Source organism: Rana temporaria, chromosome 8 (genome assembly GCF_905171775.1).
Source record: "Rana temporaria chromosome 8, aRanTem1.1, whole genome shotgun sequence".
Classification (NCBI taxonomy): Eukaryota; Metazoa; Chordata; class Amphibia; order Anura; family Ranidae; genus Rana; species Rana temporaria.
Genome location: NC_053496.1, coordinates 89085251 through 89229429, shown reverse-complemented (window position 1 = coordinate 89229429; position 144179 = coordinate 89085251). Strand labels below are relative to the sequence as shown.

General features: G+C 44.1%; 1 protein-coding gene across 1 annotated transcript; it reads left to right on the top strand.

Annotated features, from left to right (window-relative positions):
* The first annotated feature begins 35215 nt into the window (after positions 1-35215).
* Positions 35216-121495, top strand: LOC120947148 (hexokinase-1). The gene is made up of 18 exons (XM_040362186.1): positions 35216-35479; positions 62417-62579; positions 76844-76992; positions 83015-83134; positions 83844-83939; positions 86714-86813; positions 86892-87075; positions 90865-91020; positions 93853-94086; positions 97473-97777; positions 98931-99079; positions 100040-100159; positions 103776-103871; positions 106367-106466; positions 109204-109387; positions 111893-112048; positions 117693-117926; positions 119899-121495. Exons 1-18 carry the CDS (start codon positions 35417-35419, stop codon positions 120041-120043), a joined length of 2754 nt encoding a protein of 917 aa, XP_040218120.1. The 5' UTR covers positions 35216-35416; the 3' UTR covers positions 120044-121495.
* Positions 121496-144179: the final 22684 nt, after the last annotated feature.

Sequence of the window (144179 nt, the reverse complement as noted above, 5' to 3'; positions counted from 1 at the left end):
GACGGACAATCGCGGCGTTTTGTCGCCGCAAATCGCAGTACAAAACGCCGCTATTTGTCGCCGCAATTCGCGGGACAAAACGCTGCGATTTTGTCTGCCTAGATGGGAATGCAGCCTTAAAGTTAGGGTGCGTGTTATACGCCGATAAATACGGTACCTTTTAAAAAAAAAAAAAAAAGACATAAGTCTCATTTTTATAAATGTGTTTAGGAGCATCAAGCGCTTGGGTGTTCGTTTCTTTGGCCAGAATATTTATTCTGCCTATTGAAATGAAAAAATGCTCAAGCGCGAAACGCACCTAGTCCTTAGGTGCGTTTGGTTGCATCAGGAATTTTTTTTCTGCCAAAATGCTCCTCTCTTAAACGCACAAGTGAAGTTATTTTTTTTCTGCCTCAACTCAATTGTGTATGAGACCTAATAAAAATAAAAGGAAAAGCAAATGTGTTAAGATACCAATCATTTTGTTTTTTGCAACAGAGCATTAGTGAGTATTAAACATCAGGATTACACAGCAGTGCATATGGTAAGTTAGTGTAAGAGCCGGTTCACACAGGGGCGGCACGACTTCGGGGGCGACTTGGCCAGGCGACCTGAAAACGACTTCCAAGGCGATTTGCAAAATGACTTCTGTATAGAAGTCAATGCAAATCGCCCCGAGTCGCCCCCGAAGTAGTACAAGAACCTTTTTCTAAGTCGGAGCGACTCGCGTCGCTCCTATTAGAACGGTTCTATTCACTACAATGGGACGCGACTTGTCAGGCGGCTGTGTCGCCTGACGAGTCGCGCCAGTGTGAACCGGGTCTAACTGTATTAGAAACTACACAAGCCTTGAGGAAAATACAATTTCCGCTGATCATAAGAGGGTTGTAAGATTAGGGCTGCGCAGCGAAATAGTATTAATGGGGAGGATTCTATTTATAGTATAAGCAGACAGATGATGTGTAAATTTATCTTTTCCTAGTTTCAGACACCACTTACTGATGCAGAATACTGTCTCCGTCTCATCATGCAAGAAAAAAAAAAAAAAGATAAAATGCAGATGACTTTGGTGGCAGTGCAGAACAATCTGATGTTAGATTGGAGCAATACATGCCGAAATATTTAGGCACCAGATTGTATAAACTGACTAGTGTTTGCTTAGCTGAACCATTTTTTTAGTGTTTGGTGCTGATCTGATTTGGTTAGAAAAGAAAAAGCTAGGAAACTTATCTAATCTCAATCACTAAAATCGTATCTCCTGATTCCACCCAAATATATAGGCTCTCCCAGCAGGCCAAGGTATTCAAGAAAACCCTTGCCTATTGGCTGAGATACCCCCTGAGGCTGGGTTCACACTACTACACTACTTTCATCCTACTTTGCTCTGTGTTCAATGTTTCCCTATGAGAGCGTCTTGTAGTGTCCTACACAAGTCGGTCCGACTTTGAAAATGCTCCCTGTACTACTTTTGGTCCTACATTGATCCTACTTCAGGCCCATTGAATATCATTGAAGTCGGACCAAAGTAGTATCCTGTTCATGAAAGTAGGATGGATGTAGGACCAATGTAGGATAAATGTAGGACCAATGTAGCAGAGCAAAGTAGGATGAAAGTAGTGTAGTAGTGTGAACCCAGCCTAAATCCATTATCTGACCTTGCATTGCCCTTCTCGTATCTAATGCCACCAGGTACCCGTCCACCTAGCGGCAGAAGCTTGTTATGCACCTTGTGGAGTAAAAATTCATCCACCTCTGCACATATTGCGCAGGTTTGGTCTGCTGTTGACATTACCAGAAAGTCTGCACTGACTACGTTGATTGCCCTATTGTGCTTCAACTACCCCCCCACCCCCCCCCCTCGCATGAACTCTGGGTGCTGTTTGACCCAGAACAGGAAGTTATTTTTTCTCTTTGGTGAATAAGGACAAGCTAGGTGAATGAACATATGGACATAGAGGCATGATCAGCCATGACACTACAAACTGTAGCCACAACATGTACTCAATATTACAAGGCAAACAATACAGGCAATATAACTACATTAATACAACAAATGTATTTGAAATTGTGTAATGCCTTTAAGGCCCCATTCACATAAGGGGACTTGGCAATGCAGGCATAATCTCCACAATTCCCAATCGTGGCAAAATGTCAAATGTACGGTATCCTGAATGACACCCCAAAATTTGGCGTATTTTTGCCGCAATTGTCTTGTGAAAAAATGCACGAGAATCTAGCCAAAACGTGAGTGTAAAGTCAATCCTGGCTCAGGGCCAAAATTTGATTTCTGAGCTTCTTTGGAAAGACAATCGCTCATAGGGCAGCTCAGTGACGTGAATGGGCTTCCCTATGCTCCTCATGCATTTCCATGGGAGAATAGCGTAAACAAAATCACTAGTGGGAATGCAAGTTCCAGCTGAGCATAGTCTGGACAGGACCTAGAACATACCTGAAGTCTAAAATAAGTGTTAGTTATTCTGATTTCCATAAATACTTACTAACCTCTCTAAATACTTACCTGTGTTCAAGAGCCTGGTCTTTCGAATTTTATTTTTAATGACGGGGCGTGTATTTCCTTTCTAAACATTGGCAGTTAAAGATGTCTCCTTTTTCCTCAGCAATTTGGGAAATATAAATGCCTGATAAAATGGGATGCAACAGGCAAGAGCACAGTTATTACACTTGGTGGTCCTTTAGCGGTGTGTACACTATACTGGGACAGATGGCCTAACACCCTTCAAATACCCATTGCGAATGGCTAGGTTTCTGATTAGACAGATTTGCAGTCAGGACACTGAGCCTGTGTTCCCAAACAGAACTGATCATAAGATAATAATTACAAAACCTCCAGGCCCAGTAAAGTTCCTCAGCACTGGGCATGAGTCTTGTTGTTATAAAATGTATTCACAGCGAGGATGAAATCTGGATAATTTGCAAGGTCATTTATTTTATACAAAAAGGAAAATGCCATTCCATGAAAAGGGCTGAACAGCTGAATTGTTAAGGAATGAACTCTGCCTATTCAATAAGGTCACTTTGAACCAAACAAAATGTTATTTCCAGACTGATATTGTAACTGACTGGGTTGTCTTTTGAGCTGTGAAAGACTCGGAAAAACAGGGTGTCATATGTCACAGAAGGTAAGTGGCCCTTCTTGTTTAATTATTTCTAAACTGTTTATAGTGGTAATTTCTTCAGACACAAACATGTAACATTATTTTGAAAATGTATCCCGTAGTACCCCTAACGGGTTATGTTTTCCAGACTTCCTGACAGTGGTGGTCAGTCCATAACAGGCGCAGGGGCACTGCCCACCTGGTTTGCATAATCTAATCATAGAACGATTTATTTTAAAATACATGATAATGACTAAAAAAAATGTAACATCTTAAAGTAAAAAAAAAAAATAATAATGTTACTCCTATTATCATTTATTTAAAAATCAATTGTTCTATGTGTATGGCTGTGCACTGTGTGGGGTGCCGGACTAATATGTTTCTATTAGGTCCGTAATTTTTACAAGCACATGATTACAGCCTGAGGCTCCAATTGGCTTGTTATATGTTGTTCTTGGGGCGCAGAGCACTGTGTCCCGAACCCTCCCACTTTGTGGTTTTAGCGATATCTGCCATCAATTTCCGGCTTCTTGTCCCGGCCAATCAGGACAGGAGGCTGAAGATTTGAAACCCGGAAAGAAGACCAGGGTAACACAGAAGCCGCATCACCGGTTATCAGGGGAGCCGTGACCGCTGGATGGCTCCGTTTGTAGGGCGAGTGCGGACCTGGAGAGGTTTGTTCGCACCCCCCAAACATTTTTAGCATCAGCCACCACTGCTTTCAGGTAAGATCACAATATTTGATTCTGTACTTTTGTACTTTCAAAGTGACAACTGCATGAAATTATCATTTTTTTTTTTAATGACTTGACCTAGATATTATATAATCAAATTGACTTGCAATGTTGCACAGAAAATCTTAGCAAATCAAAACGAATAACTGCTAGAAATGTCCTTGTAAGAAGACATTTACCTAAAATTATAAAAGCACACCTGTCATTAATTACAAATTCACCAGGGACTGGTATAGCGGTTGGCGAACATATCCCCCCTCACCATGGGCGTCCGCTGAAATATTTTCAGGGGAGGGCGCTTCGGCAGCGGCGATACACAGTCGCATTTAACCCCTTTCTTCAAATGCTAGCGGGGGTTAAAAGTGCCCCGCTAGTGGCCGAATAGCGCAGCTAAAACGATGGTAAAGTGCCGCTTTTTAGCGGGCGCCTTACCGATAACGCGGCCAGCTGGCAGTGTGAAAAAGCTCTTGAGATAATTCAGCTTCACTCCATGCCCATATAAATATAGACTAGAGAATGTACAGACCCCCCTTAAGCACAGATGGACCCCCCCCCCTTCAGCAAAGATGGACCCTCCCTTCAGCACAGACCCCTCCATTCTGCACAGACCCCTCCATTCAGCACAGATGGACCCCCCATTCCGCACAGACCCCCCATTCTGCACAGACCACTCCATTCAGCACAGATGGCCCCCCTTCAGCACAGACCCCCCCTTAAGCACAGATGGTCCCCCATTCAGCACAGACAAACCCCCCTTCCCCCATCCCATTCAGTACCTAAGGTCAGCCATCAGCGCGGCACAGCTCAACACTGGAGGGGGAGGCGGCTTCACTCTGCTCGCTGTGCCTGTGTGACATCCTGCCCGGGACCGCTCAGACAGCCCACAGCCACGAGAGAAGGGGATGGTTGGTCAGGTGCAGTGGCATCACCATGCACCAGACCACCCCCTGCCCCCCCCTTGCAACACCATGGCCAACAGCTCGCCTCTCTCTCTCCCTGTTCTAACCTGCCTGTCACCGCGGCGCTGTCACTGCTTCAGTCGCGGAGGGGTGTCATTAGTCTTCAACACCTTCTCGATTTTCCAGGGGGGGTCAATTGCCCCCCCTTGCCCTATGGAGCGGACGCCCATGCCCCTCACTCTCCTGCTGTGTCAATAAACTGTAATCACTGCAATTATGAGAATATAAGGTCTGCAGTCACCAGACTATACATATACACAGAAGAGGGTCGCCCTGGGGCTTTAAATGAGGTGGTCACAGTTAGCCACTGAGTTACAAGAGTAGTAGCAGTATAAATATTTATTAAAAAATAGATGTACATACATGAATATTGTAACATAATAGATCGGCACATAAAGAAGAAGATTCAAATAAATAAAATTGATACAGACGTAATACAATGAAGTATATACACATGCAGACATCGGAATAACCCGACCCGTTTCGTGAGATCAATACTCGTTCATCAGGGGTGGATGCGACTGAGATGTATCTGAATAAACAAAAAGATATGTCACAGTGGTGAATGTATAAACAATAGTAGAAGGGGCCAAACAAGGCGGACCAATACATACCAATGTATGAAACCAGAGTGTCCATCGCTGAACCCCCAATGGACGATGGCAGCAAGAGTCAAGACACCTCATTTAAAGTCCCAGGGCGACCCTCTTCTGTGTATAATCACTGCAATTAGTACCAGAAACTATAGCACACAACCCTATTGTGACCATACACAGTGTGTGGCTCAGGCAGTAGGACTGGAAGAGGCAAGGAGGTAAAGGAGGTTTGTGCTGAACATGTAATGAATAAACATAGGCCTTGAAGCTAGTACAGGCAGACCCCAGGTTACAAACAAGATCGGTTCTGTTGGTTTGTTTTTAAGTTAAATTTGTATGTAAGTTGGAACCGATACATTTTGTAACTGTAATTCAAGCCAAAAAAAAAACGTTTATTTTTTGGCTAGCAAAGGGAACGGTTAACACCTCTGTAACGTTTGTTTTGCGTTCTGTGCCCCTGTTCAGAAGATTTCACCTCACTTTCTGTCCCTTTGACAATTGGATTATGAAAGGTTTGTCTCAATGTTAAAAAAAAATATATCAAAGCTGGCTTTGAAAAACTTAGACTTTCTGCACACTGATCCACCCACTCAAGCCAGCCTATTTCTAGCTAGCTACTATGAAGGAGTGAGGGGTATTGGAGAAGGACACAGGCAGCAATGGGAACCATGCCGATTAGAAAGCTGAGCCTGGGTAGATTTGGGGTTCATTTAAGTAGCTATGCCAGGCAGCCATGTGCATTATGTCGCTGTCATCAGAATTCGTAAGAGAATGCAATGCTATTATTATAAAAGGTATACAAGATGCTGGCCAGAAAAATTTATGTGGAATTGTTTTAGGAGTAAATCTCATAAATGGGGCTATTAGATCTACAACACAGGTCACTGACATGGGTGTAGGAACCCTTACAAATCTGGGGGGGACAGCATTTTTACCCCCGACACCTACCTGACACATACACTGACCCCCGACACACCGACCTTACACCTACACTGAAATGTGTAAAATGAAGTACAGCGCTAAATGAATAAATAAATGAATGTCAATAGGTGTAATTATTAATCCTCAGGAACCGGATTAATAGGTTACTGATTTTCATGATGTTATCCCTCAGGGCTTTCAGCATGTAAGCCTGTGAGGGAGGCAGAGCAACCGCCGGTCAGCAGCAGTAAGGCCTCTTTCACACTGAGGAGTTTTTCAGGCGGTACAGCGCTAAAAATAGCGCTGCTATACCGCCTGAAAAACTCCTGCCCAGCCTTCTCAATGTGAAAGCCCGAGGGCTTTCACACTGAGGCGATGCGCTGGCAGGAAAGAAAAACATCTCCTGCAAGCAGCATCTTTGGAGCGGTATACCGCTCCTTCACCGCTCCTTCACCGCTCCTTCCCATTTAAAACAATGGAAAACCGCGGTAATACCACCCGCAATGCGCCTCTGCAGAGGCGCATTGTGGGTGGTATTAACCCTTTATCAGCCACTAGCGGGGGTTAGCAGCCGCTAGGAGAGTCACGCCACGTGTTAATGCACAGATAGTACTGACAGAGACCGTTACATGCCAAAAGCCCCCTCCAAGCCCCCCCTTAGGAATCTAATTAATGGATTTACTGAGCTTTATGATGTTATCCCTCAGGGCTTTTAGCATCATGTAAGGGGTTAAATTATGAATCCTGCTAGGTTCCCTGAGGGGTGCATTATATAGCAGGATTAACCCCAAGGGGTTAAATAATCCAGCTATATAATGTATCCCTCAGGGAATTCGACATGCCAAATACCTAGCAGGATTCATAATTTAACCCCTTACATGAAAGCCCTGAGGGATAACATCATGATGCTCAGTAAATCATTAATCTGATTCCTGAGGGGAGGGGACTTTTGGCATGTAACGGTCTCTCTGTCTATACTCTCCTCTCCCTAACTAACTGCTGCTGATCGGCGGTTGCTCTGCCTCCCTCACAGGCTCACTCGTGACTCACTTTTTGTTGTCCATCGATCTGGTATGCCACACTGACACTGCCGAGTTGTTCCACTTCCCGGTCCCAGATGAAGGCTCTGAGCATTTCCAGGTCCGGTCAGGGAGGAAGGGTGGAGGAGAAGACGGCGACTGCTTACAGATGCGCGGGCGGGCCTTCGCGCATGCGCCGCCCGCGTTCAAGGACTGGCCAGCCCCGCCGGAGCACCTGATCACATTCGCCCAATCCCAGGGCACCATCTGCCGCAAAATGGCGGCCGGCCGGTGACACGGTAACGGAGCTTAGAAATGTGACACAAGTCCTCCTTACCTGGGGGGGATTTTGCCAAACCTGTCCCCCCTGCATTATTTCCTGGGGGGGATGCGTCCCCCCCGTCCCCCCCGGTTCCTACGCCCATGGTCACTGACCATCAATGCAAGTGCTAGGTGCCCTAGGAAAGGTCACGAAGGTTGGGTGTCGAAATTTCACTGGGTTGCATACTTGTTCTGTGTCAGTAAATCAAAAAGCAGTGAAGCAAGTGCAAGGATGAGAATGACAGCCCAAGAGTTTGCACCTTTTATAAGCAAGCCAGCAACCGGGAAAAGGTTTCCTGACAGCAAGCCAGCAAAGGTTTCCTGACCGTTTTGCTTTAAAATAAAAGGCCATCCAGGGCAAAGCTCTTTTTCGAGCTCTTCTTATATTACCTTCCCTGCTGCCCTGTTTGAGTGCCACTCCCAAGTAGAAAACCCTTTATAAGCTCAATGTCAGTCTGTGTTGCCAACCTACCAGATTGAAATTTACTGATACAGCCTTGCTCCCATACCACAGACCCACACACAAGGCTCACGCTGCTTTGCTTGGCTCCATTGCACCATGACATCACGCGACATGCTCAGGTACCGCCTCCGCCAGAGGCACCCTATCACACTGTAGCAAGCGCTCGGATGGTCTCAGATGGCTCTGGACCAACCCGAGCATCACAGCCATATTTTTTACTGGCAATCTTTTACTTTTACTGGCAGGAGAAAATTGCCTGTTTTTTACTGGCTGCCAGTAAAAATACTGACGGTTGGCAACACTGGTCAGTCTGTGTTTATTTACATAAGGGCCCCCCTCATGGATGCCCAGCTGCCATGCATTGTACTGTAAGAAGGGAGAATCTCAAATGCGTTTACATGGACTCATGTGGATGGCTTCAGCAGTATACTAGAGATATAGACAGGAACACTGATGCCGCATACAGACGGTCGTTTTTTGTGATGAAAAAAAATGAAGTTTTAAGTGATGAAAAAAAACGACATTTTTGAAACTTCATTTTCAAAAACGATGTAGCATACACACCATCGTTTTTCAAAATGCTCTAGCAAAGCGCTGTTACGTTCAGCACGTATGACGGCACTCTGTTCCATTGAAGCTCGCTTCATAACTTGCTTCTGAGCATGTGCGGGTTTAAAAACGTAGTTTTCAACGTCGTTTTGCCCACACACTATCATTTTAATTGACACAAAAAAAACGACATTTTGAAAAATGACACAAAAAATTCGAGCATGTTCGAATTTTTTTTTTTGTCGTTTTTCTGAAGACATAAAACGACGTTTTCCCCACACACTATCATTTTAAATGATATTTTCAAAAATTTCATTTTTTTTCATCACAAAAAATGACCGTCTGTACGCGGCATGAGGCTGGGTACGGCATGCTATGCAGTAAATGGGGGGGGGGGGGGGGCAATGTAACAGTGATATTTAACTATTTAACTGCATGGGGTAAATTTATTAAAACTGGTGCACTCAGAATCTGGTGCAGCTGTGCATGGTAGCCAATCCGCTTCTAACTTCAGCTTGTTCAAAATTAAGCTTTGGAAATAAAACCTGGAAGCTGTTTGGTTTCTATGCAGAAGTGAACCTGATTTTGCACACTCCAGCTTTAGTAAATGAACCCCTGGGTGAAACATCGCCAGTATTCCTGGACTACCGGGATTGGATGAATCCTTTGAAAATAGAGGTAAAATATTGTCAGATCTGGAATTTGGCTTGACAATAGCGTGACTTGCTTTGTCCCACCTTGTAATTACGGTAAGTTTCTATGTCAATTCTTAAATATATATATTTATTAATTTGTCATGCATATGTAAGTGAAAAATACAGATGCGTATGCCCATTATCACTGATTATTATTACAGGCCATTACTGACTAATTGAAAATAAAAATTCAAATTTCTACATAAAAAAGCTCTCAGTGCTATTATAAATAGTCAAAGTCATTAGCACCCCATATTGTGGTTGTGTTACTTTCCAAGTATTTTTTGAAGTTGTTCTATTTTATGTTAATTGTTGTTAGTTTGCACTACATTATCATGTATTATTAATAAAGCAGAGACCAGGTTCAATGCTATGCATTTAATGTCCAATTCAATGGGAAAATAAAAATGCTCACCGCAGTCACATGTCTTTAGAGAATGTCTGTAATGAGTGTAAACTCTTCTAGATTATGTATAATTACACAAGCCAGTATATTACATTCCAGGAATAAGGCTGAGAACCCTGTGCTTAAATACTTGTAGGTAGATTCACAAAGAGTTAGGCCGGCTTATCAGTAGATAAGCCGGCCTAACTCAGAATCTACGCCGACGGATGTTTAAGCGTATGCTCAAACAGAGAAACGCTTAAACATATCTAAGATACGACGGCTTGCGCCGTCCTATCTTAGATTGCAATATTTTGGATGGCCACTAGGTGGCGCTTCCATTGCGGTCGGCGTAGAATATGTAAATGAGGGAATACGCCGATTCACGAACGTACACCAGGCCGACGCAGTACTTTTACGCCGTTTACGTAAGAGATAGGCCGCGTAAAGTTAGAGCTAGGCTTAGCCGCAATGCACACTGGGAAATGTAGGCGCCCGGCGCATGCGCAGTAACGAAAGACGTCAAAAACGTGAGGTCAAGTCTCATTACCATACAACGCGCCCCCCTCCAACCCATTTGAATTAGGCGCCCTTACGCCCGCCGCGTTTACACTACGCCGCCCTAAGTAAGGAGGTAAGTGCCTTGAGAATCAAGGGCCAAATTCTCAAAACCATGTGTAAATTTAGGATTATCTAACTTATGTCATTTAAGTTAGGGCGCCCTAAGTTGGTGTCGTAACTACCGTATTCTCAGTGCATTTGCGCTCAAAACTGCGCCATCCTTAACTTAAGTTTCAATGCCTAAGGCGTGGTTATGGCAAGTGGGATTGAAGTGGGCGTGCTTCATTGTAATGAGCCGTGACCCCATGCAAATGAAGTGCCGGCCGTACTGCGCATGCGCGCACGAATCTGGACCTCAATGCGCATGTGCAGAACTTTGGTCAGCGCAATCAGTGAGATAGGTAAAAGGCCAAGCGTACTTAGTTTGAAGATCGCCCTGTGGCTAAATAGCCCCAGTCAAACACACTTCAATTGCAAAAGTATTTCCCTGTGTTCCCTTCCTAAAGCAAGTTGCTTCTGCTTTGAACGTTTGTCAGTGTTTGTTGGTAAGATTGTTTTGTGAGAAAAGTGTTTGTGGAGTTGGAGGGTATAGTTGGTGTTTGTTTTTGCTAATTTGTTTTATGTTTTGATTGTTTGCCTGTTTGTTTTTACTAATAGTTTTTTTTGGGTTTTGTTTCTATTTTTTGTTTTTCTTTTTTGCCTGTTTGTTTTCGAATTAATAGTAGCTGTCTGTCTATTTTTTATTTTGGCTTGTTTGTATTTTCTTTGGTGTGTGTGTGTATTGTTGTTTGTTTGTTGGCTGAGTTCCCTGTTGCTGGGTGTTGTCTGTCATGGCTCCCAAGCGCAGGAAGCTAAATTTTTCACCGGCAGAGAAGCATATACTTGCTCAGGGCGTCCTTAAATTTGGGCGATTTCTCCATGGCCCTGAGAGCCACACCACCACCCCGGCCAGGAGGAAGGAGATCCTTCAAAAGATCACCGATCGGATCAATGCGGCGGGGGGGGGGGGAGACCAGGACCATCGCTGGAGTTCAAAAAAAAAAAAATGACTTGAGGAGCGTGTCCCGGAACAAGCTGGCAACGCTGCATGCCCATACCAGGGGCACTGGAGGAGGGGGACCCTGCCCAGTCAGGATGAGTGAGGAGGAATGGGCAGTGGCCCAGTGTTTCCACCCACAGCAGGTGGTGGGCCTGCCTGGCTTTGACAATGATCCTCTTATGAGGACAGGTAATTTTTTGGAATTTCTATCTGGTGATTAGCATGTGTGGGTGGGGGAAGGGAAGATGTGCCAAGTTTGTGGATACAACAACCTGTGATTGTTTTGTGTCCTCCCCAGATGGCCAGGAGGTGGCAGCCCCATCAGCCCAGGAGGTGGCAGCCCCATCAGCCCAGGAGGTGGCAGCCCCATCAGCCCAGGAGGTGGCAGCCCCATCAGCCCAGGAGGTGGCAGCCCCATCAGCCCAGGAGGTGGCAGCCCCATCAGCCCAGGAGGTGGCAGCCCCATCAGGTCACGAGGTTGCTGGCCCATCAGGTCAGGAGGTTGCTGGCCCATCAGGGCAGGCTGCTGCACCACCCCCAAGACAGGCTCATGCAGAGTCCCAAGAAGGGCAGGATTCGCCATGGGAGGATAATTTGGATGTTGAGTGGGAGGAGGATGAGGGGGAGGAAGATGACAATATTCTGATTGGGCAGGAAATAATGATGGGCCAAGATATGACCTTTGAATCATCCCCTGAGGGAACCCCACAGGCGCCCAGAATTCAGGCCACCATCATGGGTCGCCCCTTCCAACCCTCCTCCAACATGCAGCAGCACCCATGGCTCACTCCAACTCCTCCTCCAAGGCCACAAGCCTCAGGGGCAAGTAGGATGCCGACCCCTGAAAACAGGGGGGGGTTGGTGCGTCTGCCGGTCAGTCTGTTGAGGGACAATGTCCGGCAGACCCGCAGTCTGTCTGCAATACAAAAAACTATCAGCAAGGTGGAGCGCAGCCTGGGTGCAATGAGGGAGTCACTGGGTGACGTGGCCACCAACTCCGTGGGGGTCATCACCTGTTTGTGGGACATGAGGAACGCCACAACAGGTGTGGCCCAGGAGGTGACTGCCCTCACCCAGGCTGTGCAGGCCAATACCCGGGCTGTGCAGGCCAATACGGCTGCCATAACTTCCTGTCTGACAAGGATAGCCGTTGCCTTGGAGGGAAGGCCAGCAGGAGGACAGACACCAGGGGAGGCTGCTTCCTCCCCTGTACAGTCCCCCCGCCCTCAAAATACTCCCTCCCCTGCACAGTCCCCCCCCCCTGAGAATACTCCCTCCCCTGCACATTCCCCCCCCCTGAAAATACTCCCTCCCCTGCACAGACCCCCCCCCGTGAAGATCCCCCAGTTGGCCGTGCCCGTCCCCGTGGCCGTCCCCGTGCCCGTCCCCGTGACCGTGCCCGTGGGCAGCCCAGAAGGAGCACTCGGCAACATCCCTAATTTGCAGGGGTACTTTTTTATTTTTTGTTTTACACTGTACTTATGATTTGGTATATGTGTGTGAATGATGTGTGAATGTGGGGGGATGGCATTCCTGAAAACATAAGGGTGTCACCCTCAGTTTTGGTGGAGTAGGGATCCCCAGGACCAGGGAGAAGTCATCCTAGGTTCCTGAATGGTGTATGAATGCACAGTGACATAATTGGAGCCGTGGCGGGGCGTTACTGCTCCCAAGTACCAAAGGGGGGGGGGGGGTACTTGGATCTAATCCAATTCTATGTGCATGTGATGTGTCTGTGCTAGGGACCACAGTGACGTGCATTCATGCATTCTCATTGTGAGATAATTAATGTGCGTTTTGTAAATCAAAATAAACATTCTGTTTGGCATATAAGTAATGTGCATTTATTTAACAAAATAAAGATTTAAAGGTCACATAATCTCTGTGATTTGGTCTTGGCAAATCAAAAACAAAAATTGTATTAGGATGCATTTACTGGGCAAAGATGCCTTCAGACAGTTGTCTCCTGATTGCCTGGCCCTCAGCAGACCGGGTAGAGGGGTTTGGGGGGGGGGGGGGGTTGCCTGGGTGGGGGGTCAGGTCAGGAGATATGTCCACATGCATGCCCTTTCTTAATGCAAAATTGTGCAGTATGCAACATGCACCAATAATTTTGCAGACAAAGTCTGGGGAATACAATAGTGTACCCCCAGTCTTGTCCAGGCATCGGAATCGTGACTTTAGCATGCCAAAAGTCCGCTCAACTATAGCCCGGGTCTGGACGTGCACCTCATTGTATTTTCGTTCTCCTGGTGTTTGGGGGTTTCTAAAGGGGGTCATCAGGTGGGGTCCCAATGCATATCCTGAGTCACCTGTAAGGGAAAAGACAGGAGGATATTAGTCATGCATGTGCCCCTTGTGATGTCTCCATCATGGGGGGGGCATACCTGACACCAATGTCACTCACCAATCAGCCAGCTGTCTCCATAAACGTTCATCTCCAAGTCTTGGTAGATCTTGGTCTGCCGTAGAATAAAACTGTCGTGGCACGACCCTGGAAACTTGGCACAAACGTGCCAGATGAGGCCATGGGCATCTACAATCATCTGGACGTTGATGGAATGCCACCCTTTTCTGTTTCTGAACAGGTGTTCAGTTTCATGGGGGGGCTGGAGTGCCACATGGGTGCAGTCAATCGCACCGATGATCTTAGGAAAGCCAGCAATATTGTAGAAGTCTGTCATGGCTTGCACACGCTGGTCCTCCTGGGTGGGCATGACAAACTGATGGCTCATGCGCCGCAGTATGGCAGGGACCACCTGATGTAGGCATTTACTCATGGTGGACTGCACCATCCCAGCCACACCTCCAGATGCTCGCTGGAAGGAGCCACTCGCTAGAAAATGCAGTGTTGCCATAACTTTTTCCAGAGGTGTCAGGGCATGGGAACGTAGGGTTGGGGCGATTAGATCCTCATGAAGGAGTTGGGTAATCTCCAGGATGGCCTCCCGATCAAATCGGTAGTTGCCAATGACCTCATAAACTGGCATTTGCCAAATATCACGGCGTGGCCGATAAACACGCGCCTGTGCCCTCATCCTCCTCCTCTGTGCCCTCCTCCTCCTTTGTGCCTGTAAGGCAGCAAGTGCCGTCAAAATCATTGCTGGTCCTGGCATTTTTCTGCAACAAACTTCACAACTAGAGCTGTAACTCCCTTCTGCAAACCCTTCCACAGCATGTGTAAAATTAGGGCTGGTTTTATAATGTGGAAATTTAGTCAGAAAAACTAACAGGTGCGCACAGGGCGGAAAATACGGCACACACACTTAATTCTGAGAATCGCCCTAACTCCCTCATTTGCATCTTTGCCTATCAAAAACAGCGGCGAGCCTAGCGTAATTTGCGCCCGGGAATGCGCAGGTGTAACTACTTTAAGTACGGCTGAAAATACGGAAATCTTTGCTTAAGTCATTTTGACGATCGCGCGCAAATATACGCGCCGTGTAAAATTAGAAAAATGGAGTTAAGTCTGCGTATCTCTTTTGAGAATTTGGCCCCATGTACTTGCCTCTCTTACTTAAGGCGGCGTAGTGTAAACACGCTAGGCTACACCGCCGCAAATTAGCGCGCCCCTACCTGAATCTACCCATTGCTCATTACGTAAAGGGTATGTTCACACAAGTTGATTACTTACTGGCTTCCTGGTAGGGAAGTACCCCCACACTAATCCCAGTTTATTCCCTACTTCCATGTGTAGGCTTATGCCGCGTACACATGGTAGGAATTTCCGACAACAAATGTTCGATGTGAGCTTGTTGTCGGAAAATCCGACCGTATGTATGCTCCTTCGGACATTTGCTGTCGGAATTTCTGACAACAAATGTTTGAGAGCTGGTTCTCAATTTTTCCGACAACAAAAGTTCTTGTCGGAAATTCCGATCGTCTGTAGCACAAAAATCCTACGCATGCTCGGAATCATTGAGCTCCATTTTTCTCGGCTCGTCGTAGTGTTGTATGTGACTGCATTCTTGACGCTCTAAAAAATTTCGACATTTGTGTGACCGTGTGTATGCAAGACAAGTTTGAGCGAACAATCCGTCGGAAAAAAATCCACGGTTTTGATGTCGGAATGTCCAATCGTGTTTACGCGGCATAATGCTACATAGGAATCTTCATCACCGACATCGCAGTTTGGTTTAAAGCCAAGGTCAGGTAAAAGATGCAGTAAGGGGCAGAGCCAAAAATCCCAAAGTGCCCATCAAGATGGTTCCTACACCAACCTGCAAAGTGCTATTTGCATCTAAAGACAAAACCCCAATCATGGCAAAACAAGTTTGGGATTCCCATGACTCTAAAGTCTCGTACACATGACCGGATTTTCCGACAGGAATTGTGTGTTGACAGACTGTTGACCTAAAATCTGACCATTGTGACATAATTATATTATATTATTGCACGATGGTCACTTTCACTTCTCCCATCTTCCTTCTCCCCACTTTCTTTTTATTTATCCCTGTGTGTCACTTTTATGTCTTTTTTTGTTGGTTGGTACATGTTTTGTCACTGTGTGATCAGTAGGGTTTAGGTCCTCGGGCCTGCCCTGGACGTCTTGGGAGGGGGTGGACATGGCCTTCTGGCTTAGTCTGCCCTCTTTCATGGGGTCTCCCTTCGGGGGAGCCCCACTAAGTGCTTGAGTGGGTCTGTTTCGGCAGACCCTCCAGAGAAAGGGGTCCGTTTGGTTTTGGCCAGATGGACTAAGTGAAGTACCTCAGTCCCCGTCTGGAGCCTAATGCCCGGGGGATCAGGGTAAGGTCCTTCCTAGTGGAGGACACCTGTTGCATGTTTTGTGTCACTCTTTATGTGTGTGCACTTTTTTTGGCACCGGGTGGAGTTTTTGGGTGGGTTTCACACACCACTGGTCTTTGAAATAATACAATATATATATATATATTTTTAATCAACTTAATTACTTGTCGTCAAATAGCTGCCATGAAGCTATGATTATGACACTTCATGTTACATAATCTTATCCTACAACCCGCTAGGTTATCGATTTTCATTTACGTTTATATAAGAGTTACTTTCCTGAATGATTACGCTTTTTTCTACTATACTATTGTACATGTTCTGTTATTGGAATATCTATTTCTATTATATTATTGTATATGCTCTGTTAATGGAATTTTGTTGATAATTATAAAATTCAATCAAATATTTGAAACAGGAAAATCCGACTGTACGCTCCATCGGACAATTGTTCTTGGATTTTCCGCGGACAAATGTTGGATGGCAAGCTTTAAAATTTTCACTGGACAATGGTCTGTTGTCAGATTTTCCAATCGTGTGTACGCAAAAGTCCAAACACGCATGCTCGGAAGCAATGCTCACCAAACACAACATTAGCAGAAGGTGCCCAAAGGGTGGCGCTAAAGAGCTGAAAAACCACGTAGTACGTCACTACGTTCGTGTTTGTTGGCTGACAATTGTGTGCTGTTTGTATGCAAGACAAGTTCCTGGCCAATGCCCTTCAGACAAAAGTCAGATGCTTTGTCTGCGGAAAATCCGATCGTGTGTACGAGGCTTTACAGTCATAAACACGTGGAAGAGTTTGCAAAATTAGAATCCACCGCTCTAAACTTATCACGGTTCTGAATGATGGGGATGAGCACAAACCCAATACATTCTCCTGCTGACTCCCAGTGATCCACAGTCAGTGAATTATCTGATGTGTCTGAATTAGGGGATCAGCCATCCCAGATTGAGAAATAAAGTGATCCCAAGTTAGGCTGCATTCACACCTGAGCGTAGGTCGTTCGGTAGTTTTTTCTGGCGTTTTGTCGCGCGTATTCATGCTCATTTGCGCGTTTGCATACATCGTTGTCCGAAGTTTTTGTACTTCGACGTTTTTAATTTTAGCCAATACGATAAATTATCATCTTTTCATCACTTGTTGCTATGTTGGTAGATTTTTTTTATCTTCTACCTGGGTGAAATGTTCTATTGATTAAAGTGACAAAACGCCCGTAGCAAACGCTCGTTGTCGCGCTAGTTGCTTGAATCGAGCGTTTCCATTACTTTCTATGGGATATAGAAACGCTCAAAAACGCCCAAACCGCCCAATTTGCGCGACAAAAAAGGGTCCGGAACTTGTTTGAGCTTCAGGCGTTCGGCGTCAGGCGTTTTGGAGTGGAAATGTGAACCATCTCCAAAGGGAATAATGTATTTTTTCCCCCTCTAGCGTTTTTGAGCGTCGCGCTTCAGGCGACAAAACGCTCAGGTGTGAATGCAGCCTTATAGTTAGAGATCTGAGCAGCTCCACCATTAGAAGAGATTTTACGGCCTGCTTTACATTTTAGGTAAAGCAATTAGCTACTACCAGTTTCTTGATTATTTTATGAAGGAATATACTTAGGACCACAATCAATAATAAAAAAAAAAACGTATATTTTAGCAATTTCCCCCAAAAAATAGAAACTCCCTATATGCATGTGACTCCAACCTGTAGTAATATGGAAGTGGCACAACCTCATACAGTATCTTATGGGAACTCCTCTTTTGCTGACATTTGCAGTGCTTGATGAATTAAGCATAAGAAAATAAAATAGTTTAAATAAAAAGTAAAAGTTTTTTATGATCTTACAAAATACCAGATTTCAAAAGCTGAAGGGGCAGAAGATCCATTTTAAGAAGATTACTTATTTTCGTATAAGAGCAAGCCCTTATCTCACTACAAGACACTTTAAACATTTATTGTAATTTTGTTGTCTTAAAGAAAAAAAATAGCAATATTAACTACTATGAGTAAACAAAGTGTAGGTGACTTAAAGTGGATGTAAACCCACTCTCATCCTTTCTAAACTACTGCCATAGTGCTGATCTATAAGGATATATATATGCCTCCTGCATGTATCCTTATCTGTCCAATGTCTTCCCTCCTGTCTGTTATAAGAACTGAAAAACTGCAGATTCTGTGGTTGGGTCTGTTGTCTGGAGCTCGGTGGGTGGAGTCGTGATGTCAGTAGACTGCCCCGGCCTCCTCTACACTCCCATTGTCAACATGCATTTTGTCCTGTGTATTTCTTACACTAAATTTTGCTATGATCACTAACATCCAGTCAAAATCCAGAGTGGGGGGTGGGAATTAAAAAATAATGCCTGTCTCCACGCTAGTGCATGAGATATGTAAATAACCTGTCACTCACAGCAAGGGGGCGGAACGGACTAAGGTTTTTCTCTGTTAGTCAGTTTTATCTCACCGAACAATAAAAGAGGATTGCTCAGAGCTGGATTAACTCTGTGTGGCAAGACTGGGCACAGATGATAGGAAATTGTCTACTCTACATTGCGACAGCAAATAAAAATAAAAAATGTGGGTTTACATCCACTTTAAACTGATGTGAATTTTTTGTTCCCCCATAGCATAAGGCAGCACTAGTCGTATTACAGTGACCTGTTCAATGTCACTTATCAGATGACACATTTAGTCTTCATGCTGATTGTGTCACTAAATTATGTATGATAAGAATATCGATTTTGCGACACTTGTCAGAATCAATGAAAAATAAACTATTAGCTGGATTAGCTATAATAGTGCTATCAAAGAGACCAATAAATAATAGACTAGTCTGATGGTAATTGCAAGTATGGGCTCACCCATAACACTTGTTGCTATATTCTGTGGCCTGTAAAAGGAACACAAAGCTTGTCAAACTAAGACCCACTAACTATTATTCAGCTGTCCAATGAGAGAGGAAACTTGGCACAGAGATGATGGTGGGAAGTGAACCCCTCATAATGGGTACAGTAGGGCTGCAATTGATGGCACACTGGCTGCATATGACGAGCACAGTGGCACAGTAGCTGCATTTAATGGCACAGTGGCTGCAATTAATGGCACAGTGGCTGCAATTGATGGGCACAGTGGCTGCATATGATGGGCACAGTGGCTGCAATTGATGGGCACAGGGGCTGCAATTGATGGGCACAGGGGCTGCAATTGATGGCACAGGGGCTGCAATTGATGGCACAGTGGCTGCATTTGATGGGCACAGTGGCTGCATTTGATGGCACAGTCGCTAAATTTGGTGGGCACAGTGGTTGCATTTGGTGGGCACAGTTGATGCATTTGATAGGCACAGTGGCTGCATTTGGTGGGCACAGTGGCTGCATTTTATTATTGTTTTAGTTTTTTTTTTTTTTTCCGTTTGTGCCCCCCCCCAAAAAAAATTTTTAAGCACCAGCCGCCACTGAGTTGTATACCTTCACCCCCCATCCCAACTAAACACTTACCTGACTCCTTTATCGATCCAACAATGTGCCCATCTGCAGCAGCACTGCTCTCTCTCGCTCTCTCTCTCCACACAGGACACAAAGGCAGCAGAGGTAGCCATTGGCTCCTGCTGCTGTCCGCTAAACACTACGAGGAGGAAGCAGAAAGCGTGGCCAAGCTTGCTGTGCGTGTCTAATAGACCCTCATTTTTCTAATAGACCCTCATTTTTCTACCTCACCATGGCTTTACTAAAGGCTGAACGCCCCAATCCGCAGCCAGCTTTCAGAAATCGCCAGGGATTTGACACTTGGGGACTTTGATGCTGATGAATGTCTGTGTGAACAGAGGCCTCAAAGGGCAACTATAAACTAAAATCACATGCAGTCTCTTTAGGTACATTGTTATATCGTAAAGACGTGTAGATAAGCCAGCACACAAATATCTAACATACTTGTAGATGCTCCTTATTTACTCCAAGCATTATAAGTAACATTTAAAACCATGGTGGAGCTGAAAACCAGGCTGTCACAGACACTTTATAACTGTAATAGGTAGACTGGCAGAATATATATTGATTGGAGCGGAGTGAGTTGACAGTTTTGTGTCATAATGCTGCTTTGCTCAGAATTTGTTATGCATAAATGATGTGCGTATAGGGATATCATGTGTATTCTGTTTTAATGCTTTTGTGTTAGTATTATGATTTAGGCCACTAGAGGGCTTAGTGAGTCGGTGAGAGTCACGATTCATGGCATGATCTCAGTTTTAATCTTCAGGATTTCTATATATAAACCTTATTACAAGGAAACCGTTATACTATGTTGCTCATCCTGGGGGCTGCCCTTGCCCAACACTCAGAAGTAGCACTAGTTACACAGTCAGCTTGAAAAAGATGCATGTTCATCAAATGTATCCAACGCTGAACATACACTATACAATCTGATTGTACAATCTCTGTAATCTCCTTCAAGCCTGGTTCACACTGGTGTGAGCAGTGGCGGCTGGTGCTCCAAATTTTTGGGGGGGCACAAAAAAAAAAGAAGACAATTGCAGCCTCACTGTGCCCATCGAAGGCAGCCACTGTGCCCATCAAAGGCAGCCACTGTGCCCATCAAAGGCAGCCACTGTGCCCATCAAAGGCAGCCACTGTGCCATGCCATCAATTGTCGCCACTGTGCCATGCCACCAATTGTCGCCACTGTGCCATCAATTGTCGCCACTGTGCCATCAACTGTCGCCACTGTACCATCAATTGTCACCACTGTGCCCATCAATTGTCACCACTGTGCCCATCAATTGTCACCACTGTGCCATCAAACGCAGCCACTGTGCCATGCCATCAATTGTTGCCACTGTGCCCACATCAATTGTCGCCACTGTGCCCACATTAATTGTGCCCACATCAATTGTAGCCACTGTGCCCACATCAATTGTCGCCACTGTGCCCTGTAAAATGCTGCCAGTCAGATTGCCCCCCCCCCCCCCCCGGCACTTACCTTTCTGGGGTTAGCCATCTTCCTTCCACGGTCCCTCGATGTCTTCTGCCGCTTCGGCCAATCAGGATACCGATAACCAGAATCGGTGAATCTGATTGGCTGAGACGGCCGTCAGTCTTATCCAAGGGACACAGCCCCCGTACGTTCCGAGGATAAGACATCCGGGAGCCGAAGGGCTGTACTCGGAAAGCCTATCAGAGCCGCTGGCTCTGATAGGCACTTCCGCACAGCCAACCAGCTCCCGTTATTCAGTTAGCCGGCGCCCAATGTCCAGCCATCTGAATAGACCAGCGGCAGCCACAATAACATAATAACATACATTCATGCAATGCATGAATATATGTTATTTGCGCGGCGTTGCAGAACGACATTTTAAAAGCCTTTAAGGGCCCACACATACAGTACTTACCTCCGAGCTGCAGCATCGGTGTGATCCCGCTGGGTGTAAGCCCGAGAACTGAGCGATCACATGACATGACCGCTGATCGCACAGCTCTAGATCTTGTCACAGAGAGTGGTGACTGTCGGTTACCGTTCTCCGCTCTGCCCCTCCAGCACCCACTGGATTGCCAGGCTGGAGAGCTGAAGCCAGGTTGATACCAATAATATGGTCGGGATCCTTCCAGAGCCTGGAGGGGGCTCTGTGGCATTAGCCCTCTGTCAGCTGATTCTGGGTCACAGGAGAGCAAAAATGAGTGCACCCCTGTGACTCAGAAGAGAGAAGTATGGCCATAAAAGCTTTGGTCATACTTCTCTTTAAAGTGATACTAAACTGCTGAAAAAAAATTGTCTCCCTGCAAGTAATGTCATAATGTGCTAGTATGCATCACATTCTAGCACATTATGAAAGACTTGCCTGAAAACAAAGCCCCACTGCGGCGCGCTGTCACCACTGGCCGAGCTTCCATCTTAACCGGTCTTCCTTCCCGGTTTGTGGGCTGCGGTCATCTGATTGGCTGAGATGTGATGTAAAAGATTGTTTTACTTGCCTAAAGCTGTGGTCATGCATTAGGTCCAGTGTCTTCGCTCCTGCAGAGTGGAAAGGTCCTTCATTGGGTGCCCATTCTACCCTTTATAGCCAAGGAAGCTGCCATCTGCTCCTCTCTTTGATCAGCAGTTGCCATGATGCTGCACATATAATCACTTATGACATCAGCTAATGGAGGACTTGACTGTTTGTTTGAGAGCACAAGCAACTGTGACAGTTACAGTGCCTTGAAAAAGTATTCATACCCCTTGACATTTCATACATTTTGTCATGGTACAACCAAAACGTGAATGTATTTTATTGGGTTTTTCATGTGATAGACCAGTGATGGCGAACCTTGGCACTCCAGATGTTTTGGAACTACATTTCCCATGATGCTCCACTACACTGCAGAGTGCATGAGCATCATGGAAAATGTAGTTCCAAAACATCTGGGGTGCCAAGGTTCGCCATCACTGTGATAGACCAATACAAAGTTGCACATAATTGTAAAGTGGACGGAAAATAATAAATGGTTTCCCCAAATTTTTACAAAAAAATATATCTGAAAAGTGTGGTGTGCATTTGTATTCAGCCCCCTTTACTCTGATACCCCCAACTAAAATCTAGTGCATGGGTGCTCAACCTGTGGCTCTCCAGCTGTTGCAGAACTACAATTCCCATGAGGCATTGGAAGCCGCTGACAGTTACAAGTATGACTCTCGAAGGCAGAGGCATGATGGGACTTGTAGTTCCGCAACAGCTGGAGAGCCACAGGTTGAGCACCCATGATCTAGTGCAGTGATGGCGAACCTTTTTGAGCCCGAGTGCCCAAACTCCAACACAAAACCTAATTTTTTTTTGAAGTGCCAACACTGCAATTAAACATGAATACCAAGGTTTTCGTTTAGAAAAATCAACTCGTACACTTGTCCAAACTAATTAACAGCTTTTGTTTTAAAAGAAAAACACAATAACAGAGCTTTCTATTAAACATTTTTTTTTTATTGAAAAAGATTCTCAACAACTGTACTTGTGCATGTATTTTTGGATAAGGATACATTTGCAGATCGCTGGTAAAGATGCCTTTGCTGATCGCTGGTAAGGATGCCTTTGCTAGGCATTTTCAAAGATGGCTTTGCTGGGCATTTCCAAAGATGGCTTTGCTGGGCATTTTCAAAGATGACTTTGCTGGGCATTTTCAAAGATGACTTTGCTGGCCATTTTCAAAGATGACTTTGCTGGGCATTTTCAAAGATGACTTTGCTGGGCATTTTCAAAGATGACTTTGCTGGGCATTTCCAAAGATGGCTTTGCTGGGCATTTCCAAAGATGGCTTTGCTGGGCATTTCCAAAGATGGCTTTGCTGGGCATTTCCAAAGATGGCTTTGCTGGGCATTTCCAAAGATGGCTTTGCTGGGCATTTCCAAAGATGGCTTTGCTGGGCATTTCCAATGATGGCTTTGCTGGGCATTTCCAAAGATGGCTTTGCTGGGCATTTCCAAAGATGGCTTTGCTGGGCATTTCCAAAGATGGCTTTGCTGGGCATTATTAAAGATGCCTTGGTAAGGCATCTTTAAAGATGCCATTGCTGGGCATTTTTAAAGATGCCTTGTCTGGGCATTGGTAAAGATTGGTAAAGATGCCTTGGCTGGGCATTAGATGCCTTGGCTGGGCATTGGTAAAGATGCATTTGCTTACACAAGGGATAGAGATCTACAATGCTGTGATGGGTACAGGCACAGTATACTTTGCATAGCTAAAAGACATTATTGAACATAAGCAGAGGATGAGTCTAATGATCTATTGCTGGGCATTATTAAAGATGCCTTGGCTGGGCATTGGTAAAGATGCCTTAGCTGGGCATTGGTAAAGATGCCTTGCCTGGGCATTATTAAAGATGCCATGACTGGGCATTTTTAAAGATGCCTTGGCTGGGCATTGGTAAAGATGCCTTGCCTGGGCATTATTAAAGATGCCATTGCTGGGCATTTTTAAAGATGCCTTGGCTGGGCATTGGTAAAGATGCCTTGCCTGGGCATTATTAAAGATGCCATTGCTGGGCATTTTTAAAGATGCCTTGGCTGGGCATTGGTAAAGATGCCTTGCCTGGGCATTATTAAAGATGCCATTGCTGGGCATTTTTAAAGATGCCTTGGCTGGGCATTGGTAAAGATGCCTTGTCTGGGCATTGGTAAAGATGCCTTGGCTGGGCATTGGTAAAGATGCCTTGCCTGGGCATTATTAAAGATGCCATTGCTGGGCATTTTTAAAGATGCCTTGGCTGGGCATTGGTAAAGATGCCTTGCCTGGGCATTATTAAAGATGCCATTGCTGGGCATTTTTAAAGATGCCTTGGCTGGGCATTGGTAAAGATGCCTTGTCTGGGCATTGGTAAAGATGCCTTGGCTGGGCATTGGTAAAGATGCAATGACACATTTTTGTTTTTTTCATTTTAGCCCTTTGGATTCTTCTTTGCAATTCTTGTAGATTAGAATCTACAGCAGCTTCCAGACCCAGCAGAGCAGTGGGCATTTTTAAAGATACCTTGGCTGGGCATTTTTAAAGATGCCTTGGCTGGGCATTGGTAAAGATGCCTTGCCTGGGCATTATTAAAGATGCCATTGCTGGGCATTTTTAAAGATGCCTTGGCTGGGCATTGGTAAAGATGCCTTGCCTGGGCATTATTAAAGATGCCATTGCTGGGCATTTTTAAAGATGCCTTGGCTGGGCATTGGTAAAGATGCCTTGCCTGGGCATTATTAAAGATGCCATTGCTGGGCATTTTTAAAGATGCCTTGGCTGGGCATTGGTAAAGATGCCTTGTCTGGGCATTGGTAAAGATGCCTTGGCTGGGCATTGGTAAAGATGCCTTGCCTGGGCATTATTAAAGATGCCATTGCTGGGCATTTTTAAAGATGCCTTGGCTGGGCATTGGTAAAGATGCCTTGCCTGGGCATTATTAAAGATGCCATTGCTGGGCATTTTTAAAGATGCCTTGGCTGGGCATTGGTAAAGATGCCTTGCCTGGGCATTATTAAAGATGCCATTGCTGGGCATTTTTAAAGATGCCTTGGCTGGGCATTGGTAAAGATGCCTTGTCTGGGCATTGGTAAAGATGCCTTGGCTGGGCATTGGTAAAGATGCAATGACACATTTTTGTTTTTTTCATTTTAGCCCTTTGGATTCTTCTTTGCAATTCTTGTAGATTAGAATCTACAGCAGCTTCCAGACCCAGCAGAGCAGTGGGCATTTTTAAAGATACCTTGGCTGGGCATTTTTAAAGATGCCTTGGCTGGGCATTGGTAAAGATGCCTTGCCTGGGCATTATTAAAGATGCCATTGCTGGGCATTTTTAAAGATGCCTTGGCTGGGCATTGGTAAAGATGCCTTGCCTGGGCATTATTAAAGATGCCATTGCTGGGCATTTTTAAAGATGCCTTGGCTGGGCATTGGTAAAGATGCCTTGCCTGGGCATTATTAAAGATGCCATTGCTGGGCATTTTTAAAGATGCCTTGGCTGGGCATTGGTAAAGATGCCTTGTCTGGGCATTGGTAAAGATGCCTTGGCTGGGCATTGGTAAAGATGCCTTGCCTGGGCATTATTAAAGATGCCATTGCTGGGCATTTTTAAAGATGCCTTGGCTGGGCATTGGTAAAGATGCCTTGTCTGGGCATTGGTAAAGATGCCATTGCTGGGCATTTTTAAAGATGCCTTGGCTGGGCATTGGTAAAGATGCCTTGCCTGGGCATTATTAAAGATGCCATTGCTGGGCATTTTTAAAGATGCCTTGGCTGGGCATTGGTAAAGATGCCTTGTCTGGGCATTGGTAAAGATGCCTTGGCTGGGCATTGGTAAAGATGCCTTGCCTGGGCATTATTAAAGATGCCATTGCTGGGCATTTTTAAAGATGCCTTGGCTGGGCATTGGTAAAGATGCCTTGTCTGGGCATTGGTAAAGATGCCTTGGCTGGGCATTGGTAAAGATGCAATGACACATTTTTGTTTTTTTCATTTTAGCCCTTTGGATTCTTCTTTGCAATTTCATCCAAACAGGCTACAAATCTCTCCAAGACCCGTCCTCTGCTTAGCCATCGTACATTATTGTACATAAGTAAAGTATTATACTGTGCCTGTACCTCATCAAGAAGTGCTTGAAACTGTCGAAAATTAAGAGCACGAGCCATGATGTAATTCACCATTTTTGTGACATCCTTGAGGATATCGTCTAATATTTTGCTGCTTTCCTTGGCACAAAGAGCTTCTTGATGTATAATACAATGAAATTGAATGACTGGGTGCTTTGCTTCTTTGACAAAAAACTGTATGAAACCAGATGTTACCCCCACCATGGAAGGTGCCCCGTCACTAGTAACTGAAACCACTTTTTCTGGCCTTATGTCTTGTGAGACAAAAGCCTCCATCACAGCATTGTAGATATCTATCCCTTGTGTTCTTCCAGGCAAAGACAACAGTTTCATGAGCTCCTCTCTCATGGTGTCACCAACAGCATAACGCAAAATTACTGCTAGCCTTGCATGATTATTTATGTCTGTGCTTTCATCCAAGCACATGGAGTAACAGGCTGCCTTTTGTAAGTCAGTGGTGAGCTGCTGACTAACATCACTTGCCATACGCAGGACTCTATCTTTAACAGTATTTCTGCTAAGTGGCATTTCAGAGATTCGTTGCTTAATTTTGTCCTTGTTTGGAAATTCATGAAAAAGGGAATTACTCACAGCCAACATGGCCGTTTTGATAAAATCGCCATCAGAGAGGGGCTTTCCATGTTTTGCTATGCACAGTGAAATTTCAAAGCTGGCATTTGCCAGATAATTTGTTTTAGAAAGATAGTTGCAAAAACTACGATACTGGCAGTGATATCTCTTCAATTTCCCATCAAGAAACTCTTTTCTTTCAGCTACACCAAGTTCGGCAACACTTTTGTGGTTGGTATCAAAATGACGTTTGACACTAGATGTGCGAGATACCACACTTTCACTACACAGAACACATAACGCTTTCCCATTGCGTTCAATCACTCCAAATGACTGTGTCCAGGTCTCTTGGAATGATCTTCCACTATCTGTTTTTAATTTTGCTTTTTTTGATGTACTCATTTTTGGTTGTTCATGTCTACAAAAAACACAAAATGTATAAAATAAGGATGGATGAAGCACCCAATACAAATCTATCCCTACCTACCTATACCAAAAATATTATTGCAACATTTCACAAAAAAGGTAGAACAACTCACGGTTTTGTAGACAGATATACATCGTCCAATATCCTGTGAAACAAGAAGTCGCGCTGTGCCGCTGCTGACACCGCTATGCTGGGTCTGGAAGCTGCTGTAGATTCTGAATTGCAAAGAAGAATCCCAAAGAGAGGGCTGTAATGAAAAAAAAAATATGTTTTCATTGTTGTCCATAGGGACACAGGAAACTACCATAGCCCGGGGGCCAGATGTGACCCTTAGCAACTTACGTTTCTGTAATGTAGACAGATATAAGCTCAAATCGTCCAATGTCCTGTGAAACAACAAGGCGTGCTGTGCCGCTGCTGACACCGCTCTGCTGGGTCTGAAAGCTGCTGTACATTCTACAAGATTTGCAAAGTAGAATCCCGGAGAGAGGGCTGTAATGAAAAAAAAAATATGTTTTCATTGTTGTCCATAGGGACACAGGAAACTACCGTAGCCCGGGGGCCAGATGTGACCCTTAGCAACTTACTTTTTTTAATGTAGACAGATATAAGCTCAAATCGTCCAATGTCCTGTGAAACAAGAAGTCGCGCTGTGCCGCTGCTGACACCGCTCTGCTGGGTCTGGAAGCTGCTGTAGATTCTACAAGAATTGCAAAGAAGAATCCAAAGGGCTAAAATGAAAAAAAAAAAAAAGTGTGTCATTGTTGTCCATAGGCCAGGACACAGGCCCAATAACAGCAATGATGGGGGTTATATGTTTGCAAATGACACCTATGCCCAATAACAGCAAACATATTACCTCCCTCATTGCTGTTTTTGGGCCTAGGTGTCATTTGCAAACATATTACCCCCCTCATTGCTGTTATTGGGCCTAGGTGTCATTTGCAAACATATTACCCCCCTCATTTGCAATGAGGGGGGTAATATGTTTGCAAAGGACACCTAGACCCAATAACAGCAATGAGGGGGGTAATATGTTTGCAAATGACACCTAGGCCCAATAACAGCAAACATATTACCCCCCTCATTGCTGTTATTGGGCCTGGGTGTCATTTGCAAACATATTACCCCCCTCATTGCTTTTATTGGGCCTAGGTGTCCTTTGCAAACATATTACCCCCCTCATTGCTGTTATTGGGCCTGGGTGTCATTTGCAAACATATTACCCCCCTCATTGCTTTTATTGGGCCTAGGTGTCCTTTGCAAACATATTACCCCCCTCATTGCAAATGACACCTATGCCCAATAACAGCAATGAGGGAGGTAATATGTTTGCAAATGACACCTATGCCCAATAACAGCAAACATATTACCTCCCTCATTGCTGTTTTTGGGCCTAGGTGTCATTTGCAAACATATTACCTCCCTCATTGCTGTTTTTGGGCCTAGGTGTCATTTGCAAACATATTACCTCCCTCATTGCTGTTATTGGGCATAGGTGTCATTTGCAATGAGGGGGGTAATATGTTTGCAAAGGACAACTAGACCCAATAACAGCAATGAGGGGGGTAATATGTTTGCAGAACAAAGTTTCCCAAGTCAGTCAGCAACTGTCAGAACACCCACCAGCGAGATTAGCTAAAGTAATTGTTCAGCAAAATTTTACATTTTAGATTGGGTGATGTTAGCAGGGCAACCCATAAAACGACCCAGGTATCCCATGTCTAAATAGTATTCGAGTAATAAGTATTCTTACCTTTGTCTGCAGCTGAATCAAACTGCGCAATGAAGAAGATGGCTTCACGAGTCTTGCAGCTCTTTCCCGCCGTGCGTCTTCTCCTCATGCTCCCAGTCACGCCCAGCAGCACGTCAGGCAGTGGATGATCTGAGAGCTCTCATTGGGTAGCAAGCTAACACGTGACCTCCGGGCGCTCATTCTAAGTTACGCCCACTCGGACACGTCACCGCTAGCACAGGGTAGTGTGGGAAATGTAGTTTCTAGTTGCGGTTGACGATTTAATTTTTTTTCTTTGACATTTCTGCATTGTCACCGCGTGCCCACCAAAACAGCTTGCCGTGCCGGGAGCGGCACGCGTGCCACGCGTTCGCCATCACTGATCTAGTGGAACCAATTGCCTTCAGAAGTCACCTAATTAGTAAATGGAGTCCACCTGTGTGTAATTTAATCTCAGTATAAATGCAGCTGTTCTGTGAAGCCCTCAGAGGTTTGTTAGAGAACATTAGTGAACAAACAACATCATGATGGCCAAGGAACACACCAGAAAGGTCAGTGATAAAGTTGTGGAGACGTTTAAAGCAGGGTTTAGTTATAAAAAAAATATCCCAATCTTTGAACATCTCACAGAGCACTGAAAATGGAAAGAGTATGGCACAACTGCAAACCTACCAAGACATGGTCGTCCACCGACACAGACAGGCCGGGCAAGGAGATCATAAATCAGAGATGCAGCCAAGAGGCCCTTGATAACTCTGGAAGAGCTGCAGAGATCCACATCTCAGATGGGAGAATCTGTCCACAGGACAACTTTTAGTCGTGCACTCCACAAATCTGGCCTTTATGGAAGAGTGGTAAGAAGAAAGCCATTGTTGAAAGAAAGCCATAAGAAGTCCAGTTTGCAGTTTGTGAGAAGCCATGTGGGGGGACACAGCAAACATGTGGAAGAAAGTGCTCTGGGCAGGTGAGACCAAACTTGACCTTTTTAGCCTAAAAGCAAAATGTTGTGTGGCAGAAAACTAACACTGCACATAACCCTGAACACACCATCCCCACTGTGAAACATGGCGGTGGCAGCATCATGTTGTGGGGATGGAAGCTGGTCAGATTTGATGGGAAGATTGATGGAAGCCAAATACAGGGCAATCTTGGAAGAAAACCTGTTAGAGTCTGAAAAAGACTTGAGACTGGGGCGTAGGTTGCAGCAGGATAGCGACCCTAAAGATACAGCCAGAGCTACAATGGAATGGTTTAGATCAAAGCATATTTATGTGTTAGAATGGCCCAGTCAAAGTCCAGACCTAAATCCAATTGAGAATCTGTGGCAAGACTTGAACATTTCTGTTCACAGAGGCTCTCCATCCAATCTGACAGAGCTTGAGCTATTGTCCAAAGAAGAATGGGCATGAATTTCACTTTCTATATGTGCAAAGCTGGTAGCTGTAATTGCAGCGAAAGGTGGTTCTACAAAGTATTGACTCCATACTTTTCACATATTTATTTGTAAAAAAAAAATTGAAAAGCATTTATCATTTCCCTTCCACTTTACAATTATGTGCCACCTTGTGTTGGTCTATCGCAGTGATGGCGAACCTTGGCACCCCAGATGTTTTGGAACTACATTTCCCATGATGCTCAACTACACTGCAGAGTGCATAAGCACCACGGGAAATGTAGTTCCAAAACATCTGGGGTACCAAGGTTCGCCATCACCGGTCTATCGCATAAAATCCCAATAAAATATATTTGTTTTTTTTTGGTTGTAACGTGGAAAAAATGTGGAAAATGTCAAGGGGTATGAATACTTTTTCAAGGCACTGTATAATATAATTTTGGGAAACGGTTAAATCGGTGGGTTTATTTCTGCTTAAAGCAAAACTAAGGGCACTATACTTACCGTGGTATAACGCGCTCCCGCGTATACCGCGCACCCCTAAAGTGGCCCCGAATCCTGTGGAAAAAAAGTTTTTTTTGTACTTATAGTTTTGGTGTCTTGCGCGGCGTCCATCGGCGGCCGTCTGCGGCTTCGGGTGTCCTCTTCGTCGGGTCCGGCGTCCTTCTGCGGCTTCGGGTGTCCTCTTCGTCGGGTCCGGGGTCCGTCTGCGGGCTTCGGGTGTCCTCTTCTTCGGGTCCGGCGTCCTTCTGCGGCGTCCTCCCCGCTCGTTTCCCGCGCCGAGTTTGAATACTGCGCCGACATATACAGAGCACAGTACACTCGTGTATTGTTGGGCAGGGTCGGCAACACTCGCGCTCACGTCCTGTACGTCCAGGACGTGAGCGCGGAAGGAGCCGAGTCTGCCAGACTATACCAGAGTGTACTGCGCTCGGTATATGTCGGCGCAGTATTCAAAACTCGGCGCGGGTATCGGCGTATACCGCGCACCCATGATTTTGCCCTGATTTTCAGGGCAAAAAAGTGCGCGGTATACGCCGATAAATACGGTACCTCCTCTCTAATGGTTGAATGTTGGCGATCGGCACCTTGCCAGCGTCATATCTCTGGGTGCCAGTCTTATTTTTTTGACGAAAAAGTTTTTATTTATCATAACTGAGATAAAGCAAAAAAAGATGAACAGAAATCCAAATACAGAAGAAACAGTAGGGCACGTGGGTCACGTCATCATACAATATAGATTGCAGTAAGCATAAAGAGCTCTTTAGCAGTGTACATTATACATTAGTAGGAGGAGCAGACAGTTGGATCGAATCAAGTAAAACCTGGCGCAGGATGACGCAACTCCTGTCTATGCGCAGGAAACAGTCACCCCAGCAGAGGACAGTGATGTGAGCTGAGCTGCGCATGCACAGCTACATTCCGCAGAAGTCTGTGGGCAGGCAGGTAGGTGTATTTGATTGCAGGTAGGTGTATTTGATTGCAGAAGAAACATTGCATGCCTCTTCTGGAATAAACAGCCTGCCTGCTCCCATTGTTTTTCTAAAATGCCTTCAGTTCCATTTTAGGTCAATTATGATGCCAACCTACAGCACCTGGCAAGGGTTACATTTGTATTAGATGAAGTGCAGTGTGAAAATTCCTCACTGAGCTTATGATCGGAATCAGGAACAATTTCTCATTGGCCAGCAGAAGAAATTCCATTCCTTGTTCTTGGCAGAGAGGAGAAGGCGTGCCGGACTACATGGACTACACAGGGGCTCTCGTGTCCTGAGTCATACATGTGTCTGATTTCCATATCATTGGCTATCTAATCCATTGATTGGCAGAAACATTATATCCATCATAACATACCGAAAAAGATTAAACATTAGTTGGACCGATCGTTCGGTAGATCATACACACCGATTTTATGGATACAGATATGTAATACAATTGTGCTTTGTGATGATTTCCAGAAACATCATCCTGTACTAATCCCTGATACCCAGAATACTATACCCTAGAATTCTATACCTACAATCCAAACTCATAGATCAGATATTATAAGCAATGTCTTACTAGAAAATGCCCCAATCTCACCCCTCCAACCTGCTACTACCTAATGGCTCTTCACATTGCTGCTGGTGGGGGGAGGGGGCCTGTGTCATCACTGTGTGTACTTAGACAATCATGACTTGTCTTCCATGTCCTCCCTGTGTACTCGTCACACTGCACATCCCAGTCCAGGCAGTCCATGGAGGGACAATTCCTATACAAGGCTGGCTGAGGGCATTCCTTCCAACAGGAAGTGTCTGTACTGGGCATCAGTGCTACGTGATAGACGTGATCCCATCATATACTCACTACATGCCAGGGACCTTCCCCCTTCCTCTACATCATCCATCATTCCAATTCTGGCTACAGAGCCTCCCCTGGCTCCACAACATCTACACACCCCCCTCCACTCCCCCTCCACAAGATCTACACACCCCCTCCACTCCTCTCCCCCCTCCACACACACCAGAACCTTACACCCCCTCCACAAGATCTACACACCCCCCTCCACTCCCCCTCCACAACATCTACACACCCCTCCACTCCACAAGATCTACACACCCCTCCACTCCACTCCCCCTCCACTCCACTCCCCCTCCACAAGATCTACACACCCCCCTCCACAAGATCTACACACCCCCCTCCACAAGATCTACACACCCCCCTCCACAAGATCTACACACCCCATCTACTACCCCTCCACAAGATCTACACACCCCCTCCACCTCCACACACACACCAGAACCTTACACCCCCTCCACTCCACACTCCCTATCCCTCCAGTACATGACCCCCCATCCCTCCAGTACATGACTCCCCATAGTACCTGACCCCCCCATCCTCATAGTATCTGATCCCCATCCCTCCAGTACCTGACCCCCCATAGTACCTGATCTCACCCCCATCCCTCCAGGACATGATCCTGCCCCCCATCCCCACAGTACTTGACCCCCCCATAGTACCCGACCCCCCTCCCATCCCTCTAGTACCGCCCCCCCCATCCCCATAGTACCTGATCCCCCACCCATCCCTCCACTACCTGACCCCCCCCCCCCCCCACATTATCTGATCCCCATCCCTCCAGAACCTGATCCCACCCACATCCCCTCAGAACCTGATCCCCTATCCCTCCAGGACATGACCCTGCCCCCCCCATCCCTCCAGTACCTGATCCCCCCCATCCCCACAGTACCTGATCTCCTCCCATCCCTCCAGGACATGACTCCCCATAGTACCTGACCCCCCATCCCCATAGTACCTAACTCCACCATAGTATCTGATCCCCATCCCTCCAGTACCTGACCCCCCATAGTACCTGATCTCACCCCCATCTCTCTAGGACATGATCCCGATCCCATCCCTCTATTACCTGACTCCCCCCCCTCATTGAATCTGATCCCCATTCCTCCATTACCTGACCTCCCCCCCCATAGTACCTGATCCCACCATCATCCCTCCAGTACATGACCCCCCCCCCCCCATCACCACAGTACCTGACCCCCCCATAGTACCTGATCCCCCTCCCATCCCTCTAGTACCGGCCCCCCTCCCCCCCATCTCCATAGTACCTGATCCCTCACCCATCCCTCCACTACCTGACCCCCCCCACAGTATCTGATCCCCATCCCTCCAGAACCTGATCCCATCCACATCCCCTCAGAACCTGATCCCCTATCCCTCCAGGACATGACCCTGCCCCCCCCCCATCCCTCCAGTACCTGATCCCCCCCATCCCTCCAGTACATGACCCCCCATCCCCACAGTACCTGATCTCCTCCCATCCCTCCAGGACATGATTCCCCATAGTACCTGACCCCCCCCATCCCCATAGTACCTGACTCCCCCATAGTATCTAATCCCCATCCCTCCAGTACCTGACCCCCCCATAGTACCTGATCTCACCCCCATCCCTCCAGGACATGATCCTGCCCCCCATCCCTCCAGGACATGATCCCGATCCCATCCCTCTATTACCTGACTCCCCCCCCCCATTGTATCTGATCCCCATCCCTCCATTACCTGCCCCCCCCCCCATAGTACCTGACTCCCCCATAGTATCTGATCCCCATCCCTCCAGTACCTGACCCCCCATAGTACCTGATCTCACCCCCATCCCTCCAGGACATGATCCTGCCCCCCATCCCTCCAGGACATGATTCCGATCCCATCCCTCTATTACCTGACTCCCCCCCCCCATTGTATCTGATCCCCATCCCTCCATTACCTACCCCCCCCCCCCCCATAGTACCTGATCCCACCATCATCCCTCCAGTACATGACCCCCCCCATCCCCACAGTACCTGACCCCCCCATCCCTCTAGTACCGGCCCCCCTCCCCCCATCTCCATAGTACCTGACCCCCCACCCATCCCTCCACTACCTGACCCCCCCCAGTATCTGATCCCCATCCCTCCAGAACCTGATCCCATCCACATCCTCTCAGAACCTGATCCCCCCTATCCCTCCAGGACATCCCCCCCCCCCCCATCCCTCCAGTACCTGATCCCTCTCCCATCCCTCCATTACCTGACCCCCCCCCCCATGCCTCCAGTACATGACCCCCCACAGTACTTGATCCCCCCCCCCCATCCCTCCAGGACACAACCCCCACCCCATAGTGCCTGATCTCTCCCCATCCCTCCAGGACATGGCAACCCCCATAGTACCTGACCCCCCCCCCCCCCCCAACCACATAGTCCTTTGCTTCAAGTAAATGACCCCCCCCCCCCTCCCCCATAGTACCTGCTCCCCCACCCATCGTTCCAGTACCTGCCCTCCCTCCTCCCATCCTCAGAACAGGAGATCTCGCTCAGCCCCCCTCCTGGTAAGCTGTTCTCTTCGATGCAGCAAGCGAGCCTTCCCTCCTCAGCCAATCAGAGTGCAGGAAGTGGGCTGGTCTGACATGTCACAGCCAGAGAGGAAAGGAGAAAAAAATCCGATGACATCTTTGAGCTTGTAAGGGAGAGAAGAGAGGAGCCTTGTATGTCATCGCTGGATCGCTGTACTGCTCAGCCACACTGACCCTCCACATCCATCCCCTCCACATCTCACCCTCCCCGGACACCTACCTCGGATTGGAGACAACCAGCCAGCACAATGATAGCAGCCCAGCTCCTGGCCTATTACTTCACTGAGCTCAAAGATGATCAGGTCAAAAAGGTGAGAGATGGGGGGAGGGGGCCCCCTAATTAGTGAGCCCAGCCTGTGGGTACAGAGATCCCAGGGACTGATCACATCTATAGCAGGACTCATCAATGGGATCATATGGGGGAGGAGGAGGATGGGAGGAAAACAGAGAATTCATACAGCTGCCTGCAATGTCCTTGAAAGCAGGATGTGGTGACATTTCATGTCCCTGGGCCTCACATCCATGTGATATATATATTGTATATACCCAGATCACCACCAATCACCACCTTATAATCACTATGTACTAATAATCCCCATCACCCTTCCAGCTGACACTCCTTTCCATATTACTGCACAGCATCAGATCACTAATACACCTGGACAGGTACACACATTGTGTGTCACTAATACACCTGGACAGCTACACACATTGTGTGTCACTGATACACCTGGACAGGTACACACATTGTGTGTCACTAATACACCTGGACAGGAACACACATTGTGTGTCACTAATACACCTGGACAGCTACACACATTGTGTGTCACTAATACACCTGGACAGCTACACACATTGTGTGTCACTAATACACCTGGACAGGTACACACATTGTGTGTCACTAATACACCTGGACAGCTACACACATTGTGTGTCACTAATACACCTGGACAGCTACACACATTGTGTGTCACTAATACACCTGGACAGGTACACACATTGTGTGTCACTAATACACCTGGACAGGTACACACAGTGTGTGTCACTAATACACCTGGACAGCTACACACATTGTGTGTCACTAATACACCTGGACAGCTACACACATTGTGTGTCACTAATACACCTGGACAGCTACACACATTGTGTGTCACTAATACACCTGGACAGGTACACACATTGTGTGTCACTAATACACCTGGACAGCTACACACATTGTGTGTCACTAATACACCTGGACAGGTACACACATTGTGTGTCACTAATACACCTGGACAGGAACACACTTTGTGTGTCACTAATACACCTGGACAGGTACACACATTGTGTGTCACTAATACACCTGGACAGGTACACACTTTGTGTGTCACTAATACACCTGGACAGGTACACACATTGTGTGTCACTAATACACCTGGACGGGTACACACATTGTGTGTCACTAATACACCTGGACAGGTACACACATTGTGTGTCACTAATACACCTGGACAGGTACACACATTGTGTGTCACTAATACACCTGGACAGGTACACACATTGTGTGTCACTAATACACCTGGACAGGTACACACATTGTGTGTCACTAATACACCTGGACAGGTACACACATTGTGTGTCACTAATACACCTGGACGGGTACACACATTGTGTGTCACTAATACACCTGGACAGGTACACACATTGTGTGTCACTAATACACCTGGACGGGTACACACATTGTGTGTCACTAATACACCTGGACAGGTACACACATTGTGTGTCACTAATACACCTGGACGGGTACACACATTGTGTGTCACTAATACACCTGGACAGGTACACAGCTCATCACAGGACTCGGTTTCCCTGTGAATTATGAAATGATGAAGTCTGGAGAAGAGGAAGGAGAGATGCTGCTAAGAGCAGCCAATCAGATCTCAGCATTCTTTAACCTTCACTGGAAATATTACACAGAAAAACTGGTTTTATGAGTTCCCAAGAATCTCACGTTCCTCTCTTATCTTTTTTTTCCCTGATAGTTCTCAGATAAATTACTGTCCATCCAGGAGGTGCCAAGTTATTGTATAATGTTATCATCCGATTTTTAATGATAGGATGGTTAGGATCAGAATTGTATTTATTGGTATTTATAAAAGATGGTTAGGATCAGAATTGTATTTATAGGATGGTTATGATCAGACTTGGATATAGGATGGTTATGATCAGAATTGTATTTATTGGTAGCATGGTCATGATCAGGCTTGCATTTATAAAAGATGGTTATGATCAGACTTTTATTGATAGGTTATGATTAGACTTATATGTATAGAATGGTTATGATCAGACTTTTATTGATAGGTTATGATCAGACTTTTATTGATAGGTTATGATCAGACTTATATGTATAGAATGGTTATGATCAGACTTTTATTGATAGGATAGTTATGATCAGGGCAGCCATCACAAATGTTGGGGCCCTTTACACAGCTTTAGGCAGGGCCCAGGGCCCTTACAGGTGTAATGCAAAAACTTATTTTTTTAATAAGAAAAAAAATGGGAGGGGGGCCAGCCGGGCCCCTGGGGACCATCGGGCCCCTTACAGGTGTAACCCAAAAAAACGGGAGGGGGGCCAGCCGGGCCCCTGGGGACCATCGGGCCCCTTACAGGTGTAACGCAAAAAAAAACGGGAGGGGGGCCAGCCGGGCCCCTGGGGACCATCGAGCCCCTTACAGGTGTAACGCAAAAAAAACGGGAGGGGGGCCAGCCGGGCCCCTGGGGACCATCGGGCCCCTTACAGGTGTAATGCAAATAAACGGGAGGGGGGCCCAGCTGGGCCCCTGGGGACCATCGAGCCCCTTACAGGTGTAATGCCTGTCCCCCCCCCCCCCCCTGATGGCGGCCCTGGTTATGATCAGACTTTTATTTATAGAATAGTTATGATCAGAATTGTATTAATAAGATGGTTATGATCAGACTTTTATTTATAGAATGATTATGATCAGAATAGTATTTATAGGACAGGTTATGATCAGACATATTTATAGGACGGTTATAAACAGAATAGTATTAATAGGATGGGTTATTTGACTTTTATTTATGGAATGTTAATGTTTAGAATTTTATTTATAGGACCGGTTATGATCGGACTTATATTTATAGAATGGTTATGATCAGAATTGTATTTATAGGATGTTTATGATCAGAATTGTATTTTTAGGATGTTTATGATCACAATTGTATTTTTAGGATGGTTATGATCAGAATTTTATTTATGGGACAGGTTATGATTAGACTTTTATTTATGGAATGTTAATGTTTAGAATTTTATTTATAGGACGGGTTATGATCTGACTTATATTTATAGAATGTTTATGATCAGAATTGTATTTTTAGGATGGTTATGATCGGACTTATATTTATAGAATGTTTATGATCAGAATTGTATTTTTAGGATGGTTATGATCAGAATTTTATTTATAGGATGGGATATGATTAGACTTATTAATAGGACGGGTTATGATCAGACTTTAATATACAGGATGTTTATTAAAAAATAATTAGATTTTCTATGTAAGTGTGTATTACTACTATGATTATGTGGTTGAAGATAGTCAGCCATTGCTTTTGTAAATCCTCATCCTGACTCCATTGAGAAGTGTGGATTTATGTCCAAGGACACACCTTAGTGTGGATGCCTGGACCTTGAATGATCTCCCTAGTTACCTAGTGATGCTAATTACACTTTACTGACCCAAGCCACATAACCAGCCTGACCGTGACTCACCAGTGCCCAGGAAATGGAAGCGATTACGTGTTTGACCTCCACTGCTGTGTCTATGTACTGGGCTTGTCCTAAGGGGAGGTCAAACCACTCGAATCGTTTCCTATGGATCCGCCATTACTGCACTGCTCTCTGGGTGTTGATATTAATGGACATGTTAATGATTAAATTCCCTTTTTATCCAAAGCATTTCTGCAAGCAAGGTCACTAAATTCGAATTAGATGTTTTATATACAGATTGGCGCTTATGAAAGATGCATTTGGGATGTAAGGATTCGGATACAGCGGTGTCCATTTCACCTTGTCCCTGCATAGATCTGGATATATACAGTGGAAGGATGTGTCATTGTATTACATAACGCAATTCATTACTGGGCCAATTATATCACAGCATCATTGCAATGGAGAAAAACTGCACTTATATCTGATTGGAGTCCTGGAATCAGGCTTTGGGGATGGACATGCAGCTCAGGGATAGGTGTAAAATTAAAGGGGCTCAGTGATTTCCTTCTGCTCTTCTTATGGCCTTGGGAATCTGTTAGTTTAAACACTGGCAGCCCTGGCAGTAAAATGTTTTTTTATTTCTGTTTCAGTCATTTTTATCAGTTTTAACAAGCGGTTAATATACAAATGTTCTGCCCACGCAGGGGCTAGCATTGACATTAGAACAGGTATTCGCTCATAAGATGATCAAAAAAAAAGCGACACAAATAGAAAAAATGCAACAGTAGTGAATTCAAGTGTGAAGGATCCCGTCAGGATAAATGTTCTTTATTTCATTCCCCGGTTTGCAGATGTCAGTGTTACCACTGTGCGATTCAGGTGCGATGCATGAAACCCGCACTGGATTCACAGGCTACTTGCATCGCACCAGTGTGAACTGGAATGTGTAATAATGTTTGTTGAGGAGTGCTAGATGCTTTTCTTTTTTTACAGAAATGCTAATAATACTTATCTTTTAGATAATTCACCGAATAGCTCTATAGGGAATTTAGTAAAGAAGTGAAATAAGCACAATTATTGTATCGTGTATTACAAGATAAAGCCAAGTCAAGTCAAAGTCTAATTTCTTATCCTATAAAAATAATAAACATGTTATACTTACCTGCTCTGTTGTAGTGGTTTTGGGTTTGGGTTTCTTGGGTGCCTCTTCTGTGATCTGGCCCCTCACCATGAACAGGAGTTCAGTGCCCCCCCCCCCCCCCCACAGCAAGCAGCTTGCTATAGGGGCACCCGAGCTGAGCTGTGTTGCCAACCTACCAGATTGAAATTTACTGGCACGACACCCGAAATTTACTGGCGCAGCCAAGTTTTTACTGGCATTTCACAAAAGTTACTAAATTAAATATTTAGGTGCAAATTTCAGTATTTGGGCTACAAACAAGTACGCTAGGCAAATAGCAATGTGATTTAAGGTAGATATTAAGGTAAAAAAAAACATATATTTTTGTTATTTTCGATATAATAAGGGCAAATTATTTAGTCACATCACCCCCTGCCTCCATCCCCCTCTGCCTCCAATCTCCCCCTGCCTCCAATCTCCCCCAGGCCCCCTGCCTCCATCGTCCCCTGCCTCCATCCCCCACCCTCTGCGGTGCCACCATACCCCTCTGCTGTGCCACTAACACCCCCTGCATTCAATCACCCCCTGCCACTAACACCCCCTGCCTCCAATCTCCCCCTGCCTTCATCCCCCTCTGCGGTGCCACCGCAGCCACCATCACCCCCTGCCTCCAATCTCCATGCGTAGTTCCAAGCCGAACCGATCTCGGCTATTTTTACTGGCACATTCCCGCAACCACGGACATTTACGAACGGGGGAAAAAAGTGCCCGTTTTTACGAACTGTCCGTAAAAACACGGACGGTTGGCAACACTGGAGCTGAGTCACAGCTTCCTGTGTTCATTCAGACAAGGAGCCCGTCCCAGGCCCACCCCCTCTCTACCCTGATTGGCTAGCTGACTTTAACAGCAGCGGGAGCCAATGGTGCCACTGCTGTGTCTCAGCCAATTAGGAAGGAGAATCTGGACAGCTGAGACATTCGTTGACAGCGCTGGTCAGTGAGGGACCACAGGTAAGTATTAGGGGGGCTGAGGGGAGTTGCTGCACACAGAAGGTTTTGTATCTTAATGCAGAGAATGCATTAAGATAAAAAACCTTCTGCCTTTACAACCATTTTAATGCACATCTAAAGTATAGGTACTTTAATGTAGCTTAACGTTTAAAGCGGAACTAAACCCTCCTATCCTTTACAGGCAAAGGAACTGCAATCTTAAGCCTCGTACGCGCGATCGGACTTCCAGCGGACTTTTCCGTGGATTTTGGTCCGAAGGGCATTAGCCGTGAACTTGTTCTGCATACACACGACCCAACATTTTCAGCCAACATTCACCAAACCATGTGGTTTTTCAGCACTTTACCGCCACCCTTTGGGCAACTTCTGCTATTGTTGTCTGATGTTTAGCATTGGTTCTGAGCATGCGTGTTTGTACTTTGGATTTTAGTTGGCAGATGAGGAGCATGAACAGCCAACATTTGTTGTTGTTAGTTCAGCCAACACGTGTCTGATGGAGCATACACACGGTCAGATTATCCGACACAACACGTCCATCAGACAATTATTGTCATAAAATTGGAACGTGTGTACGAGGCTTAACTCTAATCTGCAGTTACCATAGTACTGTACATATGATCACTTATAACAACAGCTACGTGATGGCTTGACAGATTGAGAGCACAAGCAACTGTGACAGCTTTCATTCACAGCATCAAGTTACAGCCACCAATACAAGTGAATGACTGTCTGTGACTGCACTCGCTTAAATGCAGATTGCTTCTGCATCAGCATATACCCGTGCATGCGCATACAGCATATTTCCACAAAAGTGGTGAGATTGGGGAAATATGGCATATGCATGGGTAAACACCAATGCAGAAGTGATCAGCATATAATCAAGTGTGAACGCGTACAGCTATTCAGCTTAAGCTGGTATTGCTGGAGGTGGTGCTCCTGTATTGCACCATTGGAAACTGCACTTTAAAATCCCATCATTTCATAATACAATAATCCCTCCACATTTTTTTTTCTACCATGTACAGTTTAAATTGGTTACTAAAGCTTATCCACAAAAAAAAAAAGTGGGGTTGGTTAAAGCGGGGGTTCACCCTATCGACGAAAATTTTTTATTTTTATTTTATTTTACCATAAAATCAGGCATTGTAGCGCGAGCTACAGTATGCCTGTCCCGAATTTTTTACCCCCGTACTCACCTTGTTCTCGTAGATTGAAGATACCGGGGAATGGGCGTGCCTATGGAGACGGAGGATGATTGACGGCCGGCTCTGGCGCGTCACGCTTCTCCGGAAATAGCCGAAATAGGCTTGGTCTTCACGACGCGTGCGCATAGCCTGTGCGCAGGCGCCGTGAAGAGCCGAGACCTACTCCGGCTGTCTTCGGGGAGAGTGACGTGCCAGGGCCGGCCGTCAATCATCCTCCCTCTCCATAGGCACGCCCATTCCCCGCGGGAGACAAAATCTCCGATCTCCGATTACAAGGTGAGTCCGGGGTTAAAAAAATCGGGACAGGCATACTGTAGCTTGCGCTACAATGCCTGTCTCGATGGTAAAATGTGTCGGGGGGGGGGGGGGTGAACTACCGCTTTAACAAGCACGGTAAAGAAAGCCAGGAAAAAACGATGAGGATAGTTACCGTATTTATCGGGGTATTGCACGCTCCGGCGTATAGCGCGCACCCCTAAAGTGGACCCGCATTCCTGTAAAAAAAAAGATTTTAGTACTTACAGTTTTGGTGTCTTGCGCGTCGTCCATTGGCGGCCTCGTCGGGTCCGGTGTCCGTCTGCGGCTTCGGTGGTGTCCTCTTCGTCGGGTCCGGCATCCTTCTGCGGTGTCCTCCCCGTTTCCCGCACTGAGTTTGAACCACTGCGCCGGCATATACCGAGCGCAGTACACTCGGGTATAGTCGGGCAGGCTCGGCTCCTCTCGCGGTCACGTCCTGTGCGTCCTGTACGTCCAGGATGTGACTGCAAGAGGAGCCAAGCCTGCCCGACTATACCCGAGTGTACTGCGCTCGGTATATGCCGGCGCAGTGGTTCAAACTCAGTATGGGTATCGGCGTATATCGCGCACCCACGATTTTGCCCTGATATTCAGGGCAAAAAAGTGCGCGGTATACGCCGATAAATACAGTATTTCTTACTTCCTACATCTAATTAATTTGATACTGTAAGGTTCAGTTTCATCGTGTATGTAAGAAGTTCCACAGAAGGGCACATGGTGTATGTGTTAAAGGGCACTGCTAAGCCTAAGGAAAGGATTGCAGGCAATGGAATATTTTCTAGCACAAGCTGAACCTTTCCTTATACCTACTACTTCCGTCTCCCATCTCATGAACTGACTTTCTTGGCTGCCATGATATTCTAAGGCCTCGTACACACGACCCTTTTCCTCGACAGAATCCATCAAGAAACTTGGTGGGAGAGCTTTTTTGCCGAGGAAAACGGTCGTGTGTATGTTTTTCATCGAGGAAACTGTCGAGGAACTCGATGAGAAAAAAAGAGAACTAGTTTTCTTTTTCCTCAACGGGAGTCTCAATTTCCTCGTCGTGTTCCTCGTCGGGCTGGTTTTCGACGAGAAACACGTTTGTGTGTATGCTAAGAAACCCGCGCATGCTCAGAAAAAAGTATGAGACAGGAGCGCACCTTCGGTAAAAGTAGCGTTTGTAATGGAGTCTGAAAAGTGCAAATACGCAGTAACATGAGATTAGTAAAAGCAGCCCCAAGGGTTGTGCCAGTGAAATCGAACTTCCCCTGCCGTAGTACGTGTTGTACGTCACCGCGTTTGAGAACGAGGAGATTTGGTCTTGACAGTGTGTACGCAAAGAAAGCTTGTCGAGTTCCTCCACAAGCCTGACAAGGAACTCGTCGAGGAAAACGATGTTTCATTTACGACGAGTTCCTCGGTCGTGTGTACGAGGCCTGAATCCTATTATGCATTGTTCTTTATCAAATGATCTGAACGTGAAGTGCCTTATGCACCAGTGAGTTCTTACTCAGACCTGTGGTTGGGATTTTTCCTCCAATGAGTATTTTACCTGTTCAGAAAGTTTGCATCTGATTAACGGCTGCCACACTGATGCGAGTTCATAACGAATGTGATGCGTCAAAAACATTCTAAATTCGCATGTCATCCATAAAGTCATTTGTTTTCAATGACGGTCGTTCACATACATGCGTTGCGATTCCTCTATGAATGCGATGCGATAAAAAAAAAAGGGTCTTGTGCGAGTTTACAGCGTTGCTTTGCGAATTTAGTCTCCATAGAAATCAATGTAAATCGTTCTGGAATCGCATTGATGGTTCACATATGTGTGAATTCCACCACACTAATCTCCACAGAAACCAGGAAGTACACAGGAAGTTAATACCTTTTTTTTTATTTTTTTTTATTTTTTTTACATTATGATTCCATTGGCTAGAACATCAATCGCAGCTATGTCCAACTCCTGAAATTTGCAGTAAAATTAGCTGTAAATTCGCACCTCACACAGGTGAACCGAGCCTAATACACAAGTTCCTGAAATACATTTACCAAGCATAGATACACCACTCTTCATGTAGCAATAGTAGTAGTAGTAGCACTAATAATGGGAAATTGCTTATTTGTATATAGAATTTTTCTTCCAGAAGCACATTTGTGAGGTCAGGCACTGATGTTAAATGAGAAGGCCTGGCTCACAGTCTCCACTCCAATTCATTCCAAAGGCGTTCTGTCAGGTTAAGGTCATGACCTTGTTTGTGCACTTGTGCGCAGTCAAGTTGGAATAGGAAGGAGCCATCCCCAAACTGTTCACACAAAGAAGGGAGCATGAAACTGTCCAAAATGTCCTGGTATGCTGACACCTCTCTTCAATGGAACTAAGGGGCCAGACCTAACCCCTGAAAAACAACCCCACGCCATAATCCCCCCATCCACCAAATAATTTGGACCAGTGCACAAAGCAAGGTCCATAAAGACATGGATGAGCCAGTTTGGGGTGGAGGAACTTCACTGGCCTATGCAGAGTCCTGACCTTAAACTGATAGAACACCTTTGGGATGAATTAGAGCAGAGACTGCGAGCCAGAACTTCTCATACAACCTCAGTGCTGGGGGGATATCTGGGGTGTAGAGGGGTCAGAGTGCTGGCGGGATATCTGGGGTGTAGAGGGGTCAGAGTGCTTGGGAATATCTAGGGTGTAGAGGGGTCAGAGTGATGGAGGGATATCTGGGGTGTAGAGGGGTCAGAGTGTAGGGGGATATCTGGGGTGTAGAGGGGTCAGAGTGCTGGGGGGATATCTGGGGTGTAGAGGGGTCAGAGTGCTTGGGAATATCTAGGGTGTAGAGGGGTCAGAGTGATGGAGGGATATCTGGGGTGTAGAGGGGTCAGAGTGTAGGGGGATATCTGGGGTGTAGAGGGGTCAGAGTGCTGGGGGGATATCTAGGGTGTAGAGGGGTCAGAGTGATGGAGGGATATCTGGGGTGTAGAGGGGTCAGAGTGTAGGGGGATATCTGGGGTGTAGAGGGATCAGAGTCCTGGGGGGATATCTGGTCTGTTTACCTGCGCTGTCTCCATTGTAGGGGCCCTAGAGCATTACTTTGCCCAGGGGCTTATGATGATATTAAGACGGCCCTGGGTGTACTCACTTTTGTTGCCAGCGGTTTAGACATTAATGACTGTGTGGTGAGTTCTTTGAGGGGACAGCAAGTTTATACAAGCTGTACACTCACTACTTTACATTGTAATAAAGTGTAATTTCTTCAGTGTTGTCACATGAAAAGATATAAAAATTTTCAAAAATGTGAGGGATGTTCTCACTTTTGTGAGATACTGTATATACACACACACACACACACACACACACACTATTGTCAAAAGTATTGGGACTAAGGACTGCCTTTACAAGCACATGAACTTTAGTGGTGTCTTAGTCCGTAGGGGAAAGAATGTGAGGGGTGTACTCACTTTTGTGAGATACTGTATGTATGTATATATATATATATACACACACACACACACAATATATCTATCTTTTTGTTACTTTATGATGCAATATTATTACACTTAGTGCTTTTACTATTGTACTGTAACCGTAGAAACAGATTGAAGTGACAAACAAGCAGATATGCCAAACCTCATGGGAAATATGCATGCAATGCATTGATGCTTCGTGTGACTGGCCTTACACTATAATCAATTGTGTTGTAATTATACTGTCTATTTTTAGATAGAAGCTAGGGGGTTCCTAAACATCAAACAGGTAATGATATAAGCAATAGTATGACCTGAAAATGTCTGTTTCCCAAAACCGAGGCATACAGTATGCTGTCACAGTTGCCTGTGTTCTGTGAAGCCATCAAATGGCTGGTGTGATAACTGATCACATGCAGCACCATGACAACAAACAGAGGCTAAAATGGCGGCTTCCATGGCTGTAAAGGATAGGAGGGTTTTGTTCCACAGTATCTCGGCACTGCTGATCAATGCAAAATGATCAATAATTTTTAATCCTGGATGATCAACATAGTTTGGTTGAATCGGATCTAAATCAATTGGAATTAAAGTTGTGGCTATTCGATTGATTTCAGATTTGATCATTCTGATTGAATTGCACAGCGATTGGATAATAAAACCGGACTGTGTGTGGCCACCATACCATTGTAGTGTTCAGGGAACAATAGAGGCAGACATAAGGCAGATGCAGCCTCTGGTCCTTTGTTCTAGAAACCTTTTGTGAATTGGGACTCCTCAGGCCCTGAAGGTCAACTTGACAGCAAGGCAATTAGCTTTTAAAAAAAAAAGAATTTAGCAATGCAAATATTGTCTTTACAGGTAATGTCTCTCCCTGCTACTACAGCTATACACACAGGAGGCCGTGATGTAGGGATTGTAGAGATCACTGCAGGCTGGATATATGTTGGCTATCCGTCTAAGAATGTACTATTGCTGGGGCCTTTGATCAGTGTAACCATTGGAGCCCGCACCTCTGTCACTGAGATGTTACTTCACTGTGTGTAATGTCAGCACATTCTGCATGGGGATGTCGTTTTGTTAGGGCACCCCCCAACCCATTGATACCAACTGTCACTGCTTCACCTGCCTATCTGCTAATTTACTGGGGAGCTGAGAAATACCTGGAATGTCCAAGAATAAAACACGTGACCTTCTCCTCCTACTCCCAGGATGTAGTGCTTGGGTCTGAATGGCCAACCAACAGCTCAAACACTGCCACGTGGGGGAGAGAGGAAGATCAATAATCATCTGTAAGCTCTGAAACTGATCAATACAGAGCTTACACCAACTGCTGAATGGAGGTAAGGTAAGTAGCCATAGGTGTGTGCAGCCTTTGGCATTAGGGTGTGCACCCCAAAGCTCAAACACACTCTACCGATCACTCACAATGTTTATTCAGAAAGGGAAGGGGGCGGCAAATGGCATATTTACTGGCCCCCTTCCCCTCACTCATCCTAAAACATCCGCAGCAACAACCGGTGGGAGAGGAGGGAAGCTGGCAGTGATGTGGCGGGAAGGAGGTGGAGCCAGGTCAGTAGGGGGAATCTGTTCTGCACAGGGTGATTAGGGTGTGCCTGGGCACACCTGGCACACCCTGTGTGCTCACAATGCGGTGGGGTGCCCTATTAAGAGAATCAATTTGTTCTAAGTAAGCAAAGTGACAGATTCTCTTTAAAACATGCAGACAATGTACTGGCCAAGATAGTGTTAAAAGCAAAGTCCACCTTATTGACCACTTATTTAGAGTGTAACATGAAATATGGCCATAGTCCACAATCCACAGTCCCCCACTTCCAAACCGCTCATCCCCACCTACTGAATCCAGGGTTCTCCTTGCTGCAGGTACATCTGCACCATCCGTTCTCGGAGATCTTTGAATTGAGAGACTACAAGTCCCATCTTCTACCACAGCAGACAAAAGCCCTGTACACACGATCGGTTTGTCCGATGAAAACAGACCGATGGACTGTTTTCATCGGTTAAACCGATCGTGTGTGGGCCCCATCGGTTTCTTTTCCATCGGTTAAAAAAAATAGAGCATGTTTTAAATTTTTCCTATGGATAAAAAACCGATAGAAAAAACTGATCGTCTGTGTGGAAGTCCATCGGTCAAAAATCCACGCATGCTCAGAATCAAGTCGACGCATGCTCGGAAGCATTTAACTTCATTTTTCTCAGCACGTCGTAGTGTTTTACGTCACCGCGTTTGGACACGATCGGATTTTTGACCGATGGTGTGAAGGCAAGACTGATGAAAGTCAGCTTCATCGGATATCTGATGAAAAAATCCATCGGATTAGATTCCATCAGATATCCGATCGTGTGTACAGGGCTAAACTCAATGATCTTAGTGGAGCACACGGGTGGTGACATCGCCACAGTCGTCGTCCATTGATAGTTCCTCCAGCCCCATAACTGAAGGTCTGTACCTGTGCATGGAGTTCAGGTTACAGTTAGGGATCTGATTTATCACATTCAATAACAGCACAGCTGTCAAGGTGTTTAACCACTTCAGCTCCGGAAGGTTTTACCCCCTTAATGACCAGACCATTTTTTGCGATACAGCACTGCGCGGTCGTGCGACGCTGTGCCCAACAAAAAAATTGTCCTTTTTCCCCCCACAAATAGAGCTTTCTTTTGGTGGTGTTTGATCACCTCTGCGGTTTTTATTTTGTGCGCTATAAACAAAAAAAGAGCGACAATTTAAAAAGAACAAAACAATATTTTTTCACTTTCTGCTATAAAACACATCCAATACAAATATGTAAAAGAAAAAGGAAATTATTCATCAATTTAGGCCAATATGTATTCTGCTACATATTTTTGGTAACAAAAAAAATCCCAATTAGCGTATATTGATTGGTTTGTGCAAAAGTTATCGCGTCTACAAACTATGGGATAATTTTATGTCATTTTTACTAGTAATGCCGGTGATCAGCCATTTAATTTAGCAGGATTACGACATTGTGGCAGACAAATTGAACACAAGTAAACTTTTTGAGGACCAGTGACACTAATACAGTGCTAAAAAAAATGCACTATCACTGTATAAATAACACTGGCAGGAAAGGGGTTAACAGGGGCGATCAAAGGGTTAAGTGTGCTCCTAGGGAGTGATTTCTAACTGTGTGGGGGTTGGACTGACTAGAGGAAGAGATACATTTGTGTTCCTGCCCTGCCGCAGTCTATGTGCGGTCCAGAAGCCGTTAAAGTTGGAGTAAACCCTCCTATCATTTTCAGCCAAGAAAGCCGCCATCTTGGCCTGTGTTTGATCTTCAACTGCAAAGATGCTGCACATGTGATACGTTATGACATCAGCCATTGGATGGTTTGACAGTTTGGTTGAGAGCACATCCAATATGACAGTTTTCAAGGCACCCCAACAGGTCATGTTTTCAGGCTTTCCATTATTTTTCACAGGTGATTCGGTCAGTTTCACTGCCTTAGCAATTACCACAGCTGCTTCATCCGATGGGAAATCCTAAAAACATGACCTGTTGGGGCGCCTTGAGGGCTGGAGTTGAGAAACACTGATCTAGAGTGCCGAAGTTGCCCACTTCTCCTCTATAAAATGAATTTACTCTGCCACATATGTTTTGAATTGATCCCGTTAGCCCTCCATTATCCACTTCCCGACCGCCGCATGTACATTTACGTCATTGGCACGGACAGGCACATCATACGTGCCTGCCTAGATGTGGGTCGGGGGTCCGATCGGGACCCCCCCCCGGTACTTGCGGCGGTCGGATTCCCTCGGGAAGCGATCCGGGACGACGGCGCGGCTATTCGTTTATAGCCGCTCCGTCGCGATCGTTCCCCGGAGCTGAAGAACGGGGAGAGCCGTATGTAAACACGGCTTCCCCGTGCTTCACTGTGGCGGCGTATCGATCGAGTGATCCCTTTTATAGGGAGACTCGATCGATGACGTCAGTCCTACAGCCACACCCCCCTACAGTTGTAAACACACACTAAGTGAACACTTACTCCTACAGCGCCACCTGTGGTTAACTCCCAAACTGCAACTGTCATTTTCACAATAAACAATGCAATTTAATTTATTTAAATGCATTTTTTGCTGTGAAAATGACAATGGTCCCAAAAATGTGTCAAAAGTGTCCGCCATAATGTCGCAGTCACGAAAAAAATCGCTGATCGCCGCCATTAGTAGTAAAAAAAATAATAATTAATAAAAATGCAATAAAACTATCCCCTATTTTGTAAACGCTATAAATTTTGCGCAAACCAATCGATAAACGCTTATTGCGATTTTTTTTTTTTTACCAAAAATAGGTAGACGAATACGTATCGGCCTAAACTGAGGAAAAAAAATGTTTTAGATATGTTTTTGGGGGATATTTATTATAGCAAAAAGTAAAAAATATTGCATTTTTTTCAAAATTGTCGCACTATTTTTGTTTATAGCACAAAAAATAAAAACCGCCAAGGTGATCAAATACCACCAAAAGAAAGCTCTATTTGTGGGGAAAAAAGGACGCCAATTTTGTTTGGGAGCCACGTCGCACGACCGTGCAATTTTCTGTTAAAGCGACGCAGTGCCGAATTGTAAAAAACCCCTTGGGTCATTTAGCAGCATATTGGTCCGGTCCTTAAGTGGTTATACTACCACTCTGGGCATGTGCAGACTGCCGGCGTCTCAGGATTCTTATAGTCTGTGTAATGAAGATAAGAAGCGCTCCTCTGGGAGTGGTGATCATACAACACCTGTCAGGACATGCCAACCCGATAGACTTCTTTTTTCCTTGTGTACATTAGAGCATTATTACCTATAGACAGGGTAATTGTTACTTACTCTTGAATATATAGTATCAGGCGACTGCTGACTAAAGTTTATGGGTAAATTCTGTGGTAAAATGCCCTCCCAGCCCCCATCTTGAGCATTCTGGGTTTTAATAAATACGTTATTGGAAAAAATAGGAATGTAATTCTTGTCATGCAGAAAATGTAGCTCTGGTTTACTACAAGAAATAACCATCTGCCCAGGCATTTTGTCAGGTGACCTCAACTGAAGAGCCGTGTAAAGACTGATGTTCAAGGGGTTGTAAAGGTTCTTTTTTATTTTCTAAATAGGTTCCTTTAAGCTAGTGCATTGTTGGTTCACTTACCTTTTTCCTTCGATTTCCCTTCTAAATGTTTTTTTTTCTTTGTCTGAATCTCTCACTTCCTGTTTCTCCTCAGTAAGCTTGCCCCCATCATCCGAGCCATTCTGTCTGGGGGTTAGTCAGCCAGAACAGTTTACTGAACAGCTTACTGAGGAGAAACAGGAAGTGAGAAATTCAGACAAAGAAAAAAAACATTTAGAAGGGAAATCGATGGAAAAGGTAAGTGAACCAACAATGCACTAGCTTAAAGGAACCAATTTAGAAAATACAAAATTTACTTTTACAACCCCTTTCAGGCAGATTTGCTAAATTCTGATCTTCCCCTTTATCTGAGATCACGTGAGCAAATGCGTATGCCAGGGCTCGACAATATCTGGGCGCCAGGTCGCAATTGCGACAATAATTTGTGACCTCGCGCCCGCCGGTAATTGAGGCCGCGGCTTTGCGGCCTACAAGGCACAGGATCCTGTGTCTCCGTGCGCCCCCACCTCCCCCGCTGCGCGATCGTGGCGGGCCCGCGACGGCCGATAATTGAGGCCGCGGCTTTGCGGCCTTGTGAAGTCCCAAGCTTCCTTCTGTGACCTGGCGCCATCTGGTGGTGGCCGTTGGCATTACAAGTAAAACAGCAGTTCTAATGTGTAATTTTTCAGTTCAGTTTTCACTGCCATCTCGAATTAGAAACCCCAAACATTATATATATTTTTTTTTATTCTAACACCCTAGAGAATAAAATGGCGATCGTTACAATACTTTCTGTAACGCCGTATTTGCGTAGCAGTCTTACAAGCGCACTTTTTTGGGGGAAAAAATACACTTTTTTTAAAAATAAAATAAGACAACAGTAAAGTTATCCCATTTTTTTTTTATATTGTTACGCCAAGTAAATTGATACCCAACATGTCACGCTTCAAAATTGTGTCCGCTCGTGGAATGCCGACAAACTTTTACCATTTAAAATCTCCCTAGGCAACGTTTAAACAATTCTACAGGTTGCATGTTTTGAGTTGCAGAGGAGGTCTAGAGCTAGCATTATTGCTCTCGCTCTAATAATCGCGGCGATACCTCACATGTGTGGTTTGAATACCGTTTACATATGCGGGCGTTACTCACGTATGTGTTCGCTTCTGCGTGCAAGCTCATCAGGACGGGGCACTTTTTTAGCTGGCTCCTAGATTCCAAGCAAATTTGTCAAACCCTGGCGTAGGCCGTTGGTCAGGTGACTGGTGGCCGTGAGAGCTGCATGCAGCATTTTTTTTTGAAGGGCAAGAGAAAATATTTTTACTAGACATCTACATAATATCATTTTCTATAGGATTTGGAGCTCATTTGCTGTGTGCAGGCTGCAGAATTGCAATGATATTGCTTATGGGGGTTCAGTATCCCTTCTTTGTATCTGAGCTCTGGGTTTTTCATACTGTGTGCCTCTCTGCTTGGCATGCACCATACGCAGTTTGCTGCTAACTCTGGGGCCCGGGGCCCTTATTCCTCTCCTTCACATTATGCAGCCTGAATATCATGAATCATTTATGTGAACCATCACTGGCGTCCTTGGGAACTGTACTTTGGCTATGACAGTGGCTGCTTTTAATAAATCAGTTTGGGGTTAAAAATAGTGTACTATATTCCTAGGGCATAGATGCATTACGTTCGGTTAGATTACTTATTTCTACCAATCACACTAAACAAATGTCATTTTGACTAATAATGAGAAAATAAAACGAAAGTTCATTAAAACAAAAATGAGGATGAGGGACAGGCGCTGAAGGGACAGGTCTTCCGTTGTGTGTCTTACGTAATAGCTTTACAAGAAAAAAAGCCGCGCCACAGATTTTAAAACATTAATGATAACAAACTCTGAAAGTATGATAAATGAAAGAAGTCCATATATATCATATAGAGACCGCTGTATAACAGTCCATGCAGGAGTGACCTTATCCCCTAAATAACTGGACATGTATTCTTGAGGGTTAATATACTGCAGGGATAAATCTTGCGATCCACACCACCAGGTGACATATAGGCAATGTAAGTGAACCCTCCACCGTAATATTAAGCAGCTTACCAGAAGGCAAGCAATACGATCAGTTGGCTGTAACCCAGCCACAGCCTTTGGCTCCTCAGGGATCCCGGATAGAGCAGGTTTGTCCCAGGTGTACGATAACAGCCAAATCCGACAGGTTCAATTAAAAATAAAAAGAGAGGCGCACATAGCGTAACTCCATAAAGTAACAATTTATTTAAAAAGATGAGATATACTCACAATAAGGATGATTTAAAACGGCGTGTACAATTTACAAACAAATGCCGGCCGGCATGTAAGGAGCCGCCCTCCTCAGCGTGGTGATGTCACTGACGTAGCCAACCTGACGCGTTTCGTCATTCACAGGACGTTATCAATGGGGGTAGGGCTTAGACAGTGAATCACCTTCATATAGAGCCGCCGCTCATTGTGAAAGGCGGCGCAATAGATCCAGAGACGCCATCTTAGATGTGGTAAATATGGCCATACTAGGCGGCGCGGCGTCACACCGCCAGGGCATTCTAAACAACTTTAAAAAATATGTATATTATTGGCTTCCCAAGAAGGGGTAAACCATAGTAAGAAAAATAGCTTACCACAGCGCTAAGGGCACTTTCACACTGGTTCGCTTCCAAACTGCCAGTAAAATGCCCATGCGTTGATGGACCATTTGCGGTGCGGTTTTTAACCACTTCAATACCAGGCACATTTCCGCCCCTTCCTGCCCAGGACAATTTGAACGCACTTTGAATGACAATTGCGCGGTCATGCAACACTGTACCCAAACTGGATTTTTAAAATTTTCTTCCCACAAATAGAGATTTATTGGCGGCACTGATAGATGGCACTGATGGTCACTGACAGACATATGGCACTAGTGGACACTAATAGATGGCACTGATGGGCAGCACAGATGATGAGGTACTGACAGGTGTTACTGCAGGGCACTGATTGGCACTGTGGTGGGCTCTGATTGGCACTCATGTGGGCACTGACAGACCTTATTGATGGGGGACTGCTTTCAGCTGTTGGCACCTGATTGGCAGCTGATGGGCACATCTGATGGGGGCTGTGATGATTATCAGCACAGATCCCCCCCCCCCTCTCACAGGGAGGGCCGCTGATTGCCTCCTCTGTTAGCGTGAGCCGAGAAATGCTATTTACCGGCACTTCCTGGTTCATGCGACGATCAGCTGTGATTGGTCACAGCTGATCAAGTGGTAAGAAGCCCCTGTCAGAGGTTCTTTACTACGATCAGAGATGCGGTGTGTCAGACTGACACGCTGTACTAGCGATCGCCATGCGCTCTGGCATGTTATCCTGCTGGACGTCATATGATGCCCAGTCAGGATAACAGAACCACCGATTGGCCGTCAATCTGCTATAGGCTGGGCGGGAAGTGATTAAAGGACATGTGACTCAAAAACTGTGCCAAAAATGCTTAGTGGGGGTGATTTTGAGGCGCTTCCCATTCATTTCAATGGAGAGGAGCATTTTTGGTGCTAATTTTTTTTTTTTTTTTTTTTAGCTCCCCCAAACATGGTCCAAAGATGCTGCAAGCAGGATTCTTTTTACTGCAATTGAAGCACACCGCCCCAGCGTGTAAACATTTATTGATTTTAAAGGGAAGCATTTTTCTTGAGCTTTTCATTCGCTTTTTTTTTTTTAACACAAAAGCTCTTCAGTGTGAAAGTGCCCTAAATGTAAGAAGAGAATTTATACCTAAATAATGTAATGGGAATATTTACCGGTAAATGACATTCACAGTCTTGTATGTAAAACTTCCCTTACCTGTGCAGAACCCATTTGGAATTCATAAAGACTGGCACAGGCAGATTTTGCGAAAGTGTCTTGTGTGCGTTCTAAAAGTGGTATGCTGTGCCACATTTAGATTGTATGCGAGACACTTGTGCAAAATCGGCCTGAGCCAGGTTCTTTCTCTGTACACCAAAGAGAGTTGGTTTTAATGAGCTCCACATGTGTCAGTGTTTTATTTTGAATTTGGCCCAGGCATTGCGCCACAATGTAAATGTGACACCTTTTAGAACTACCTGAATTTGGCAAACAAGTCGCTGTCAGAGCCAAAAGTGTTGCAAATGCTTCATACATTTGGTGCAACACATTAACGAGAAGAATTAGTGACAGAAAAATGGTGAAGCAGCTTTAATTAATTTGTGGCGTTATCATTTATTGTGGAGATTAGTGTAACCAGTTGTATAGTCAGCTGAGTCACACACAGGAAATAGGTTTCAACTTGATTGTTAAACAGGAAGTCCGCTTTCTGTAGTAATATACAGGAGTATTCTGTAATAGATACAACTTTATTGCGGATATACTTGTTTTTATAAGCCCTCAAAACTTTATTTTATTATTTTTGCACATTCTACTCATATTAGACAGTTGGTGTTTTGAGTTTATTGATTTTACAGAATATCAGTGTAAAAATGCATATTTATTATTTTATACAGGTATTTATATATTACCGTCAATTTACGCAATGCTTTAAATTTTTTATATATATATATATATATATATATATATATATATATATATATATATATATATATATATATATATATATATATATATATATATATATATATATATATATATATAATGTACATTTACATCAGTCCCTGCCCTCAAGGAGTCTACAGTCCCTAACTCACATTCACACATACTAAGACCAATTTAGACAGGAGCCAGTTAATATACCAACATGCCATTGACATGTAGATGGAAACCTACGCTTGCAAAAACAGTTCAGGTAGTGTCGTTATTTGGGTTCATAACAACAAGTGTAGCTGCCATAAATATACATATGTAAAAAATATTATTTGTCATGTATGGTTTACTTTAGGCAGTGAAACTGCTTCTGCTGAATAGTTGGTACCTCCAGTTGCCTTCACCCCAGATTCCTTAAAGCGGAGTTCCACCATAAAGTGGAACTTCGGCTCATCTGATTCCTTCCCCCCCTCCGGTGCCACAATTGGCACCTTTTGGGGGAGGGGGGACAGGATACCTGTCAGACAGGTATCCTTCCCCCACTTCCGGGAGTCCGACCGCAGCAGTGACATCACCGTGGGGCTCCCTCCTCCTCCTGCCCTGGCCACCGGGCTAAAAGGGGAGAGGAGCGGGCCTCGCACATGCGCAGAAGGGTTCCCGGCGTGAACCTGAAAGGCTACACTGCCGGGTTCCCTTACCAGCAATAGCGACGGCAGCACCCGACAGCTGATGGGAAACATCAGCTGTGGTGCCAACATCGAGGGACACCAGGACAGGTAAGTCTCCATTTATTAAAAGCCAGCAGCTGCAGTATGTAAACAGTGGCTCGGGTGGGGGCGTCCATAGCCTCCGAGTGTATGACTCGGCCCTGGTGCCCGCATCATTGGATTTGATTGACAGCAGCGGGAGCCAATGGCTGCGCTGCTATCAATCTATCCAATTAAGAACCAAGAAGCCGTGGAGAGCGACGCCCATGGAAATTCGGGGCTCAGGTAAGTAAAGGGGGGGAGGCTGGGGGGACCGGACACTGCAAGGTTTTTTCGCCTTAATAGCGCCTGCAAACCGCCCCAGTGTGAAAGGGGTCTAACACAGAATCCAAAAATCTGCATCTAAGGATTTTTTTTTTAAAAAGCCAAAAATGAAAAACGCCTGTAAACGAAACGTGGCTAAACGCGATTTGCTGCGTTTACAAGCTCTTATAGGCATTTGGCATTTCAAATGCCTCTGAACATCTGCCCTGAATGCTTTTGCGTTCCAAAAAATGCTTCTAAACTCAACTGCCTATAAACCACCCTGTGTACATGTACTGATCAGATAACATAGAGGAGAGTTCAGGGGCAGCTGAAAATAAACGCCCGACTGCTCCTAAAAACGTCCGTTTACCAGCAGCAATGTGTGTAAATTAAGTCTAAACAAGGAGGAAAAATAAAATATGATAAAAACTAATTATGCACATGCACTCATCTTTATGCATTTAAATACATCTAGACGCAAATATTTTACTGATCATTATGTAGGAAAACAAATCTGGAAAATACGTGTAATAACATAACATTTTTACAGCCATGTGAATGAGACCTTAAAAGGGTTGTAAAGGTAAACGTTTTTTCACCTTAATGCAGGGGTGCCCAACCTTTTGAAGAGTGAGGGCCACTTAAGCAACTTGGTAACCAGTCGCGGGCCACAATGAGCAGAGGGTGCGGATGACAGGTCACGGCTACTCTATAGGCCCTCTGATCCGCCCAGGTGAAAGGGGACAAATTCCCTCCTTTTTTTCGGATTGGAGGTAGGTGGGCGTAAACGGACATCTTGTCGCTCTATATCGGTGGATTAAGGGTCCCATTTGGTCGGGCTGATTGTGTAAAAAGAGCCTGAGGCCGCATACACACGGTCGGTCCAAACCGATAAAAACGGACTGAAGTTCAGTTTCATCGGTCCAAACCGACCGTGTACGGCCCATCGGTCTGTTGTCCTTCGGTTCAAAAATGGTTAGTACGCAAAAGCATTGGTTCAAAACCTGCGCATGCTCAGAATCAAGTCGACGCATGCTTGGAACCATTGAACTTCGTTTTTTTCAGCACGTCGTGTGTTTTACGTCACCGCGTTCTGACACGGGTTTGGAAACGATGGTGTGTACGCACATCAGACCATCGGTCTGCTTCAGCGGTGAACCGATGAAAACGGTCCGTCGGACCATTCTCATCGGATGGACCGACCGTGTGTACGCGGCCTAAGACTGCTTTCACACTGATGTGCTGCGATTTACCCACCCCGCGGGTGCAGCGTAGTGCACCTGTGTCTATCCTGCGGGTTAGCTGAACTTTGCCAAAAACTCCGTCTGTGGCAAAAGCCGGCGCTGTAGAGGACGCATCGGCTTATGGGGCTCTGCCCCACAGCCGCTTTCTTCCTCCACCACCAGCTTCATTCACATCACTTATGCTGCGGTATGGCGGGCCATTGGCTGGTGCTGCCGTCAATCACATTCAATGACGTGGCTCGCCAGGGGGTGGAGCCGAGTGATACAGTGAGCAGCTATGGCCGCCCGCTGTAGCACGCGAGTGCGCCCGCAAGAACTCATCACCATGCCAGCTCGCATGACAGTGAGTTCTTGCGAGGGGGAGCCGAGACGGCCGCTGAGGGACCCCAGAAAAAACAGGTTCGGAACCACTCTGTGCAAAACGAGCTGCACAGTGGAGGTAAGTATGACATGTTTGTTATTTAAAAAAAAATATATATATATATATATATATATATATATATATATATATATATAATTTCTTTACATACCCTTTAAGGACATTTTTCCATAATAAAGTTTCATAATGTACAAAAGTATGAAATGTACACACTTGAATATCTGTAAAAACTGCTGACATGTGATGACTGTGTAGGTTGTATAGAGAGAAGTGTACGCTTTTTTCTTTAATAGATTTTATAGTTCTCCAGTGCCGAATCCCCCCCTCCCCCACTATATATACAAACATTTCTTGCCTGTTCTGCTGCATTCTTTTCTGTAGAAAGCGGAAATGACTCCTAGAGGCTTAAATATCGGCACTGGTTCATATTACAGCAGCATTACACTGCATACGTCATTTCTTTCACCTGACCGTTTAACTGACTAAGTAAAAATGACATAAAAGGACTATCCTGCCAAAGTCATTATAAGCATTTTGTTATATACTGTATAATAGCAAGTTGTATTACAATCCCTAACTGCTTACACCGTAAATCTTCTTCTGATACACAGAGGCCCGGATTCACAAAGCACTTGCACCGACGTATCTCAAGATACACCACATAAGTGCAAATATGCGCCGTCGTATCTGTGCGCCGGACCCACAAACTAAGTTACGTCTAAAAATAGGCTTCATCCAGCCGACGTAACTTGCCTATGCCGGCGTAGCGTGGGCGCATATATAGGCTGGACGCATGTGGCGCTCCCATAGATTTTCTATTCAAATATGGAAATGAGTGAAATACGGCGATTCACGAACGTAAGTGCGCACGACGCAGGCTACGCGATGTGCGCGTAAGTTGTACGTCCAGCGTAAAGTTAAGCCCCATAAAGGATGTGTAACCCAGCAGCAGACATGCAAAGGTCTGCACCAAGGAATACAAGCCGGCGTATTTTACATAGTTTACATTGGACGTGAGTCTGGCTGGGCGTAGGATACGTTCATGGCGTAGGCAGTGATCCGGCGTATCTTAAGCAGTTGTCCCGACGTGGTTGTGAGCATGAGCAGGGGGATGCGTCCACGACACGACGCATGCGCAGTTCGTTAAACGTACTTGTCTGGCGCTCAGGCCATCATTTGCATGGGGTCACACCTCATTTGCATGGCTCAAGCCCTCTTCCACCTACGCCGACTTGCGCCTTCGAAACCCAGCGCAGTTTTGGCAGCATTGGCTTTGTGACTTCCATGCTTGCCTTTCTGCGCTGCGTCGGCGTAGCGTATATTATTTGCGCTACGGCGGCATAATGTGCGCCCGCTCTCTGTGAATCCGGGCCAGAGTGTACGTTTTTCCTCCCCCATCCCCTGGTCTCTTTTTGATCCTCCTTCCTACCACAGATGTCCTCTTTTCTTTCTCTTCTTTTTTTCATTTCTTGCTTTCTGCTTTCCCTTTTCTTTATTTTGCCACAGCTTCCTAACACAAACTAGATGTATATTTCTTTATTCGTCCAAATAGGCAGATTGGGTCAAGTTAGGCAGCCCGTTCAAAATGAGTGGGCTGTAAAATACCACAATGCCTAAAATGTTTGCTCCTTTGGTATTGTATCACAAAGCAATCTAGTTGGAGTACAGCATTGGTGTCGGTGACCGTAATATTAACTCTCAGTGGCAGTTATAATAACCCCCAGCATTGTTGTCGGAGGCAGCAATAACCCCCAGTATTGGTGTCAGTGGCAGCAATAACCCCCAGTATTGGTGTCAGTGGCAGCAATAACCCCCAGTATTGGTGTCAGTGGCAGCAATAACCCCCAGTATTGGTGTCAGTGGCAGCAATAACTCCAGCATTGGTGTGAGTAATATTAAGTGCCAGTGGCAGCAATAATAACCCGACAATTGGTATCTGTGGCAGTAAAATTACCCCCCCCTCCATGTTGGTGTCAGTGGCAGTAATAATAATGCCCAGGAATGGTGTCAGTGACCAGAATAATAATCCACAGCAGTAGTGTCAATGGCAGTAATAATAACCTCAGCATTTGGTGTCGGGGGCAGTAATATTATCCCCCAGTATTGGTGTCAGTGGCAGTAATAATAGCCCCCAGCATTGGTGTTGGATTCACTAATAACCCCCAGCATTGGTGTCGGAGGCAGTAATAATAACTTCCAGCATTGGTGTCTGTGGCAGTAATAATAACCCCCAGCATTGGTGTAGGAGGAAATAATAACCCCCAGTATTGGTGTCAGTGGCAGCAATAACCCCAGGATTGGTGTCAGTGGCAGTAATATTAACCCCCAGCATTGATGTCAGTGACAGTAATAATAGCCCCCAGCATTGGTGTCAGTGGCAGTAATAATAACCCCCAGAATTGATGTCAGTGACAGTAATAATAGCCCCAAGCATTGGTGTCAGAGGCAGTAATAATATCCCCCAGTATTGGTGCCAGTGGTAGTAATTATAACCCCCAGCATTGGTGTTGGAGTCACTAATAATTACTTCCAGCATTGGTGTCATTGGCACTGGCAGTAAAAATAACCCCCAACATTGGTGTAGGAGGAAATTATAATAACCCCCAGTATTGGTATCAGTGGCAGCAATAATAACCCCAGGATTGGTGTCAGTAATTTTAACCCTCAGTACTGGTGTCAGTGGCAATAATAATAACCCCCAGCATTGGTGTCAGAGGCAGTAATAATAACTTCCAGCATTGGTGTCAGTGGCACTAATAACCCTCGGCATTGGTGGCAATAATGATAACGCGGTGGCCAAAATAATAACCCCCAGGATTGGCAGTGAAATTTAACCCGCTCCCCCCCCCCCCCCCCCCCGCATTGGTGGTCAGTGGCAGTGAAAATTGACACCATCTCCCTGCAAATAAAAAAACAAATGTTAGTTTGAGTAAATGAATTCATTCACTACTTCTGCTCTGTTCAGTGATGATAAACCCATAGGGCAAGTCCCATCCTGCCTAAAAATACTTGGAATACTTTCCTGCTAATTCTTCAAATATCGTCCGTGAACTTTAAGTGGTTGCATAGTATTCATTAGTCAAAAATGTCAGCTTAAAAAAAAATTAAAAAAAATTAAGCTTTAGATTGTCAAATCAAAAACCTTCATGCTATTTTGGATATAGTGGGGAAGGATTAGAACAAATCTGTTTTTCCTTCTATCTGGGACTCGAGATTTATTCCTCTCTTTGTCCCTATTCACACTTGTGCAATTTTCCACATTTGGAACACGCACACGAGAAATCCCATTATTGTCTATAGGGCCAATGTGACACACTTCAGTACGAATTGGAAAATGCAGAGGGCTCTTCTATTGGTGCGACATATTTGGGCTTGTTTACTAAAGGAAAATCCACTTTGCCGCTACAAGTGCACTTGGAAGTGCAGTCGCTGTAGATCTGAGGGGGACATTCAAGGAAAATAAAAAACATCATTTTAGCTTGCACATGATTGCATAATAAAATCAGCAGAGCTTCCCCTCATTTCAGATCTACCCCTCAGATTTACAGCGACTGCACTTCCAGTGCAATTTCAGGTGCACTTGTAGTGCAAAGTGGATTTGCATTTCGTAAATAACCCCCATTGTGTGATTTCGGCCCAATAGGCTTCAGTGGGAGTGAATAAGAAAGCGCATTAAAAAACGGACACAGATCTCTCATCTGGCCTCTCCGCTCAGCTCAGCAGGGATCTACTGAGAAAAACTGGGGTTGGCCCATGTAAAAAGGCCCTTGGGCCTTATTGGAATCTTGGGATGCTTTCTGTATTTCTTCCAGATCTGTGCAGTAATCTAGGGGGGAGGGGGGGGGGGACTTGCTGAGCTTCTCCCACAGATCTGTTCTCTGCACAGGCTATACAGCACAACGATGATGTCACTGCTACTTTTGCAAGATGATATCTGGGTTTGTAAATATATTAGGTGAATGCAAAGCAGATTTATTTTCTTTGTGTCTGTTGAGGAATATTTTTAATCAAAAGTTTTTGTGCTGAGTGTTGATCTTTATTCATATATACAGTGCAATATACAATCTGAATTTGCTTATTATAAAATAATGTTTTGGTAGCAACCACACATATCAATTTTTACTTTTGCTTTGCAGATCGACAAGTATTTGTACGCAATGCGGCTCTCAGACGAAACCTTACTGGATATTATGTGTCGCTTCAAAAAGGAAATGGAAGATGGTCTGTCAAGGGACACAAACCCAACAGCAATTATCAAGATGCTTCCCACCTTTGTGAGATCCATTCCCGATGGGACAGGTATGTTCGGGGTGCGGGGGTATGCTCATTTTCGGGGAGCGGCCTGACGGCTTGTCATGAGCAGGCGGAGAGGCATTGAGGTCAGATCGGCCACACTTTCAGTTCAGGTTTTCTCCAGATTATGACTAAGCAGATTTGTGGGAGATTAATCTTTTTGTTTGGCCTCTGAGTTAGCCATTGTCAGGATCAGACTATTCGTAGAAGAAAAATCTTTTCCCTTCCTATAATGATAAAGGTGACAAGAAAACTTGATGGCTGTTCCCAGCCTCTCCCTAATATATGACAATTTTGGAGTCTTTTATGGCAGTGTGCAATAAAGCTAAAGTATAAAGGAACCAGGAAGCTCCAACCTTATCCATTGTTTATGTGCCCAATTTTATTACCCATAGGGTTTCATTGTACATTGTATGTTTTTTCCTCTGTTTATTATGTTTGTTGTGCCGCTTCATTTACGCTTTTTTTTTGCCATAAAGCTGAAAAGCCACATATACTTACCTCCGTTTGCTCTGTGTGATCCCACACAAGGTAGAAGCAGCATTTACTGATTCTTGGCATTGCTGTGCAATCAGTATAGGTTATTGTTATTATTATAATGTGTATGCATAGACTAGAAAAGCAGCAGCACGCCAAATTTAAATCGAATGTGCAATTTCTTTTTTCAGTAATAACATACATTTCTTTTCTTTAACCACTTCCGGACCGCCGCTTGCCGATATATGTCGGCTGTTTGAAGAGGGATATCTCTGTTATGGCAGCAGCATAATCCAAGTATCCTACTCTTCAGCCAGCGGTCCAGTTTCCGATAATAGTGGTCACTGCGGTGGATTCGCCACAAGATCACTTTTGTCGGCGGCGGGAGAGGCCCTCCCTCTCGCCGCTCTCCCGTGCCCAGGGCCGATCCGCCCTATAGGCTCACTATGCAAGTCGCTTAGGGCCCCCGCAAAGCTGCGGAGGGCCCCCAAATTACTAGAGGCCCCATCTTGTGAGAAGTAATTTTCGGCCCCTCACCCCGCTTCTCAACTCGCTGGCTGCATGGGAGAAGAGGTAAGGAGTCCTCACTTTAATGATGTAAGATGTCATTTCCGACAGCAGAATACTGCCTCCCCCCGCTTAATCTTTAATGTTACATGTCATTTTCGGCAGCCCTTCCCCCGCTTCTGAACTTTAATGTCATTTTGCTTAGGGCCCCAGGGAGATCAGGATCGCCACTGCCTGTGCCCTCCGACGCATTTACCGGATGTTGTCGGATTTTCCGACAACAAGTGTTGGATAGCATCCGTTCAAATTGTCCAACAACAAATGTGTGTTGTCGGATTATCCTATCGTGTGTACACAAGTCCGTCGAAAAGTGCCAACAAGCATACTCGGAAGCAATGGGAACCATAGCACAACATTAGAAGAAGTTGCCCAAAGAGTGGCGCTAAAGAGCTGAAAAAACACATAGTTTTGTATTTGTTGGCTGAGAACGTTTTTTGCAGTCTGAATGCAGAACAAGTTTATGGCCAAGGCCCTTCGGTCAACATTCCACGGCTTTGTACGACGGAAATCCGATCGCGTGTATGAGGCTTAAAGGGGTTGTAAAGCTTCCCATTTTTTCACCTTAATACATCCTATGCATTAAGGTGGAAAAACATCCAATGCTTACAGGATCCAGTCCAATCCAATGATCCCTCTAATATAGGGTCTTTATATTTGAGTCCAGGTTGTAGTGCAGAAAGGTGGAGCCTGGCTCAGCCCTATCTTTTACTAGAAAAAAAAAAAAAATAAAAATATATATATATATATATATATATATATATATATATATATATATATATATATATATATATATATATATATATATATATATATATATATATATATATATATATATATATATATATATATATATATATATATATATATATATATATATATATATATATATATATATATATATATATATATATATATATATATATATATATATATATATATATATATATATATATATATATATATATATATATATATATATATATATATATATATATATATATATATATATATATATATATATATATATATATATATATATATATATATATATATATATATATATACCGTATATCTGCAGTGATTTGTATCAGATTAGACAGGCCCTTGCACTACTTGGTGGATCTAAATGAGATTGTGCAATAAGATGCATGACTCTTAAGCCTGGTAAACACTATCGTTTTTTTAGGGTTGAACAGGAAAGCGTACGCGCTAGTCGGAGCCGCTGTACTCACTTGGCAAAGTGAGTACAGAAATCTCCCCCGCTGAGCTGTTGTGTTCTGACAGGGGGACACCCCCACCAGAAACATCCAATCAGCCATTGGCGGAGAATGCTGACCGGGAGGTGGTCAGCTGCTGTTTTCCCAGCATGCTCGTCCAACAGATGTCGGCCCATGTGTACCTGGCTTTCTTTTAAAGCTTTTGGGCAATTTAAAAAGTTCAAGTATAAAGCAGATTTTTTTTGTTTTGGAGAGAGATTAGAAGAGAGGAGAGGTATTGCTGTCTGTGACTAATAACGCACGTTCTTTCGCGGCCCCTTCCCGGAAGTGCTGGATCACATATCTAGTATGTGATCCAGCGCAGGAGAGGCGCTTTGCCAGTGTACTTCTACGTATGGCGGTCGGCAAGTGGTTAAAAATACGTACTTGAATAAAAAATGTATTTAACCAGAGTTTAGTGTCACTGTAACAATAAAGAATTTGGACACTTGAGACGATCGATTGGTACTCTTTTTTGTTTTCATGTGAATACAATAGCCACCAGGGGAGATTCCTCCATACACACTGCTTAGCGTTGAAGAAATTGATTGAAATCTAAGCCTGCATTCATACCTAAGCAGAGCGTATTCCTGGTGATTTCGAAGCATTTTTCAGGCATTTTAGAGTCAAATTACTGTTTGTTTCCTGGGCTGGGTAAAAGGAGTAGAGCAGTTCTAGAGGAGGAGAGGAGTTCTTCAGGTGAACAAACATGCATAATGCGCATTTACGCACATGTGCTCCCATTTAATTCTATGGGACCAAAAACGCCTAAATACACAAAATAAAAAACCTAGGGACTTTTTTGAGCATAGAGTGACTGAGCATTCAAGTCTGAACAAAGACATTTAGAGCCCTTTCACACTGGCAGCGCCCGGGCGTCAGTGGTAAAATGCTGCTAGTTTTAGCGGCGTATTACCATTGTTTTTGTGTCGCTTTTCGGGTGCTAGCGGGGAGCTTTTAGAGATCGATGTTCTCCCGCCGCTTCCAGGTATGGGCTGCGGGACTGGGCACTCCTATTTGATTGACAGCCTTCCGACGGTCGCATACAGAGCGTCACGAGTTCCCGAAAGTAGCCGAACGTCGGTGCACAGGCGCCGTATAGAGCCGCACCGACGTTCGGCTTCTTTCGGTAACTGGTGACGCGCTGTATGCGACTGTCGGAAGGCTGTCAATCAAATAGGAATGCCCAGTCCCGAAGATCATACCCGGAAGCGGCGGGAGAACATTGATCTCTAAAACGGTAAGTACTGCATTCATTTTAAAAAGAACACCCGATTCTGCTTACTAAAATTAGCCTCAATCTAATGTTAGCGGTCGAATAAAGGGTTAAAAGCATCCGCAAAGCAGCATATTGGCGGCGCTGCCCATTGTTTACAGGCAGGGGACTGTTACAGGCAGGGGACTGTTAGAAGCGGTATTCACCGCTCCTAAAGCGCTGCAAAGACGCTGCTTGCAGGACTTTTTTTTGACGCCCTGCCAGCGCAGCGCCCCAGTGTGAGAGCACTCAGGCTTTCACACTGGGATTACAGATGGGGCTTTTTTCAGGCGCTTTACAGGCACTATTTTTCGAGCTAAAGCGTCTGAAAAACGCCTTCAGTGTGAAAGGGGTCTTAGAAAGTATAGGATTCTGTGTAGTCAGGCCTAGTCAGACATAGAGAAAAAAGTAGACCCCTTGAATGGGGGCCAAAATTGTTTGACTAGCTTAGAAAAGCATTGAAGCCAAAACATGACAGGATTGCCAGACAATTGGCATTCTCAGAAGATGGTGTCAGTAATGGAAGCCTATCTATGTCTGTCATCATGGCAGGCTTTACTAGACGGCAGTTGAGATGGTGAAGTCTATAGTCACGTGTGTGGTATGAGATATCACTGCTCAGTTCTCTGAGTGGCTTGTGTATCTCTGAGGGGGTTACATGCCTTTACACTGTGAGGGGAACGGTGTGTTTAAATCCTTAAAAGGTTTCCTGGGTTACTGATGTTTGAAGGGGAAACAGGATGCTTTAATGTTGGGAACAAGCTGTTACCCTGACAGCAAAGGGCACAGCCTCTGAAAAGTGATAAGCCTGTGCTTTGACAAATACAATATCCTAAAGGTCACGCAAAGATGTACTTCTAAAAAGGGCGTCACATATTTAGACTCATCTTTTTTGTGGTAACTGTGCATTAGTCTCAGCTGAAGGTTAATAGTCTGCAGAATGTTTGTCAGAGGTCACCTAGTCAGACACAGGTCAAAATCATTTAAATTGACTAGAAATAACCACATAACGAAGAGTCGGGCCATATGTAAGGGAACTAACCCCCCCCCAGGGGGTGCCTGCGGATAGAGGGATTAACCCTGCAGCCCCCCCCCCCCCCCTTTCTTTCCTTGACCGCCTTTTCCTTTTCTTTCTCTCTTTCTTTCTCTCTCTACTTCTAGCTCTGACTTTCTAGTCCTGGAATTCTCCACGCCCCCGTCTGGGGGTTCTTTTTCTGATATAAAGAGAAAATGGAGGGGCCGGTTGCGTGGACCGGACATCTTGCCATAAACTGACACAGGCCCTTTTGAGAGCCACCGCGCAAAAAACTTCGGGCACACTCCGGGGACACACGTGCCATTTGGTGCTAGCGGTCTACGGTCGGTGCTCGACAGGAGGTTCGCGATGGCTTCAGTGTGTTGTGTTTTATTGTTGTGTAACTTATCTATTGCGTGTACTGTGTGTACTACTTTACTTTTGTCGGCCTGCGCGGCCTTGCCCTTGTTTTACATTTTGAAAAAAAAAAATTTACTAGAAAAATCTACATCACAAACTCCCAGTGTAGTAATATCAGTATAGACTTTCCTATTGGGTCTTCTTAGGTCTCATCCAGATGGACCCTGACACCCCTAGCCCCTGAATGAGCACCTTGTCTATGTGGCTCCAGGTGCTGCATGGAGGCAGCCCACTCATGTCTATTGGGATGTAGTGGCCGCACGGACACAGCGACTAATCCCAATGTGACTGTCATGCAGTTGCGGGTGAGCAGCCCCAAACGCAGACTGTCTGGGTTCAGGGCCACTCACTCGGAGACGCATGGATGAGGCCTTATATTTAATTATATTTCTGATACTGTTGTGTCCCCAGATTTTTTCCCCCACGGAGGAAATCCAAGTACTTCCCATACATCTGTGCTGCCAGCATAATACACGTGTGGTGGCAAAAGGGTGGTCTTTAAAGCGGGAGTTCACCCGTAAAAAATGTTTTAACATTAGATTTAGGCTAATTTTAGTAAGCAGAATCGGGTGTTCTTTTTAAAATGAATGCAGTACTTACCGTTTTAGAGATCGATGTTCTCCCGCCGCTTCCGGGTATGATCTTCGGGACTGGACATTCCTATTTGATTGACAGCTTTCCGACGGTCGCATACAGCGCGTCACCAGTTGCCGAACGTCGGTGCGACTCTATACGGCGCCTGCACACCGACGTTCGGCTACTTTCGGGAACTCGTGACGCGCTGTATGCGACCGTCAGAAGGCTGTCAATCAAATAGGAACGCCCAGTCCCGCAGCCCATACCCGGAAGCGTCGGGAGAACATCGATCTCTAAAACGGTAAGTACTACATTCATTTTAAAAAAAACACCCAATTCTGCTTACTAAAATTAGCCTCAATCTAATGTTAAAATTTTATATTTTGGGTGAACCTCCACTTTAACGACCACATGCCGCACATATGCGTCACTGGGCAGCCAATGGTTCTGTGCTGGGAGGGCACTCCCTGCACGTTCCCAGCACAGAGACCAAGCTGTGAAAGACAGCTCTTGTTCCCGTTATTGACCACTGTGACAAGTTCAATTATGTCAAGAGCATCCCCATCCCTCTGTCTACATGCAGCTGCGAAGCTGGGATTGGCCCAGCAATACAGCTAACTTCTGGGTTCAGACTGAACCCAAGCTCATACCTGGTATCAAGTAACCATTTTTCTATGAAGGAGGTAGCATTGGAGCCATCATTGATACTCGGTCTGTTTTTCAAGGTCTTCTGTTTCAGAGACTGTAGCAGTAGACTGGCACAGGGCCACTAGTGCTGGTGAAAACCGTCTAAGAAGGGATTTCTCTCACTTTGCACTAGTTCCTGTTGTGGCTATGGGACAGGAAGTGAAGGAAGATCTCCCTAATGAAAAAAAAATAACATAAATTATAACCCTTTCCCATAATGAAAACAGAAGTTTGTCTTTTTAGATCTTCTTTAACCCAAGCAAACCTTTAAGCTCATTGAGATAGATGTTCATCATCCAACCTTGCAAATAAGGCCTGGTGGTTGACACCATGTTTTACCGTACCGGGTGGCACCTGCATCGAATCCATACTGAAGTGCACTCTGGGAGGTCTGTGCAGGTCCGTGTGGCCCGGACGCCTGTCGTTGATTTTAACAGGCTGCCTGCCCACCACTGCATTGAACACCTGAGGCCTCGTACACACGACCGAGTTTCTCGGCAAAAACCAGCAAGAAACTTGCTGGGAGATATTTTTTGCAGAGGAAACCGGTCGTGTGTACATTTTCGTCGAGGAAACTGTCGAGAAACTCGACGAGTCAAAAAGAGAGCAAGTTCTCTATTTCCTCAACGGGAGTCTAAATTGGCTCGTCGAGTTTCTGGTCGGGCTGGTTTTCAACGAGAAACTCGGACGTCTGTATGCTCAGATTAAAGTATGAGACGGGAGTAAAAGTAGCATTTGTAATGGAGATAACACATTTTTAAAGCTGTAACAGACTGAAAAGTGCATATAGTCTCTTACCAAACTTTTATTTAACACGCAAACACATGAAATTAGAAAAAGCAGTTGTATGTGTTGTATGTCACCGCGTTTGACAACGAGGAAATTTTGGCTTGACAGTGTGTACGCAAAGCAAGCTTGTCGAGTTCATCGACAAGCCTAACAAGGAACTCGATGTGTTTAGCCCGTCGAGTTTCTCGGTCGTGTGTATGAGGCCTGAGACTGAAGTCGGGCACTTGCACAGACACATGGATCAATCAGCCTGTGTGAATAAGGCCTTATTTTAGGGTGAGGAGACATCCCCGGTTTCCGGGGACAGTCGCCGGATTGAGGACACTGTCCCTCTGTCCCCGGTTTTGTCCTCAAATTGGATTTGCACGGGTACAGGGGCAATTTCAAAGACAGTCAGTGCAGAAAAAAAAGAAAAAAATCTGAATTACACACCCCTGCTCCACCGCTCCTACTAGCTTAGGTGGTGTATTTTTTCCATTATCTGTGCCCCTTTCTGATGATCATGCGCTGGTCGGAGCGGAGGAAATATTTCTTCAGTTTCGGGTGCATGCCCATTCAGCTCCGCTTGCATGCATGCTCTTAAGTCCCAGCCAGCCCCTGTTTATCTGCGTGCCTTCTCTGGCTTTCTCTGCTCCCCACCCAGTAGTAGCCGGGGGCCCGGAAAATAATGCCGCGTACACACGATGGGAAATTCTGCCAAGAAAAGTCCGATGTGAGCTTTTGAACGGAAATTCCGACCGTGTGTATGCTCCATCCGACTTTTGCTGTCGGTATTTCCACCAACAAAAGATTGAGAGCTGGTTCTCTCATTTTCAGACGGAAAAACTCCTAACGGAAACAATTCCTAACAGAAATTCCGACGCGCAAAATACTGACGCATTTTCGAAAAAACTATTTGGCACATGCTCGGAAGCATTGAACTTAATTTTCTCGGCTCGTCGTAGTGTTGTTCGTCTCAGTGTTCTTGACGGACGAAAGTTCAGAGAACTTTTGTGTGACTGTGTGTATGCAAGCCAAGCTTGAGTGGAGTTCCATCAGAAAAACTAACCAAGGTTTTTCCGAGGGAAAATCCAATCGTGTGTATGGGGCATTAGGGTTGAGTTAGGGAATGATTTTATGTCTGAGGACCACAGTGACATGTGCAGAAACGTGTGGGCTGACCAATCTTGGGGGGGAAGATCTACAGGGAAAAGGCTGGCACTGGGCATAAAGATGCACACCTTCCATGTCGTACATAATTAGGCCACAGATATTTTAAAGGACAATCTTGTGACGGTCTAGTCATGAAATCGCCGCCTTTTGTTTATGGGTACCTTTAGAGTGGCGAGCTCATTAGAGCAGTTTGATAACAGCCGCCCTGTGACATTTCAAAGACAGCATTTGTGCAGCCTGCGTCTCTGGTTACTTCTGTTCCTATATTTAGCCAGAGACGAATGACAGCTGAGATATACACTGGTTATAAATACAGGGCGCTAAAAAAATGAGAAGGACGGAGTGTGTAAGATTGATTCAGTCTGTTTCTGATAGCATTACCAGCACCTGTTCATTCCTTGAACTCAGTGAAACAACTTATTTTGTAGGTACCTGGCATATTAAGCTTTTGTATATAGTTACATGTTGGATTAACAGTATAGCAGGGTTATATAAAAGACCACAAACACAAAAAATATTTAAATGAATAATATATATAATGACAGTATTTATTTTTTATTTAACATGCCTTTGTTTATTTTTTTCAACATATTAACATGCATACCAATCTGTCCAGAAAAGTGACAGTGACACATTGGGACACATTGTAGCACTGTCAGAGGTGATTAAAATGTTCAAATTAAAGCGGAGGTCCACACAAAAAAAATAAAAAAATTGCACCAAAATGCTAAAAAAAAAAAAAAAAAAAAGTTTTACTTACCAGAAATTCCGGTTGCTATGCGGATATTTCAAATCTGCCTCTTCCTAGCCCGTGGTAGGTCTTCATCCTCGCGTTTTGTCTTCTGGTCAATGGGGCGCGCTGCCTTCTGGGAACTGTGCATATCCCAGAGAGCCGCCGCCCATTCACAAAGCGCCGCGAGACTCGCGCATGCGCAGTAGGAAACGGGCAGTGAAGCCGCAAGGCTCCACTGCCTGTTTCCATTAGTGAGGATGGCGGTGCCGGGACCTGCTGCGATCGAGGGATCGGCCTTGGGGGGGCAGACATCGCAGGCACCTAGGACAGGTAAGTGTCCTTATTAAAAGTCAGCAGCTATAGTGTTTGTAGCTGCTGACTTAAAAAAAAAAAAATTTGCGGGTGGAACGACGCTTTAAGATTTCTGTCTAAAGCTGGCCATACAAATATACACTGTATTGTCAAAAGTATTGTGACGCCTGCCTTTACAGGCACATAAACTTTAATGGCACCACAGTTTTAGTCTGTACGGTTCAATATTGAGTTGGCCCACCCTTTGCAGCTATGACAGCTTCAACTCTTCTGGGAAGGCTGTCCACAAGGTTTAGGAGTGTGTCTATGTGGGAATGTTTGACCATTCTTCCAGAAGAGCATTTGTGAGGTCAGGCACTGATATTTGCCAAGAAGGCCTGACTCGCAGTCTCGGCTCTAATTCATCCTAAAGGTGTTCTATCGGGTTGAGATCAGGACTCTGTGCAGGCCAGTCAAGTTCTTCCACCTCAAACTCGCTCATCCATGTCTTTATGGACCTTGCTTTATGCACTGGTCCAAATCATTTGGTGGGGGAGGGGGGGATTATATGGTATGGGGTTGTTTTTCAGGGGTTGGGCTTGGCCCTTTTGTTCCAGTGAAGGGAACTCTTAAAGCGGTAAAAAAATGCTGGGGAAAAAAACAAACAAAATAAATCTGCAAGACAATGGCATAATGTGCCAGTATGCATCGCATACTAGCACATTGACATACCTTGGAACAAAGCCCCCGCAGCGGCACCTGGTCACCGCTGAGGTGGCTGACAAGTTCCCCCGGCGTTACTTCCGAGTTCGTGGGCTCCAGAGCTGTGAGTAGCCACTGAAAAAAAAAACAACCTGCAAGACAATGGCATAATGTGCTAGTATGCATCGCTTGGATACCTTGGAACGAAGCCCCCGCCGTGGCGCCTGGTCACCGCTGAGGGGGCTGACATGTTCTCCCGTCGTTATTTCCGGGTTTGGGGGCTCCAGCGCTGTGAGTGACAGTATGTACATTACTATTGTACATACATACACTAGTAATGCTCTATCTTTTGTACTTGCAAGAGTTTTAAAAATGTATTTTAAATAATTTTCTAATCGGGGTAAAACAGAAATGCAATGTGAAATACTTAGTAACTTACTGTATGTTACAGAATGTTAGAGCTTCATTGCAGAAACCTCAAGGATGGATCTGCAAAGTGTAGATAAGAGTTATATGTAATATTTGTACAAATGGCACTAAAGGAGTTTTATTCACCATCCTCTCACAAACGAATTTAAGTAATAAGGCAGCACAAAGTGGGCGGTAATCCTCAGCAACACATACGTTTTCAATATATCATTTTGGATAGATTTTTGCCACCTGTGTACAATACATATGGGTCCAAATACGTCCCACATTGCTTCAGTTTTGAGCTTCAGGCAGATGTTAGAACCAATTAATGGATTAAGTAATAAAAGTAAAAAAAATGACATTTTCTTTATGAGTCCTCTGTAATTTCCTGTAGAGTAGGGTGACCAGACATCCCCAGTTTCAGGGGACAGTTTGGATTCAATAGGGGGCAGGGGCAATTTCAAAGACAATCAGTTCAGAATTAAAATAAAAAAAATTGAATTACACCCCCCCCCCCCCCCCCCCCCCCCCGGCTCCGCCGTGCCTACTAGCATAGGGCGGTTATATTTTCCCATTATCTGTGCCCCTTTCTGATGATCATGTGCTGGTCGGAGCGGAGGCAATATTTCTTCAGTCTCGGCGGGCGCATGCCAATTCAGCTCAGCTCGCATGTTCTTCTGCCTTGGCTCAAATCCTGGCCAGCCACCTGCCTATCTCCTTGCCTTCCCTGGCAGAGTGATCTTCCTCCGCTCCCCATCCAGTAGTAGCCGGGGCCTGAAGAGTAAGACTTGAGAGGCTGTGAGGTGGGCGGCGACGGGCAGAGAGTCGCTGATTGTTGCCATTACTAGTAAAGAAAAAATATGTCCCCGGATTTCATTTAAAAAATCTGGTCACCTTACTGTAGAGGCACATAGTGCTACAAAGATATTTAGCTGTACATTTAGCTGTACATGTGATAAAAACATACTTCTTGATAGGAGAAAAGAGCAAAGTAAACTGTGATATTACCCCATTAGTCTGTCTAGTCTACAGGCTTAGGTCAGTTTTGTCTGTTGTTCTAGACCAGAGGAGCTCAAACTTTTGAAGAGCGAGGGCCACTTAAAGTGGATGTAAACCCTCCATACACCCAGTGAAGTGAACAGCGTCAGATGATACACAAAGATGAAACCAATCTCCATATCTGCTGTCTTCACATTTATATACTGTTTAGAAAGTTCAGATCGTGTGAGGCCCCGTACACACGGCCGGGTTTCTCGGCAGAATTCAGCCAGAAACTCGATCGGAGCCGTATTCTGCCGAGAAACCCGGCCGTGTGTACAATTTCGGCCGAGGAAACCGACGAGGATCTCGTCGGGCCAAATACAGAACATGTTCTCTATTTCCTCGTTGTTCAATGGGAAATTTCGTCCCGCCGAGATCCTCGGCGGCTTCACAAGGAACTCGACGAGCAAAACGATGTGTTTTGCCCGTCGAGTTCCTCGGACGTGTGTACGGGGCCTTAGGAGATTTTCTCTTCCTGGTTAACACAGAGTGTGATGTTTGGGCATACAGCCAAGATAGCTAACATTGCTGATTGGAGGAAAGGCACACACCCCCTCTCATCATAGGCAGAGACTATCAGAGGTGTTTTGTAATAGGACCAGCTCCCTGCTAATCTATTTGAACAACCTCCCCGGACAGAAGATTCATGTTGCTTTTCTCTAAAAAGTCTGAGAATTTGTCAGGAGTTATCAGGCTGATAACAGAGGGGACCGTTCAGGGGAGAGCTATGGGACTTAGCTCATTGAAGAGAGATAACAAAATACTGCAGATATATGTGCCCGGCTCAAATTTCATGAATCTGGTTTCCATCCACTTTAAGTGATTTGGTAACCGGTTGCAGGCCACAATGAACTATGGGGTTTTACTGCACCCGCAAACCACAAATGTAAACGAGTCCTTACTGTCCTGAGCCCCCTATAAGGCTGCTTTCAGACTGACTGATGAGCTGCAGTTTACTCACACCGCGAAGTGCGGTACACCTGCGACTGTCCTGCTAGTCAGCTTCACTGAGCCATAGACTTCTATTGCATCTTGTGGGCGAAGTGCAATTTCTGAAAGCGCACCAAAACTCCTACATTTAAAACCGCAAGATATAATAGAAGTCTATGGCTCAGTGCAGCTAACCTACAGAAAAGCGAACTGCACCTGCCGATCAGTGTGAAAGCTGCCTTATAACCCTTTTTTATACGCGCTAATATGCCCATTGCAAAAGTACAGTGTATGGGATGTTGAATACACTGACCCTTTTCCTCTTTTCAGCTTTTGCTGGCATCCCTCTCTTGGCTGCTAGAAAGATCCCAGGCGAAGTTCTTTTGGCATCACTCCGCCTGAGACAGGACATGGCGCTACAGAAAGCATTGGCTTATGGGGCTCCTGCTCCCTCCAAGGCTGCTTGCTTTATCCACTACTGGCGCCAGCTTCATGCACCCTGATGCTCTTGGATGGTTAACTGGCAACCTACAGTATCTAGAGTTGCCAACCCGCCATCCCAGATCATGGGCATGTGCTTCCCTGGTTTGAGGTTGCGCGCCACATCAGGGGGCAACATCACAGCAATCCCTGTGCGTTTCTCTCACCGCATTGCAATCGCACTGGCCCAGATTCAGTAAGCAATTGCGCCTGCGTAACCATAGTTACACAGCGCAATTGCTGACTTGCGCAGGCGTAACGAGTTCTCCTGATTCAGAGAACTCGTTACGCTGACTGCAGCCTAAAATCTGCGTGGCATAAGGCTCTTATGCCACGCAGATTTTAGGCTGCATTCTTGCGATGACCGCTAGGGGGCGCTCCCATTGTGGTCAGCGTATAGTATGCAAATTGCATACTTACGCCGATTCACAATGTTGCGCGCCCCCTGCGTACGCAAGTTACGTCGTTTCCGTACGGCGTGTTTAGCGTAAGGCTGCCCCTTCTAATAGCAGGGGCAGCCAATGCTAAACTATACCCGGCATTCCCGCGTCGCGACGTTAGAATTTTACGTCGTTTGCGTAAGTGAATCGTGAATGGCGCTGGACGCCATTCACGTTCACTTTGAAGCAAATGACGTCCTTGCGACGTCATTTGCCGCAATGCACGTCGGGAAAGTTTCCCGACGGAGCATGCGCTCTACGCTCGGCGCGGGAGCGCGCCTAATTTAAATGATTCCCGCCCCCAGCGGGATCATTTACATTGCGCGCACTTACGCCGGGCAATTTTGCCGGCGCGCCCTCGCAATTTACGGAGCTACTGTTTGAGTGCAGCGCAAAATATTTGCGGGGGCTTAGGGCAAAATCGTTGCCCTGCGCCTCCGCAAATAGAGCGCAATTCTTTCTGAATCCGGGCCACTGTGTTTGCAATCTGCTGCGGGTGTCAATACAAAGTTAACGACACCCCCAAAAGGTTTGCAAACGCAGTGCGTATGCCAGAACGAGATCGCATGATACGAAAAGACCATGTGATGCTGTCACAGTGCAGCTCCACAAAAGGTGACTGCACTTTTTTGGTCAAATGTGGTATGATTTGAACCCATTCAAAATGAATGTGCTCAAATCGCACCACACTGAATCGCATGCAAATTGCACAGAAATGCGGTGAGGTTCCTGTGCGATTCACATGCAAGGTATAGTGTGAACCGGGGCTTGATCTAACAAATTCACAAGTGTTTAGCTTACTGTTCAGCATGTAATGATATTGTCACCTCATTACTCGCAGAGTGACAATTTAATATTTGCTTTTGGAATTATAAAGTGTTTAGCTAAACCTTATCTCTGAGATCACTCTGGTAGGATGAATGGACATCTGTTGCGGTGTTTACTTTGTGTTATTAGTGAAGTGAAATGACTCTAATTTTAACTATATAGGATATGGAAGCATTTGTGGCTTTCAACAGATATTCATAATTCTTGTCTTGTTTAATAGAAAAGGGAGATTTCATCGCTCTGGATCTCGGCGGGTCGCATTTTCGAATCCTGCGAGTAAAGGTTTCACATGAAAAGAAGCAAACCGTGCAGATGGAGAGTGAGATCTATGATACACCAGAGGACATTATCCATGGCACAGGCACCAGGGTAAGTGTTTCTAGTATTTGGACCCGACACTGAATGGAGTCCAAGCTTGCCACTAACATTGTTTACCGTTCATGAGTATTTGCAGTGATGTAAGGCCAGATCTGCAGACCCTCCTGGAGGTCACTACTGGGACATCAGTTTTATACATAGGTAGCAAGCAAACCTATAGTAATCATTTTGTTGGTAAACCACTGATTTCATGCATAGCAGGTCTACCAGTAGCTTCAGCTAGCTTCTAGAATGCCCTGGTAGCACCAAGTAGTAATAGTCTATCCCAGGGGTCTCCAAACTTTCTAAACAAAGGGCCAGTTTATTGTTCTTCAGACTCCTGGGGGGGGGGGGGGGGGGGGGGGGGCGGACTATGATCATCAGGAATGTCCCATCATTGGCATCATTAGGAGGAATTGTGCTCCATCACTGGGATGAATTGTGCCCCATCATTGGCATCATTAGGAGGAATTGTGCTCCATCACTAAGATGAATTGTGCCCCATCATTGGCGTCATTGGGAGGAATTGTGCCCCATCATTGGGCCCTACTAGTGGTGTCATTAGGAGGAATTGGGCCCTTCATTGGTATTATTGGGCCCTATTAGTGGTGTCATTGGGAGGCAGGGCCGATCCACCCTATAGGCTCACTATGCAAGCCGCTTGGGGCCCCGCAAAGCTGTAGGGGGCCCCCCAAATTACTAGAGGCCCCGCCTGGTGAGAAGTCATTTTCGGCCCCTCACCCCGCTTCTCAACTCGCTGGCTGCATGGGAGAAGAGGTAAGAAGTCAACACCCCCGGGTTTTCACTTTAATGTAAGATGTCAGTCTTGATAGCAGAACACCCCCTCCCCCCGCTTCTCAACTTTAATATTTAATGTGACATGTCACTGTCGGCAGTGCCCCCCCCCCCCCACTTCTCAACCTTAATGTGACATGTAATTTTCGGCAGCCCCCTCGCTTCTCAACTTTAATGTGACATGTAATTTTTCTTAGGGCCCCAGGGAGGTCAGGATCGGCACTGTTGGGAGGCATTGTGCCCTTCATTGGTGTCAGCGAATGAAATATTGCCCCAAGGGCCCGATAAAAGCAAGCAAAGGGCCACATCCGGCCCTCGGGTCGCAGTTTGGAGACCACTGGTCTATCCCAATGGTTGTGTGGTCTGAGCTAACAGATGCAAATGGGTGGCCTTCAGTGTTTCTCATATATACCCCATCTGAAAGAATAGCAAATTGCAGCTAGTCAGCTGGCTATTAATCACTTCTAGGAAGGTTATATAGGATTGGTATAGAAACAAAAACCCAGTAATAAGCTGGTGAATACAATTAACCTTTGTGTTCTCCCTTTACCCTTGTAAATCCTTCCGCATCCCATTGAATTCAGCATCTGCTCAGCTGGGAAATGCATGTGGCTTTGTTTAAATAGAATGGTCTACCCCGGGTGTTTGTTATTTTCCTTCATTACTTGTAATATTCTAAAACTGTTAACAGCATTAGCACTAATCCCAAAAAATCTATAACTATTTGTTTTCTTTTAAATTTAACTAGAAAATGTGTATCGAAGCACTTGGTTGAAACTAACATTAATCCATACCTGTTTAAACAAAAAAAGAAATAGACGTGAATACAGATTTTGTCCTCATATCCTTTGTCATATGAAATATGTAGCTGCCATTGTTGGTTTCCTTCGAAGAATTCTAGTTGCCTGGCTGTCTTTGGCTTTATTACTGTCTAATCCACTGACTCAATCCTTCATTTTTATTTAGTTTAAAGTAGAACAATAGGCAAAACTTTTTTTTTCCTCATTTTGGTTAGAGCAAGGGAGGGTGTCAGATTTTCTTTTTCGCCATCTGTCTCCCATTGCGGAAATTTCACTTAATTTACTGTCCCAGAGCCTAATGCCCCTGTACACACGATCGGTTCTTCCGATGAAAACGGTCTGATGGATTTTTTCATGGGATATCCTGTCTTGCCTACACACCATCAGTTAAAAAAACCATTGTGTCAGAACGCGGTGACGTAAAACACATCGACGTGCTGAGAAAAATTAAGTTCAATGCTTCCAAGCATGTGTCGACTTGATTCTGAGCATGCGTGGATTTTTAACCGATGGACGTGCCCACAGACGATTGTTTTTTTCTATCGGTTAGTTAACCATCAGATAATTTTAAAACAAGTTCCTAGCTTTTTAACCACTTAAGACCCAGACCTTTAGGCAGCTAAAGGACCCGGACAGTTTTTGCTATTCGGCACTGCGTTGCTTTAACTGACAATTGCGCGTTCATATGAAATGGCTCCCAAACAAAATTGTCGTCCTTTTTCCCCACAAATAGAGCTTTCTTTTGGTGGTATTTGATCACCTCTGCGGTTTTTATTTTTTGCGCTATAAATAAAAATAGAGCGACAATTTTGAAAAAAAAACAATATTTTTTACTTTTTGCTATAATAAATATTCCCCAAAAATTTTCCTCAGTTTAGGCCGATATGTATTCTTCTACCTATTTTTGGTAAAAAAAATCGCAATAAGCGTTTATCGGTTGGTTTGCGCAAAATTTATAGCGTTTACAAAATAGGGGATAGTTTTATTGCATTTTTATAATTTTTTTTTTTTTTTTTACTACTAATGGCGACTATCAGCGTTTTTTTTTCGTGACTGTGACATTATGGTGGACACTTCGGACAATTTTGACACATTTTTGGGACCATTGTCATTTTCACAGCAAAAAATGCATTTAAAATGCATTGTTTACTGTGAAAATGCCAATTGCAGTTTGGGAGTTAACCACTAGGGGGCGCTGAAGGGGTTTTGTATGACCTCATCTGTGTTTCTAACTGTAGGGGGGCGGGGCTGTAGGTGTGACGTCATTGATTGTGGTTCCCTATATAAGGGAACACACGATCGATGACAGTGCCACAGTGAAGAACGGGGAAGCTGTGTTTACACACAGCTCTCCCCGTTCTTTAGCTCCGGGGACCGATCGCGGGACTCCAGCGGCAATTGGGTCCGCGGGTCCCGCGGTCACGGAGCTTCGGACCGGGTCGCAGGCGCGCGCCCACGACCCACGGCTGGGCACTTAAAGTGGACGTACCCGTACGTGCTTGTGCCCAGCCGTGCAATTCTGCCGACGTTTATGTGCAGGAGGCGGTCCTTAAGTGGTTAACCAATGGATAAATAACCGATGGGGCCCACACAGTAATCGCTTAGTCTGATGAAAATGGTCCATCAGACCGTTTTCATCAGACAAACCGATCGTGTGTACGCGGCATAACAGGAAATGAGAAGAAATCCCTGCAAATTAAGGGAATTCCTTGAGGACCCCTAGGGCATCGGAACTAGTGTCCATATTGAAAGATTTTCCTTCTATTACTTTTGCTGGGGACAAACTAAAATTTGGGATTTTCTTTTACTTTCAATGATAATGGTAAACAGAAAAAATAGAGAGATGAATTTCCCTAACAGAGCACAGACGGCAATACAAACTGACAGGTGTTCTAATCCCTCTCCACTCTATCCAAAACTAAAAGAAAACACAAGTTTTGTCTTTAGTTATATTTTAAGGAAGAAATTAGAACCTTGGTCTTATTTAGACTGTATTGGTGCCCCTACAAGTGGAGATTCCTCTTCACATCCTGACCTCATAGGGCTCCCTGTGGTAATATCCAGTCTACACCAATACCCTATATGTGCAGATTGAGTCATAATAAGTAACCTTTAACATACATACAACGCATGTACACCTAATGTTATACAAATGTTTTCCAAAGCAGTCTCTTAGATTTATTTTGAAACTGTTTTTTTTATATTTTTTGTGGTGTGCTAAATCTTTAACTGAATTACCATCTGGGTTTGTCACAAGTGTCCTTTTGGGGTCCAGTGTACCACTGGATGAAAGACATTGGCCTAAGCTTTGTATGGCAGATACAGCACTGTATATAGCATTTCTCAAACTTTTTTAAGTCCTTCCACCCTTTATGCAGGTATTCAAAGTATGTAAAATCTTGAGGCACCTAAAATGTAAACATTTTAAATGTTATCAATGGGAAACATGAGCCTAGGACACTGTACACAACCGCCTCACCAGAGATTCCCCCATTACATCAGAACCCTATTCCCCCATCTCATCAGAGGTCCCCCTTTCAATTAGAGGCCTCCCTTTCTGTCTGAGGTTCCTCTATTACATGAGTCACCCCTATATATTAGAGGCGCTCTATACATTAGTACTCTCAGGACCTTAGCGTGCCCCCATCACTGAGTCTCCCAATCACATATAGGTAGATTCAGAGAGATTGGCCCAACTTTGCGGCGGCGTAGCTTAGTGTGTTTAGGCTACGCCGCCGTAAGTTAGCGAGGCAAGTACTTGATTCTCAAAGTACTTGCCTGCTAAGTTACGGCGGCGTAGCCTAAAGCGGGCGGGCGTAAGGGCGCCTAATTCAAATGTGTGTAAGGGGGCGTGTTTTATGTTAATGGTGCTTGACCTTACGTTTTTGACGTTTTTTTTAAGTGCGCATGCGCCGGGTGCCTACATTTCCCAGTGTGCATTGCGGCTAAGTACGCCGCACGGGCCTATTGATTTCGACGTGGACGTAAATCCCTATTCGCGGACGACTTACGCAAACAACGTAAAAATTTCGAATTTCAAAGCGGGAACGGCGGCCATACTTTAACATTGGCTACGCCACCTTGGGGGCATCTTTAACTTTAGGCGGCCTATCTCTTACATAAACGGCGTAAATGTACTGCGGCGGCCGGGCGTACGTTTGTGAATAGGCGTATCTACTGATTTGCATATTCTACGCCGACCGCAATGGAAGCGCCACCTAGCGGCCAGCCTCAATATTGCAACCTAAGATAGGACGGCGCAAGCCATCGTATCTTGGATATGTTTAAGCGTATCTCTGTTTGAGAATACACTTAAACATAGGTCGGCGCAGATTCAGAGTTAGGTGGGTTTATCTGTAGATAAGCCGGCCTAACTCTTTCTGAATCTAGCTAATAGTCTTCTCTTCACATCAGAGCCCTACATTTTGGCTTTAGCAGTGCGGCAGAGAGCGGAAGGTAGAGGAGGTCTGAAAGACTTCCGTATTCTCCTGATGGCTAGAGGCAGCCACATCGTCTGCCCTGAATCAGAGTCATGCTTTGCCATGATGCAGGCGAGATGGTCACCATAGCATTAAAAGCCACTGTGAATTTTAACCTTAGAGTATTATTGATTGTTACAGTGCTGGGGTTGCAGCCGGCTTGCACTGAGCCAACTTGTGATATTGATCCAGGGCAAACCGGGTCCTATGCTCATGGTCCCCCGAGTGAACCCAGATGCACCCTGGTAAGAAATACTGCTGTATATTACAGAGGTTGTGAAAAGGGAAGCATTGGCTGTTCCATTTAGTTAGTTTTACTTTAACCTTTAGACCCCTTTCACACTGGGGCGTTTTTCAGGCGCTTTAGCGCTAAAAAAAAGCACATGTAAAGCACCTGAAAGAAGCCTCATGTGCAATCTCAATGTGAAAGCCTGAGTGCTTTCACACTGAGGCGCTGCGCTGGCAGGGTGTCAAAAAAACTCCTGCAAGCAGCTTCTTTGCAGCGCTTTAGGAGCGGTGAATACACCACTCCTAAAGCGCCCCTTGCCATTGAAATCAATGGGAAGCGCCTGCAAAGCGCCTTGGCAGCAGCGATTTGTGGGCGCTTTTAACCCTTTATTCGGTCACTAGCAGGGGTTAAAAGCGACCCGCTAGCGCTCGGGAAAAAAACGCCAGTAAAGCGCCGCCAGTTTTAGTGGCGCTTTACCATCGTTTTTCGGGCACTGGCAGTGGCACATTTCCAAGAATTAGAAATACTTGAAAAGTGTTTCCTATCTTTAGGGAATTGCATGTCTTCCTTATTCCTTTCCTCCAATTTTTATACACAAGGCCCATAGTGACACAGGGCGCTCATTCTTACCAGCACTGGAAGGTGCAGAAGGCTTCAAACTATGTAAACTGTCTTTTATGTAGCGCTATGATTTGTGTGACTCATAGAAGAACATTGTTGTCTTTTAAAAGCTCTTTGACCATGTTGCTGAATGCCTGGGGGATTTCATGGAGAAGAAGCAGATCAAAGACAAGAAGCTGCCTGTCGGATTCACCTTTTCCTTCCCATGCGCACAATCTAAATTAGATGAGGTAAGATGCGCCTTGTTTGTCAATATTATTCATAGAATCTAAAGCCTGATTGAAAGGCTGTACATCTAAAAACCCATTTACCTTATGGTATGATTTAAAAAAAATGGGCTGATCTGTCTTTACTTTGTTAGATGTGTTAAGCCTAATACGCACCGGCCAAATGCACATGCACACACATTCGGCCGGCTTCTGTCGAAGGGACATGACCAAAAAAGGTCTGCCGATTGGCTTCTGACCCCTACTGGAGTGTTCTGGCAGGGGGGACGTCCCCCTGTCGGAACACAATAGCACAGCAGGGGAGATCGCTGAACTAACACCAGATTGTTAGTACAACGGCTTCTCCTGAGCTGTCAGTTTTTTTGCGTTTAACTCAAAAAAACTACTAGTGTGTATGAGGCTTTAGGCAATCACAAGTTGGCAATTTGTTTGGTAAGTCACTGACTGATGCCAGGCAAAGTATGTCATTTTGTGCTGTAAAAAAAACCTTCCTGTATACAATATTTTAAAGCTATGGCTCCAACTTTAAGCATCATGTTCACTAAAAAAATTAAAAGTCTTTATAAACTGTCAACTTAATCAAGGCACATTTTTTAAATTGTGGTCAAATATGAGTGTAGGAATCGTATTTTCCATCAATTTTCTATTTTCAACTTTATTAAATGAAGCTCTATGATCTCATGCTGACTTTATACGTTTTATTTCTTTACAGGGCATTTTGCTGACCTGGACTAAAAGATTCAAGGCTAGTGGGGTGGAAGGGATGGATGTCGTTAAATTGTTAAACAAGGCCATCAAGAAGCGAGGAGTAAGTAATATAGATCGTCTTTTTTTTTCTTCTAAAGGTTTTCTTTAAAGGGGTTGTAAAGGTTTGTTTTTTATTTTCTAAATAGGTTCCTTTAAGCTAGTGCATTGTTGGTTCACTTACCTTTTCCTTTGATTTCCCTTCTAAATGTTTTTTTCCTTTGTCTGAATTTATCACTTCCTGTTCCTCCTTAGTAAGCTGTTCTGGCTGACTAACCCCCAGCCAGAACGGCTCGGATGATGGGGGCAAGCTTACTGAGGAGAAACAAGAAGTGATAAATTCAGAGAAAGAAAAAAAAAACATTTAGAAGGGAAATCGAAGGAAAAGGTAAGTGAACCAACAATTCACTAGCTTAAAGGAATCTATTTAGAAAATAAAAAACAAACCTTTACAACTCCTTTAAGAAAAAATGTCGACAGATATGCAATTCCCCAGTTTAACCCAGGTGTATTATTTAGACTTATTTTTAAATAGTACCTCAGTCTGCCTCCTGTAATCCAATCTTTAGCAGGATTCATTCCGGGAGAGTAAGGGGCACTGTAAGTCAATCCTGCTTTATTACATATTCTTTCTTCTTCTCTACAAAACAGTGCTACGGGTACTTTTGGTGGCCATACATCAGCAATGTTGTGGTAAATTGGTGAATTTCAAACATTTTTCAATCACAAATTTTTCCCTAGTGCCAAAAAATTGAACTGTAGTTGAAACTGACTCATGCCAGAAGACATTTTAAATTAATCTGCATTACAATTTTTATAATTTGGAAACGTTCAACCTTAAAATGTTTGTGTGTGAAAGTAGATAGAAATGAACAAACTGATAAGTGTATTGGCATTATTAGGCAAAGTTCCGGCCATTTCAGCCAGCTTCTGATCTTAAAAAACACCATATCAATAATGAAATTTATCACCAACTTCCACCAACATTTTAAAATGATCTAAAGTTTTTATGGAAATTTACCCTGATATCCTTTGCCGCTTTTCTCACCAAATCATGGCGTGCGTTCTACTCGGCAAACGATTGTGACGTCACTTGCGATGAGCAGCTATGATCAGAGGTGAGAGAAGCGGCGGTGCAGGTCGGATTACCTGACAGTGGTCTGTTTTTTTTTTACTCATACAAAAGACTGATTGAGCTGGTGCTGGTTTGGGCACAATAATGTGTAAGCGCAATATTTGTGGGACGATTTTTTAATTAGCTATTTTTTTTAAAAACGGTGTTGGACAATTACCCTGTCATTTTTTGGTGAATGGTATTTATTCTCAGATGGGAGAACACGGTTTATAGAGGAAGGAAAACGGTTCTGGTTGGGATGATTATTAAAGCGTGTTTGGCCCAGGGGCCTCATGGTTCTGGTGAGTGCAATAATAGCATCACTGATGGTGGGAGCAGTCTTTTGTATCTACAGTACAGAAGCACAGTGGATGGGATAGAATGCAATAAATGCAGTGACATTGAACATTGGGGGTTATTTACGAAAGGCAAATCCACTTTGCACTACAAGGGGAAAGTGTACTTGAAATGGCACTGAAAGTACACCTGAAATTGCACTGAAAGTACACCGGTAATGAAGCGTAAGCTTACCTGGATAATGATTTATGAAAAATTGGTCAGCACATTTCGTGACACTGCTGCTTGGTTTGAAATGGGTCTGGAATCCTTCGGATTCAATATCTTCAGACTCCTGAATAGGAGGTACTCTGATGGTGGCCAGGACTGCGGATAGAGTGGCGATCCCCAGCTCTTCTCTCTGCTTTCTCTATTTTTTTCTTTTCTTCTACTTTTATTCCTTCTTTATATCTTTCCCCTTCTTTTCCCCCTTTCTTTATGGCTTTACCTGCCCTTTCCCTCTATTCCTTGGGGATGGTTGGATTTGGGGGGCCCTCTCTCCCCATTTCTCCTCTTAAACAAAGTGCGATTATTGTGTGGTTGGGGAGCCATGTTTTGTTTTTGTTGGAATTTGCCATTCTCTCCCTGCCCCAACAGGCAGGGCGAGAGCAGGAGGGGTCTCTCTCTGTGGGATGGTCGGTTCTCCTTCCACTGCATAGCCTATCATTTTACTCGCAACTGGGGTCCTCTTTTCCCCCCATTTTCAGGTTTGTAATATTAATACAGATGCCTACTGGTGATCTTGTGACTGTAACTATGCATTCCCCCGATTTACTATTGTTGGGATCTCCAAGTTAAAACAGTATGCGTCACGGTTTTACACTTTGTTCCGGTTTGGTTGATTCAAGCAAGGCTGATTGTAGGCCTTATTTATGTATGTTTATGTCTACCTTTCTAACCTTTGTAAAACACTTACAATAAATACTTTTAAAACAGAAAAAAATTAAATTTACTGAGGCAGAACTACAGCACCAGTCTGCCTTTGTGCTTCAGTGCTTTATAAAAGGATGGAGTATCAACCTGGACATCAATTTTATTGGCTTGACTCTTGTCATTCCTGTTTATACATCAACTGCTTTAGGGCTCGTTCTCATCACAACATACGTATAATATGTGTTATGTGTTTGTTGCAATGTATTTATATTCATTGACTAATTGCACACTAGTGCACATATACAGTGTGTTGTAGTGCATCTGCACTTTAGCGCACCACAGTGCACGGATGCAAATGCTCTCATTTTTTAACATAGAACTGGGCCTATTTTTCTGTGCCTTGAGGTCCGTTCACAGTGCTTAAAAAACGACTTTGCATTGTGGTGCAATTGGGCCCTATACTGTATATATCCCAACTATGTACATGACAAAGATCTCATGTTCTTATTCCCCAGGACTATGATGCAGATATTATGGCTGTAGTGAATGACACAGTTGGCACCATGATGACCTGTGCGTTTGATGACCAGAGATGTGAAGTTGGCATAATCATTGGTAAGGAGACAAAACCATTTGTGTAAACAGTGCCGTGGATGTCACGCAGAAAGAACTGATTGTGATATGTCTTCTCAGGTACCGGAACAAACGCCTGTTACATGGAGGAGCTGAGGCACGTTGATTTAGTGGAAGGAGATGAGGGCAGGATGTTAATTAACACTGAATGGGGAGCATTTGGAGATGATGGCTCTTTGGAGGACATTAGGACAGAGTTTGATCGAGAGATTGACCGAGGCTCTTTGAATCCAGGAAAACAATTGTAAGCATTTACCCCTATATAGATCATTTTACATATACACCTATTGCTGAGTGGGAAAAAAGATTTGTCCAGTTATAATTATTATGACATTGAGGCTTTTCAACACAAACAGTAAAGCCTCGTACACATGATCAGTCCATCCGTTGAGAACGGTCTGAAGGACCGTTCTCATCGGATAACCGATGAAGCTGACTGATGGACCGATCGTGTCAGAACGCGGTGACGTAAAACACAACGACGTGCTGAAAAAAATGAAAAAAAAAATGAAAAAAAATGAAGTTCAATGCTTCCAAGCATGCGTCGACTTGATTCTGAGCATGCGTGGATTTCTAACCGATGGTCGTGCCTACCAACGATCAGTTTTGACCTATCGGTTAGGAATCCATCTGTTAAATTTAAAGCAAGTTGGCTTTTTTTTAACCAATGGTTAAATAACCTATGGGGCCCACACACGATCGGTATTGACCGATGAAAACGATCCATCAGACCGTTGTCCTCTGGTTAACCTATCGTGTGTACGAGGCCTTAGCGGAGGATATGGTCTAAGATGAAGCCAATACCGGAGTTGTCATTGTTAACCACCTTCTGGAAAGGTGACTTGCTTGTCTTTGGCCACATTATTTTGTGATTCATTCACCCGGAACAAGCAAACAACTAAAAAGTCAGAGAAGTCAGAACTCCCAAGCCTTGGTCTGGGCCTCAGAAAGTATTGCAGCCAAGCGACTAGCACCTTCAAAAAGAGAGCTCTGGAATGACAGCCTAATTATATTCTTGGTCCATGAGTGAGGTTAAACAACTATTGTCCTGTTTTCATTCACTTTAGTCATATTCTAAGAAATCATTTAAGGATGATAAATATGTTGTGCCACATTAATACCCAAGGTAACAATTTGAGTGACTGTTCAATAAATATTGTTATACTTCAGTTTCTAAAAACCAAAATTTAAAATTACTTGGTTATTACGGATAATGTAATTGTTCTTTCTTTTATAGAAGTGAACCCGCTGGGTGCCCAACAGGTATATATTGATGATTCTGCATAGCATTGGGATAGAGCAGTAGTCTCCAAACTGTGGCCCAGGGCCAGATGCGGCCCTTCACGTGATCTACTCCTGCCCTTTGGGGCATAGGGGTGGTTTCAGTAAGCAAGTGCGTCTGCATAACCATAGTTACGCAGCGCAATTGCTTAGTTGCCCCGGCGTAACGACTTTTCTGTATTCAGAAAGCTCGTTACGCCGACTGCAGCCTAAGATATGACTGGCATAAGGCTCTTATGCCGTCGTATTGTAGGCTGCATTACGATGGCATTACGATGGCCGCTAGGTGGCGTTCCTGTAGTGGTCAGCGTAGAGTATGCAAATTGCATACTCACGCCGATTCACAACCCTACGCGCGCCCTGCGTACGCATTTTACGTTCGTCGGGTTCCGCGTAAGGCTGCTCCTGCTATTAGCAGGGGCAGCCAATGCTAAGTATACCCGTCGTTCCCGCGTCGCGATGTTTGAAAATTACGTTGTTTGCGTAAGTGAATCGTGAATGGCGCTGGACGCCATTTACGTTCACGTTAAAGCAAATGACGTCCTTGCGACGTCATTTGCCGCAATGCACGTCGGGAAAGTTTCCCGACGTAGCATGCGCACTACATTCGGCGCGGGAACGCGCCTAATTTAAATGATCCACGCCCTATGGGATCATTTAAATTACGCGCGCTTACGCCGGCCATTTTTACGGAGCGCCTCCGCAAATTACGGAGCTACTGCTTCCTGAATCAAGCGTAGCGCAAGTAATTTACGGAGGCGTAGCGTAAAAACGTAACGCTGCGCCTCCGTAAGAAGTGCGCAGCAGTACCTGAATCTACCCCATTGTTTCTGATTCTGACACCAAAACGAGGGGGACTATTCCTCCAACTGACACCAATGATGTGGCAAAATTCCTCCCACTGACACAATTGATGGGTCACTTTTCCTCCCCCTAATTACCAGAAATGGGGCACTATTCTTCCTGCTGACACCAACGATGGGACACTATTCCACCCTCTAATATGAAAGAGGGCACACTGTTTGCTCCCACTAATTCCAGCACATTTTCTACTCCTACAGTCCAGCCCCCATAAAGTTTGAAGGACACTTAACTGGCCCTTTGTTTAGAAAGTTTGCAGACCCTTGGGATAGAGAAAAAAGCATTTACAGGCATTTGGAAGGTTTCAATTCCCCTCTGCACTATAACCAGGCTGCAAGTTTTGTATTCCTTTTTATGTATGTGGAAAAAGGTTAATCAAGCTTTAGTTAATGTTATATTAGAAGACACTACTTGAATTGGGTTCATGCAGTTTTCCTGATACTTAAGATGGACAAAGAAGGCTTGGTTCTGTCACTGTGTTTTGGAAGGCTCTGGCTAGCACACCCAGCTTTTGAAATGACATGCCAGTTATGCCAAAGGATGTAAAAAAAACATTATAGAGGGTGAACTTGATTCAATATATGGGTACTGTATATAGAGCAGAATAGAAGACAGTACAGAGCCTCTATTTTATATGTGATTAACCCTTTCATGACCAGATATCATTAATAACTAGATAGCCAAGCAAAAGCAGCTAAAGTAAGCATCAGTTAACTTGATTAATTTGCATGCCCTTAAATTTTTTATTTAAGAAAGGGATTTTACAAAAGATATACATTTTCAGGAAAATAGGAAAGAGACTTGTAGGTAGATTCAGTAAGAGTTAGGCCGACTTATCAGTAGATAAGCCGACCTAACTCAGAATCTACGCCGACTTATGTTTAAGCGTATGCTCAAACAGAGATACGCTTAAACATATCTAAGATACGACGGCTTGCGCCATCCTATCTTAGATTGCAATATTTTGGATGGCCGCTAGGTGGCGCTTCCATTGCGGTCGGCGTAGAATATGTAAATGAGGAGATACGCCGATTCACGAACGTACGCCCGGCCGACGCAGTACTTTTACGCCGTTTGCGTAAGAGATAGGCCGCATAAAGTTAGAGCTAGGCCCTATTGGAATAGTAATGTCAAGTATGGCCGCCGTTCCCGCGTCAAAATTCGAATTTTTAACGTCGTTTGCGTAAGTCGTCCGTGAATCGGGATTTACGTTGTTTACGTCCACGTCAAAATCAATAGGCCCGAAATGTAGGAGCCCGGCGCGGAAGAATGGTGCCCCATTTTTGGTATTAGGGGGAGGAATAGTGACCCATCATTGGCGTCAGTGGGAGGATATGTACCCCACCATTGGCGTCAGTGGGAGGAATAGTACCCTGTTGTCAGTGGCAGGAACTACGCCTTAAGGGCCAGATAAGATCAAGTGAAGGGCTGCATCTGGCCCCTGGGCCACAGTTTGGTGACCAATGTTATAGATATAAATGTATGAGAATATAAAATGCATTTCTAATTGCCTGTTCGCTTTTTTAAATAGTCTTGTTTTACAATTTTATGAATCTATGTACAATACAAATATAATTATTTTACAAGAAAAAAAATCCTTTGTGTCTGGGAGTGGTACCTCAAAATGCCGACTGATTTCTGTAATTTTAGACTTTGTGGATATGCGGATATGGCAGCATATTACTGCTACTGCGCTAATTCTACTCCTGATGATTCTAGCAGCCAACTAATTACTTTTAAAGCTTCCACAAATGCCTATATACAATGTGGCTGCTGTGACTACCAATGTTACAATAATGACATTTGATTGTAAGGATAACCAGGGACAATTGGGCCTTTTGTAATGTATTCAACTTGGGATTGTAATTGATGTTGTCATTTTTCTTTTCAGATTTGAAAAGATGGTGAGTGGCATGTATATGGGAGAATTGGTCAGACTTATATTGGTAAAGATGGCCAAAGAAGGTCTTCTGTTTGAAGGAAGAATCACTCCAGAACTCTTAACTAGAGGGAAGCTTGAGACTAAGCACGTGTCTGCCATTGAGAAGTAAGTGCATTGTTTTCTATCTATCTATCTATCTATCTATCTATCTATCTATCTATCTATCTATCTATCTATCTTAAATGCTTTTCCTCTGGGAATGATTAGAATCTCTGTAAAGTTGTTATTGTTATTTGGATTGGGGATTTTATTAAGCTCATCTATTCATTAAACTGAAAATTAAAGTGAACGTTCCCTACTTCTTTAGTAAATCAGCCCTATAAACTGCAAATACCTGCATGTAGTTTTCCTGCCACCATTTTTCTCATATTTTAGAACTGCCCTCTATCAGCAACTAAAGTTCTTTTACATGGTATAAAAATGCTGCAGGTTTAGGGGAAGATTCCTCAGAGCATAGTAAAAATGCATACAAGAAGAACATGATTTAAGGCTAATGCCGCGTACACACGATAATTTTTCGGCATGAAAAAAAAAAACGATGTTTTTCCAACATCATTAAAACGGCCTTGCCCACACACCATCGTTTTTAAAAAATGCTCTAGCAAAGCGGGGTGACGTACAACACGTACGACGGCACTATAAAGGGGAAGTTCCATGCGGATGATGCCACCCTTTGGGGCTGCTTTAGCTGATTCCGTGTTAGTAAAAGACGATTCGCGATTTTCTGTCTGTTACAGCGTGATGAATGTGCTTACTTCATTACGAATGGTAGTTTTACCAGAACGAGCGCTCCCGTCTCATAACTTGCTTCTGAGCATGCGCAGGTTTTTAACGTCATTTTAGCCCACACACGATCATTTTTTACAACCCGAAAAACGACATTGTTTAAAACATTGTTTAAAAATGCAGCATATTCGATTTTTTTTTTGTCGTTTTTCAGAACATGAAAAATGATGTGAAGCCCACACACGATCATTTTAAATTACATTTTTTAAAAACAAAGTTTTTTCATGCCGAAAAATGATCGTGTGTACGTGGCATATGTTCACCTTTAACCACTTAAGGACCGGAAGATTTTCCCCTTTAATGACCAGGCCATTTTATTTTTGCGATGAAGCACTGCGTCACTTTAACGGACGATTGCGCGGTCGTGCAACACTTTATCCAAACAAAATTGACATCTTTTTTTCCCCCCCACAAATAGAGCTTTCTTTTTGTGGTATTTGATCACCTCTGCGGATTTTTTTTTTTGCGCTATAAACAAAAAAAAATACGTAAATTTAAAAAAACATAAACAATATTTTTTACTTTTTGCTATAATAAATATCCCAAATGTTTTAACAAAAAATGATGTCATCACTTTAGGCCAATATGTATTCTTCTACATATTTTTGGTATAAAAAATCACAATAAGCGTATATTGATTGGTTTGCGCAAAAGTTATAGCGTCTACAAAATAGATGACAGACTTTTTTTTACTAGTAATGGCGGTGAGCTGCGATTTTTAGTGGGACTGCGACAATGCGGCGGACAGATCGGACACTTTTGACACTTTTTTTTGGGGACCATTGACATTTATACAGCAATCAGAGCTAAAAAAAAATGCTCTGATTACTGTGTAAATGTACCTGGCAGGGAAGGGGTTAACACTGGGGCGATCAAGGGGTTAAATGTGTTCCCTCTTGAGTGTTTCTAACTGTGGGGGGATGGGACTGACTGGAGGAGGAGACTTATCGCTGTTCATAATTACTACAAACAGATGATCTGTCTCTTCTCTCCTGTCAGAATGAGGATTTGTGTGTTTACATAAACAAATGCCTGTTCTGGCTCTCGTGCCGGTGTACGTGGGTGGCTGGCCATGCGCTCAGGGTCCCTCGCTCTTAAAGGAGCCTATGTACGGGTACATTGATTCGCCAGAACGAACCACTTTGCCAACGTATATGTGCGTGAGCCAGTCGGCAAGTGGTTAAACAAAAAAAATAAATACATACACATATTTTTGCAAGTAAACATAAAATTAGGAGCCTGCACGAACAGCAGATCAAGGGTGCAATGTCAGGCACCTGAAAACACTGCCTACAGCTTCTATTTGAAAGTTGTAGAAAGTGTCAATGAACTATGAAGCCTCGTACACACGACCGAGAAACTCGATGGGCGAAACACATCGTTTTCCTTGTCGAGTTCCTTGTTAGGCTGTCGAGGAACTCGACAAGCCAATTTTCTCCATTCCCGTCAAGGAAATAGAGAACTTGCTCTCTTTTTGGCTCGTCGAGTTTCTCGACAGTTTCCTCTACGAAAATGTACACACGACCGGTTTCCTCGGCAAAAAAAAATATCTCCCAGCAAGTTTCTTGCTGGTTTTTGCAGAGAAACTCGGTCGTGTGTACGAGGCCTGAGAGTGCTCACCAGTCCCCTCACAGTTCATTTAGAACTACAAACCATCTGCCACAATGGCAGACAGGACTTGTAGTTCATTCATTCACGTAGCCCTGTAAATGAATGACATGGCTCTGAGGGCCCCACTGTTTTTAAATTGTAACAGGGGGTTTGGGGAGAAGATCCCCTGAAAACTGTCACAGGGTGGGGAGAATCAGGAGTTGTGGGCAGGCACTCATTAGAAACATGTTACTAAAGGTGAACCTATCTTTTAGCAAAGTACTATTGCTTTTTTCTTTGTATGTAAAAAAAACAAAGTACAAGTTTAAAAAAGTTCCCGGAATTATTTAAAATTGACATTGCTTCCTATGTTCAAAGATGATATTTGCTGTACATTCAGTAAATCACATACATCCAGCAAAACAGAAATACAAAGAATATGTTGTTTTGAGATTTCAATGCCATAAATGCAAAAAAGAATTCTGATGATATCAAATTCAGGATTAATGGTTTGGTATCTAACAGTGCTGCATAAACACAATTCTGTCTTTTTATTCTCAGGAGTAAAGAAGGATTAAGCAAAGCCAAAGATATACTGACAAGGTTAGGGGTGGAACCTTCCCATGAAGACTGTATTGCCGTACAACATGTGTGTACAATCGTCTCCTTCCGTTCTGCCAACCTGATAGCTTCTACACTGGGTGGCATCTTAGCTCGTCTCCGGGACAATAAAGGAGTCCCCAGGTTGCGAACCACAGTAGGCATTGATGGATCACTTTACAAGATGCATCCACAGTAAGTGCTATGGTTATGTTTGTAGTTTCAATGTCACCTACTGATTTACCCAGTATGTTTTGAAAACAAAGTTATCCCTTAACCGGTTTCTGCCAGCAACACACATATATGCAAAGTCACGGAGTGTTCTGTGTTTGTGCTGGAGGCACACTCCATTGCTGGTGGGACTAAGCAGGTGATGTCAGCCCGTAGCAAAGTGACATCCCATGCACGCTGGAACTGTTCTGGAGTTGCTGTCTGGTAAACAGAGAAAGACAAGGGCCCGGATTCAGAAAGGAGATACGACGGCGTATCTCCTGATACGCCGGCGTATCTCTGAGTCCGGCCGTCGTATCTATGCGCCTGATTCATAGAATCAGGTTACGCATAGATATCCCTAAGATCCGACAGGTGTAAGTGACTTACAACGTCGGATCTTAGGCTGCAATCTCACGCTGGCCGCTAGGTGGCGCTTCCGTTTGTATACGCGAGGAATATGCAAATGAGGAGTTACGCCGATTCAGAAACGAACGATCGCCCGGCGCTTTTTTTTTATGTCGTTTGCGTTCGGCTTTTTCCGGTGTATAGTTACCCCTGCTATATGAGGGGTATGTGCGGCGTATCCTATGTTAAGTATGGTCGTCGTTCCCGCGCAGAGTTTTGAATTTTTTAAGTCGTTTGCGTAAGTCGTTCGCGAATACGGCTGGACGTAATTTACGTTCACGACGAAAGCATGACGAGTTGCCGACGTCATTTGGAGCATGCGCACTGGGATTCAGTCGCGGCCAGCGCGTGCGCAGTTCGTTCGGCGCGGGGATGCGCATCATTTAAATGATACACTCCCCCTACCTGCCAAAATTTGAATTCCGCCGGGTGGATTTACGCTACGCCGCCTCAACTTTACAGGCAAGTGCTTTGTGAATAAAGCACTTGCCTGAAAAACTTGCCGCGGCGTAACGTAAATGAAAGATCCGCTCACCGATCCTGACCTCCCTGGGGCCCTAAGCAAAATGACATGTCACATTAAAGTTGAGAAGTGGGGGGGGGGGTGTTCTGCTGTTGGAAATGACATCTTACATTAAAGTGAGCGGGGGTGCTGACTTCTTACCTTGTTTCCCATTAAGCCAGCGAGTTGAGATGCGGGGTGAGGGGCCGAAAATGACTTCTCACCAGACGGGGCCTCTAGTAATGTGGGGGGCCCTCCCTAAGCGTCTTGCATAGTGAGCCTATAGGTCGGATCGGCCCTGGCAGGTAGGTACGGTAACATACACAAGGTACAATAGATCAATGTTTATCAACTCCAGTCTTCAAGTACCCCCAACAGGTCATGTTTTCAGTCTTTCCATTATTTTGCACAGGCGATTTGATCAGTTTCACTGCCTTAGTAATTCCCTTAGCCATTTCATCTGAAGGGGAAATCCTGAATACATGACCTGTTGGGGGTACTTGAGGACTGGAGTTGAGAAACATTTCAATAGAAAACCCTTAGTTATATACTATACCGTGAGATATCAACACCTAAACAGTAGTGCCCTGCGCTTCTATCCAGCCAGCCCAAATGTTGTTGAATTGAGCAGAACAGTTTCGGCTGATGTACATAAGCTTATATAGGGGAAGAGCCCTGTTGATCGCCGCCTTCCAGCCAGACGAAGTGGACAGAGTAGGCAGCTTCCATTTCATCAGACTTTCCCTTCTATCATAATAGGCTAAAAAGAAAAAAAAAGTTTGAAATGCTTAGTGGCCTCCACAAAATCGTTCTAGCAGCAGCACCAAGGGGTCCATAGGGACAGAGAGGTTGCCAACGGTGTTAATAGCATCCAATACCCCTGCCCAGAAATGACACAACCTGGAGCAAGACCAACACATGTGAGCAAACGTGCCGCACTTTTTATATGTGAGCAGATCTTGTGGGTGATGTTAGCTGCTTGTGTACATACGTAATAAAATGTTAATGCACTATTAGATTTTCTCTCTGCATGCCTTCTCTGCTATGGTGAAGATATACAGAGGCGAGAGGCGTATTTATTCAGAGTTTTTCAGTATAGAATTTAAATGCTGTATTATGTTGTATTTCCTATAGAAACCACACATCAGATTAATCTATTGTATTTATAAATGGCACTAAAACAGACCTCCTTTTTTTTTTTAACAATAAAGATACTTTCCTGGTTTCTACATTGGAACATACTAGTGATAGAGCTCTGCCTCTAACCCCTTCCTCAGGACCAGTAAATACATAAAAGTGAAAAAGTAAACCCAGCCATACATCGAAATCTGTCCGGTTCAGCAGGGACTAGCTGAATTTTGATCTAGCTGGTTGTACACAAGTCAATCAATTCACCATCAATTGAGGTCACGAAGAGCCGGACATGACTAAATGAATGAACAACAACACTGGCCTACCCTGACCATGGCAGCAGGAAACCGTGGCAAAAGCGCAAACCATGTTTTTACCGCGATTTGCGGTTGCCCGTGACCGGCGGTCAAAATGTTCCTATTCTGAATGTGATACTTGCGCATTCAGTAGACGGAGGTTTAACCTCACCTAAATGGGGCAGCTCCTAAACTCTGCTTATAGCCTAATGCCGCGTACACACGACCGTTTTTCATTAATGGAAAAATGCTATTTTTTAAATTGGTCATTAAAAACGATCGTGTGTAGGCTCCAGAGTATTTTTCTCGACGAGAAAAATGGCCAATAAAAATTTAGAACATGCTCTATTTTTTCTCGTTGTTTTTCACGTCGTCGTTTTTCTCGTCATGAAAAACGGTCGTGTGTAGGCTTTAACGACGGGGAAAAAAAACGTGCATTCTCAGAAGCAATTTATGAGAAGGGAAATTTGCATAATCAGCCCAAAGGGTGGCGCCATTCGAATGGAACTTTTCCTTTATAGTGCCGTTGTACGTGTTTTACGTCACCACGCTTTGCTCAAGCATTTTTTATCACAATCGTGTGTATGCAAGGCAGGCTTGAGAGAAATCGCGTCGAGAAAAACTTCTTTTTTTTCCATGACATGAAAAACGGACGTGTGTATGCGCCATACGTGTACATGGACACACAGGTTTTTATGGCGTTCAGTTTAGGAGCTTTGGCAAAAAAACTGCCAAAAGTTCGGGGATGCCAGGAACTGCTAATGTACATGAAGCCTGACAGAAGAATGACATACCTATTTACTGGTCCTGAGAGAGGGGTTACAAACAGAACTGCCATTGATAGGCACTAGGGATGAAACATTATGGTAAGAATTTGATACCTTCAGTTTCTATATAAATTAGCCCAATTTCTCTTGGACCCATATGTTTTTTGGTACCACACATGCCCAAAAGGGTAACCGCATTACCCATAGCAGCCAACTGGATTGATCCTCTTATTTTATATTCTTTAATGTTTTATATGTTCTCTTTAGGTATTCGCGACGTCTGCATAAAACAGTGAGACGCTTGGTCCCTGACTGTGACGTGCGGTTCTTGCTGTCAGAAAGTGGCAGTGGTAAGGGTGCTGCTATGGTGACGGCAGTGGCTTATCGGCTGGCAGAGCAGAGGCGACAGATTGATGAGACGCTTGAGGAATTCAACCTTAGTAAAGAGCAGTTGCATGAGGTGAAGAGGAGGATGCGAATCGAGATGGAATGTGGATTGAAGAAAAAAACTCACGAAACTGCTAAAGTGAAAATGCTGCCAACATTTGTTCGCAGCACGCCAGATGGCTCAGGTACTTGTTAATATTTAAATGCCTAGGAAACAGAAAGGAAGGGAAATGCAGAGAAAGCTCTATCAAGCCTAAAAAGAAGCCTCCTCTACTAATGGAAGATTTTTCATAACTGTGCGCAGTTGTGATGTTTGATACAGGCAGACGTTTCCAGTGCAGTACATTACGGTTACCCATTGCTTTCTCTGGTGCCCTCTTGTGGTGTCATTCCATAACTATTTGTAGAGTGTCTGAGAAATGATATGGTTCAGCATACAGAAACGACAAATTTATACTCAAAATATATAGGGGCAGATCCTCAAAGAAATTACGCCGGTGTATCTCTTGATACGCTGCGTAATTTCAAATTTTGCGCGTCGTATCTTTGTTTTGGTATCCACAAAACAAGATACAACGGCATCTGTGTTAGATCCGACAGGCGTACGTCTTCGTACGCCGTCGGGTCTTAGATGCAATTTTTTAGCTTCTGCTAGGTGGCGTTCCCGTTGTAATCTGCGTCGAGTATGCAAATTAGCTATTTCCGACGATCCACGAACGTACGACCGGCCGTCATATTTTTTTACGTTGTTTCCGTTCAGCTTTTTCCGGCGTATAGTTAAAGCTGCTATATGGTGGCGTACTCAATGTTAAGTATGGCCGTCGTTCCCGCGTCTAATTTTGAACATTTTACGTCGTTTGCGTAAGTCGTCCGTGAATGGGGCTGGACGCCATTTACGTTCACGTTGAAAACAATGACGTCCTTGCGACGTCATTTGGAGCAATGCATCCTGGGAGTTTTTACGGACGGCGCGTGCGCAGTTCGTTCGGCGCGGGGACACGCTTCATTTAAATGAAACACGCCCCCTACCCGCCCAAATTGAATTCCGTGCCCTTACACCGCGGGAGATACACCACGCCGCCGTAACTTACACCGCAAATTCGTTGAGGATTCAAAACAAAGCCAAGTAAGTTACAGCGGCGTAGCGTATCTTACATCTACGCCGGGCGCAGCGTATGTATGTGGATCTGCCCCATAATATTTTAGTGGATCCTTTCCAATGGGAAGCTCAATTTAGCAAAAATAGGAACTCTTAACTACTTTCTATAAGTAAGTATATGTGATATTTAAGGATTTGGTAATCAAAAATGTTATCATTTTATTTATTTTTTGTTTTAGAAAATGGTGATTTTCTGGCTCTGGACCTTGGAGGAACAAACTTTAGAGTATTACTTGTAAAGATAAGAAGTGGTAAAAGAAGAACTGTGGAAATGCATAATAAAATTTATGCCATTCCTATAGATGTCATGCAAGGCACTGGAGAGGAGGTATGTCACATATATTATTTATAAATCATTTTCCTTCTGGTTTAAGCTTATACTTGTTAAGTTACTTGGCATCCTGCCCTACAACTTACCGTATATACTCGAGTATAAGCCGACCCGAATATAAGCCGAGGCACCTAATTTTACCACAAAAAAATGGGAAAACGTATTTACTCGAGTATAAGCCTAGGGTGTCCATCTGTATGCCTCACTGTTCTTCACTTTGCCTCACTGTGTCCATGTGCATGCCTCACTGTGTCCATGCCTCGCTGTGTCCATGCCTCGCTGTGCCCATGCCTCACTGTGCCCATGCCTCACTGTGCCCATGCCTCACTGTGCCCATGCCACACTGTGCCCATGCCTCACTATGCCCATGCCTCACTATGTTCATGACTAGACTGACGTTTAACATGGGAGTCTATGGAAGGGGTGCCCGGCTTTGAAAAATCAGTGCTCCCCAGCCGTAGGTCCCCCAGACAACAAACTTTGCACACTTATAGAGAAAGAGTGGGGCTACATGTGTGCCAAGTCCAGGGCACCTACGGCCGGCCGGTACCGGGTCCCCAAAGTCCGGGAGATCAGGTGCAAAAAGGTGACTCGAGTATAAACCGAAAGGGGGGGGGGGGGCATTTTCAGCACAAAAAAATGTGCTGAAAAACTCGGCTTATACTCGAGTATATACGATACTTTTTTAATACTTTATAAATTGGTTGGGCTGGATTATGATATCTTTTACGTATGTGGAGTAAATGACAATCATGGGAAGAGGAAAAGCAGTATACCAGAGGCAGCCACCTTGGAGCTGGCAGTTCTCTGGTTTTAAAACATATGTGAAATATTATTTCCGCTTATATAAAGCTGCATAGCCTGCTGTTTTGACAGTGTCTCGGTATGGAAAATATGTAATTGAAACTGTTTCAGTGAGCTTACAAATCTTTAATAATAATACATTTTATTTTCCAGCTCTTTGATCACATTGTTCACTGCATCTCAGATTTCCTTGACTACATGGGGATTAAAGGAGCCCGGCTTCCCTTGGGATTCACCTTCTCCTTCCCCTGCAAGCAGACCAGCTTAGATGCTGTAAGTTCACTAGGATGATGTGACAGTTTCTACCTCTGAAATCATGTGTTTTGCTTTTACTATTCCACTGTACTATTATGAATTAAAATACACCATACAAGTAGTGGCGATGCTATTGCTTAGTTTTCAAGATAAAAGCTCCAGGGCTTTTATTCGTATTCTTCATTTGCTACTCATTGAATCATTAGCTAATGAAAACAAAAGAAGTATGTCAATGCCTGTTAAATTAAAGTGGAACTTTAGTCATTTTTGCCTCAGGTAAGGTCAGTGTTCATGATTCAGCGATAAGAAGGAAGGAAAAAATGGCATCCATGGGAGAGTTCCAAGGCCACTGCTGACAAAAAAAGAACACAAAGGCTCATCTCACATTTACCAAAAAAACATCTTGATTATCCCCAAGACTTTTAAAGCGGTGTTTCACCCTAAAAACAACTTTATAGCATCTCATTCAGCATAGTAGCGCGAGCTACAGTATGCCTTTATATTTTTTGTTGGCGCCGTACTCACTGTTTAATAGCGTAGTAAAATTTCCGACTCCCCGTGGGGAATGGGCGTTCCTATTCAGAGGGCTCGTGATTGACGGCCGGCTATGGCGCGTCACGCTTCACGAAAATAGCCGGAGTAGGTCTCGGCTCTTCCCGGCGCTATATGGCGCCTGCGCACAGACATCGGAGCTGACTGCGCAGGCGCCGTGAAGAGCAAACACCTATTTCGGCTATTTCCGTGAAGCGTGACGCGCCATAGCCGGCCGTCAATCACGAGCCCTCTGAATAGGAACGCCCATTCCCCGGAAACTTTCGTACGCGATTACACAGTGAGTATGTACACATATTCGCCAGCACACCAAGGATCATTGAAAAAACGTCCAAAAATTTAATGCATAATAGCGATCCAAAAAGCAACGTTTCGAGGTCACGCAGGACCTCTTCGTCAGGCAAGAGGTCCTGCGTGACCTCGAAACGTTGCTTTTTGGATCGCTATTATGCATTAAATTTTTGGACGTTTTTTCAATGATCCTTGGTGTGCTGGCGAATATGTGTACATGATTTGCTTTCCGGTTCCCAGCTGGTGATCGTTTCAGCACCCTTTTACTTATTGGCCATTTTCCTGGAAGGTGTGCAGTTGGAATATTTTGTGACTACACAGTGAGTATGGCGCCAAAAAAATATATAAAGGCATACTGTAGCTCACGCTACTATGCTGAATGAGATGCTAGAAAAAAAATATATTTTTAGGGAGAACCCCCGCTTTAACCAAATATTCTGTGGACTGATGAGACAATAATGTAATGTTTTGGAAGGTGTGCGTCCCTTTACTTCTGGCATAAAACTAATACAGCATTTAATTTCATAACAAGAACATCATACCAACAGTCAGACGTGGTGGTGGTAGCATGATGGTCTGGGGCTTTTTTGCAGATTCAGGACCTGAATGGCTTACCATAATTGATGGAACCATGAATTCTGAGCTCTACCAGAAAATCCTAAAGGAGAATGTCCGGCCATCAGCTTGTGACCTCAAGCTTAGTGCACTTGGCTTATGCAGCAGTACAATGGTCTGAAACACAACAGCAATTCCACCTCCAAATGGTTAAAACAAAGCAAAATTTAGGCTTTGGAGTGGCCTAGTCAAAGCCCAGACTTAAATCCAATTGAGATGCTGTACCTTACACAGGCCGTTCATGCTGGAAAACCCTTCAATGTAGCTGAATTAAAACAATTCTGCATAGAAGAGTGGGCTAAAATTGCTCCACAGCAATGTAAAGGACTTATTGCCAGTTATCAAAAACGCTTGATTGCAGTTGTCGCCGCCAAGGGTGGCACAACCAGTTATTAGGTTTAGGGGGCACTAATTTTTTCACATAAAGCCAGGCAGGTTTGGACAGCTTTTTTGCCCTTAATAAATGAAACCATCATTTAAAAACTGCATTTTGTATTTACTCTGGTTATTTTTGTGTAATAGTAAAAAATGTTGATGATCTGAGTAATTTAAGAGTAACAAATATGCAAAAAACAAAAGAAAAAACAGAAATCAGAAGGGGGCAAATACTTTTTCACAGGATTGTATTAGACTGCTTTTACACTAATCCATGGGTGCAGTGCAGTGCACCTGCATGTTTCCTGCGGGCCATAGACTTCTGTTATATTCTGCAAGTTTGAAGCTAGTGACCAAGCTCACAAGATATAATAAAAGTCTATAGCAAAGCACATCAGTGTGAAAGCAGCCTCATAGGGGGCTCAGGACAGTAAGGGCGTGTTTACATTTGAGGTTTAGGGGCGGTAAAACCCCAACCACTAGTGTAGCATCTGGGGTCGCAATGACGACTCTGCCCCATTCTCCAGGGGCCTGTGCGGCCTCCCTGTCACATTCTGTTTTACCGGACAGGCAACAGGGGGTGGCATATACACGCTGAAAACCGGCTTCTCCTCCTCTTCCTCCTGCTGGCATTTAGCGGCTGCAGGAGGAAAATGCTATTTATGCTATTCTGAACCATTTTATTTGATTGTGGCCCACAACTGGTTACCAAATCACTTAAATGGCTTTTGTTTTTCAAAAATTTGAGCACCCCTGCACTAACGTATGCATTGTGAGTTACATGTATTGTGGTAACACGCAATGCATACATGTGAAGCACAGATGGGTAATAAAGCCCTCCATTTTGTCTGATTATATAGAAATTAAAAGCTCTAAATCAGTTTACATTTGCACTAGTCTGTAATCTTCTGCACATACGTGTTCAGACTGGAAACGAGAGGGTCGTGGTTTGCTGCATTGCATGATATTGTGATTGTAACAAATAGAGCTAGTTGATTGGAGGAGAGAGAGCACATAGATGACCTTTTCATTGAGCTACTTCTTCATCACTATCCAATCACAGCCTCGAGCAAGGTGTATTCATTTGTCTTCATTGACCTTCCAGGGTCGCGCACGTCGCCGCGTCATCGTCGTGTGTACAACCATCAGACCAAAATCCGGCAGCGGACAGTCCGTCCGTGTGTATGAGGCCTTAGGGAGGTCTGGACAAAAAAAAAACGTCAGAATGACAGAATTAAGGTTTCATTCACATTAGTGTGTCTCCAGAGTTGCACGATTTAAAGTGAGACTTTGAAGCGTGACTTTAATGCGACTTTTGGTACGATTTTGATCTAACTTTACATTCTGTGGATCAAAGTTGCATCAAAAGTCGCACTAAAGTAGTGCATGCACCTTTTCAAAGTCGCTGCAACTTTAAGTCGCACCAATTTAAACGGGTGCCATTGAAAAGAATAGGTTGCGACTTGTCATGTAATTTTGCTGTCCAAAGTCACATGACAAATCGCACTAGTGTGAATGGAACCTACATTTTTTTCTGCTACATTAGACATATTTCAGCTGTGTAGCTTAGTTACACTTACGTAAAGTTTGCTTACAATTTTGCCTGTAAATCAGTGTTCACCAACACAATTTAAAGAGGAATATTGTCTTTTGCTCCTAGGACTGTGTGGCTTTACCCTTCTTTAATTAAAATAAACTGACTGTTCTGTTTGATACCAATCCTTATCTCTATATTTTATAAAATATGCTCCATTTCACCTGAATTTAATAATGTCTTGGAATTTGATTTATAACTCCACAGGGTATCCTACTAACCTGGACCAAAGGTTTCAAGGCAACGGACTGTGAGGGCGACGATGTGGTGAGCCTACTAAGAGAAGGGATCAAGAGAAGAGAGGTATGTGGGACTATATCTCATCTGTCACATCAATACAGCCAGAGCACAAGTAATAACAGCCTGATTCTTCGCAGTGTTTTGTGCACTTTACTGTAATTACAGCACAAATGCACTTAAAGTGGAGTTCCGGCCACAATTTCACTTTTTAAATATAAATACCCCTGTAATACACAAGCTTAATGTATTCTAGTAAAGTTAGTCTGTAAACTAAGGTCCGTTTTGTTAGGTTGTTACAGCATTTAGACACTTTATAAAATAGAAATTGACTGGGGCCATCTTAAGTGTGGGCATCATGAAGCCAGACTGTATGACTTCCTGGATTTCAGCCTTGCAGATCTCGCACATGCTCAGTGCTGCACAAGCAGTGTCAGATCAGGTTTCAGCACCTGTGCTGTCCAAGTCACATGATTCTTTGAGACTGGGGAGTGCACAGACTCCTGGAAAGTTACACCCACTACATTCCCAGGAGTCTGTGCAGTGTAGGTTAGGAAGCATTAAGCACCTAGGTGCAGGAAGAGGGAAGATTAACTATTCTGCCTAGCAACAACACTTTGAAGGCATCTAAAAAAAAAAAAAAAAAATTCGTAAAGGACTAATGACATTTTTTTAAAACTACTGATGTAATGTTATATTTATGGGTGGAACTCCACTTTAATGATGAGCCATTTACTAACAAGTAGCAGAGTTATGTGACTTCTTGAGTGTTTTTACGGCTTTTACAAGTTATGAATGGAATCGGGCAAATGATTGCACTAATTGTAAAGCCCAACTCTAGCCCAAACTGTTTCTTTTTTTTATTTAAAACAAAGTAGATAAGGGTTAGAACATTTGTTTGTTTGTTTTTTTTGTTTTTTGCTTTATGTTTATCCATAGGGGAGATTTACCCTCACTTCCTGTCCAGGTGACAAGGTGTCTCCAGGGCAGGGAGTGATGAGATATCACCCAGATGGGGACAGGAACAGCTAAAAAAAAATAGCACAGTTATTTAGTAGAATGGGAAAGGGTTACAACATCTGTTTGTTGTTTTTTTTTGCGCCTTCCTAATCTGGTAAAACCTGTTCACTCTTTATTGCAGACGGCAATAAAAACCTGATAGTTCTGACTCTACTAAAAACAAAAAAATAATACTACTTTTAATGATTTTTAAGGATCTATAAGATGTACAGTGTGCACAAATGTGCATGCTTATACCCAGATCTGAGTACCTGAAAAAGGCTTGTCAGCATTTTCAGTGTTTCCACTTTACAACACACTAGGCGTACTTACCTTGTAATGGTGCATCTACCACAGAATTCAAAGGTGCCTTTAATAGCCTCAGTTATAATTATGGTTCAGTTGCCAACTAAGCTTTATTTCCCACTGTTGTCAGTCCTTACAAACATGATATATATTATAAATATATATAATACAAATACATTATACTGAAGTACTGTGTGTATAAATATATATATATATATATATATATATATATATATATATATATACACTGAATTTGTGAGCATGCCGCACTGTGCTGGAAGGCAAGGAGTTTTGGTTAAGATCATTGCTTGGTCGTCCCACTGGTTAGCAAGATTTAAGTGTTGCTTTTTTAAAAATGGAGGCAATAAACAATGGAAAGGGATCTCATACCCCTTATGCCCCCCGTACACACGATCGGAATTTCCGATGGCCTAAAATCCGATGGAATTTTTAGTCGGAATTCCATTCAAGCTGTCTTGCATACACACTGTTAGACCAAATTCCAACCGTCCAAAACGCGGTGACGTAAAACAGTATGACGAGCCGAGAAAAATAAAGTTCAATGCTTCCGAGCATGCGTCGACTTGATTCTGAGCATGCGTGGGTTTTTTCTCCTTCGGAGTTGCATACAGACAATAGGATTTTCCTATTGTTTTTTTTTACATCGGAAAAAAATAAAACATGTTCTATTTCTAAGCACCGACGGAAAAAAGTCTGATGGGGCCCACACACGATCTGAATTTCTGATGAAAAAAGTCCACCTGACTTTAGTCTTCTCTTCCAGATCATAGCACCACGCTGACCAGATTGAAACACTGAATATCATGCCAGTGGATCACCTGGATAATATAGGATCATACTGCCAACACAGCATTACTTGGATCACCATGCATCATTGTGATGACAATCTATCAGTACTTGCACAATGGCACTGCTACTCTGTTGGGTAGTAGGTTAGTATTTAAAAAAAAAAAACAGCAGTGTATATATTTGTACACATTGGGCTGTTGAGTCAGGAGAAGCAGTGAACTTTAGAGGCAATTGCCACAATGAGGGTATAAGAGGAGTGACCAAGATTTGGATGACCATTTAGTGATGCCTACTCTATATAAGCAGGTCACATGGGCATTGTACAGCAGTCAACTCTAAAGCTGTCATGTTAAACTAATTTACCATATTCAATGTTCAGTGTAAATTGCAGATGCATGTTGGCTTCATTGAAAAATGATTAATTGAACTGTACTCCTCCTTTTAAGGAATTTGACTTGGATGTAGTTGCCATAGTAAATGATACAGTTGGAACAATGATGACTTGTGCTTATGAAGATCCTAATTGTGAAATCGGTCTTATTGTGGGTAAGTTCACAAAGGAATAAACGTATGTATTTTATAATGCATAAAGTAGATAAGTACTTGGTCCAACTGACCATCCCTATATGTATAGAATTTGACAAAATGAAGGATGAATGGGATTATTAGTGGTGCCATAACCCTCCCACAGAAAGCAACTAAGAAAGTCATATTAATAAAAACCAAAGTTTTATTATAATTCATTGTTAAAAGATTTCTGGGGCAATAATCCCCTAAAATACATGGGGCTAGATTCAGCAAGCATTTACGGCGGCAAATCTCCAGATACGCCGCCGTAATTTCAAATCTGCGTCGGCGTATCGTTACGCAGATTCTCCAAGGTAGATACGTCTAAAAAATAGGCTTCCTCCGCCGACGTAACTTGAATGCGGCGGCATATAATTGTGTGCAATTCTACGCTGGCCGCTAGAGGCCGCTTCCGTTGTTTTCGGCGTAGAATATGCAAATTACCTAGATACGCCGATTCACGAACGTACGTACGGCCGGCGCAATTTATTTACGTCGTTTACGTTAGGCTTTTTCGGCGTAAGGTTGTTCCTGCTATTAGGAGGCGCAGCCAATGTTAAGTATGGACGTCGTTCCCGCTTCGAAATTTAAATTTTTTTACGTCGTTTGCGTAAGTCGTTCGCGAATAGGGCTGGACTAAATTTACGTTCACGTCAAAACCAATACGTCGTTGCGGCGTACGTGGGAGCAATGCACGCCGTTCGTAAAACACGTCAATCACGTCAGGTCATCACACATTAGCATAAAACACGCCCCCCCTTACACATTTGAATTACGCAGGCTTGCGCCGGCCCCATTCACGCTACGCCGCCGCAACTTACAGAGCAAGTGCTTTGTGAATACTGCACTTGCTCCTGTAAGTTGCGGCGGCGTAGCGTAAATACGATACGCTGCACCGCCGTTAAAATGCGCGCCCCTACCTGAATCTAGCCCATGCACGATAAACTATAACCTGCTCAGCCACCCTGACGTGTCATCCTCCCCCTTCAAACAGTCACAGTTATAAATAGTGTAAATGTTCAACAAATGTATGATACATAGACGAAGAGAGAAGATGATGAATAACCCAATGCGTTTCACAGTTGTAGCTACCTCAGGGGTTCAAAAGTGTGTTGTTGAGCAGGGTTAAGATGCTCTCCCAAAAGAGTATACAGTCCAAGATGGTGGAAGCCTTGCAGGACCTGGTCTGAAGATGGTATGTGGCAAAAGATGACAAGAGAAAGAGTCCACACAAAAGGCCCGTGAAGCCTATTGCCACGTACACGGTCGGAATTTCTGACAACAAATGTTCGATGTGAGCCTGTCGTCGTAAAATCTGACCGTGTGTAGGCTCCATCAGACATTTGCTGTCGGATTTTCCGACAACAAAAATTTGAGAGCTGGTTCTCAAATTTTCCAACAACAAAACGTATAATATAATATATTATTACATTTTTTATTTTGGTTTTAGATATGCTTTAATTGTGGTTTGCTAAGTGTCTTTCTGTATATACATTGCGATTTTATTTACAGAGTGAGTTTTCCCAATGGTAGCATAGCAAAAAAAAAAAAAGCTGACAGAGTTTTTAAATCTTCTTCATGCTAATTTAAGCTTTTGACCAGAGTAGCACTTTAATAATAAACATATGCTTAACCTCCCTGGCGGTATGATTCTTTCAGAAAAAACATGCTGAAAGCGGTACCATTATTTGCATGGAAATTTGGCGTTTTATACTGTAGGTCTGTAATTTTTAGGAATAACTCACTTAAATCTGACCAAACAAGAGACTAGTAGGCATCCCGGGTATGATATTTTTTTAAAAACAAAATTATAAATTATAATATAATAAATAATTATAAATAACTATAACAAATAATAATATAATTCTAATAAAAATTATTCAATAATGTAATCAACTCAAAATCACAGAAATTTGCTCAGTTGCAGAATTGTTGCTGTCATTATTTTTATTTTTTATGACGAATTTCCCCACAAATCGCTATCGCACAATTCTGCAAGTGATTATAATTTTTTATCGCTGTTTTCTAGCTGATCTAAAACCATTTTTGACATAAAGGGACACTTTTGGTTGCTATGGACAATCTACAGTTTGCAGGGAGAAAGAAAGGTTTTTATTATATAAAAGAACATGTAGGACGCTGGACAGACCACTAGGGACAAGTGTAATCTATAAGATTACAGTATACTGTATGTATTGTGTTTGTTTACGTTTTTGAATTTGGCGCCGTTCTCCGCTCCCGTGCGTCGTAACGTCACAGGGAACGGAGATCGGCGGCACAGGAGGACGCTGTGTGAATGGAGCGAGGTCCCGCTCGCTCACACAGCGCGGTGGCATCGCTGGATCCAGGGACAAGGTAAGTAACTTTGTCTGCTGCTGCAGCGAGGCAAGCCCGAGTCTGACTCGGGGGTTACCGCTTTTGGTATGAAAATCTCACCCCGAGTCAGACTCGGGAATACCGCCAGGGGGGTTAATTTGTAGTACCCAGTCTCCTACACATAAAGAGCAGTAAAGCCTTGCAATGCAGGCACAGCCCCACTGCAAGGGGGGACTTTTACTTTTCCCGGAGTTCAGCTTTTAAAGAAAATTTGCCCTCTGACCATATGAGGCATTCTTTGACATATGCTTTTGATTACAAGACAGTTATTGATAGCTGTATACTACAAACCACCTAAATGTGTCTTTATATAAAATGTGCATGGCTTCATACATTCCAGGTACTGGCAGCAATGCATGCTACATGGAAGAGACGAAAAACATAGAAATGGTGGATGGAGATGAAGGCAGAATGTGTGTCAATATGGAATGGGGAGCTTTCGGTGATAATGGGTGCCTGGATGACATTCGAACAAAATATGACAAAGAAGTTGATGAACTTTCACTAAACTCAGGAAAGCAAAGGTGCGTCATACAGTTATTAGAAGGACAGACTAAAGGTACTACTATACAAGTAATAACTGCAGCATTAATTAATTTGGATTATAAGTGTAGGTTCACACTTGTGTGGGTTTTGCATGCGCGTTTGCTCAGGCACAGCAGTCCATTTATTGAATGGGTTGTATACCTGCAAGAGAGATGGGGAAAGAAGTCCATACACACTGGGCTTGAAAGAACATTGCTTTTACTGTAGTTTTGTGTTCTGCCTGTAGAAGCAGCTCAATGTTATCCTATGTGTCCATGTACATTAGGACATTTAGAGGCATATTTTAAAGTGATTGTAAAGCTTCAATTATTATTTTTTTCTAAAAAAAAAAACTTACTTACCTCCACTGTGCAGTTCAATTTGCAAAGAGTGGCCCGGAACACCATCTTCACCATCAGATAACCCCCTAGGAGAAGCGCTTTCCTGTGGGTTACCTTGCAGACGCACTCCCATACCCCCCGTTATTCGGCGTCCATAGCCGTCGAATGTATGACTCCTCTGTATGGCCCCGGCACCCGCGTCATTGGATTTGATTGACAGCAGTAGGAGCCAATGGTTGCGCTGCTATCAATCTATCCAATCAAGAGCCTAGAACCCTGGGCAGAGACAGCGCGTCCTTGCCATGAGAAAATCCAGGGCTCAGGTAAGTAAAACGGGGGGGTTAGGGGGGCTAGAGGGCCGGTCACTGCCAGGTGTTTTTTTCACCTTAATGCATAAGATGCATTAAGGTGAAAAAACATGAGGGTTTTCAACCCCTTTAAGCTCAGTGTTTAGAGGCAGAAAAAAAAACCTTCTGGTTTGTGTTTCTGAAAAGAGCTTTCTGGCAGAAAAAATGCTAAACGTTCCAAAACACCCATACAAAAACTATCTATATAAGCATTTTTCTGCCAAAAGAACTGGTGTTTTTTTTTTAAGCACGAACCTTATAAACACGTCCGCACGGAACCTCCGAGTGCTGCTGCATCGTGTGATTTCGCACACCTAAAAATGTGCAGTGCTTGCCGTTGCTTGGGGTTCATTAAGAATGTCTGCTAAACAGCAGCTCTTTTTGCCTGCAGGTTGGGAATGCGTGCAATTTTGGGAGCGTTCCCGGCCCACACACAAGTGAATCTAGGCTCACTGTACATTGGCAGCTGTCCTAACAAGCGCTAGATAAGTGAGCTTTTCTGAATTGGAAATCATCATACATTGAAAAAAAGGTTCTTTATGGAAAAAAAAGACGTATTTAGAAAAAAAATCATAACAATGTTCTACATCATAGTTTAATCCAACGTGACATACAACAAAAGTGCGTGTTACAACAAAATTTATTTTGCCAGACCAAAGGAGCTAAGTACAATGGGCCAGATTCAGGTAGAAGTGCGGAGGCATAACGTATCGTAGATACGTTACACGGGCGCAAGTTTTCATCGCAAGTGCCTGATTCACAAAGCACTTGCGATGAAAACTACGCCAGCGGCCTCCGGCGTAAGCCCGCGTAATTTAAATGGGCGTGTGCCATTTAAATTAGGCGCGCTTCCGCGCCGGACCTGCTGCGCATGCTCCGTTTCGTAACTCCCGCCGTGCTTTGCGCAAAGTGACGTCATTTTTTAGAACGGCGGCGCGCGTAGTGTAATTCCGTATTCCAGGACGGCTTACGCAAACGACGTGAATTTTTAAATTTCGACGCGGGAACGACGGCCATACTTTATACAGCAATACGATTGCTGTGTAAAGTTAAGGCACCAAAAACGACGGCTAACTTTGCGACGGGAAACTAGACTAGCGGCGACGTAGCGAACGCGAAAATCCGTTGTGGATCGGCGTAACTCCTAATTTGCATACCCGACGCTGGTTTACGACGCGAACTCCCCCCAGTGGCGGCCGCGGTACTGCATCCTAAGATCCGACAGTGTAAAACAATTACACCTGTCGGATCTTAGGGATATCTATGCGTAACTGATTCTATGAATCAGTCGCATAGATACTCTGAGAGATACGACGGAGTATCTGAGATACTCCGTCGTATCTCCTTTGTGAATCTGGCCCAATGGGTATAGAAAAGTATCACCCCCTTTAAAAAAAATCACATTTTGTTGCTTTGCAGCCTGAAATGAAGACAGACACCGTTTTTGTTTTATCCAGCTATATGTACTTACAACCAAGTGAAAGATATAGCACCAACATGATAAAAAAAAACAAAAAAAAACTAGTCACTGAGTTGGAAAAAGGATTACCCCCTCTTAAAAATGACGTGAACTCAATCAGGTGTAGCTAATCACATTCTCAATTGCACACAAAGCCATTTGACTTTCAACTGTGATCAGCTGAGGTCATTGAATACATTAAGTTAATTTAGGACATGCGACAGCAGAATGATAAATTACGCTTTTCAGTCAGAATAAACACATTTAATGTTTTGGAGCCATCTAAGGACCCTTTCATCAATACAGCTGTCATGTACAGTACTTAAATGTCATTTCTTTCTATTGTTATGATTTTAGGTATGAGAAGATGATCAGTGGAATGTATTTAGGAGAAATTGTACGTAATATTTTAATGGACTTTACAAAAAGAGGATTCCTATTTAGAGGTCAGGTTTCCGAGGCGCTGAAAACAACGAGCATCTTTGAAACCAAATTTCTTTCACAGATTGAGAGGTAAGTAACTATAAGTAAATATAAAATATATGAATTATATTCAAATCTTTTATATTGTAAATTATTTTTGTTGAACCTTTTTGACATTGATAAGCTATTCTACACATTTTCTAGGATTAAGCCTAGGTTCACACTGCTGCGAATTCAAAATCGCGGTAAAATGCGCAATTTTGCCGCGATTTCGGCCGCAATTTAATGTAAATCGCGGCCCGAAATCGCAAAAAGTAGTACAGGAACTACTTTTTGAAATCGCAGATGCGGCGTCGCACTGATTAGGACAGTGCCATTGCCGACAATTGCCGCCGATTTGAGATGCGATTTGACATGTCAAATCGCATCTCAAATCGTTCCAAATCGTACCCAGTGTGAACCAGGGCACACTTTGTTTCACGTAGAGGCATTTTTCACATGTTTTAAGGTGGTTGGTGAGAGTTTAAGGAAAACTTCATTGAGAAAGCTGTAAATGCTGAGCTTCTAAAAATGTTAGTTGCTTGGCTGTCTCTGGCTGAGGATCAGCATGGCAGCAAGGGAACTAGTATATTCAGAAGTATAGGTCAACCCGTTGCTCCTTTGAGAGGCTTCTCCTGGTTCACGCCAGGGGAACATCTCTCCTAATTTCATACATCGGCAGGGGATGGAGAGGTGCGCTGTGGAAGGTACATAAAGGGAACAGGGTTTGGTCTCCTTGGATAGCCTCGTGATCAGTTTGGCTGCTTCCCGCTGGATGACTGGTGCTAGACAGTTACACCATTTTGTCTGCAGCTTACCTCAGGCCATCAGACCCCCAATACTCCCTGATTCTGTTTGAAAAACTACAATGGGGATCGAAAGTTTGGGCACCCCAGGTAAAAATTTGTATTAATGTGCATAACGAAGCCAAGGAAAGATGAAAAAATCTCCAAAAGGCATCAAATTACTGATTAGACATTCTTATAATATGTCAAATAAAGTTAGATTTTATTTCCATCATTTACACTTTCAAAATTACAGAAAACAAAAAAATGGCGTCTGCAAAAGTTTGGGCACCCTGCAGAGTTAATTAGCTGGATTCAGGTAGGGCGGCGTATTTTAGAGCCGGCGTAGCATATCGTATTTACACTACGCCGCCGTAAGTCAGAGAGGCAAGTGCTGTATTCACAAAGCACTTGCCTCCTAAGTTACGGCGGCGTAGCGTTAATGGGCCGGCGTAAGCGCCTAATTCAAATTGTGAAGAGGTGGGCGTGTTTTATGTAAATAAACCATAACCCGACGTGATTGACGTTTTTAACGAACGGTGCATGCGCCGTCCGTAGACATATCCCAGTGTGCATTGCTCCAAAGTACGCCACAAGGACTTATTGGTTTCGACGTGAACGTAAATTGCGTCCAGCCCCATTCACGGACGGCTTCCGCAAACGACGTAAAATTTTCAAATTTAGACGTTGGAACGACAGCCATACTTAACATTGGCTAGGCCAGCTATTTGTTCGACTAACTTTACGCCTGAAAACGCCTTACATAAACGGCGTATCTTTACTGCGACGGGCAAGCGTACATTCGTGAATAGGCGTATCTCGCTGATTTACGCATTCTAGGTGTAAATCAGCGTTCACGCCCCTAGCGGCCGGCGGAACTAGACAGCTAAGATACGACGGCGCAGGCCCTCGTATCTTGGCTACATTTAAGTGTATCTCAATTTGAGAATACACTTAAAGCGGAGGTTCACCCAAAAATCAACTTTCTGCCATTAGATCCAGCATACTGCTGACATCTGCAGTATACTGGGTTTTTTTTTTGTACTTATCGTTTTATCAGCCGTTGTTATCCGGCTCCGAGCGGGGATTCCTTCCGAATTCTTCCTTACAAAAGTCTTCCAGTTCTTTGAGATTTCTGGGCTGTCTGTCACGCACTGCTCTTTTAAGGTCTATCTATAGATTTCCAATTATGTTGAGGTCAGGAGATTGTGAAGGCCATGGCAAAACCTTCAGTTTACGCCTCGTGATGTAATCCCCCGTGGATTTTGAGGTGTGTTTAGGATCATTATCCATTTGTAGAAGCCATCCTCTCTCTTGAACTTCAGCTTTTTCACAGATGGCATCAAGTTACCATTCAAAATTTGCTGAAATTTTATTGAATTCATTTTTCCTTCTACTCGTGAAATGTTCCCTGTGCCACTGGCTGCAATACAACCCCAAAGCATGATTGATCCACCCCCATGCTTCACAGTTGGACAGAGGTTCTTTTCATTAAATTCTGTGCCCTTTCTTCTCCAAATGTACCTTTGCTCATTCCGGCCAAAATGTTCTATTTTAACCTCATCGGTCCACAGAACTTGTTTCCAAAATACATCAGGCTTGTCTACATGTTCATTTGCAAAGTTCAAACGCCGATTTTTGTGGTGCGGATGTAGAAGAGGTTTTCTTCTGATGACTCTTCCATGAAGACCAAATTTGTACAAGTATCCTGACAGATCTTTCTTTAACTTCCACTGTTCCTGATGACTGCCATTTCTTAATTACATTCCGAACAGAGGATATTGACATCTGAAAACGCTTTGCTATCTTCTTATAGCCTTCTCCAGCTTTGTGAGCGTCAACTATTTTCAGTTTTCTAGACAACTGCTTAGAAGAACCCATGGTGCTGATTGTTGGGGCAAGGTCAGATGAGTCTGGGCATTTAACACCTTTGAGATTGACATCACCTGGTCTTCCCAGACGATGATTGAGAACAATCCATGACACTGGCAGGTCTCACCTTTGCAAAGGGGGCAGTGCATGCTATAAATTCTGCAGGGTGCCCAAACTTTTGCATACGCCATTTTTTTCTGTAATTTTGAAAGTGTAAATGATGGAAATAAAATCTAACTTTTTTTGACATATTATAAGAATGTCTAATCTGTAATTTGAAGCCTTTTGGAGATTTTTCCATCTTTCCTTGGCTTCGTTATGCACATTAATACAAATTTTTACCTGGGGTGCCCAAACTTTCAATCCCCACTGTATGTATGTCGGCTGCCCCCATTCCCCACATTACTCAGTTCTTTATGAGAGTCTAGGGGTAAGCCGGCCTGCATATGGGAGTGGGAGAGAGACTTGCAGCATACGTTTATGGAGGCTCAACTGGACCATCTGTATCGCCTTACCCATGCGAGTTCCGTGGTTACAAAGATGCAGGAAAATCATTTCAAGCTGTTGACCCGTTGGTATAGAGTACCTACTAACCTGGCTAGGATTTCAGCCAGTTCCCATGCCTGCTGGAGAGGTTGTGGGCTTGCGGGGCGCTTACCTACATATTTGGTGGGAGTGACCAAAGCTCCAACCGTATTGGCAAGATATCAGGGCCCAGATCAAAGTGATCCTAGATATTGAGATGTCTGACTCTCCCTTAGAGTTTTTGCTCCACGTAAAATCTATTCCTCTCAGCCATTACCGTAAGTCGGTTTTACCTCATCTTTTGAATGCAGCTAGGCATTTGATTCCCATTCAGCTACGTGTAAACATAGAAAAATAATATAAAAAGCCATATGAAATAAAAGTAACACATTAACAACTGAATACTGTCATTACATGTACTAACCACATAGTTATCAGAACACAATAGTGACTCTCCAACAAATTCCACCTACATAGGAGACTACATACAGTATCAAAGTTCAAAAGATAGGGAGGGGAAACAAAAAAAGCACTCACATTTGCCAACATCCGAAATATTGAATCAAGAAAAAATTACTACTCAGGGTAGTGACAAGGCGGACTTTTTAAGGCAACACAGGGACATTGGAATTAGAAAAATATATAAATTTTAATTACAAAAAATACATACAGTAAAATACATAGAAAAAGTACAAAATATACATTCACAAGCAATATTTTCTTTCGTCTCGCCTAAGCGTTTCACCTAGCGGCTTCTTCAGGACTAGTTTGAGAGAGTTTGACAATAAAGTATTGCTAATTTCATAAATCTGAAATGAAATATGAAAAGTTGTAACATACAGAAAAATAAGGAATAATTAAAACACTATCGACCCTTAGTGTTTTACTTTACCTTATTTTTCTGTACGTTACAACTTTTCATATTTCATTTCAGATTTATGAAATTAGCAATACTTCATTGTCAAACTCTCTCAAACTCGTCCTGAAGAAGCCGCTAGGCGAAACACTTAGGCGAGACGAAAGAAAATATTGCTTGTGAATGTATATTTTGTACTTTTTCTATGTATTTTTTGTAATTAAAATGTATATATTTTTCTAATTCCAATGTCCCTGTGTTGCCTTAAAAAGTCCGCCTTGTCACTACCCTGAGTAGTAATTTTTTCTTGACTACATACAGTATCTTACAAAAGTGAGCAGACCCCTCACATTTTTGTAAACATTTTATTCTATCTTTTCATGTGACAACACTGAAGAAATTACACTTTGCTACAATGTAAAGTAGTGAGTGTACAGCTTGTATAACAGTGTAAATTTGCTGTCCCCTCAAAATAACTCAACACACAGCTATTAATGTCTCAACTGCTGGCAACAAATGTGAGTACACCCCTAAGTAAAAATGTCCAAATTGGGCCCAAAGTATCAATATTTTGTGTGGCCACCAATACTTTCCAGCACTGCCTTAACCTCTTGGGCGTGGAGTTCACCAGAGCTTCACAGGTTGCCATTGAAGTCCTCTTCCACTCCTCCATGATGACATCACAGAGCTGGTGAATGTTAGAGACCTTGCGCTCCTCCACCTTCCATTTGAGGATGCCCCGCAGATGCTCAATAGGGTTTAGGTCTGGAGACATGCTTGGCCAGTCCATCACCTTTACCCTCAGCTTCTTTAGCAAGGCAGTGGTCATCTTGGAGATGTGTTTGGGGTCGTTAACCTGTTAGAACACTGCCCTGTGGCCCAGTCTCCAAAGGGAGGGGATTATGCTCTGCTTCAATATGTCACAGTACATGTTGGCATTTATGGTTCTCTCCATGAACTGTAGCTCCCCAGTGTCGGGAGCACTTATGCAGCCCCAGACCATGACACTCCCACCACAATGCTTGACGTTAGGCAACACACACTTGTCTTTGTACTCCTCCCCTGGTTGCCGCCACACATGCTTGACATCATCTGAACAAAATGAGTTGTTTTTTTGTTTAAATAACAAGCATGTTATACTTACCTCCTCTGTGCAGTTGGTTTTGCACAGAGCAGCCTGGATCCTACTCTTCTTGGGTCCCTCTTCTGATATCCTGGCCCCTCCCTCTCTTTAGTGCCCCTTAGCCAGCAGCTTGCTACAGGGGGCACCCAAGCGGAGTCAGAGCTCCATGTATCCATTCAGACACGGAGCCCCGTCCTGGCCCTGCCCCTCTCTCCCCTGATTGGTTGGCTGACTTTTATTGACAGCCGCGGGAGCCAATGGCGCCGCTGCTCTGTCTCAGCCAATCAGTGTCCTGGGTGGCTGAGGGGATCGTGGACATCGCTGGAGAGAGAAGGGGCTCAGGTAGGTAAAAAGGGAGGTGCTGGAGGGGCTGCTACATACAGAAGGTTTTTTATCTTAATGCATAGTATGCATTAAAATAAAAAACCTTCAGCCTTTACAACTCCTTTAAGTATTGTTTTTGGTTTGTGGTGCTCAGATGCAGTAAAGATCTGATTTAAGGGATGCTGACCCTATATGTCTTCTCTCTTTCAGTGACAGACTAGCCCTTCTACAAGTGCGAGCTATCCTTCAGCAGCTGGGTCTAAACAGCACTTGTGATGACAGTATAATTGTGAAAGAGGTGTGTGGCATGGTATCGAGAAGGGCAGCACAGGTATGTGGTGCTGGGATGGCAGCTGTAGTGGAGAAAATAAGAGAAAACAGAGGCCTGGAGCATCTGGATGTTACGGTTGGCGTTGATGGAACACTCTATAAACTTCATCCACAGTAAGTGCTGATCATTTCAAACATGTTACTTGTATATACCCTAGTATTGATACAATATTGGTGCATAGGGACATGGATCTAGTGGATGTGAACCATCTCTGCACTGTGGTGTGATTTGTTAAAAAAAATACCCGTTAAAATATGTGTTGTGGTGCTTGGGTCGTCCATTCAAAATAAATGGCCTGGCTTACTGCAATTCATGTTAAAATGCTTGCAGTATTGCACCCCAATTCATCAGCTCAGTCTAAATACGACCTTATGTTTTTTCCATCATAGAAGTAGTGTTCAAGCTAAAGCCCAACTCCCTTGCAGAGGACGGCTGCACCCAAGAATGAATTGCTCGTTTAGGTCTAGGGCAGGGATATGCAATTAGCGGACCTCCAGCTTTTGCAAAACTACAAGTCCCATCATGCCTCTGCCTCTGGGTGTCATGCTTGTGACTGTCCGTGTCTTGCTATGCTTCATGGGACTTGTAGTTCTGCAACAGCTGAAGATCCACTAATTGCATATCCCTGGTCTAGGGGCTCAAGTAGATTTATTTACCCAATCACCTGTGCTACTAGACCGGTCCCCACAATAACTTCTCCCCTACACTCCAGTGGTCTAAGATCCTGATGTCATCAATACCAATGCAGGGTTCATAGCCCTGCGATGGATGTGATGATGTCGAGGGACTGTCACCTCCATACCGGGCCTATTCTGGCACTTCTCTCCTACATGTACAAATCATCATTCTTTTGCAAAAAGTTATATATGTTTTTTTAGCAGATACCCTAGGGTATTTTTTTGGGAAAAAAATGGTTTCATGAATTAAAAAAATAACAAAACAGTAAAGTTAGCCCAATTTTTTTGTAAAATATGAAAGATGATGTTACACCGAGTAAATAGATACCTAACATGTCACGCTTTAAAATTGCGCACACTCATGGAATGGCGCCAAACTTCATTACTTAAAAATCTCCATAGGCGACGATTTGAAATTTTTTACAGGTTACCAGTTTAGAGTTACAGAGGAGGTCTACGTCTAGAATTGTTGTACACGCTCTAACGCACGCGGCGATACCTCACATATGTGGTTTGAATGGCGTTTACATACGTGGGTGGGACTTACGTGTGCCTTCGCTTCTAAACGTGAGCTACCGGGGACAGGGGCGTTTAAAAAAAAAATATATATATATATTTTTTTTTTTTTTTACTTTATTTTTTTCTTACACTTTTTTTGTACTTTTTTTTTTGATCACTTTTATTTCTATTACAAGGAATGTAAACATCCCTTGTAATGGGAATAGTGTGTGACAGGTCCTCTTTATGTAGAGATGCGGGGTCAATAAGACCCCACATCTCTCCTACAGGCTGGAAAGCATGAGATCATGAAAAAAAATCACGATCTCATGCTTACTAGCTGCAATTGTAGCTTTGTTTACTTCTGGGTACCCAGAGATGACGTTATCACATCGCGCCCGGGCCTCCAACGGTCATAGAGATGACTGGTGACCATCTGGTCACCAGTCATCTCTATGCTTCCCATCCGGCACTGGACGATTCATTCATTCATTCATTCATTCATTCAAGCACCGGATGGCGGCAGGAGATGGGGGGATGTCCCCTCCCGCCACCTATAAGAACGATCATGCGGTGGAACCGCCGCTTTGATCGTTCTTATGGTGCGCAAAATCGCCGCCGGAAAACAATGATATCTGAATGATGCCTCTAGCTGCAGGTATCATTCAGATATCCTCCCACAAAGCCCAGGACGTCATATGACGTCCACCCGGGATGGGAGATCCACCTCTGTGGACGTCATATGACTATGGGCCGGTAAGGAAGTGGTTACACATGAATTAAATCGTGTTTTTGGTGCTCAGCTGCAGTGAGGATCCACTTTTAGGGAACATTAAAAAAAATACCTGTCAGGACAATTTTCTGCTTCCTGTACTTTCCCATTTCTTACCTATATATTTCCTTCTTCCAGTTTCTCCAGAATCATGCATCAGACAGTGGAAGAACTCGCTCCCAAGTGCAACGTCTCCTTCCTTCTCTCCGAGGACGGCAGCGGGAAAGGAGCAGCTCTTATCACTGCTGTAGGATGCAGACTTCGTGAAGCTGACCAGAATTAAGGATCAAATCATCTTGCTTGTGTTTTCCTGCCTTTTCAGCACTTTCATTTCAAGCAGTAACTGTAATGAGGCTGGGTCCATCCAGCTGCACTGTCCATAGGATTCTAACCATGGGGAGATAGGAGACCACCATAGAAAAGAGTGTTACCTGTAGCCACGGCTGCTTCTGGACTCCTCTCTGCATCAATCCCCATCTAATAACACATACTGTATGCCGTTGGAATATGTTTCTAATTTATTCTGTTGTTTTATACATTATTTATCAGTTTGTAGAGACAGTCGTACAATTTTTTGATTCCACCAGCTTTACCATTAACTCTGAGACTGGATTTTACCAACCATGCAGTAAAAGCAAGTCTACACAGTACATAGGGGTTGATTTACAAAACAGAATGTTCACTTGCAAAGTGAATTTTTACTTGGTAATGAAATTAATCTGTATTTAGTCCTCCAATTGTGTGCATTTTGTTAAATTCCATAGCACACATAGCTAATGATTGTCAAGTGAACTTCCTCTATCAGTCAATCAACCTCCGTATCTACATGTATTATGTTTTTTTTTTCTTAATTAAACTAAACATGTTGGGAAAATAAAACTCCATACCCTCCAGACACCCTGAATTTGCTTTACTTACCTATACACACCCCCTTCACCATCCCTGCAAATTCACCAGCAGGTTGTCAACAATACCTTGCGTTGAAAGTAATTGCGCAGCTTCCCTGCCCCATGTTGGCGATTGGCCACTCAGGCACCAAGTGCTGCAATGTGGGTGGCAGGTGGCTTGTCTCACACCTCATATCTAAAAGCACTGGGATTTATATAGTGCAATGACAAAAACTGAAGCAGTAAAAGTAAATATAGGATATGGACCCAGCGTAAGGTGGGGGAGGGGTGTTTTTTTTTTTCTTTTTTTAATATATAACAAGTACTGCAAACTATCATAACAAGCATCTTATAGTTTGATGTAGTACTGGGGCTTGGGACACTATGGGCAGTACTGGTTTAGACAACAAAGAGCTTATAGAAAAAAGCTGCATAGGGCACAGTAGACATCTGGTAATTCTGGTGTCAGTGGCATTTCTCATTGCTTGTATGAATAGTGTTGTGTTACTAGTATGCATCAATTCCACATGTGTGTTTTGTTCTTAATGTCAGACAAGAATCAACCTACATCTGTTCATGGGGGGGGTCATAATTTTTATTTTGTAGCTGCTATGCTTAATGGCCCCTACGACCCCACAATCAAAGAGGTTGTACACTTTTATATTAATATTTTGTTGCACTGTGATTGGATGTGTTGAGATAAGTGTGAATTTCTGTTTTAAATGTCTCTGTATGAAACGAAAAAAAAAAAACATACTGACAGAATCAGTTTAGCCCAGAGAACCATATTATGCCACACTAGAGTCACTAATGTTATTTATCAACTTATTAAACTTTTCCAATGTGTGTCCCTTGGTTTAGTCTGTTGATCATGTCTATGTATGATGAGAAATTCCTAAAAAAAAGGAAATGAATTCCAGAATTTTAAAGCTGAATGATTGTGATGAGCCTTTGTGACATTAAAGAAGGATGCCAGTGCTAATATTCTTCTGGGTATATATAAGAGGAAACACGCTAGTTTCTGACCTTTTGTAAAATTAATTAAAGCTTTACTTTTGGAACAGAAACACTCTATTACATATATTCCTCAATAGCCTGATGCAGTGATGGCGAACCTTGACACCCGAGATGTTTTGGAACTACATTTCCCATGATGCTCATGCACTCTGCAGTTTAGTGGAGCATCATGGGAAATGTAGTTCCAAAACATCTGGGGTGCCAAGGTTTGCCATCACTGTCCTAATGGATATAAACTCGCTTTTTGTTTACCAAGTGCCTTTACAAAACGTAGATATTACCTTGTAATAATAGCAGTGATATCAGCAGTGTGCCATACATAGCCTGTGCAGAGAGAAGAGCTGTTGATGGTTCTCAGCAGGACCTCATAGTACAGGCTGCCTGTAGAAATCCACAGGAAGGGGCGGATACATGACCAGTCACCCTGCACAAGGAGGGAGAGCAGCAGTGACCTGTCTCTTTTCCTGCTCGGATACACAGTGTAGGAGTTGTTTTTTGGTGGATTACTGCAAAGATCTAGAAATAGTCAAAGGACACCAGGATTCAAGTAAATATATACAAATATGGGTTTCAAACAGCTGAAGGAGCATTATGAAGGTATTGTGTTATCATACTTTAGAAAAATGTTTCTCAACTCCAATCTTCAAGAGATTGGTCAACAGGTCATGTTTTCAGTCTTACTATTATTTTGCACACATGATTTGATCAGTAGTAATTACCACAGACGTTTCATTTGAGGGAAATCCTGAAAACATGACCTGTTTGGGAGGGCCTTGAGGACTGGAGTTGAAAAATACTGCTTTAGAACAAATGGGGTAGCTGCACACTGGGATTGGAAATCCAAGTAGAAGTCTTTATTGCAATAAAATCCACCATACACAGTCACAGAAGCTGGGAACAAATGTTAATCATATGATTAAGTGCAGCTCAGCATGAAACGTGTTAACATTTGTTCCCAGATCCTGTGACTGTGTATGGTGGATTTTATTGCAATAAAGACTTCTACTTGGATCCCCGGTGTGCGGCCATCCCATTTGTTCTACAGTGTACTTTGGTTGCAAACTGGACTTGCACCCAGTTTTCGGCCTGTATATTGGGTGTTGAGCACTTACCTGGAGTGATACACCTATACACTGGTGTTTTCATGCTTGGTCATTGGAAAGGGTAAATGTATGTGAAGGCAATCTTTTTTTCTTGAATAGCGTATAGAAGGGTGCGATCCTTTGTCATTTTTACTGCTCTCTGTGCTCCTGTTGAGATTCACCCTCTCGGTTTAGATTTCCCTCACTTTCTATCTTAGGGGCAATAGCAATCAGGACAGACATTTTTGAGCAAGAAGTGAGAGTAATGCCCCGTACACACAATCGTTTTTTCCGTTGCAATAAACTCCGACAGGTTTTTCCGACAGAATTCTGCTTAAGCTGTCTTGCATACACACCGACACACCAAATTCTGACCGTCAAAAACGTGGTGACGAACAACACTACGGCGAGCCTAGAAAATTAAGTTCAATGCTTCCGAGCATGCTTCGAATTGATTCCTGAGCATGCGTGTTTTTTTCTCCGTCGGAGTTCCATACAGACGAACATGTTCTCTTTCTAACTCCGTCGGAATTTCCGACAGAAAAGGTCTGATGGGGCATACACACGGTCGGAATATCCAATGAAAAAATTTCATCTGACTTTTTCCATCGGAAATTCCGACCGTGTACGCAGCATAAATCCTCCATTAGAGACACCTTTTCCTATGGTAAGTTTCTAAGAACATGGAAATTGTATTATTTTTGGAAAGATGTCCTGCGTCTCCAGAATAGGAAGCTCAAGGAATTCTCCCAAGCACAGGCATAGTCTGCAAAAAAGAACCTAATAGAAGGTTTTAATCCTTCCCTAAACTATCTCAAATAAAAAAGTGAGCTATTAGATACACTTTAATATACTTTTATTATCTTTGCCTGGATTGGCCCCTTTTTCTATTCTCCACAATACGCACTCTAGCAAGTCACTGGGAACACCATTCACAATTTTTTTTCCCCCTTGCGATCTTGACAAAGCATTTTCCCGATTCTTTCTATGCAGAGAATTCTTTGCTCTGCTGAAGCTGACAGCCGTCATAAATAAAAAATAAAAAACAGGCAGTCTGCCAAGTATCACAACATTTCTCAGATGCTGAACTAACTATAAACATTGTAACCTTTTGTCCTTTAGATGAAAGGAATGAACTTTGGTATGTAAATGAGAGAGGTTTAACCACAAAGACTGAACGTTTTTCTGACATTTGTTGGTTTCAAGTTAAAATTATTATTTTTTGCTAGAAAATTTGCCCCAAACATTATATATATATATATATATATATATATATATATATATATATATATATATATATTAGCAGAGACCCTTGAGAATAAAATGGCGGTTGTTGCAATATTTTATGTCACCCTGTATTTGCGCAGCGTTTTTTCAAATGCAGTTTTTTTGGGGGGAAAAAATACACTTTAATCAATAAAAAAAAAAAAAATAGACATTAAAGTTAGCCCAATATGTTTGTATAATGTAAATAATGATGTCACGCCATGAGAATCTTGATCTTTATTCTAAGAAAATAAATTGTGATGCTCATTTTGACCAGAATCGTGCAACTCTATTCGGAAGGTAATACTATTTTTGTTAGCAAAGTCTGCGCAATACATGTACATACATTTAGAATTTTTAATACTGCACACTATAAATTCAGCAGATCCACATTAGTGAATTGAAAAAAAAAAAATTAAGATTAAAACGGATGTAAACCCGAAAATTTTTATTACTTTTTTAATGTCACAATGTAGAGTATAAGATTTCCTATCATCTGTGCCCAGTCTTGCCACACAGAGTTAATCCAGCTCTGAGCAATCCTCTTTTATTGTTCAGTGAAATAAAACGGACTAACAGAGAAAAATCTTAGTCCCTTCTGCCCCCTTGCTGTGAGTGGCAGGTTATTTACATATCTCATGCACTAGCCTGGAGACGGGCATTATTTTTTATTTCCCACTCCTTTTCTGAAGTCATGTGGTTACTTTTCTGGATTTTGACTGGATGTTAGTGATCATAGCAGAATTTAGTGTAAGGAATACATAGGAAAAAATGCATGTTGACAAGGGGAGTGTAGAGGTGGGCGGGGAGTCTACTGACATCACGACTCCACCCACCGAGCTCCAGACAACAGACCCACCCACAGAATCTGCAGTTTTTCAGGTCTCATAACAGACAGGAGGGAAGACATTTGACAGATAAGGATACATGCAGGAGGCATGTATATCCTTATAGATCAGCATTATGGCAGTAGTTTAGAAAGGATGAGAGTGGGTTTACATCCACTTTAACAGATATTAAATGCACAGGAATGAAAATAAATGTTGTGTTATATTTTTTAAGTTGAGGCCAATATGGTGGGGTTGATTTACTAAAACCGTAGGACCTAATCCTCAAAAGAGATACTCCGGCGTAAGCCGTCGTATCTCTGGTTCTAACTTTGGAACTGATCCTCAGAAGCAGTTTTCCAAAGTTAGGCAGAAGATCCGACATCTGTAAGGGACTTACACTGCCGGATCTTAGGATGCAGTACCGCATCCGCCACTGGGGGCATTTCGAGTCGAAATGCCTCTTCTGGTATGCAAATTAGCACTTAGGGCGATCCACAAAGCTTTTCAGCTTTGTTTTTTCGCCGTAAGTTTTAGTTTGCCAAGTGTAAAATTAGGGCTGCTTTTACATGGTCTAAAGTTAGTAACACCATGTAAAAGCACATTCAAGCGACGGCATTTGGTATGCATTCCCGAGGGAGAACTCCACGGCAATTTGTAAAATCCAAACCGGCATGGGTTCCCCCCCAGGAGCATACCAGGCCCTTAGGTCTGGTATGGGTTGTAAGGAGACCCCCCCCTCCGCCGAAAAATCGACGTAGGGGGTCCCCCTACAATCCATACCAGACCCGTATCCAAAGCACGCTACCCGGCCGGCCAGGAATGGGAGTGGGGACGAGCGAGCGCCCCCCCCTCCAGAGCCGTGCCAGGCCGCATGCCCTCAACATGGGGGGGTTGGGTGCTCTGGGGCAGGGGGGCGCACTGCGGGCCCCCCCACCCCAGAGCACCCTGTCCCCATGTTGATGAGGACAGGACCTCTTCCCGACAACCCTTGCCGTTGGTTGTCGGGGTCTGCGGGCGGTGGCTTATCGGAATCTGGGAGTCCCCTTTAATAAGGGGGCCCCCAGATACCGGCCCCCCACCCTAAGTGAATGGATATGGGGTACATCGTACCCCTATCCATTCACCTGGAGGCAAAAAGTTAAAGTTATTAAACACACAACACAAGGGTTTTTAAAATAATTTATTAGTCTGCTCCGGAGGCCCCCCCTGTCTTCTTTATTAGCTCTAATACCAGGGGGGGCTTCTTCTTCCGCTCTCCGGGGGGGGGGCTTCTTCTTCCGCTCTCCGGGGGGGGCTTCTTCCGCTCTCCGGGGGGGGTCTTCTCCGCTCTCCGGGGCTCTCCGCTGTTGACTCGGCGAACCCCGGTACTTCTGCAGCTGTCCGGTGCCTTCTTCTTCAGCGCTGGCTGCCTGCTATCTTCGTGTGTTAGCTCAATTACTAGCAGGCAGCCATCGCGGTCTTCTGTGACGTCACCTTCTTCTCTTCTGTTCTTCTCCCCTCTTCCGATGTTGACTCGTCGCCTCTTGTCACTGCAATGATGGAAGCGCGCCTTGCATCCCATTTATATAGGCATCACCGTCCCATCATGCTCCGGTAGGTACCCACGTGGTGGGTGCACGTGGGGAAGTTCCATGCGGATGGCGCCACCCTTAGGGCTGCTTTAGCTGATTCCTTGTTAGTAAAAGACGATTCACGCTTTTTTGTCTGTTACAGCGTGATGAATTTGCTTACTCCATTATGAATGGTAGTTTTACCAGAACGAGCGCTCCTGTCTCATAACTTGCTTCTGAGCATGCACGGGTTTTTTACATCGTTTTAGCCCACACACGATCATTTTTTACAACCCGAAAAACAACATTAAAAAATGCAGCATGCTTAAATTTTTTTTTTGTCGTTTTTCAGAACCTGAAAAATGATGTGAAGCCCACACACAATCATTTTAAATGACGTTTTTGAAAAACAATGTTTTTTTCATGCCGATCGTGTGTACGCGGCATAAGATTTCCAACACATTTAAATTAATGGCCAACATAGGGACTTGTGTACATGGCTATTTGTGAGCGTTAGAACTGCTTTTAGCCACATACAAGTCTATAAGAATACTAAAGCAGCTGAAAGTAGCTTCCTCGTGTCAGAGCCTGTAGAAAGGAGAAGGGTGGGTAGCAAAGTAATGAAATCACCAAACACGACTAGCACTGTAAGGCACCATTGTCTTAGATCTCACACTGCAAATATACAGGAATGAGGCAGAAGGAACAAGAGTGCTTAGGCACACTCACTTATCAGGAAGTACTCTCATTTTTAGGATACATTTTAAACTAAAAAGGTAGATTTTTTAGGGTATTGTTAAGGCACGATTAACCACTAGCCGACCGCGCACCGTCATTATACGGCGGCAGGTCGGCTCTCCTGGGCGAGAGCCCGTAGCTATACGGCGGCTCTTTGAGCCGCCACTAGGGGGCGCGTGCGCGCCGCCGGAGGCGCGCGAGCGCGCCCCCGCTCGCCCCCGACTCCCGTGCGTGTGCCCGGCGGGCGCGATCGCCGCCGGGCACACGCGATCGCTCGTTACAGAGCGGGGACCGGGAGCTGTGTGTGTAAACACACAGCTCTCGGTCCTGTCAGCGGGGGAAATGCTGATTTTCTGTTCATACAATGTATGAACAGATGATCAGTGTTTCCCCTAGTACGGCCACCCCCCCCCCACAGTAAGAACACACAAGGGACATACTTTTTTTATAATTACTTCTTTTCTTTATTCTGTTTAATAAATGGAAACACCAAATTAGATCAGTAAATACCATGACTACTTTTGAGGAGTGGTGTGTTAACCGCTTGGAACCAGGCCATATGTTATCTCGGATGCACAGAATGGTCCAGAGTGCCCAAGATAAGACAATCCCATATTACATGCGTGAATGGGAAAGGGAGTTGGGCCTTAAATTTACAGTGGAACAATCAAATAGGTTGATGGAAATAACACACCGGTCCTCAATAAGTTCATATATACAGGAGATGTCGTATAAGTTTCTGACTAGATGGTACCATACGCCGACCCGTTTGGCTCAGATCTACCCATTAATGAATGCCAACTGCTGGAGGGGGTGCAATCAAAGAGGTTCATTTCTTCATATATGGTGGCAGTGTCCCAGGATCAGGAGATTTTGGGAGGAGATATCCCCGTGGATAAAGAAACTGACATTTAGGCCCCATACTCACGACCAAACATGTTTGCTGAAACTGGCCCGCGGACCAGTTTCAGCATACATGTTTGGTCGTGTGTAGTTACGAGCGTACAGAATTTCACCGTACATTTGCCCGCCGGGCCGTTTTTCAGCAGACATTTATTTCCAAACTTGTTTTAAAACCGTCCGCTCAAATCCTGTCCGAACGTACATGTTTGGTGGTGAGTACACAAAACCAACGTACAAAAACCCCGCGCATGCTCAGACTAAATGAGGCCACGGGAGCGCTCGTTCAGGTAAAACTCACGTTTGTTTGGGATATGGCACATTCGTCAATAGAAAGATTAATTCTAGCAATAGAACACTGAAGCAAAACACACAATAACCAATGCTTGATGCCGTCGTTTTATTCATTCTTCTCTTGCTATAACTAATCAGTTATTTAGCTCATGTTATTTCAACTGAGTTGTTCCATACTGAAAAGTGACATTTGTTAGCTGTGATGTAGTAAGATTTTTGCAAACTTTTATTGGCCCGACGTATCATATTTTTAGTGGTCCTCCACATTTCAAATTTTTTGCTTTTAATGTTTAATGGTTATCTTTCCCACTTTCTTTAGGTGTTTATAGTTATGTCACCATTTAGAATATTTTAATAGGAAATAGTTTTGATTTAGCTTTTGTTTGTATATTTAACATGATTTTTTTGAAGGTTGTTTAAATTGTCTACCATGTTGGCACACCAAATGACCCCCCCCCCCCCCCCACATGAGTTAGTGAATATTTTAGATTAAACATTTTATTTGTTTGTAATGTTTGATGCCTAAAATAATACCCACAGTATTACAAACAATAGGCACGTTTTTCAAATCAACAAAAAGGCTTTTATTTGAGCAAATTATAAAAAGGATCAAAAACAGAATGGCAGCACTTGAACAGCTAGCAACATACATGCAAACTTGCATTTGAAACATGGTGAAGGATAAACTAGCCAACCTCAGGAAGCACACAAAATAAAATCTGAAGCAGCAGCACATAACCAAAGGAACCCAAGCTGTGGTAGTCCAAACAAGATGCCATTTGTGGGGGATCAAATGGAAGGCAGGGCATCAACGTCTCCTCTTCCTTGCAACCTTCCTTCCAGGCTGCCTTCCAGCGGGTCTTCCCTGGGCCCTTGCAGGTGGGGATGATGTGGCAGCAGGAGTATGATGTTCAGCAAGCCGGGCCGGGTCACATAGCCCAGTGTCTGGGGTCAGCAGCTCCCTCTGCATCCACCAAAGGGCCTGGTTGATGATGCCCTTGGCCAATTGCCTCTGCTCCTCCGTGCCTTTATTGAGGTCATGTGCCACGGAGGCACTGTAGGCCTCAGTGGGGTTGAGGGGGGCCCTCATGATGGCACTCGCCTCCTGAATCATTTTCAGGCTGGCTTCCTCCACTGCCCCCAATTTCTTCTTACGGCCTGGTGGCCTAATATAAAGGGGAGGAGCCTGGCTGGTGGTGCTTGTCCTGGGGAGCTGCTGAACGCCACTGGGCCCGGCCTCCTCCTGGCTGCCACTGACCCCTTCGTCCTGGCTGACAGTGAGGAGAGGATCTGCCACCTCCTGGCTGGTCTCTTCTTCCTGTGTAAAAAAAAGGGACATGTTGTAATATATTTAGGAATATACTCACTCACATTTTCATGCTTGAATCTTATTTTTTGCCTTGAATTTAAACTTGAAAACAGACTCACCCTCTGACCCCTGCAGTTGTCATCCCTGACACCTATTTGTTTGCCCACGATTTTAGATTTTTACTTCCCAGCTTGTATTTTATTAACCAATATCAAGTCAAGAATCAAACAATAATTAAGATTATTACATAAATAGTTATGAAACTACTATACCTCATCATCGTAGAGGCGCAGATCTGCCTCTCTGTCAGCCAGGCCCTCTTCATCCGACTCTGCAGGGCTGTGGTGATCTGGGGAAGTCCCGCTGGGAGGTAGCGTGGAGGAAAGGTTGGGATTCAGACTTGACATTGATGCCCTGCCTTCCAGTTGATCCCGCAAAAATGACATCTGGTTGTAATACCACAGCTTGGGTTCCTTTGGTGGTCTTGCTGCTGCTCCAGATCTTAGCTGCTTTTGGTGAGCTTTGTACGCTCTCCTATATGTGCCCCTGAGGTTGGCAAGTTTATCCTTCACCATGTTGGCACTGCATTCTGGCACCCATGTCCTCATGTATGCTGCTAGCTGTTCAAGTGCTGCCGCTCGTACGTCCTTATTGTGGTAATGGTCCTGCTTTGAATCCCACAGGATGGGCATTTCCCTAAATTTATCCAGCAAGTGCTGGATAATCTCTTGGCTCTGCAGGAGATCCATTGGGAAATTAGGATTTACTCTTTTTTTTTCTAGATTGAAAAAATAAAAAGAAACCAAAAACACTATTAAAAAAAGCCTCAGCATTTACATTGATAGAATATGTTGTTTAAAAAGTAGTACCTATATAGAAATACAAACACAGTGTCTCTTGTTTAGAAAATGCTGGCCAGCTCTGCCCCATTGGTTGGTTTTAGCTAACATTTTTTTTATACATGCCGCCCCTTTGGTTACATTGCAGGAAATAATATAAATCTACAACCATACACAATTATTACAAATGACAGCATTCATCAAGGCACTATTGCATGTGTAGATATCCTGCCCCTCAGCATTGATTACATGAAAGAAACTTCCTAATGACCTCTGTCCAACCAACACAGAACAATACTTGGCCTGATCTGAATACACCCTACATAATTGATAATGAGTCACAGCATTTTTGATCTCTCTATTTTGTGATGTCTACAAAAGCATTTGGGTATGAAAATCACATTCTGGTATCCAAGAGACATAATAGCTTAATAAAACTGTGCAACCAACAGACCAAACCCCCATCCCATTGCTCTACATTTTAGAGCCCGCTGCTGATCCCATGTTTAAATTTCTTACCTGCCTCTCTCACAATCCTCGTTTCTTCCGCTCGCTGAATTAACACGTAACCTACGTAATCACGTCAAGCGCCTTTTATACACTCCGCGTATGTATGAAACGCCGCCCTCGTCACCTTTGCCATGCCCCTAATCAATTGAAAAAGTAAATATGGCGTTAACTGTGTAGGTTCTGGAATCGCGCGAATATTCTCCGCGTAACCTACGTCAATACGTTGTTGGCATTCGCGACACTCCGCATATGCAATAATCCCCGCCCTCATCTCCGCCCCTGACGGGACATTTCCTCGTTTCCACGCCCCTAATCTCTGTGGGAAGGAAAGATGGCGATGTCACACGAGCGGGCACGGAGCTCTCATGGCGCAAGTGAAGGGACAGAGGCTGGACCGTCCCGATCCAGGCCTAAAAGATATAAAGCCACTAATATGGCGTTCGAAGAAATGGTGGAGTTGGTTTACATCATGAGGAGGAAGGATTATGATGGTGAATGTGGGCCCTACAAAACACCGAACCGTAGGAAGTCACACATAATGGACAAGGTGGCAAGGAGAATGAGGAGAATGTTTGGTGTCACCAGGTCAAAGGAGCAACTACGGAAGCGTTGGTCCGATTTAAAATTGAGGGAGCCACATCACATGAAGAAGATACTCAAAATTCTGCGTAAAAGTAAGTCCATATTATTTAAGGGGGGGGGGAAATGTCTGCAATAATGTGTTGACATGTATTTTTTCACATCTGCCTCCTTGGCCTGCTTGTACTTTTGAACACGTGTAGATACTGTATTGTGTTTATGTCAAATAACAACCTTAAACAAATTTTGTGAAATAGTAAACACGCGTAATATGACATTGTTTAGCAAAAATGTGACGTTACTCCAGGAACAACACACCTGGACATGGCTGACTGGCCCCAAACTTGGTTTTCCAACATTGTTGAATAGCAAAATCACAGAAATTAAATTGAGTGAATGTGACAGGCAAACAAGATTCATTCTCCAAAATGCAAATAAAGCTGATGTTTTAACATCTTGAAATGCAAAGCACCTGTGTCTCAAAAATCTAAGTATATTTATTTGGAGGGTCGACGAGAATTAATGTTTTGGGGTGACATCCATTTGTGTCACTTCTTTGCAAAAAAGGGGCAGGATCAGAGCTTGGCCTAGAACTACGCCAAAAATGGAGGATTGCTGAAAGAATAAACAACCAAAAATCATCATAAATGTATCGTCTATGCAATGTGTGCGATTTATGATATCCAATATCTGTGTGCTGATGAGTATACCTTTTGTTTTTTATTATTTCTTATAGGGGAAAGAAGACGCCAGCAATTGGAGGAGGCAGAGAGGGCCAGACACCCGGAAAATCAAACACCTCCACATGTTGAGCAGGAGGAGGCTGGGGAAGGAAGAGAGGAGGATGTGGAAGGAGAAGAGGATGTGGAAGGAGAAGAGGATGTGGAAGGAGAAGAGGAAGGAAGAAAGGAGGAAGGAAGAGAGGAGGAAGAAGTTATTTTGGACTTAGAATTTATATCAGATGAAGGGCAAGTGGCGGAAGAACAATTTGGCGAATTGCAAGAAGGTGGATTGATGGATGAAGGAGGAGTCGAAGATGATGGGGAGGTGGTGGAAGAAGGAGGAGTGATAGAAGATGATGGGGAGGTGGTGGAAGAAGGAGGAGTGATAGAAGATGAAGAAATTGGGGATGTGGAAATTATCAGGCCATCAGGTCAGTGTCACCCCTATATTAATAGGGCCAAACATATGCAGATAGGCTGGAAATTATTTACATATTTTGAATGCCAATTTGTTTATTTTTAGGGGATGAAGATGGAGTAGCACATTTTTCACGTGCAAGTGCTTCTATCATTATACAGCAACTAATGGAGTGCAGCACGGAAATGGACATTATGCGGGAAAGGATGCTAGTCATGGAGCAGAATGTGCGAAATGTCATTTCAGAGTGTAGCACGGAAATGGAGAACATGCGACAAAGGATGCTAGTCATCGACCAAAATTACAAAAATATCATTGACATGATGGGCCGTGTCAAAGACTGAACCACAGAAGCCCATCCCCCGCCCATCCCCCGCCCACAAAACCCTTTTTAATTTTTGTACTTTATAATACGCCAAAATTTCTAAATGCACACACAGTGTGCCAATATGTGCTATCTGCCATCACAGACTATCTATTGTCTGTGCTTTGTGGGTACAAACCCCTCCTCGATCCTCAAGTAGTTGAGAGGAAGGGTTTGCTCCCACAAAACACAGACATTGATCACCCATGATGGCAGATAGCACATGTGGCCATTTGTCTGTTTAACCAATGACATTTGGCGAGTTTGCACTGAATGTGTGCATTTAGAAATTTTGGCGTGTTCCAGTGTGAAAGCACACCATCCATATGACTGACTGCTGTTCTTTTTTTAAATTTTTGTTTGGTGTTGATCTTTTTTGGTTTGTAAATGTTTCCAGTTTCAGATCACAAAACGAACAATAAATCTCACCTAAAGAAAGAAGTTAACTAATTTTGGTAAAAAATTAAAAAATTTTTGTGTTGTGTTAAAATCTTGTTGAAAAAATTAGACACAAACAAATGACAAGCCCAAAAATTCTTGCGTATAGTTTCAGTGAAATTATTCTTACATTGTGTTTCGATCATTATTATTGATAATCACTGTCAATAAAGACAAAAAAATAAATAATTAAAAGCCAATATTTTGTCTCAATAATTTGCAGGAAATGTTTTCTGCCTAAAAATACACATTTCTTGTTAAAAAATGAATAATAAAAAAAAAAAAATATGAGACATCAAAAGCAGAAAAATGAGTGGCTTCTTATTTCTAGACTGAATACCCAGTTAGTAGATGAGTGAATAATGTGCAAATGTGGTTAGTTAATACATCTGAGTAAGTAAATCTGGCACTAGAAGTGCACTATTTTTGGAGATAACCTGGAAGACAGAAAAATAGAGAAAAAGCAGTAATGACAAACAACTGTATAAAGTCCAATGGTCTAATTATTTATTAGTTGTGAGAATATTCCTTTCTTTGGGGGCCGAATTAGAAAGAAATATGATCTGGCATAGCAATGGCCCCCCGACCCATGAAGTACTCAACATATTTGTCGCGTACCTCACGAGCAGATTGGGGGGCCAAGCCAGCGCGACCAGTGTCCAGGCCAGGAATGTTCTCTGAGGGTAGTCCTGCCTCAGAGCCCATGGAGGCTAGGTACGTCTGGGAGTGCCTGCGTAGAAAATTGTGCAAAATGCAGCAGGCAAATATAATGGTGTTCAATTTATATTCCGCCAAATGTATCGATGTCAGGAACAGGCGGAACCGGTTGCTGAGGATCCCAAAGGCATTCTCGACTACCCTCCGAGCCCTGGACAACCGAAAATTGAACACACTCCTCTCTAAGGTGAGGGTCCTCTGGGGAAAAGGCCGCATTAGGTGAGGTCCAAGGCCGAAAGCCTCGTCCGCTAGGAACACAAACGGAAGTCCTTCCACATTATCTTCATCTGGTGGCAATGCCAGACCACCAGTTTGGAGACGATCATAGAAATCAGTCCGTGCGAACACTCCCCCATCTGACATCCGGCCGTTCTTCCCCACGTCCACATATAGAAACTCATACTGTGCCGACACCACCGCCATCAACACGATACTATGATAACCCTTGTAATTATAATAGTAGGACCCCGAGTGGGGTGGGGGCACAATGCGGACGTGTTTCCCATCTATTGCTCCACCGCAGTTAGGAAAATCCCACCGCTCGGCAAATTGGGAAGCCACAGACTGCCATTCCTGTGGTGTGGAGGGTAGCTGTGGGGACAAACAAAAAAAGAGATTTAGTACTTTGGCACATAAACATTGCAAACATAATCCTACAAGCATCCTTGTGCAACTTTACATTTTTAAAATAGCATTTGCAAATTATGAAGGGAGAATATCGGGGCACAAATATATAGGCCCACTTAATTAATAAGAGACTCCACAGCCCTCTGATGGGGACAAAAACACTTTGAAGGGGGGGTGGGGGGTGTTAAAACTGTTTTTAGAAAAAAAAATAAAAAAGTGGCATGGTGGGGGTTGGCCCGAAGATAGCATGCTGGACAGGTTAATATTGGGTAAGATCAAAATATGCAGGTAGGCCAAAATAAAAAGAACATGTAAAAGCTGATATCAACATGCATAGTGAGAAAAGGGAACGTTAGTTAAACACACAGCATATCTGGGAAATAAAATAAAAAGTTAGTTTGCCACATTATTAAAGACACATTGTGAGGTTAAAATGAGGAAACTTACCTTCATATACTCCTCGTGCATAACTTTAATGATGGCAGCACACGTGTCCGGTATGATGACCCCAAGCGCCTGCGGAGAGATGCCTGTCGAGAACTTGAGGTCCTGCAGGCTCCTCCCAGTCGCCAGGTACCGCAACGTGGCAATAAGCCTCTGCTCGGCCGTGATGGCTTGGCGCATCACAGTGTCCTGCCTCGTGATATAGGGGGACAGAAGATCCAGCAGACTGTTGAATACGGGGTCCGTCATGCGGAGAAAATTCCTATAGTCATTAGGATTATTCTCCTGGATTTCCCTAAGCAGAGGCATATGAGAGAACTGGTCACGCTGGCGCAACCAATTCTTGGTCCAGAAACGCCTCCGCCCCCTGTTTCTGGCCAAAGTACTGGAATAATGAACATATCCAGCAGCCATCCCATAAACAGCACCAACTCGCGAAAATTGACGCTGCTGCTCCATCATGGCTTCAAACCGGCCGGCTGGTCAGTCAAGAACACACTCCAACAGAAAGCACAATCAAATCCAGTGGTACCTGCAAAGAACGCACGACACACAGATACGAACGCACAGTACGAATCTGCTAAGCAGAACGAACTGCACGCCTGTACCCGAATGCCAACTACGTACCCACAAGCACACGCACTGAACGAGAAAATACTACCTGCTAAAGCCTGGAGACCGAGAAGCGCGAATCAGCTCTAACCAAACCTTCACTAACACGAGCAAAGCCGTAACTAGCAAAAGCGGAACAGAGGGCGTCGCCATTGACTTTGGCCTTTCCCTTTATAGTGACGTCAAACGTGGATTACGTGCACGCGTTCAGGTCCGCAGGGAAATATCGTCCGCTGGTGTGTACAAGCCAGCGGGCCAAATGAAAAAACAGCCTTGTACGCCGGAAACAGCCCGTCGGACATTTCGAACGGACATGTTTGCTCGTGAGTACTCGGCCTAAGACCTATTGAGCAATCCCCATTGCATTTCCTGTTTCATGGAATGCCAGCATCCATAAAGTTCTACAAAAGAAGTGTTACACCACACCTATTAAATGCAGCGAAGGCACTGATACCTAGATACTGGAAACAACCTAAAGTCCCCAATATAGTGGAATGGAAAATCGAGGTAGAGAGGATAATGGAGGCAGAGAGATGGGTATACATGGTCAAGGACCAACAGGACAAATTTAAGGATATATGGGCAGGGTGGATATACTACTCTCCTGAAGTAGGGAAGGATTAGTTTGGGGCGGAGAGGCTAGGAGGCGGGTGGGGGGGAGTGGTGAGACGGCGAATAATCTTTTTTCCTTTTTTTTTTTTTTTTTTTTTTTTTTGTTTGTTTGGTTTTTTTTTTTTCCTGTCTCCCTACCCTGCGGGCACCGGAGGGGGGAGGGGGGAGGCGCGGCCCCCCCCCTCCTATTTTTTCACCCTTTTTTTTTTTTTTCCCCTCCTCTTTTTCACAGCACTAATTTGGATCACTAAAGAGGAAGAAATAAATAGTCAACTAAATCACATAGGAGGATAAGTATAGAGGCTCCCCTTATGGAATTTTATTTGGGAGTCATAAGAATGGGAACGGGGGTGTTAAAGGAAGGTTATAGTCACAAAAGAAAGACCACTAATAAGGGAAAGGAGAAGAACACACTCAATATTGTTTTTTTTTTTTTTTTATTTATTCATTTATTTACTTATTTTTTTTTCCTCTCCTCTTTTTTGAGGTGGGTATGAAACTTCTCCCCTTCGCATGGTAGGGGGGGGGGGAGATAAGGTGATGGGGAGTTAATGAGGCACGAAACAAAGGAAACATTTTTTTTTTTTTTTCTCTCACTAAAGTCACGAAATTAAGGACTATTAAGCCCTGCACAAATACCTTTGCTTTTTTTTCTTTTATTATTAGGGTGGTATTGAGCTCCTCCTTTTTGTGCCATAGGGAGGTCATAAGGTGATGGGGTCTAGGGGGTCACGAGGGAGGGGGGGGGGTCTCGTCTCTCCTTTCTCCTCCTCTTTCTCTCCCTCCCTGGCGTCCCTCCCACCTCTTGTAGGTGGGGAGTGGGACGGGGGATTGGAGGAGAGGGAGGGGGAGGCCGAGGGTGCCCATGGGGGGGATAATGTAATGTATGAAAGTAATTTTTTTTTTTTTTTTTTTAAGTTGTTTGTTGTTTTGTTATGGTGATTTGTTTATTGTATGTGATGTAATTTGGAAAATAAACACAAGGGACATACTTAACCCCTTCCCCGCCCCCTAGTGTTAACCCCTTCACTGCCAGTGGCATTTTTATAGTAATCCAATGCATTTTTATAGCACGGATCGCTATAAAAATGCCAATGGTCCCAAAAATGTGTCAAAAGTGTCCGAAGTGTCCGCCATAATGTCGCAGTACCGAAAAAAAATCGCTGATCGCCGCCATTACTATTAAAAAAATATATTAATAAAAATGCCATAAAAATACCCCCTATTTTGTAAACGCTATAACTTTTGCGCAAACCAATCAATAAACGCTTATTGCGATTTTTTTTTACGAAAAATATGTAGACGAATACGTATCGGCCTAAACTGAGGAAAAAAAAAGTTTTTTTATATATTTTTGGGGGATATTTATTACAGCAAAAAGTAAAAAATATTCATTTTTTTCAAAATTGTCGCTCTATTTTTGTTTATAGCGCAAAAAATAAAAACCGCAGAGGTGATCAAATACCACCAAAAGAAAGCTCTATTTGTGGGAAAAAAAGGACGCCAATTTTGTTTGGGAGCCACGTCGCACGACCGCGCAATTGTCAGTTAAAGCGGCGCAGTCCCGAATCGCAAAAAGTCTTCTGGTCTTTGGGCAGCAATATGGTCCGGGGGTTAAGTGGTTAAAGGAATTGTAAAGACAGAAGGTTTTTTATCTTTATGCATTAAAATAAAACTTTCTGTGTGCAGCAACCCCCCTAATTACTTACCTGAGCCCCATCTCTCTCCAGCGATGTTCACAAGTGTCTTCTTGATTGGCTAAGACACAGCAATGGCCTCATTGGCTCCTGCGGCTGTCAATCAAAGTCAGTTAGCCAATCAGGGGAGAGAGGGGCCAGGTCGGGGCTCAGTGTCTGCATGGACACACAGAGCTGTGTCTCGGCTCGGGTGCCCCCATAGCAAGCTGCTGTCTGTGGGGGGCACGCAACAGGAGGGAGAGGCCAGGAACAGCAAATAGGTACCCGAGAAGAGGAGGATCCAGGCTGCTCTGTACAAAAACAACTGCACAGAGGAGGTAGGTATAACATGTTTGTTATTGTTAAAAAGAAAAGAGGATTTACAATCACTTTAACATTTTTACATACCATCTCACATACTATAATAATATACTGTATAGTAAAATATATATATATATATATATATATATATATATACACACGCACACACTCACCAGCCACTTTATTAGGTACACCTGTTCAATTGCTTGGTAACAATTTGCTAATCAGCCAATCAGCGACACAATCCTTTTAGGCATCTAGACGTGGTAAATACGACTTGCCGAAGTTCAAACTGAGCATCAGAATTGGCAAGACAGGATTTAAGTGACTTTGAACATGGCATGGTTGGTGGTGCCTGATGGGCTGGTCTGAGTATTTTAAAAACTGGTACTCTACTGGATTGTCACACACAACCATCTCTAGGGTTTATAGAGAATGGTCCGAAAAAGAGAAAATATCCAGTGAGTGGCAGTTGTGTGGACAATAGTGCCTTGTGGAGGTCAGAGGAGAATGGGAACGCGATGATAGAAAGGTAGCGGTAACTCAAATAACCACTCGTTACAACCAAGGTATGCAGAATACCATCTCTGTAGGCACAACACATCAAACCTTGAAGCAAATGAGCTACAGCAGCAGAAGAACACACCGGCTGGCACTCCTGTCAGCTAACGAGAGGAATCTACAGGAGGCTAATTCGCACAGGTTCGCTAAAATTGGACAATAAAAGATTGGAAAAACATTGCCTGGTCTTATGTCGATTTCAGCTCCGACATTAACCACTTCAATACCAGGCACTTACGCTATTTCCTGCCCATGCCAATTTTCAGCTTTCAGTGCTGTCGCTCTTTGAATAACAATTGCGCGATCATGCTACACTGTACCCAAACAATTTTTTGTGCTTATTTTTTTACATGTGGATGGCCATGGGGGATGTACCTGGCCAACCACATGTTGCCCCATTCCCTGGTGGTCCTGGCGGCTTCCCTGGTGGTCCAGTGTGGGCATCTGAGGGGGGGCTGCGCTGATAAACAATTAGATCAACGGCTCTTCCTGTTTACATCGTGATCAGCCGTGATTGCAAACGGCTGATCACGTGGTAAAGAGCCTCCGCGAGAGGCTCTTTACCGAGATCGGAGATGCAGGGTGTCAGACTGACACCCCACATCACCGATTGCTGCTCCCCCCACGGGAGCGCGCCGGCATGTTATCCTGCTGGACGTCAATAGACATCCAGTCAGGATAACACAACCACTTCCCGGACGTCAATTCACTTTTTTTGTGTTCTATTGGCACTAAGCCTTTTCACCTAGCAACAGGCTCCCACAGCAGAAAGAGCTAAAGAGCCCCGAGCATCAGTGACCATGCATATATAAAGACCCGCGGACAGCTGTGACCAATAATGAGGTACCAGGTAAGATGTGGACCTAGAAATGGAGACTTTAACCCACCCAGAGCTCTACAAAGCCTCCGGACCCCAGTCCCTAGAACAGAATCTAATACAATTCTGGGAAATCACTTTCTATCTTAGGGACAAGAGGATAAACATTTTTAACTTGAGCAAGACGTGAAATAAAATCCTCCATTTAGGAAACCTGTTTCTATGGAAAGTTTCTAAGAACATGGAAATTGTATTCTTTTTGGAAAGATTTCCTGTGTCTCCAGGATAGGAAGTGTAGAAAGGGAGGACCCTCACTATGCCAACATCCGAAAAAGGATCAAAATGAGTAAAAACTCTATAAAAAAAACAGTATTACTTTGTGGGCATAACATGAGACAGTATTTGTCCAAAATTCTACTAATTAAGAAACATATAAACATACAAAGCACCCTACTGGCTGACAGGATCAACAAGTACCCAATACAATAGGCATGGAGATATAAAAGTAAATCAAGTCTATGTGGACACACAGGGGCAGATCCACAAAAGAATTACGTCGGCGTATCTATTGATATGCCGGTGTAATTTTAAATTTCCTGCGTCGTATCTTTGTTTGGTATCCTTAAAACAAGATACGAAGGCATCTTGGGTCGATCCGACAGGCGTACGTCTTAGTACGCCGTCGGATCTAAGATGCAATTTTTCGGCGGCCGCTAGGTGGCGTTTCTGTCGAATTCCGCGTCGAGTATGCAAATTAGCTAGTTACGGCGATCCACAAACGTACGTCCGGCCGGCTCATTTTTTTACCTCGTTTGCGTTCGGCTTTTTCCGGCGTATAGTTAAAGCTACTGTTATGAGGCGTACTCAATGTTAAGTATGGCCATCGTTCCCGCCTAGAAATTTGAAATTTTTTACGTTGTTTGCGTAAGTCGTTCGCGAATAGGGATTTGCGTAGAATGACGTCACTGTCGGAAGCATTGGCTTGTTCCGGGTTAATTTCGAGCATGCGCACTGGGATACCCCCACGGACGGCGCATGCGCAGTTAAAAAAAAACGTTGTTTACGTCGGGTCACGACGTATTTACATAAAACACGCCCCCATCACAGAGATTTGAATGCCGCGCCATTACGCCGCCAAAGATACACTACGCTGCCGTAACTTACGGCGCGGATTCTTTGTGGATTTGAAAAAAAAAAGTAAGTTATGGCGGCGTAGTGTATCTTAGATACGCTACGCCCAGCGGGTAAATGCACGGCTGTATGTGGATCTGCCCCATATACTGTACAAATTGTAGAAGTACGCTTCTCCGTGCACTCTTGTCTGTCAACGCGTTTCACACATTGCTTCTTCAGGACATTTTTTGGGTAGGTGCTGGTGATCCCCAAGGTCAGGTATCGGGGACACCCTATTTAGTAATTGTAATCTTTTTAGTCCACCAATACAGATTCACAGCTGGTGAACCACCAAGTCAGGAATCCTGATAATTGGATTTTTTTGGATTGGATTTTTGAAAGACGAAGATTCCACCTCTGATCTAACCAGGATCATTGGTAATTCAGTAAGCGTTATTGGGGAGCCCAAGACATCATAGCTGAATATTTCAGCTGGAGTAAGTTGTCAGTCCTCTGTGAGCTTCCTCCTAGTGAGGGGGGCTCACAATGTATGTGGCCTCTCCCGCATGTTCCCTGGTTAGGATATGGAAGCCTGCTCGTCCAAAAGAAGTGGTACCATCAGGGCCGGATTTTCTCTCCCTGCCGCCCAAAGGCCAGGTTTCACAATGCACCCCCTCCCCGCCAACCAAACCCCCCCCCCCCAATCAACGGAGAATGGCAACCGGAGGGGACAGGGGCGGCACGGTTAGTTCAAATATTTTTTGTTTCTTTTTTTTACTTTTTTTCTTGTATTTGTAGCTTGTCGTTTACTTTTTTTTTATTTTTGTGTAATTTTCTTATTATTTTGAATATTATTTTTCTTATTCTTTACTTTTTAATTACTTTTTTAATTTAATTATTATTATTTTTTATCATTTTTTTTCACTTAACTTTATTGCTATCACACAGGAGAAAACAATTCCCTGTGTGATAGCAATTGGAGGTGACAGGTTCTCTTTATTGACCCTGTCACCTCCAAAACAGAAGTCCTAGCACTGTGCTAGAACTCCTGTCACAGCTGAGCTAGGAAGAGCACAGCTCACCCCTCTCACTGTGTACATCAGTGGCAGGGACAGGAGACAGACTCTGCGGCTGGGGGGAGGACGGAGGAGTCCCAAAGGCAGAGCCAGCAGAGAAAGTTATGTGGGGGGAGAGTAGGACAGACAGCAGCACACATTTGACAAGTGATTTTGGCGACATCGCCGCAATCAATTAACGAGCGAGTGGATTCCCCCACTCAATTCTCCCACACAGCAACTTACCGCCCTCAACTGTATGTTACGGCCGTCGGGGGACTCCATGCCACTGCCGCCCCTTGGCACCCTGCCGCCCCGAGGCCTGGCCTCGGTGGCCTTGTGGGAAATCCAGGCCTGGGTACCATGGAGCCAACAGGGAGATACTTACTTGTGAAGCTGTCGCGTGTTCCTTCATAGCCCTGTGCCTTGAATAGCACCTCCCGCGTGCATGCTCGGGAGCGACGCTTTCGCGGCTTGTCCAATCAAAGTCCGCCAACCCGGAAAGAAGACTGAGTGAAGATAGAAGCCCTGTCAGCGGTGACAGTGTACCGCTGGAGGGCTTCGTTTTAGGGTAAGTTTCACATAATATGCTAGTATGTGACTAGCACATTATAACTTTTCCTTGCAGGTTTAAAAACAAAAAACGGCGGTTTACTGCTGCTCTAATGAGGGCACAGGTGTTCTAATCCCTCTCCATTTTATTCAAAACTAAAAAAAAATTGTTTTTCCTTTAGTTACAAAGTTAATATCCCCACTGATAATCGCTCTCGGAGTTTAGATTATTGTCCTGCGAGCTGGAAAATCTGTGTGCAGTTTGAGGCTGAGAATGTAATCTGTCACCGCCACCAATGACTGATCTGATTGTATTCTTCAGGATCAGTGTAATACATTGGGAACGTGCTGCTTAGTGTACATTTAATCTTAGTGTACATATTGGGCCAGATCCACAGATAATTAGATGGGCGCAGCGTATCAGAGATATGTGCCGCCGTACCTTACCTGGCAGATCTTCGAATCCTCAAAGAATTCGCGCCTTAAGTTACAGCGGCGTAGTGTATTTCTGGCGGCGGAATTCAAATCGGCGGGTAGGGGGCGTGATTCATTTAAATGAAGCGCGTCCCCGCGCCAAATGAACTGCGCATGCGTCGTTCCAAAATTTCCCGCCGTGCATTACTAGGACGGAATTTTTTTAACTTAGACGTGAGTTACGTCCATCCCTATTCACGGACGACTTACGAAAAAAAAAAAATTAAAATTTCGACCAGGGAACGACGGCCATACTTAACATGGCAAGTCTATCTATACGCCGCAAAATACCAGCTTTAACTATACGCCGGAAAAAGCCGACTACAGACGACGTTAGAAAATGCGACGGCCGCGCGTACATTCGTGGATCGTCGTAAATCGCTAATTTGAATACCCGACGCGGAAAACGACGCAAACTCCACCCAGCGGACGCCGAAGTATTGCATCTAAGATCCGAAGGCATACAAAGCCGTACGCCTGTCGGATCTTACCCAGATGCCGTCGTATCTTGGTACGACGCGGGAAATTTGAAAGTACGCCGGCGTATCAGTAGATATGCCGGTGTACTTGCTCTGTGGATCTGCCCCTTAATCTTAGTGTGCATTTAATCTTAGGCCCCATTCACACCTAGGCGTTTTTACGCCTGAAGCGCACTGCTCACAAACACCAGAGGGGAGAATTAACATTATTCCCTATGGTGACTGTTCACACCTGAACGCCTGAACGCCCAAACGCCTGTCGCGCGAAGCTCAAACAAGTCCCGGACCTTTTTTTGTCGCACGTATCGTGCGGTTTGGGCGTATTTGAGCGTTTTTTTCCCCCATAGAAAGTAATGGGAAACGCGCGAATTGAGCGTATCGCGCGACAACGGGCGATTGCTACGGGCGTTTCGACGCTTTAATAAATAGAACTTGTCGCCCATGCAGAAGATTAAAAAAATCTACCAACATAGCAACAAGTGATCAAAAGATGATAATTTTTCCTATTGGCTAAAATAAAAAACGCCGAAGTACAAAAACGTCGCACGACGCTGTATGCAAACGCGCAAATACGCGCGACAAAACGCCAGAAAAAAACGACCGAACGACCGACGCT

What these genes read in the sequence shown, in the direction of transcription:
- LOC120947148 (XM_040362186.1), top strand. Translation starts at nt 35,417, where the DNA reads ATGATAGCAGCCCAGCTCCTGGCCTATTACTTCACTGAGCTCAAAGAT. An exon ending in CACGTGTCTGCCATTGAGAA is followed by an intron (nt 91,021 to 93,852) that starts GTAAGTGCATTG and finishes TTTTATTCTCAG; the next exon opens with GAGTAAAGAAGGATTAAGCA. An exon ending in CTTTACAAGATGCATCCACA is followed by an intron (nt 94,087 to 97,472) that starts GTAAGTGCTATG and finishes TGTTCTCTTTAG; the next exon opens with GTATTCGCGACGTCTGCATA.